General features: G+C 41.1%; 2 protein-coding genes across 2 annotated transcripts; one reads left to right on the top strand and one right to left on the bottom strand.

The window, feature by feature from the left end:
• The first annotated feature begins 87,122 nt into the window (after nt 1-87,122).
• On the top strand, nt 87,123-140,084 carry LOC122753969 (sodium channel protein type 10 subunit alpha-like). The gene is made up of 12 exons (XM_044001866.1): nt 87,123-87,410; nt 89,228-89,346; nt 90,889-90,969; nt 121,648-121,776; nt 124,304-124,395; nt 127,042-127,245; nt 128,971-129,020; nt 129,460-129,506; nt 135,474-135,615; nt 137,914-138,111; nt 138,708-138,863; nt 140,028-140,084. The coding sequence occupies exons 1-12, from the start codon at nt 87,123-87,125 to the stop codon at nt 140,082-140,084; spliced, it is 1,563 nt and encodes a 520-aa protein (XP_043857801.1).
• Nucleotides 110,648-111,604, bottom strand: LOC122735225 (ribose-phosphate pyrophosphokinase 2-like). Its single transcript, XM_043976595.1, has one exon. It carries the CDS (start codon nt 111,602-111,604, stop codon nt 110,648-110,650), a length of 957 nt encoding a protein of 318 aa, XP_043832530.1.
• Nucleotides 140,085-144,179: the final 4,095 nt, after the last annotated feature.

Here is a 144,179-nt window from a genome sequence, read left to right as displayed (position 1 = left end):
CATCGGGCACAGCTTCCAAAAGAGACTGATGGTGAGCTGGCAGTTCTCGCACTAGGTGGCAGCCCCTGCCAAGGTTAAAGTCACAGCTTTTCTAGGCTCTTTCTAAGAGTCCTCTTGGTGTGTGCCCAGATTAAATTGCACTGTTTTAAGTGGGGGTGGAGCCAAAGGTCCTGGGATCAATCAGTCAGTCAGTCAATAAGCATTTATTAAGCGCCAATTTTAAAAACACACATTTATTAAATGTGGCAAGCACTACTCTGCTAAGTGCTGAGGATACCCCCCCTCCCCAAAGGCAGAAGACAGGTCCTGACCTCGGAGAGCTTGCAGTCTAAAGAGAGAGACGAACAAGTTATGGATAGGGTATATTGTTTGTCCTTCATTCTCCAAGAGGACCAGGACTTGCACTGAATTGGATTTTAGTGAGGGAGGGCTGTGCAAGGTCACCAGCCTCATTCTCTCCCCCAGAGCCATCAGGGTCTGGTGGCAAGATGCATATCAAGCTGATTAGAGATGGCTCCAGATGTTTACGGCAAGTGGGGTTAAGTGACTTGCCCAGGGTCACAACAGCTAGTAAGTGTTAAGTGTCTGAGGCTGGATTTGAACTCAAGTCCTCCTGACTCCAGGGCCGGTGCTCTAGCCACTGTGCCACCTAGCTGCCCCTGAACTCAGGTCCTCTTGATGCTATGGCCAGTGCTCTATCTATTGTGCCATCTAGCTGCCCCCCCACAACAGGATATATAGGAAACAATTAACAGAAGGAAGGCAATAGAAGTAAGAGGGATTAGGAAAGGCTTCCTGTAGAAAATTGGGACTCCAAAGGAAGCCAGGAGGCCAGTGGTCAGAGAAGAAGAGGAGTATTCTGGGCATGGTGACAGACAGCCTGAGGCAATGCCTGGAGCTGGAAGATGGAGCATCTTGATCATAGAAGAGCAGGGAGTCATTGGATCAAAGAGAACACAATGGGGAATAAGCTGTAAGAAGACTGGAAAGGTAGAAGGGAGCTGCACTATTGAAGGGCTCTGAATGCTGGAAGCAACAGGGAGCCACTGGTGTTTATTGAGTAGAGGAGTGACTTGGTTGGACTTGTAATTCAGTGGTTGACTAGAGGATGGACCGGAGTGGGGAGAGACTGGAGGCAGGCAGACCCACCAGCAGCTATAGCAATAGTCCAGGTATGAGGTGATGAGGACTTGCACCAGGGCAGAAGCAGTGTCGGAGGAGAGAGGGGGGTGTATTTGAGAAATGCCACAGAGGTAAAATGGACAGTCCCTGGCACCATATTGGATATGTGCGGTGAGAGAGAGTGAGGATGACTCCTGGCTTGTGAGCCTGGGGGACCAGGAGGAGGCCATTGCCCTGTGCAATAATAGGGAACGTAGGAGGAGGGGCGGGTGTAGGAGGAGCAATAATGAGTTCAGTTCTGGGTGTTTTGAATTTAAGATGTCAGCTGGACATCTAACTTGAGATAACTAGAGATGGAGACTGGAGCTCCCAGTAGAGAGGTTAGGGCCAAACAAGGAAATTTGAGAACCACCTGCATACTGACAATAATTGCCTCCGTGGGAGATGACGAGGTCACCAAGCACAATAGAGACAAAAGTGGAGAGGACCCCACAGCAGAACCCCAAGGGACACTCCCTACAAAGCCTGGGACAATACATCTGGGAGGGGCCTCAGCTGTTCACATTCACTCTGCACATAGGCTTTCTAGAGGTTCAAAATACGTTCTGCCTGAAAAACTCCTCCTTCAGGATTTTAACTCCCCTAACTCTCCACGTAATCCTGGGCTCGAGATCACCCAAAGCCATCCACTGATTTTCTCCAGCTCCCAAAGTCTTTCTGTCCCATCATGGTGAAACATTTTGAGTCTACTTGTGTTCTTGGCCTCCTTCCCTTCTGTCTCTTCAGAGAGCTTGCTCCTTCACTCATTCTGCCTTTCTTTTCTTCATTGTTCCTTACCTGGAGGCTCCACTCTCACTCACAAACACCCCCCAGTTATCCAGCCCTCATTAAAAAAAAAAATAAAAAAATTTCCATCTCCTGAATCTGCCATCATGTATCTCTTTTCCTTTTTGGATCTAAATCTTCCTTCCTTCCTTCCTTCCTTCCTTCCTTCCTTCCTTCCTTCCTTCCTTCCTTCCTTCCTTTCTTTCTTTGGCAATTGGGATCAAGTGACTTGCCCAGGGTCACACAGCTAGTGTTAAGTGTCTGAGGTTGGATTTGAACTCAGGTCCTCCTGAATTCAGGGCTGGTGCTCATCCACTGTGCCACCTAGCTGCCTTGGATCTAAAATTTTTTTTTTTTTTTTTTTTTTGCGGGGCAATGGGGGTTAAGTGACTTGCCCAGGGTCACACAGCTAGTAAGTATCAAGTGTCTGAGGCCGGATTTGAACTCAGGTACTCCTGAATCCAGGGCCGGTGCTTTATCCACTCACCACCTAGCTGCTCCTGGATCTAAATTTTTAAAGACATTTTTGTATTTGTGGTTTCTGTGTCCTCCTTTCTCATTCACTTCTCGGTTTAACACCACTTCTCTCTCCAAAGTTGCCAGTGATTTCTTCTTGACTTCTGATTCCAATGGCTACAATCTTCATTCTACTTGGCTGCTCCTATCTGGCTTTTGACATGGCTGACCACCCTCTCTTTTTTCTGGAAATTCTCTTCTCCTGAGTGTTCATGACACCATCCCCTTCTCTCCATCCCCCTATATCTTCACTTCTCCTCCAGGCTATTACAATAGCTTCCTAATTGGTCTCCCTTCTTCCAATCTTTCCCCTATTCAATCCATTCTCAACAATTGCCCACAAAATATTCCTGAAATGAAGATCAGATTATGCCATTCCCCTCTCAAAGATGATCAGCGGGGAATTTAGGTGGATAGATTCTTGGCTCTGGAGTCAGGAGGACTTGAATTCAAATCTGACCTCAGACACTTGTTAGCTGTGTGACCTTAGGCAAGTCACTTAACCCTGTTTGCCTCCAAAATCCCCAAAGAAACAGACACAAATCATCAGTGCCTCCCTAACGCCTTTAGGCTGAAATATAAACTCTTCAGTCAGGCACTTAAAGCCTTCTCAATTTGGTTCCCATCTACTTCTGGGGTCTTATTTCACATACTCCTCTTCAAACTCCTTCTAGTCCTTTCAAACTAGCTTATGAACAATTCCCCCCAGACTGTTTCCTATCTCTCACCTTCTTGCCTCTGCCTAGACTTTCCCCTGTATCTGCAGCCACTTCCTTCTCGCCTCTCCCTCTTAGAATCCGCACCTTCCTTCCAAGCACGGTTCAGGTGCCACCTCCTTTCTTGGTCCCCATGCCCAGTGTTGTTGCCCTTGACCTCAGAATTAGGATTAGACAGAAATGAAACAGTGCCTGCCCTCAAATGAGCGCAAATGTTCTCCAGGGGAAACAACCTGCATGTAAATCAAATACAAGGTGAAAGGTTTGGGGTGAGGGGAGAGAAAGGATGCAGGCATCTGGGGGTGGGATGGAAGCCAGGAAAGGTTCCCTGTTGTTTTTAGAGCAGAATGGTTTAGAAGGAAACCGGGGATTCTGAGAGATGGCATTCCGGGCATGACAGAAGTCAGTATGAAGCAGGGTGGCAGGAGCCGAAGGGGCGTGTGGGAAGAACGAACAGTGTGAAGGCCAGTTTGGCTAACCCTGTGTGTGACAGGAGGGGAATAAAGTAAGATAAGACTGGGTCCAGTTGGAAAGAACTTTAAAAGCTAAGTATTGTCTCTGTTCTTAGAGGCCATGGGGAGCCACTGCAATATACTGAGTGAGGGAGTGGTGTGGTAGGATTTGTCCTTCATGAAAACTACTTTTGGCAACTGTTTGAAGGGTGGCTTAGAAGGTGGAGAGTCTTAAGGCAGGGAGCCCAAGATAAAGTTGTTGTAATATCCTAGGCAAGCTGTGCTGAGGACTGCCCTGGGTGGTGGGCATGTGAAAAAAGAGAAGGGAATGGAGGCAAGAAATATCACGGATGTGGAAAGGTTATTTGTATCCTTCCTCTCTTCCTTCAGTTATCTTGAAAACACCCTAATAGTTGTGTCAACACTAGCATAGACCTCTACTGTGTAACACTTGAGCTAATCTGACTACTTTCCCATCTTCTTTTTTCTGTGAGTCCTTGCCACTTCTTTCTAAAGCTTGTGTGATGTGAAAGTTCCTGTGTAAGACCACGACTCGTTGATGGTGAAGAGTTTGCTGCACAATTCTCTGCAGGTCTTCTCTTCCTTCCATCTGCTGGCTATCCCCCTTGCACTTTCATCTTGAGAGGAATCTGGGATGGTTTTGCTTAGTTGAATCTCTACCTGAACTTTAACTAATTTTTCTTTTCACTGATTTTTGATCTTTTGATGAGGCGATATTCATAATATTACACTCATTCTTTTGCATAAGGTTTTACAAGTGAGTTTATATTCTCAAGCCCTTGGCGGTCATATCTCTCTTTTCGGACAGGAAGTCAACTTTGCTGACTTCTGGAGTTCTTATTATAGCAATCAATTTGCTTGAATTAAATTTCTGTGTGAAATTCTTCTTATTAATTTTTTTCAGGGAAATGAGGGTTAAGTGACTTGCTCGGGGTCACGCAGCTAGTGTCAAGTGTCTGAGGCTGGATTTGAACTCAGGTCCTCCTGAATCCAGGGTCAGTGCTTTATTCATTGTGCCACCTAGCTGCCCCCTTCTGTGTGAAGTTATTAAAATTGTTATTGATGCCTTTTACTCCATCCATTTGCCATTTTTAGAATTGATAACTTGTTTTTGAAAAACAAGTTTGGGGGCAGCTAGGTGGCATAGTGGATAAAGCACCGACCCTGGATTCAGGAGTACCTGAGTTCAAATCCAGCCTCAGACACTTGACATTTACTAGTTGTGTGACCCCAGGCAAGTCACTTAACCCCCATTGCCTGGTAAAAAACCAAACAAACAAACAAAACCCAAGTTTGGACTTGTTTTAATTACATATTGTAGCTTTTTCTCATTTTTATTCCTCTGGCTTTCTATTTATTTTTATTTTTGCTCTAACAACTCATTGGTTTGGTCATGTTGTCATGGACAGCAGATTCAGTAATTACTCTCATATCAGAAACATCAGAAAGAGGCGACTTTGTATCTGTTAAAATATAATCAATTTTTTTTTGTGATGCTATTATTGCTTGCTAAGTTCGGTACCTTCCAATTCTTTACTCAGAGAAAGTATTAATGATGTACAGCTATGAGTGTTCTGTGTAGTCAGTATTTGGCCTCTCTACTCACTTCTGAATAATGATAACAATAATGCTGGGGGGCAGCTAGGTGGTGAGTGGATAAAGCACCGGCCCTGGATTCAGGAGGACGTGAGTTCAAATCTGCCCTCGGACACTTGACACTGACTAGCTGTGTGACCCTGGGCAAGTCACTTAACCCCCATTGCCCCGCAAAACAAACAAACAAAAACCCCAAAACAATAATGCTACAAAAATATAAAGTTATAGGAACACAGATTTAGAACTTGAACGTACTTCTGAGAATATTGTTTAAGAACAACTTTGAATAACTAAATACTTTTTTTAATTAAAAAATTTTTATGTAATAAGACAAGGAAAATAATCCTCCAACCTGTCATTATAATGAAAGATTTTTGATGGTTCTCTTAATCGGTAAGTGGCAGATGACAATTCGTTTGGTTATTCTTTCATTACAGTAGCATGTGTGTGGGCAGGAACCTGGTCCACATATTCATTCCTTTTTTTTTCTGCTTATAGTTTTAGTTTCAGACTTCTAACATTGGGTTCAACCAAAAGCCTTGTCTTGGTGGGGAGACCAGGAGGTTACCCTATTTCTCTCTCTTCTTATGGATCAAGTCATTTTTGACTATTATAAGTACCCAAATTAACTACAAAGGACATATGAAGAAAGACAGTATTTGTATCCAGAGAAAGAACTGATAAATAGAACTATTTATAGGATGATTTTACATGCACACACATACCCACATTTGTATCTAACAGTAGCCATCTCTTGGGTGGGGGAAGGAAATAAAAAAAAAGAAATTTGCATGATAAATCTATTATATATTCAAAAGAAATAGCAAGTTGTACATTATAGATTTGCAGTTTCATGCACAATCATCTTTTTATTATTCTGCTATGTTATGGAAATGCTTCTTCTATTTCCTAAGTTAAAAATGAAATTTAAAAAAGTTCTAGAGGAACTCCTTCATTTTGCAGTGGAGGAAATTTTGGAGCCCAGAGAGAAGATGTAATTTATCCATGGTCACATGGTGCCAGAGGCAGGATTTGAACCCAGGTCCTATATTCCAAACCCAATTTTTTTTTGCAGGGCAGTGAGGATTAAGTGACTTGCCCAGGGTCACACAGCTAGTGTCAAATGTCTGAGGCTGTATTTTAATTCAGGTCCTCCTGAATCCAGGGCCGGTGCTTTATCCACTGCGCCAACTCGCTGCTCTCCAATATTTTTACATTTAAAACAATAACAACAAAACATCTGTAGTGTTAAAGGATTGAGGTGACATAGACAACAATTTTTGTGAAGATGATCTGGGGTTCTTAGTGGACTGCAACCTCCTTATGATTCATCTTCATCTTCACTAGCAACAATCACGAGAGCTCAAATGTAGATCCATCTCTTTCCCATAACCAGTAGCTATGAATTCCTAGACATGGCCTCAAATAATTATCCCTACTTACTGACTTCAAACTCACTTCCTTCTGTACTTGCTTTGGATCTTGTACTTCTGGCAAAATCTCCCACAAATCTCTGGCTTCTAATCTGTGAGCCTTTCCATAGGACTTGAGTACCTGCTATTGAGATGAGCTCAAAGAATGAGGAAACTACTCAGCCCCTTTCTTGGTCAGCAAGTTGATGAATCATTAGTCTCTTGGGGAAGGGCCCACCCTACAATTTCTACTATCTTCCAAACACTTCACATAAGCATTAATAACTACATGTAATTGAGCTGTGAACTGATCCAACCATTCTGGAGAGCAATTTGGAATTATGCCCAAAGGACTACAAAGCTGGGCATACCCTTTGACCCAGCAATACCACTTTTGGGTCTTTTCCCCCAAAGAGATCATAAGAAGGGAAAAGGACCCAAATGTACAAAAATATTTATAGCTGCTCTTTTTGTGGTGGCAAGGAATTGGAAGTTGAGGGGATGCCCATCTATTGGGGAGTGGATGAACAAGTTGTGGCATAGGAATATAATGGAATTCTATTATGCTGTAAGAAACAATGTGCAGGAGGAGTTCAGAGAAACCTGGGAGGACTTGCATGAACTGATGCTGAGTGAGATGAGCAGAACCAGAAGAACATTATACATAGTATCATCAACATTATATGTTGATCAGCTGTGATAGACTAGATTCTTCTCACCAGTACAATGGTACAAGAAAGTTACAAACGACTCATGATGGAAAAGGCTCTCCAAATCCAGAAAAAAAGGAACTATGGAATATGGATGCTGATTGGACCATACATGTAACTGGAAAATAATAAAATACTTTTAATAAAAAATAACTACATATAATTTCCAGTGATAGATAGGAGTCTTTTCATAGTAGCCTTGGCCCAGTACTATTCCTCCTCATGTCTTAGAAGAGGAGAAATCCATCCCCAAAGAACTTTATGTTTAGGAAAATTTTTTTCCTATGGAATAATAATAATAATATTAGCATTTATATGGTATTTTAAGGTTTGCAAAACACTTCACATGTTTTTTCTTATTTTACCCTCACAACTGCGGGAGATGGGTAGTGTTATCACTCCCATTTTACAAATGAAGAAACTAAGGGTCACAAAGATATTCAGTGTCTGAAGCGAGATTCAAATTCAGATCTTAACTCCAAGCCCATTCATCTAGAGGTAGCTAAGTGCTGCAGTGGATAAAGTGTTTTGGTGTGGCCTTCAGGAACCCAGGGTCACCTCTCCACTTTGGGTGTAAAGTTTAGTCTGTTGTTCATCCTTCATTTTTTTTTTTTTGCAGGGCAATGAGGGTTAAGTGACTTGCCCAGGGTCACACAGCTATCAAGTGTCAAGTGTCTGAGGCTGGATTTGAACTCAGGTCCTTCTGAGTCTAAGGCCAGTGCTCTGCTCACTCTGCGACCTAGCTGCCCCCATCCTTCATTTCTTTTTTTTTTTAGTGAGGCAATTGGGGTTAAGTGACTTGCCCAGGGTCACACAGCTAGTAAGTGTTAAGTGTCTGAGGCTGGATTTGAACTCAGGTACTCCTGACTCCAGGGCTGGTGCTCTATCTACTGCGCCATCTAGCTGTCCCCCCCCCATCCTTCATTTTTGAAGAGGACCAGTGACATCATGAAGGATGAAGATGGAATGTGATCATTGTCCTGACAGGTACAAAGTGCTGGATAAGGTCAGAGGCAAGAATGATCCCATCTGTCTGGAAGGGTCAGCCTCAACAATATGCGGAGAGCCATGTTTTAGTCTACTACCCACCTGTCCAGAAGGACATGGACAAGTGCCTCAAGAAGAGGGGCAGCAGTATGGTGAGAGCATCACAATTCATTTCAGATGAAGATGGACTGAAGGAACTGGGCATGCTTAGCCTGGAGAAGAGAGGCCATCCTCAAGAACTCAAAGGGTGGCTGAGCCAAAGACAGGTTGACATTGTTCTGCTTGGTCCCAGCACCTAAGATTTCCATACAAGGAGCTGAAGGGTTTGCCACTTGGCTGCTCTTAGAGAAGAACTTGAGTTGTTGGGGTTGCCCAAGTCCCTGGAACTTCACTTCTTGTCCTTTTAGCAAAGTGCCAGTGGATTTGTCCATCCCACATACAGGGAAGTGGGTGAATAATACAAGGTACCAAGCCAAAGGTCACTTCCCACAAGGTTCAAAATACTCATAAAGGACCTCCCTTGATCAGTCTCTCTCTACGTGTAATTTGAATTGTTTTCTAAATCACACCTACAATGGTGTTTGGTCCTCCTAATGCCCAGGTAGAGTAGGTAGGGCAGGTGGGTAAGCAAGAAGGAAGAAACCCTGGTGTTTTGGCCCTGTCAGTCAAGTCAAATGAAACTGGTCCCTGGAAGCACAGAGTATTTAGTAGGGAGGAAGGGGCAAGTAGTCCCTAGATTAGGCTTCCTTATTCTTTTAACTTCCAACCATTCTTGTGTCTATCATTCCATTATCCAACTTGTTCTGTTGGTCCCATCCAACTTGGCCATCACTCTGGTGGTGATGATGCCTTTATTATCCCAATCAGGAAAAATCAGTCATTTCTGAAGCATTTATTAAGCACCTAATGATGTGACAAAAATATGGACCCTGCTTTCAAAGAGCTCTGAAAACTTTGGAGCACTATGTAAATCATATTTATAATCATCACCACCATCATCATTGTTGGTTTAGAGTGAGCATGTGATCACCATTCCCCTTCCTCTCAGGTCTTATTCACATGAACAGATAGCAAGTCAAACCTCCCTCATCCTCAGCTTGTGTACTTGATTAATTAGTACCAAAGCAAAGGATTCACTAGGGTGAATTCTGTCTAGGGCCACTGAAGTCGGAGGAAAAGGGTCCCCTACTACACAGTTAGGATCTATTTGGTGTCACTTAACCAAGAGAGTTTGACCGGAGCATCCACAAAGGAAAGACCACGTACTTGAAGAATGTCCATTGCTCAGATTTTGACACACATTTGAATGGACCTTGTGCAACTCTGTGTGTGTGTGTGTGTGTGTGTGTAAAAGAAATACCCAATAGTACTTTTCTTCACTTCTTCTTCAGACACCTACTCCTTAGCCTCACCAATAGCTCTAATGATGCATGCGTACCATTTCCCTTAATAATCAACTCCCTCCACCTCTAGTTTTAGAACCATGTCAGTCAACTAGTATTTACTAAGTGTTTATGAACCACGATCAAATGAAATGTCATTGTTCCTGGACTGGCTGTATCAATGTACTCCCTTATGATTCCATCCTTTATCATTCCCTGACCTTATTTGTGTTGTCTTCCTCTTTAGAATATAAGCTTCTTGAGGGTAGGAATTGTTTGCTTTTTTATATTTGTATATAGTACTTAGTGCAATGCTTGGTAAAGAATAAGTACTTAATTTTTTCATTAATTAAATCACATTCATGTGCATATACACATAGTTACATGTATTTTGCACATGTATGTGTATATGTATTTATGCAAACATGTACACACAAACACACAAATATTTGGGTCAGAAAGTACCAGTGGATAGCAAGTTGATCCCAGCACTGAATGGGAACAGAAAAGTGGGGTGAATTCAAAGCTCTTTTAGTGGATTCCCCACCTTCCAATGAAAATAGCACTCTTCCCCTCAAAAAAGAAAAAAAAGAACTAAAGAACCATCTTTTAAATACCACCCATCAATATTGCTGTGTGACAGTAAGATGTTGAATACAATGATCTCAGAATAATGTTAGATGAGCATCAGACAGGGGCCAATGGTGCAGCCCATGGTGGGCATGAGGGAACCGACCTGTAATTTCTAACCAACAAGGAACAAGAGAGAATAACAGGAGTAAAAGATGTCATCCAGGAAGTCCAAAACCGGAAATGAAGCTTGCCTGGTCCCCTTGCCAGAGTTCTCTGCTGGTCTCCTGGCTGTTTCAGGAGAAAATAAGGAAGTCCGCTGACACACTGGGGAGGACCCCTGTGTGAACTTGGACAATAACATGGACTAGCGTTGATGGTCAGGTGTGGGTGGTTTCTAAACTGTTGGAGGGAATTTCTAAGTCGATGAGATGCTGATCCACTGGGTCATTGGCATATTTGTGAGAGGATCAAGAATGTTTTATTCTTTGGGAGGCTCCTGCCAATTTCCTAAGGTATTAAGGCAGCATCCTGACCATTATGGAAAATGAATATTCTTTAGGGATGACATGATATCATACAATCCTAGAGTTGAAAGGGGCCTATGAGATCATCTGGCCCCCTCCACTGCCTCCCATGTTTTACTGGAGGGAGCATGGATGCCTGTGGAGTCGCTTCTTACACAGAGTCCCTGGCAGAGCTGGGGCCAGAGCACAGCTCTTCTGAGCCTCCAGAGACTGGGGCTCTATCCACTAGGCCACATTGTCTCAGTGACCTTGGAGCCAACAGAAACCTGGGAAGGAATGAGGAAGGAAACAGGAGGTGAGGTCTAACAGTGGCTAAGGAGACGCCGGCATCATGGCAAAGGAAGACAAAAGAAGGAAGAATGGCCATCTCCAGGTTTCTCTCCCCTCCCAGGCAGACCCAAGGGGGCCCTGCAGCTCCTGACTCCTGTCCAGGGCTGTGCTTTTGTCTCTTGCTGATCCCTGGAGAAATTCAAGAGATCAGCTTTCAGGGCTGCCAGCCTGGTCCCTGGGTGTGGTAATACTCGGTCATTTCCCCTTCCCTGAGGAACATCTGAAATCATCCTGGTAAAAGTTTAATGCCTTCGAGTCAATTCCACTTAAGCACTCTCCTCTCCTCCCAGCAGCAGCCGCTTTTTACTGGGGCCATCCTGACAGTGGTCTGCTTTCCCATCTCTGTGTGCCCATGGCAGAAGAGGCTTCTAGATCCTCTTCCTGGTCAGCATTGTGCCTTGGAAAGAGACCTGGATTAGGCCAGAGTCACCAGTGGGCCACTGTGACCTCGGGTCCTTCTCTGGGCCCCAGGAACCTCATCTGGAAATCAGATTCTAAGATTTGGGTCTTAGGTAGGAAACTTAATAAGGCTCCATCCTTCCAATAGAATCCCAGAATTTCAAAGATGGCAGAGACTTCAGAGGCCAACTGGTCCAACCCCAATCTGACCAGGAATAATACCTTCTACGACTTCTGACACACGGTCCTTTGGATATTCAAGGAAGATCTCTAGTGATGAAGCACTCAGAGTCTATCCCTCCCATGGCATTCCATTTACAGACAATGGCACACGGGCATCTTTATCCTCCCTGTGGGGGAGGGAACTAAGAGTCTGAATATCTTCAAGTCCCTTAGTAAATGTTGATCCAGGCTGGACTTCAGGTGGGGAGCCCAAATAGGAATTCTTCCAAGCTGATCTAAGCCATTGGAATCACAATAGGACCTAGGGGGCACCTAGGGATAATCAGGAGCAATAAGGTGCAGGGAGGAGGAGAAGACTGTAAAGCAAACGCTTTCTGTACATTGAATATTGTAACTTAATTTTATGTAAATGGAATGCAAAACACTATGCAAAACACTATGTTTTATATCTTAGTCAAGGCTTTGGGCACATTTCCTATATCAAATGCAAACTCCTCAACTTGGCATTCAGGGTCCTTTGTCAACTACCACCTCCACATTTTGCAAGTGAGGCACTCTATTAAATCATGCCACCTTACTTACTGCTCTCCACACACAACATGAAAATTATTTCTTTTGCTCATGCCTTCCCCCTCTTGCTCTAATCATCTTCATGACTCAGTTTCCCAATGCTCTTCCCTTTTAAGATGTTTTCTCTTTTTAATTCTGCCCCAGGATGAGGGATGCTTCTCTCCACTTACATAATAAACATATATAGGCAGTCAGTCAATCAACAAGCATTTATTAAATGTTTACTAGGGATAGTCATTGTGTTAAGCATTGAAGATGCAAAGCAAAGCAAAAAAAAAATCCTCCTCAAAACAAAAAACAAATCAAAACAAAAAATAGCATGGTCCTTGTCCTCGGAGGAGGTGGGGGGAACATACACTTGTATCAGACATGTAGATTGACACACCCCATCCAGGAACAATGGCAAAGCTTCTCTGATCCTGCTTCATGGTTCCTAATCTGGAATGTGGGAGAGCGGAATGCTGTAGAGGATGTTGGAGGAAGGGAAGGAATGGAATGCAGCATGGCCAGGGCTTTTCTAAAGGTCACCAGTTAGAAAGTCCCCTGGCATGGTCTCTGAGATAGGAGGGAAGTAGTTGGGGAGAGGTTACAGAGGAGGGAGACAGAGAGGAGGGTTTACTTAAAGCAACTTGGGATGTCTAATGTAGATGAAAGTTGGAAGTGGGGCATGATAGCTGTCTGCAAGTACTTGAAGGGCTGTCACATGGAACAGGGCTAAATATGTTCTTGGTCCCAGAGGGCAGAAATAGTACTGTAGAGATAGAGGTACCTCAGAGGCAATTTAGTCCAGTGCTCTCATTTTAGATGACAAATGAAAGAAACTGAGTTCCAGAATGGTGACATGACTTGTTCAAGTTGATAGTGACTAGGTGGCAGAGACAGGCTTCAAAACCAATTCCTCTGACACTGAACTCCCAGTTTCTTTTTTAAAAAATTATATTTTATTTGTGATATATAATTATATTTTATACATATATCAAACATAGATATGATATACACAGACACATATATGACATGTATAATGTAAATTTTCTACATTATTACATTTAGATATACCCAGATATGTTCTAATATGTATAACTTAGTATTTTAATTCCTTAAATAACTGTTTTATAAATAACAAATGCATATCAATGTATATAAATAATTTATGACAAATATGTTTAAATATAATTACTCTACAAATAATAACTAGTTTCAATGCATCATGGCTGTAATGGGAAAGGAAGAAAGGAGAGGGTGTTGTAGAGGAAGAATTCTGCTTAGTTCAAGTGCAGGGGTTGGGGGGCGGGGAACCTTCCTTACCATTAGAGTTATGCCTTCAAATTTAGTGAACTTTGGGCCAACTAGGCGGCACAGTGGATAAAGCACTGGCCTTGGATTCAGGAGGAACTGAGTTCAAATCCAACCTCAGACACTTGACACTTACTAGCTATGTGACCCTGGTGACCCTGGGCAAGTCACTTATCCCTCATTGCCCCCCCCCAAAAAAAACCCCACAACCAACCAAACAAAAAAAACCAACCCCAAAGTGGAGAACCTCATCAAGTGGTTGGCTACCAGGTGATATTTAATGGGCTTCCCCTTCCTGGAGATTTTCAAGAGGAGGTTGGAGATTCGGAGTTACATAAAGGCTGTTCTAGGATCAATTTGATGTAGCCAGCAATTATTAAGTACCTCCTTATGCAAGTCACTATGCTAGACAGTTGGGACACAGAGATAAAATGAAAACAATCTCTTCCCTCAAGGAGCTTCCCTTCTACTGGAAAAACCTAAGGTGCTTCCAGATTCTTATATCTTGACTTTCATATCTGTATGACATGAACCTAATCTTTCTGAGCCTCAGTTTCTTCACCTGTAAAACTGGGATACTAATACTCTTACAGACTTTCTGTGAGGAAAGCTGCTTTTTCAACCTTAAAGTGCTTTCTAAAGTGAGTCATGATTAATTTCTTGCCTGTTTCTACAATGGTTCTGAGATTAGCAAACTTGGCCATACATAAAAGAACCCAGAACAGCGGGATGCTCTTGAACTGCTCCCTCCCTGCTTTCCCTAAATCGCAATTAATAAAATAAACAAAACTACTATGGAGCCATACTGGGTGTAGTACAATGGCTAATAAGTACCATATTTTCTCACATACTGACCATATTCTTTGGGCCAATTTTGCCTGTTCCAAATCAAGCATCTGACCATTTGTAGGAACCCCCTGAAGAGATGCCTCACCTGGGACTTTCATTTTTTGATATCATAAATTCACTCAAAAATGGCAATCTTTTTCTCTCTTGTTTTAAATTGTAAAGGTCCAGCAGTCTCATTCTCTCTGCCTCTGTCTCTCTGTCTCTCTCTGTCTCCTTCCCTCCTTCTCTCTCTCCTTCTCACCCCTCTCTCTCCCTCTCTCTCCCTCTCTCTCTCTCTCTCTCTCTCTCTCTCTCTCTCTCTCTCTCTCTCTCTCTCTCTCTCTCTCTCTCTCTCTGTGTCTGTCTCTGTCTCTCTCTCTGTCTCTGTCTCTGTCTCTCTCCCCCTCCCTCCTTCCCTCCCTCCCCCCCTCCATTTTTGGCTATGTTTCCTTAACATTTATATCCACTTTTTAATAAAAAGAATTCTGATAAATTCTGATTCTCAGTTTTTGAGAATAATTTGTGAAGTACTAATTGTTCTTTAAAAGTTTGATAGAATTATCATGTGAATCCATTAGAAACAAGAATTGTTCCTTGGTAGTTCCTTTATAGTTAGATCAATTTCATTTTCTGACATTAAGCTATTTGAGATCTTTATCTGTTCTGATAGTTTCAATATTTTATTATTATTATTATTATTTTTTGGGGGGGTGAGGCAGTTGGGGTTAAGTGACTTGCCCAGGGTCACACAGCTAGTAAGTGTTAAGTGTCTGAGGCCAGATTTGAACTCAGTTATTCCTGACTCCAGGGCCAGTGCTCTATCCACTGCGCCTCCTAGCTGCCCCAATATTTTATTATTTCAAATTTATTCCTCTATTTCTTTGGTGTTTTCAGTTTTGTTGGCATATAAATGTGCATAATATGTTCTGATTATCCTTTTTGTTTCTTGTTTTGTTGTGATTTCACCTTGCTCATTTGCTATTTTATTCATTTGATTTTCTACTCTTTTCTTTTCAATCAGATTAGTTAAAGGTTTATCAATTTTATTAGACCTTTCAGAGAATTGGCTTTTAATTCTATTTATTGTTTCTATAGCTTTTTCTTTCCAGTTTATCTATTTGTCCTCATATTTTGTACTTTTGTACTTATTTTAGCATTTTGTTGGCTTTTTAATTTTTAAAAATGCATGTTCAGTTTATCAGTCCTTTTATGTTTGTTTGTTTTTAGTAATGTGTGTATTCCAAAAATTTTGGTGATGTTGTTTTCTCATTACCTTTTTCTGTCACATTATCATTGTTTTAAATAATTATTGTTTTCATGATCTGTTCTTTGACCTATTCATTTAGAGATTTCACTGTTCAATGTCTATTGAGGCCTGTGTCTTTTGTTTGTGTTCCCTGAATCAATGACTATTTTTATTGTATTATGGTCTGTAAATGATGTGAGGAGAAAGAATCAGCACAACTGATTGATAAGTTGGAAAACATGTGGAAAGTATAACACCTGTGGACCTCTCACCTCTGTGAAGGGATGAGTTGAAGGGATCTTTTCATATCTCTTCCTTGGACTTCTGCTTGATCTTGATAATTTTGTTACATTTACTTTTGATCTTTTGGTGTGTCATTCTTTATACTCACATTGTTGTAATTACTGTGTACATTGTTTTCTTGGTTCTGGTTACTTCACTCTGAATCAGTTCATGCAGATCTTTCAATGCTTCTCTATATTCGTTCTCTGTATTATCAGTGTACCATTTCTTATACTATAGCTATATTTTATTAAATGCATAAAATTCACAATTTGTTTAGCCATTTCTCAAATCAATGGCCATCTACTTCATTTCCAGTTCTTAGCTATCACAAAAAAAGAAATGGTGCCATAAATATTTTGGCATTTTAAATAATAAAAAATTAAATAAAAATAAATTTTAATAAATAAATATTTTATTGATGACTTCCTTAGGGTAGAAGCCCAGGATGCAGTTTCTGGTTCAAAGCTATGGTCATTTTAGTTATTTTATTTGCATAATTCCAAGTTTTTTTCCAAAATGGTAGTATCATTTCATAGCTCCACTAATCATTTGTTAGTATGATTACTCTTCCAACACTCCTCCAATATTGGCTGTTGCCATTTTTTGTCATTTTTACCAATTTTGAGGTAAAACTTCAATATGGTTTTGATGTGCATTTCTCTTGTTATTAATGATTTGGAGCATTTTTAATACTTTGCTGTTGTTTTGAGAACTGTTTGTTCATATCCTTTAACTATTTATTGGTTGATTATTAGTCATATATATTTACTAATTGTTTACATCTTAGATACCAAACCCTCATCAGAGAAATTTCATACGAAGGGCTTTTTTTTTTTCATCAAAATTGATGATCAGTGGTTTCTCTGAATAACCAAAGACAAAATGATGGAGAGTCTGGAAGTCCTTTTTTTGTTTTTGTTTTTGTTTTTGTTTTGTTTTGTTTTGTTTCGGGGCAATGAGGGTTAAATGACTTGTCCAGGGTCACACAGCTAGGAAGTCTCAAATGTCTGAGACTGGATTTGAACTCAGGTCCTCCTGAATCCAGGGCCAGTGCTTTATCCACTGTGCCACCTAGTTGCCCCCAAGGCTGGAAGTCTTAATACACTTTGGGAAAAGGGGGAGCCCTTGAAAAGTAAAAACCAACCCAGATTGGTAGATATTGTTTTTGTGGGGAAATGAAGTTTGAATGACTTGCCCAGGGTCACACAGCTAGTCAAGTGTCTCAGGCCGGATTTGAACTCAGGTCCTTCTGAATCCAGGGCCAGTGCTTTATCCACTGTGCCACCTAGCTGCCCCCATTGGTGGATATTTTAATGAGAAGATGAGCTTAATGTATTTAGCTCTTCCCACTGAGAACATGGCTTGAACTCAGCAGCCTCCAGCAATCTGGACAGAAAACTCCATCTTCATTTAGACCACTTTGGTTGTTTTTCTTCTTCATAAGCTGGGTCACACTAAACTCTGATGGGGGGACAGGATAGGACAGAAGGGCATGAGCTTATTTCCTAAGGGAAAGAATTCACCTAGATTAGATTCTATTTATATTCTATACAGAAGTGAGGTCTCCTAATTGGGTGGGGTCCTGCTAAGATTGAACAGTATGTCCTTTGGAGAAGGGTTGACTGACCTACAGGGGCTGGTCTCTGAATGAGGAAATAAAGAGAAAAAGCCTTAATCCTAATTTAATAATTGATTGTTAATAAAACAGCAAAATAATAATTTCTGTCATTCCCTTGATGTTCCATCTCTTTTGTTTTTCCAAATAATTTTGTTATTATCTCATCAAAATCTAAAAGTATTCCCTTGATAACTTAATCAGCATATTATTAAAAGTGTAAATTAATTTTAGTAGTATTGTCATTTTTATTATATTGGCATGGCCTAGTCGTGAGCACCAGATATTCCTCCAGCTATTTAGATAGCTTATTTCTTTAAAGAGATTTCATAGTTTTATCTATGTGAGTCTTTTGTATGCTTTGGGAGGTCCAACCACAGATATTTTATACATTTTGTAGTTATTTGGAATGGGATTTCCATTTCCATTATTGCCTCCTGTATTTTGTTATTATTATGTTGAAATGTTGTTAATTTTTCAAGATTTATTTTATAGCCTGCAATGTAACTGAAGCTGTTAATTATCTCAATTACTATCTTTGTTTATTCCCTAGGATTTGCCAGGCAAATTATCATATTATCTGCAAACAGGGATAGTTTTATTTTTTCTTTACCTATCTCTATTCCTTTAGTTTCTTTTTCCTGCTGTATTGATGCCCACATTTCCAGAACTATATCAAATAATAGTGGAGGGGGCATCCTTGCTTCATTTCTATATTTATTGAGAAAAGTTCTAATGCATTCCCATTGCACATGATGCTTGCTTCTTATTTAGATAACTGCTTTTTATATTATACAAGATCTTTCTATACCTATATTTTGTAGGATTTTAAGCATAAAAGAGTGTTGTGCTTTGTCAAAGGAATTTTCTGCATCTATTAAGATGATCATGCCATTTTGGATGTTTTGGTTTTTAGTGTGATTAATTACGTTGATTGTTTTTCCACTGTTGAACCATCTTTGTTTCCCTGCTTCCTACTTGGTCATAATGAATGATTTCTTGGAAAAATCACTGTGATCTGGTCAATAGGATTTGATTAAAATTTTTGAGACAATGTTAATTAATGATATTAGCCTATAGTTTTCTTTCTGTGTTTTATCTTTCCCTGGTTTAGGTATTAGAGATATATTTGTCTCATAAAAGGATTTTGGGATGGTGCTTTGTTTCTCAGGTTTTGAGATTAATTTACTGTTCCTTAAAAGTTCCTAGAATTCTCCTATGAATACAATAAGACCAGGAGGTTTTTTCCCCCACTTTGGTAGTTCCTTTATAGCTAGATCTATTTCCTTTTCTGACATTGGGTTATTTGAAAATCCCTATCATTCTGATAGTTTTGGTATTTTATATTTTTGAAGGCATATTTCTATTTCTTTGGCGTCCTCAGTTTTTAATTAATCAATCAATCAATAAGCATTTATTAAGCACCTGCTATGTGCCAAGGCACTGTATTAAGTGCTGAGGATACAAAACAGGCAAAAGACATTCCTTGCTTTCATAGAGTTTATAATCTAGTGAGGGAGACAAATGCAAACAAATATAGAGAAAGCAAGCTATATACATGTTTAATAGGAAATCATTAACAAAGTGAAGGCACTAGAATTAAGAGGGGGTAAGTGTCTGTAGAAGGTGGGATTTTAATTGGGATTTAAAGGAAGACAGGGAGGTCAGTAGTTAGAGTGGAGGAGAGAGCTTTGTTAGCATGTAACCAAGCATAATATATTCTGATTATTCTTTTTATTTTTTTCTGGCTTTGCTGTAATTTCACCTTGCCATTTTGTTTATTTGATTTTCTGTTCTCTTCTTTTTGATCAGAATGGCTAAAAGTTTATCCATTTTATTTTATTTACAAAGAACCAGCTTTTATTCTTACTTATAATTTCAATGTGTTTTTATTTCCAATTTGTCTATTTTCCTTTGGATTTTTAATATCTCCTATTTGGTGCTGTGATGAAATAATGAGATTTAGCAGATACTCAAAGACCCACCTGGAGATTAATGTAGACTGATTGAATCAAGTGAGAGTGATTAACTGCTGATTAGCCTACTTCAAGTTAACTGGATTGTAATCACAATTTGAGAACACCTTCAGAACCAATGGATTTGGATGACACCAACCAATCAGCTTGAAGCAGTGTGTAAGGACCGCCTCTGTTCCAGACCTATAAAAAGCTTCCACAATGAGTTTGCTGGAGAGAGTTCCTGATTAAAGCCGGCTCGTGGAGGAGGACTTGAGGAAGAACCCAACTAGGCTGGAACTCTAGGCTAGGTAGGACTTCTTTTTCTTAACTTTCTGAACTCCTTGTAAATATCTGTATGCTTTAATAAATGTTTAATGCCCAAAGACTGGTACTGAAGTTTTCTAATTTAAGGCAACCACAATTTAGATTTTAAACATCACAGTGCTTATTTTGGTTTATTTATATTTTGGCTTTCTAATTTTTAAATGCATATACACTTCATTAATCCACTCTTTTCCTATTTTGATAATTTATGTTAATAAAGTATATGATCTCCCCCCTGAGGACTGTTTTAGCTGCATCCCAGAAATTTTGGTCTGTTGTTTCCCCATTATCATTTTCTTTTATCTAGTTATTAATTATGTCTATGCTTTGTTCTTTGACTCACTCATTACTTAGAATTTCATTGTTAACTCTCCATTTGGGTCTATATCTTTTGGTTGTAGTTCTTGAACCAATTTGTATTTTTATTAGGTTATAACTTAAGAAATGTATCAACTATTTTTATCTTTTTACATTTGTTTTTGTAATAAACATTTTTATTCATAGTTTTGGGTTCCAATTTTTATCCATCTTTCCCTCCCTCCCATTTGTTTTTACAATATTGCTATATGCTAAAACATGGTTGATTTTTATAAAAGTTCCATATGGTGCTGAGAAATATGTATATTCTTTTGTTGTTGCACCAATTGGTTCAGTTCTATAGTTTCCCTTTTGTTTATTTTTCTTTTGTACTTATCCAAAACAGACAGGGGGTATTGAAGTCTCCTATAACTATTGTGTTGTTGTTTTTGTTTTCTTGTAGCTCAGATAATTTTTCCTTTATGAATTTGGATGCTAAGGCATTTGTAGCATATAAATTCATTAATGATATTGTTTTGTTGTCTGTTCCTTTCAACATAATGTAGTTTCCTTGTTTAACTCTGAAAAGTTTGTGTTTACTTTTTCAGATAGATTACAACTCCTGCTTTTTTGGATTCACTTGATACATAGTACTTTTTTTTCACATCCCTAAGTTTTATTTTGCATATATCTTGTTTTTCAAAATGTATTTTTTTATAAACAGCAGATTGCAGAGGTTTGTTTTCTTATGCTACCTGTCACTCTTTTTTTTTATTTGTTTCATCCATTCACATTTAAAGTGATGAGCTAGGTTTATATTTTCCTCCATCTATAATACCATTTTTTTCAAGTTATCATTTTTTCTTTTGTTGTAATATAGTATTATGTTTCTTCCATTACTTAACTTTTATCTTTTTTTTTAAGGTGACTATTCCCACTGGCTATCTTCCCTTCACCCCTGATCCATTTCTCTCATTTGTTACCCCATTCTCTTTGGAGTTTTGCTCATTAGTTCATTTTCTTCTCTATTGATTTTATCTGCTTATAATGATTCTTCCCTCCTTTTTTCTCTCTTTCTACTAATCATGTTCCTTAGTTGTGTTTTTTTAAAATTATGTTTGTGCCCCTTTCCAAGAAGGATTTCTCTCTCTTCATTGCCTTTTCTCTAGATCCTGTGATCTAGATCTCTGATTCATGACTCCTATAATTATCTGGTCTTTCTCTTTACTCTGTATTCTTCATGCAATCAAAGCTTTGATTGTATCTCTTCTAGACTTTTCCCTCTGGGGGATTTCTGTCATTGCCTTGTAGAGCTTAACGCATGTCACCTTTCCATTGTGCCTCACTTCCAGAACAATGACAATTATTACAAATGTCCGAGAGGACACTACCCCACATTAGAGACTTTCCTTCACAATTTTTCTGATTTTGCAGTCCATTGCTGATCTAAACCCATTCTTGGTTACCTTCCCTTCTCCTAATTGCCTTAAAATCTCCTCTCTAGGTTCATGCTCTCCCCAGAGATTAGAAGGCTTTTTTTTTTTTTTTTAAGGATTCCCAACTCCTTCCCTCCCAGTGTATGATGAGTAGACATTTCAAGCACCAAATCTCCCAGGCCACACCCAGTGCTTGATCCCCATTTCCCTTCACAAACTAACTTTCTTCACTAACAAAAGCGTTCATTAGTGCAATGGCCCCCTCCAAAGTAAGTGCCCTTTCCTTTCTTCATCCTTTTTCATCTTTCCCCTCTCCTATCCACCCACTTTCCTTTAGGCTTTTCTTTTTTCTGAGACCACAGAGGTAATTTTCACCTCCTTGCTACTCTTTGATTTGACCCTAACACATCACAGATTCCTTTATCTCCCTGATCCCCTCCATCTTTTCATTTACTCTTCCATGTTTTAGCATAGTCTCTCTGTCTCGCCTGCAGGCAGGATGTTGCCAGGTTCTGTCTGTAATGCTTATTGTCTGCCTCCTCACTGTAACTTTGACCAGATTTCCACTTTCACTCCTTGTGTCCTGTATATTTAGAAGGAAATCTCTTCCTGCTCCCTCTACTGTCACTCTATTGCTGTTGCTTTTCTTGTCTGCTGCATTTATCTGCTCCTCCTACATTTCTGTTGTTTATGTTATTCAAGAAGCAAATGATCTTTTTAGTTCTAGTTTTCATTCTAAAAATGTTTCATATGTCTCTTTATTATTGAACCCCTGGCTTTTTTCATTTATCAGTAAGCTCAGATTTGTAGGGTAGGATCACCCTAGGTTGTATTCTGAGCTCCATTGCTCTTCAGAATGCGTTATTCCATTCCTCCCTGTGTTTTCAGGTGGGTGCAGAATAGTTTGACTATTCAAATTTCCCTTCCTTCATATTTCCTTTATATTTAAAAGTCTTTCTCCTGATCACTTGAATTTGTTTCTTAGTTGAATTGCCATATTTAACTGTGATGTATCTTGGAGTTTGTAGCCTTGTGTTTTCTTCTGGAGGTGATCTGGGAATTTGGTGAACTGCTATTTCATTTTCTTTGTTCAGGAGTTCTAAGGAGTTCTCTTTTATTTCTTTCATTATGACATTAAGGATTTTTGTTTTGTCATGTTCTTCTGGAAGATCTCTGGTCCTTAGGCTGTTTTAACATATCTTTGAGATCAGTATGTTTTGCTAGCATAGAGTTCATGTTTTCTTTTAATGCTATTGTTTTTATGATTCTCTTCTAAATTGGCCTTCACTTCTATGTATTTGCATTCCCAATCTCTTGTTTTCTCTTTAGCTCCTTTGGTGAGGCTTGTCATTGTAGATTTAAGTTTTTCCATTCTGTCCATTATTTTGACTACATAGGCCATAAATTCTGTTCTTATGCTTCTCATTTCTTTTTTTCTTTTCTTTTTTTTTGCAGGGCAATGAGGGTTAAGTGACTTGTTCAGGGTCACACAGTTAGTAAGTGTCAAGTGTCTGAGGCTGGATTTGAACTCGGGTCCTCCTGAATCCAAGGCCAGTGTTTTATCCACTGCACCACCTAGCTGCCCCCTCTCATTTTTTTTTTAATTTTTTTTTCTTTTAGTGAGGCAATTGGGGTTAAGTGACTTGCCCAGGGTCACACAGCTAGTTAAGTGTTAAGTGTCTGAGGCCGGATTTGAACTCAGGTACTCCTGATTCCAGGGCCGGTGCTCTATCCACTGCGACATCTAGCTGCCCCTCTCATTTCTTTTTTAAACCACTCAGGGGCAGTGGATCATAGTTCCATGTTCTCTTCAAATTCCATATGATCTTCTGACTCATCAAGTGTTGGATCATTATCTATTGTTTTGCAGTATTTATCTGTAGATGCCTGAACTAATTTACTAGATCTGGAGGCCATCCGGATTCTTCTACTATTGTTACTATTTTTAAACACTGATTTATCTTTTTTATGTTCAAGGTTTGTTTAACTTTCTTCATGCAATATTTGGTATTTTCAATCTTTTTTTCTTCTGATATCTGTCACTTGCTGCTCACTTTCTTGGGGACTGGATCTCAAAGCATCTTCAATTCCTCCCACACTGGACACCACCCAGATCACTGTTCACAGTTCACCACCTGGGTTTCTGCCCCAAGTGACTGTTTTATGGTTAGAAGTGGCCCCTGCTGGCTGCTCTGATATTTTCTTCATTATTAGCGGAGTGGGGGCAGCTAGGTGGTGCAGTGGATAAAGCACTGGTCCTGGATTCAGGAGTACCTGAGTTCAAATCCAGCCTCAGACACTTAACACTTACTAGCTGTATGACCCTGGGCAAGTCACTTAACCCCCATTGCCCCGCAAAACAAAAACAAAAACAAAACAACAAAACATTATTAGCGGAGTGCTGTATCTTTCCTCTTACATATATAGTGTCCTATCCTGATGTCCTGTCCTACTCCCTCTGTTCCTTTGTGGACTGTACTTCAGGAGTGTTCATCCCAATGCTAGCTCTGCTGGTTTTATGGGGTTGTTGACCCTCCAGATCTGCTGGTGCTACAGGATTGCCTATCCCTGCACTGGCAGTTCAAAGTTTTGCAGCATTAGTGCCGTGAGATTATGGTCTCATCAAGTTTTTATTCCTGAGGGGCTGCAGCTGCCTGGCTCCCAGACTTTAGTGGGGGCCCTTGACACTAGAAAGAAGGAGGGTGAACCAGGGTGTGGGGGTACATCTTGTTGTCAGTCTTCATCACATTCTCGGGTCTCCGTTATTGCTGCTTTCACAGGATAGAGGGAAAGTGGGCTGAGTGACCTCAGTTAAGTGAGTCTCAGTTCAGGGAGTGTGGGGGTTTTTAAACCTTCTTTTGGATTCTGGTATCCTAGATCATGGACACAGCTAAAATTGCTTTATCTTTGGTGCATAATTTTTTATTTAAAGAGGTTTGTGAGGTTGTGGGGAATCAGAGAAAATGTCTTATCTTCCATCTTGTTGCTTAGATGATTCAGAAGCCAATGCTTTTTATAATTGAACATCCATCTTTTTTCATTTATAGTCAAGCTCAGATTTGCAGGATAGGTCACTCTGGGTGCATTCTGAGCTCCATTGCTCTGTGGAACATAATGTTCCATTCCCTCTTGCATTTTCTTTTGGGTGCAGAAGATTTTTGTAGTCTTTGAAAGTTCTTTCCTTTGTATGTGAAGATCTTTCTCTTAAGCACTGGAAAAAATGTTTCTGGATTGAATTATAAAATTTAACCACTATATGTTTTGGAGCTTATAGTCTTGGATTTTTTGTGTGGAGGTGATTTATGAATTCTTTAGATGGGTATTCCACTGTCTGCATTCAGAAGTTCTGGGTAGTTTTCTTGATTATTCTTACATTGTGGTGTTCATAATGTTTTGTTTTGTTTTTGGCTTGTCATGTTTTTCTAGAATACTTATGATCCTTAGGTTGTCTCTGTATACCCTATCTTTGACATCAGTAGGTTTTGCTTACAGAATGAGCATATTTTCTTTTTTGTTTTTTGCTTCTACTATTCTAGATTCTCCTTTACTTCAGTGTATTCTCAATTTATTATTCTTTCTTTTATTTATTTGGTGATACTTTCCATTACAGATTCCAGCTTTCAAAAAATTTTTTTGCTATGCAAGCCATAAGTTCTCCTCCCTAATTCTTATTTTTCTCTTAAACCACTCAAAAGGAGTATGTGAGACCATGTTCATCTTAGATTCCATAGGGTCCTCTGTCTCATCAAGTGTTGAATCATTTCCTTTTGTTTTTCAGTATTTATTCACAGTTACCTGAACTTATTTACAAGATCTAGAGGCCATATTTCCTTTCAATTGTTAGTTTTCCTTGTTGCTTTATGTGCTTATGTTCAAGGTTTTTGAGGTTTCTTCTTTCTGAAATATTTTTAAATTTCATATTTAATTTAATATTGCTCACCTTCTGACTGCCTCCATTCTGCTAATGGTTTCCCTGAGGGCTAAATTTCAAAGGGTCTCAGCTTCCTCCTATGCTAGGTAATTTATGGCTTACCAGCCTAGGTCTCTTTGCCAAGTGACTTTGGGGAGAGACATAATTGGTTCCAGCTAGAGGCCAGGCTTAGTGCAATGCCCCCACCGTTCCCACACACCCAGTTTTTAGTGCCAGTGCCCTTTCCCACTCCCTCTTTTCCCAAATAGTCTGACCTGGTGTTGGCAGTTCAGAGAGCAGCAATGCTGGTGCTTTGACTTTATATCTGTATTCTTGGTCTTTGAGGCTCTGGGAGGAGGGATGGGTGAGAAGTGGGGTTGAGCTCTACCAAAAGCCCAGACACATGTCCTTGCTTGGTTCCTCTACTCTCCTGCAGAGAGAGATCTTTTGTAGCACAGAACACTTTCACTGCATCACTAGCTATTTGTTGTAGCCTGGGCCCAGATCTCCACAACACTGGAAAGATGGAGGGGGGACTGGGATGTGGGACTTGGATTTGCTGAAGTCTATGTGTTGGGTTCTTGGGTCAGCTAGTGCAGCTTCAATTCCAGATCCACAGTGGGGGAGGGTAGCTGAGTGAGCTGAGGGTGGGCAGCAATTCATATTTTTTAAACCTTATTTTGAATGCCAGGTATCCCAAACCATGGATACAGCTGAAGCTGACTTATCGTTAGTGCATATGGAGAGATTTGAAAGGCTGTGGGGATCAGAGAACATATGTAGTCATCTGTCTTGTTGGTCACATGACCCAGAAGTCCAGACATTGTTTTTTGAGGTGATTTTTACAGACTTTTGCATGTATCAATTCATTGAATGACTACATAATGATGTTTCTGTATTAATGAATTCTCTATAGGTCTCAATATTGAGGCTCCTATAAGAAGCATGGAGTTTGCAGTTGCCTTGAACAAGCTCATTGATGTTCATATTTTTCTTATTTTCTTTTTAAGTAGACCTGGAATGATTACAAGTCCAGGCAGCTTGTCTGAAACAAATTTAGATTGTACGTCCATAGAATAAGGCTGACAGGTTGTCCTAGAAACCCCGGAATATGCTTAATCCCCTTTTCTCAGGAGCCTCCCTCTTTCTCAGAGTATTTGGTCTCATTTTCTAATAGTTCTCTAATGAAGTCTACTTTTCTTGTGATTGGGCGAGTTGGACTTCCAGGTGGCATGCCCTGGTTGTGGTAGGGATCCACTAGGGGAAAGTTCAGGCATCCTTTGGAATAAGGGACACAGAGGAAAATTCCCTGGAATTTGAAGGGGACTGGGTAAAGTACAGAGACCCTTAGCAAAATTTTGGCATACCTTGGACTGTGTGAAAAGTCTTAAAAAGACATTTGATGAAGTCAAATGGTGCTAAACAAGAGATCTATTCCATTTGGTTATGAAATTTTATTATACTTCTGAGTCCTATATGAAAGTATCAAGTTAGCTAGAGTGGGTGGATTCCAGAAATTAGGATGAGTGCAGTTCTAGCTAAACCCTCTGAGAAGAAATGATTTGGGGGTGGGGGGAAAGATCTCAGCTTCTCTCTTAGCCAGGTCTTTTTCCCCCTCCTCTCTTTCACCAGAAAAGACCCTTCCAACTTTGAGTGTAGAGAATTTTGGGGTTCTCATGTTCCCATCTGTGGCCTAAAATTTATCCTTGTGTCTGATGGCAGTAGTTTCTGCATCATCAGGAGCAAAGAACACACTGAACTCATAGGAAATCATTGATTGCCCCACAAATGGGAGAAAATAACTTCCAGCAACCAGGAATTGCCCCTTGGCCACATGGCAATAGTCCATTTTTAGCCCACTCTCCCACAGGTATATGAAGAGTTCAGAGGAGAGTGAAGGGTGGCCTTCTAGTAGACCTAAGATTCCTATGGAGAGAGAGAGAGAGAGAGAGAGAGAGAGAGAGAGAGAGAGAGAGAGAATGAGATATTTTGTACCAAATGGTTCTTATCATACCTTTTTTTTTTTTGTGGGGCAATGAGGATTAAGTGACTTGCCCAGGGTCACACAGGTAGCAAGTGTCAAGTGTCTGAGGCCAGCTTTGAACTCTGGTCCTCCTGAATCCAGGGCTGGTGCTTTATCCACTGCTGCGCCACCTAGCTGCCCTCCTTATCATACCTTCTTCTTTTTATTTATTTATTTACTTATTTTTGGTGAGGCAATTGGGGTTAAGTGACTTTCCCAGGGTCACACAGCTAGTAAGTGTCAAGTGTCTGAGGCCAGCTTTGAACTTAGGTCCTCCTGAATCCAGGGCTGGTGCTCTATCCACTGTGCCACCTAGCTGCCCCCTTATCATACCTTCTTAATAAAGACTCTCTTTAACAACAACAAAATGACCTACTTAATGTTGGCTGACTAAATGATTCTCAGCTGGTGGGAGCTTGAGCTAATAGAACTAAAAGATTCACCGCCCCCCCCCCCAGATTCTTCATGTATCCCTCGAATCGGGGATAAAACTCTAGAGACCCTATTCATCAGTAGGAGTTCTTTAGAGCTTAATTAGGCTACATGTGATGAACAGCCTGAGAGAATGCTATTGGTGTCATTCTTGGAGGCAACATTATCAATTTCCTTTTAAATTTTGTAATATTATTATTGAAAAGAAATGAGAGGAAGTGGATAAAAAAGTAGCCTAGGAGTTAGAAAAGTGTGATAAAATAATGAAATTCGGCAGACTCCCAGGGCCCCACCTCATGATTTAGTATTGTTTGAATTGGGTGAGAATGAGAAGCTAAGTACCTACTTAAGGATGATTGGATGGAGGCCACACCTGGCTGGCCCTGAGTGATGTGTTGGTGTACTACTGACGTCAGCAAGAGACCACTGTCAACCAACCAGCTTGAAGGACCTCCCCTTTGGGGGAGGGAGAGAGGAACTAGGAAGTAGATGCTTGCTTATAGAAGAGCTCTCTTTTTGGTGAGGAGGAATGAGTGTGGCTGGCAGCAGATGGAGAACTGGGGGCAGGGGGCCCTCTTTGTCATTCAGACACCGGCTTGGTGGTGAGAGATTTCATGTGGGCTGCTAGGAAAGGAAATTGCTTTCTTTCTCTCTGGCTATACTGAATTAGATCTGAGCTAGGATTTCCTTGCTATAAGGAATCTGTTCTCAATCTCTTTCTCTCTTTACTAACTTATAATATATATTTAATATATAATATAATATATATTTTAATAAATCTTTAAAAGCCTTGCTGAATTTATTGGTGATTTTAGCCAGCTTTCCCCCAAGAATGGGGGGAGGGCAGATTAGAACCCACAATTTAGATTTTAAACAACACAAAAGCCTGTGTTGTCCCATCCCTGATAATACTGGTTATGTGATCCAAGTCACTTAATCTCTCTGTGCTCTGGGCAGTTCTATGTCAGTGGAGAATTACATTGTTGAGAATGCTCTATGCTGATGCAATCCCAGGTCTGAAGCCCTTCAAATGCTGTCATTTCTGTAGTTGTTCTCTTGGTCTGGATGTCTGATCTTGGAGCCATCAGGAATGTTCAGATAAGAGAATTCCTCATTTACAATGTACAGTCTTAGAGCATGGCCTGGAAATGCTATGAAATCAAAGGACATGCCCAGGGTCACCTGGCTAGTCTGAGTCACAAGGACTTGAGCTGGGGAGATGTCTCTCCCTCAAGGCACTGTGCTGTGCTTGCAACACTATTAGCAAGAGTCATGATGAGATACCATTGGTAATAATAATCATAATAGCAATGGCTAATCCTTGCCCTGGGACTGGCCCGGTAGGCACTTAAACTCTCCCCTTCCTCCTGTTTTGGGGCAGTGAACATAGGCTTTCCAGGCTTGCCTAAGACAGGTGCAGTGGGTGGCACCCAAGGCTTCTCCAAAGTGAGCAATCAACGAGTTAGAGGTAAAACTAACACACGTGAAATGATTTCTGAGCAATTACAAGGCAACAATTAAAAGCGCAATATAATAAGAGAGGAAACAGGTTCTTTGAGAGCTGGGGGATGCAGAACAAAAGAGTGAGCTGATCTGGGTGGAGGTAATTAGCAGAGCTGGATGAGGACTGGTTACCATCACAATAACCCTCCAGAACAGAGCTATAGAAGGCAATTGCTAGGGCACTTAAGAATTAGGGGACCCCTCATTCTCTTGGCAGAATGAGACTCTATGAACATAAGAAATCATTAATCAAATGGAATGCCATGCAGAGTGTAATCTAAATTCTGAAACGATGGATCATTCAATGATAATGCCAGGTTTGGGGAGCCCTGGGACCCTTTTTTCTAGGACACCTCATTATTCTTCTCAGTCTTCTCTTATCTAGACTGAAGGGTGCTGATTATCTCTCCCTCCTTTTTTCCTTTCTCCTTCCATCCTCCATTCCCTTTTTCCTCCCTCCCTCCCTTCCTTCCTTCCTTTTTCCATCCTGTTCTTTGCTAAGTCTCTTTCTGTATCTCTTATGATCCCTTCCCACCATCTTCTTATCCTTCTGTGCTAGTGCAGCCAGGGTCAGGGAACCAGCAACCCCAGTAAGATTCTGTGGGCTAGACTAGAATGGAGCAGGGGAGGGAAGCAGAAGCCATAGAAAGCCTTCCCGTACCTCTGTAGAGGCCAAAGTGATACCACATAGAAAATTAAAATGGTACAATAGTGCCAGACCCTTAATGGACCATTTAACCACCTGTAGTCCTAGAAAACATCAGCCCCCATGCTCAAATATGTAAGAGGAAGGGAGCTATAATAAGACAACAAAGGATGAGACAACTGTGAACACATTGCTTCCTTTGATTTTCATTTGACAGAATTTCTAGGAAGGCTTCCCAGGCAGCAATTTGCAACTTTTTTTTGTTGGTAGTGAAGTCCAATTATGCATAGACCTCAGTAGAACTGTAACAGGGTCTGGAAGAGTTGCCACAAATGCTTCCATGTGTGTCATAAAAAGCTTGAGTGGCCCCCAGAGAGGAGAAGAACCGAGCCTGTTTCTGCCCACCCCCCCACCAGGGTCTTCTGCTTTAAGAGGTGTTGGACCAATTACCCCATTATGGGGCAACAGGCACGAGTCCATTAAAAGTCCAAGGGAGTCTTTGTGTGTGACAGTGGATTCCATGAGTCACTTCCTGCTACTCTCTTAGGAAAATTCCTGTTATTCTTCATTGAAAGATTGGACATTTTTATTAGCGACTTTGGGGAGCTTAAGAGAATAGCAAGCAGCTTTTCTTTTGTATTTACAAATCTGTTAATTGACTTCTTTATAAAATTAAATTCCATTATGTGCTCAACTGGAGCCCAGGCACTTCTTTATTTGGTCCAAGGGAATGACTATTTCTTAAGGTTATTTTGCAGCAACCAGACTGAGTGGCAAGAACACAAGCTGAATGCTTTTGATTTCCAGCTTCAGATAGAGCACATTTCTTTAGAGAATCATCATCTTAGCAGAATGGTCCCACTCTACAGTTACAACGTGATTCACCTCCTTTACCCCCTCTTCTGAGATCTGCCCCCCTACTTAAAAGCCTTCTATAGCTCCCTAGTGTCTCTAGGATAAAATGCAAACCCTCCACCATCTTGCTCCCACTTCTCTACCTTTCCAGTTGTATTTCATAGTCCTCCCTTTTGTGTGCTCCTTTTCCATCAGAGTGACCTCTTAACTATCCCATCTCCAGGTGCCACACCTTTACACTTCCTGTATATACCTGTCCTGAGCTCCTTTCTTATCTCTTCCTTTGAGAATCCCCCAAGTCCAGCCCAGGGACTACCCCCTACGTGAGGCTTTTATGATTTTCCCAGTTATTAGTACACTGTTCTTCTTGGAATTATTTGCCATTCTTCATTCTGAGGTCAGAGACCCTTCTATTTTGTCAAGTATCTATGCCTTGCATATAGTATTCACTGAATAATAAATGTTGGTTGAGTTGAACTGAATTCTCACCCCTGCTTTCATTAAGAGTGGATGTTTTTCTTACCTACCTAGATAAAAGGTGATATGTTATAACATCAGCTAGGTGGGGCAGAGGATAGAATATTAGACCTGGTGTCAGGAAGCCCTGAGTTCAATGATACTTAGTAGCTGGGTGACCCTGGGCAAGTTACTTAAGCCTCTGTTTCCCTCAATTTCCACTTTTGCAAAATGGGAATGGTCATAGTCCATAACTCCCAGGATTGTTATGAGAGTCAAATGACGTGGAGGCGGTGGCGGAAGCGGTGGCGGTGGCTCAAGGAACTCGGAGCCAAAAGACACTTTGGATGCCCAGATCTGGTGTTTGCCTGTTCTTTTGCCCTGCCATTATGTAAGACCCAAACACCAAAGCTATGCTAGCTTTGCTTCAGGAATCAGGATTCTCCATTAGTTCCCAGAGCTGGGCTAACAGGGGTGCCTGTTATTCCTGGTGCCTGCCCAGCTTCCATAGCACATCAACCATTGCCAGATGCTCCCTTGTAGAAAACTGGTTTCCAGATAAAAAGGAGGTCCATCTTTTTATGGAAGTAGAGCAGAATGGGGGCATAATATTTCCTATGCCGATAGATTTGGTCATTGTATTAGTTGGTTTTTGTTGAAAGACTGTTTTTCTTTAAAAAAAAAAATTCTTTCCAAGGGATGACTTGCTGAGGAGGGAGGATAAAGGGATACATTTGGAAATGAAAGTGATGTCAAAAGCAAAGTTATTGGGGCAGGTAGGTGGTGCACTGGATAAAGCACTGGCCCTGGATTCAGGAGGACCTGAGTTCAATTCCAGCCTCAGATACTTGACACTTACTAGCTGTGTGACCCTGGGCAAGTCACTTAACCCCAATAGCCTCACCAAAAAAGAAAGAAAGAAAAACAAAAAGAAAAGCTATCAGTAACAACCATCACAAAATGGGATTAAATGTGGGGTAGCTTATGACTAAGTCAAGGTGTATTTCCCATTGAATTTTATCACTTCTCACAAGGAGCACATGGGGAGTATGTTTACCTGAATTTATTGCTCAGTGACTTCCAGCCATGTAATCTTCATTATCTTCCTGCCTAAGGATGGAGAGTAACTTCCAATGGCCCATCAGTCCAGTTCTGCACCATCAGTTGGGCATTCCAGGCATCACAGAATAGTGGGTAGGGGACTAGGCTTCAAGTCAAAAGAGACTTGGGTTCAAATCCTGCCTCTAGTCCTTACTAGCAAGGCCCTCTCTGGGCTTCAACTTCCTCATTTGTGAAGTGGGGGAAAGGGGTTGGACTAGAAGGTCTCTAAGGTCCCTTCTATGATCTGATTAATATGTTGTGTGACCCTGGGTACATCCCCACTCTGAACCTCAGCTTTCTTTTAAAAATTTTTAATTTATTATTATTTTTTTTTTTGGTGAGGCAGTTGGGGTTAAGTGACTTGCCCAGGGTCACATAGCTAGTAAGTGTCAAGGGTCTGAGGCTGGATTTGAACTCAGGTACTCCTGAATCCAGGGCTAGTGCTTTATCCACTGTGCCACCTAGCCACCCCCAGGCTTGTTATCTTGATAGACCTGGGTTCGAATCCTGCCTCTGACACTTAATAGCTGTGAAACTCCACTTCATCTCTATCTGCCTCAGTTTCCTCATCTCTAAAAAGAGTATAATATACCTGCACAGCCTACCTCACAGAGCATTACACCTCATGGTTGTAATGAAAGCAAATCTGAAACCCATGTTTTGTCATTTATTAATCTCTTGTCCTCTACCAAAGTTCTCCGCAGGCATCTCCAGTGAATAGTTTATGAACCATAGTTAGTTTAGCATCTATGGTTCAAGTGATGCTGAAGAGGTAGATGGTAGCTGAAGAAAGCCTTAAATGTTGAGCTAGGGGTTTTCCTCTGCACCCTCTAGGCTGAGGTTTGGGGCCTGCTGACCAAGAATGCCTTTGACATTTTAAAATATAATGTTTCCTGACCCCTGCCTAGGCAATAGGGAACCCCTGAAGATCTCTGAGCAGAGCAGGGGTGCCAGCCAATCAATCAATCCAAAAGGTCTTCTCTACAATGTGAAGGGCACTTGCTCTGCCAGGCTCTGGGCACACAAGGGCATAAACTCAATTGTCCCTGCCCTCAAGGAACTCACGTGTTCAGACCTGTGCCTTGGGAAGAATCTTGTGGCAGCCCAGTGTGTGATTGTTAGGAAAGGAGGGAGGCCTGTTAACAGACCATTGAGATGGGCTAGTTAAGATGCACTCAGAGTATGAGCTAGGACCAGGTGAGCACAGAGAAGGGGATGGAAATCAGATGTCATGAAGATGGAATTGGCAGGACAGGCAGCATTGCCATTGGTTGGCTAGAGAGAGTGAGGGAAGGAGAGGAGTCGATGGTGACTCCAAGGATGATGGTGCCCTGATTGGGAAGAGGGAAGTTTGGAGGAGGGATAGGTTCATGAAGGAAGGGAGAAAAGCCATTAGTGTCATTTTAGGCTTTGGGGGCCAAAGAAGAGCCATTTCCCTGTGACCCCAGGGCACAGGATGGGTGGGAGGGTTGCGTATTATTTGAGTAGCTCCAACATCCTGCTGCAAACTGCCTAAAACATTCCTTCTGTTTGTGGGAGCAGAGGAGGAGCCTCGGTTTTCACACTTCCCCATGTGTAGTTGTCCTTAGAGGGGGCAGAAGTGTTTGAGGCCACTCCACACACAGAACAAGTGGCTTAGAGAATCTTAAAAACTTGGGGATCCTCCTGGCTTCTTCCAAGTGCAAGGAAAGCCCCACCTTCTCTGGGAAGCCTTTCCCCATCGCTCTTCATCCTGGAACCCGCCCTGACTCTATCGATTGCTCCTGGCTATGGCTTGTTTGTACGGAGTTGTCTGCAAGTTGTCTCCCCCATTGGCTGGTGAGCTTTACCTTTCTTTGTATCCCTAGCACTTAGCTCAGTGCCTAGCACAGAGTAGGCACTAAATAAATGCTTATGGACCACTTCCTTTCCAGGTCATTCTTCACAGCACAATAGGAATTTTCCTAAAACACTGCTATGAAGTGTACATTCTAAAGAAGTTATTTCATTTATAAAGTGAGGGATCTGAATAAGGTTACTTCCTCCCTGTTCCCCAGCCTAAAACATCATGCTTCTGGGAATTCTGTGTTGCTCTGATCCAAGATGTTCAGCAACTTCCTATTGGTTATAAAATAAAGTCCGAGCCCCTCTAGTTGCCCTGCCCCCACCCCAGCAGTGGCCTCTCCACCCCCTTCTCCCATCACTCACCTGAATTGATTCTGAGCTCTGGCCAAATCCATCCTTTTTTTCTTGCTTTGCCTCCAGGACACTGTCCTGGCTCCCCTCCTCCATTCCATCTTTCTTCTTCACTGTCTCAGGCACTAATTCTTCCATCTGCCACCCTTTCACTCAGGCCCACATTGTGTTTCTATCCTCCCACTCTTCTCACTCTGCATTCTCCCTCAGTGAAATAATTCCATTTCTGGAGTAATAATCCACAGTCATTAAACACTTATTAAGTGCCTACTGTGTGTAGCCCCTGTTCTAGGTGCCCAGGACACAAATTCAAAACTAAGACAGTCCCTACCCTCAAGAAGGTTCCACTCTATGGATAGGACTCTTTAGCTCCAACCTGAGGACTGTCAAAGCCAAACCTTCCAACCTTACCCCATCAGTTCCCTCCCTGACTGGAAAAATGGAAAAGAAGCAAAACAGGAAGTGAGAGCCCAGGAAACCAAAGTGGTGACATGTCCTGGCTCTCAGAGGGGGCTGTCTAGGCCACCCTGTGCCTGAAATGAGCACATCATCCTCGTGTCACTGTGGGTCTCCTGTGACTATTCTTTTACATTTACAGCATACCAGTGGCAGGTCCCAGCCTATGCCACATTTGTCCAGAAGCCTCCCATTCACCTCCCTCCTCATGGGCACCATGCCTCTTTCTTCACTGTGATTATCCATCATGGCTTTGCCCATGGCTTCCCAAAGATGTAATCACAGAGAACTCAACTATGCTCTCCTATTACTGAGACATAGGAAGGATGGTGAAGACTATTAGCATGAATAATTAAAGCTAAGTTACACTTATCAAAATAAATGAATCATAGAGTCTGAAATGGGAGCTGGAACAAGTGCCAAAAACTCAGCTGCTGCCTCTCAACGTTTGCCACCAAAGGTTTGTTGCTATCACTTTGGTTAGGGAGACTGAGGTCCAGAGGTGCTGCTTCCTGGGCAAGAGGAAGGCATGTTTGGACATCTCATGGGTTTCTTCCAAAATTCTAGAATATTGTGACTCAATGATTCTCTCTCAACCCTCTTCTTCAAAAACTTTCACTGGGTCCCAATTGCTTAAAAAGATCAATTTCAGATTCTTCTGTTTGGCATTCAAAGCCCTACACCTTTACTACTCTAATTTTATCTACCATCATGTCATGTGCCCCATGTTGGACACCAAAATGTCATGGGGAAAATGGGGAAGGGGGTTTGGGATAGGAGTGAGGGTTTGGGGTCCTTAGGAATTCCTCTTTAAAGAATTACACCCTCTTGCAAACAAAAGCCATTAGAATAAGATTGTAGTTTATTTAGAGGAAGGGGAAGGGAAGGGAAACCATGAAAGAAGTCCTTGGACTTCTCATGGGGAGAAAGGCATGGCACAGAGAGAGTGGCTCTGAGATACCAATCTCCTTGAGCAGGAGACAGGCAGGTACTTTTATAGAGGACTGATGGGGGTGACCATCTGACTATGGAAAGTTCCTTTAGTGAGGGAAGACCATCCCCCACTGGTGGTGGCTGGAGGAGTTGGGTGAGGGGTGGCTGCAGATCTCAAGCCATTTCTCTCCTCTGGACACAAAGGCAGCAGCCACACCTAATCTTATCGCCCCAGGGTTGAGGGAGACTAGAATGAAGGGTGGGGGTCCTGGAGCTAGCTCAGTCTGATCTAGTTCCACTTATTTCTCTAGGTGTGTCTGTCCTCTAGTTCAGTTTCTCAAGGAGAAGGTTCTTTGATGTACCCTAGAGAACTTCTGGAGAGCTATGGGCCCATAAAAATTATTTACTCTCTTAAACTAATCCTCAGCTCCAACCAAATATGACCACTTTAGAAGTTCTCTCCTTCTCCCTGTCCCTTCTTCCCTTCCCTCACTTCTTCCTCATTGTCCTTCTCTCCCTCTCTGCCTCCCTCCCTCTCCCTTTTCCTCCCTCAGTCTCTCTTTGTCTCTGTCTCTGATCCCCTTTTCACAAACGATCACCATACCTATGTACCCAACCCTTATCTTTCTACTGAACGCCAATCAGACATCAACTGCCTGAGCTCTTGGATAGCTTGTAGGCAGCTCAAATCCAAGAAGTCTTAAACCCACCATATGCCAATCTGCTGAGTTTAGCCCCACTCCCACCCCTTTCTGCCTCTTAGTTCTGGGAACAGTAATCATGACAATCAACTAAGGCTCCTGTCTCCATCCCTGTGACTTCCCAAACCAAAAGTCCCCTTCCTCAAAGCCAGTCCCCTAAATGTTAGTTCCCTTTATTAGAATGTAAGATCCTTGAGGGCATGGACTTTCATGCTTTTGCCTTAAAACTAGTTCTTCTCAAGATTCTCTCCAAATTTATCCTGTCTACCTATCCTTTGTACATAGTTGCTTGCATGCTTTCTTCCCCATTACATTAGGAACTCCTTGAGAGCAGACTGTTATTTTGATTTTGTTTTTGTTTGCAACTTTCATTGCATCCTCAGCACTGAGCAGAGCCCTGTATACAGTAGTTATTGAATAAATGCTTCTTGATTTGTCTTTGTAGTCTTGGTATTTAGCGATGCCTGAGGCAGAATAGGTGTTTAACAAGTGCCTTTCATCCATCCATTCATTCAGACAGAACTTTCTCTCCTCTCCATCTCCCCAAACCTAACCCTCCTCTAAACTTCCCAGTTTCTGTGAAAAGTGCCTCCCAGATCTATAATGTCAGCCACACTCACTTCTTCCCTCTCTGTCACCCCTTATAGCCAGTGACTTGACAGCTCTTGTTAATTCTACTTTCATGGCATTTCTTACCTTTATGCCTTTCTCCTCAGTCACCAGCTAGTTTCAAAGCCTCATTGCTCTCACTTGGACACTGGAATGACCTCCTCACTGGCCTCCCATCTGGACCTGCCTCCTACATCTTGAATACTCATTTTTGCTTCTAGCTTTTGGTATCCATCGGTTCCTTCAGTTGCCATGAACTGGTCTATTCCTGACCTTCCCTGTTCTGGTTATCTCTTTCCCCAAATGCCTTTGCTCTTCCACTCTGCCTCAATGTAGTAGGTGCCTAGTCCTATATATTTTGTCTCCCCAAATAGGACACACATTTCTTTCTTTCGTTTTTTTTTTAGTGAGGCAATTGGGGTTAAGTGATTTGCCCAGAGTCACACAGCTAGTAAGTGTTAAGTGTCTGAGGCTGGATTTGAACTCAGGTACTCCTGACTCCAGGGCCCGTGCTCTATCCACTGCACCACCTAGCTGCCCCAGGGCATACATTTTTTGAGGGCAGAGACCACATTTGCCTTTCTTGGTATCTGTAGCTTTAGCACAATGCCTGGCAAGTAATAAGTACTTAAATGTTTATTGACTGACAGCATAAAAATGATGATAATAATAATAAATAATAACTAACATTTACAGAGTACTTTAAGATTTACAAAGCACTTTAGAGATATCTCATTTGATCCTCACAGCAACCATGGGAGTTCAATGTTATTGTTATCTTCACTTTACAGATAAAGAACCTGAGGTCGAGAGAGGGTAAGTGACACCCATGGTCATATAATTAGTGGCTGAAGCAGGATTAGAAGTCAGCTTCAAGTCTAGTGCTCTAACGGCTGTACCACAGACCTGCTTACTTCTCTAAATACCTCTTTTATACAATTGAACCCAAGCTACTTGAAGAAGGGGACTCTAGTTCTTGTCACTGTGTCCCATGCTTGGCAAAGTCCTGACACACAATAAGTCCATATTGAATTAGACTTCTTCTTTAGGTGAAGAAACAAGGGGATATGCATCTTATTGGCTATAAAATAGGTTTTTTCTTTTAAAAAGCATAATATTGGAGAGGTAGTAAAAAAAATTCACCATGTGGAATGTTTGTGGTTGGCCCCAAAAGACCCAAAGCCAGACTCTGCAACCTCTCCCCATTCTTTTCTTCAACCTTCCTCCTTCCCATGCTTAGCTTCTTCTGTAGTCTCATGTCACCCACCAGCCCAGCTTTTAGTACGGTATACATTAAAGATAATTGCATCAATATTAAATAACGTTCCCAGACCACTAATCGGGTTCTGATGGGGAAGACCGACTTACTCACTACTTCAGTCAACAAAGCATTAAGAAAGTTGAGAGTTACTTAGTCTCCTTGGGAGTCAGCCATTTCCCCTCATTCCATTAAAATGGACTGAGATTTTTCTTTTAAGTTGAAAGTTTGCATTTCTTAGTTCCAAAGGGAAACAGTGACCTCTTCTCAGTGTTCCAACTCTTCTCCCTTGGCTGTTTGGGATGTTTGTCCACTTAGCAAAGAAGAGCAGTAAGACAGTTGTTATTTATAGAGGGGCAGGGGAAAGTGAGCAGAGGAGTGGGGAGGGGCCAGAAAAGCTCCTGGCCACCACTCCCCAATGGAGCAGGAGCAGCAAGTCCCATCCTGCCCCTCACCTGATGGCCTTGGCCTGCTGTGGGGTGAGCAGCCAGCCTTTGCTGGTATATAAGGAGGGGAACCAATCAGTAAGCGTTGGACTTTCCACAAAGCACAATGGCAAAGTCCCGTGTGTCCTTGGGGGCCATTCCTGTTTCCTACTCTCACCAATAAAAGTATACCTTATCCCATGGACCTTAAGCAAAAGGCAGAGCAGAACTTCCATTGTGGGAACATGAACCCATTACTCTAAACCCTGAAACTAATTCTTGCTAGATCAAACTCGGGGAAAGTTAGATTCATGTAGGTAGAGTAGGAAAGAGTAGAAAGGGTGGGGAGAGGAGAAGAAAATGAAGAAACAAGAGAACAGTAAAGAGAAAAGGAAACAAGTAGAGAAGAGAGGAGAGGAGAGAAGGGGAGAGGAGAGAAAAGAGAAAAGTTGGGGGAGCTCTGGCAGTTATCTTCAAATGAAGATAAAAAGTTGAAAACTGCTATTGTTTATAAGAGGGATTAAGTTTCTTCTGCTCATCCCCGGAGTACAGGTTGAAGAAGAGTGGATTTTAGTGAATATAGCAGCAGACCTGGAGTCAGGAAGGCTTAAGTTCAAATCCAGCCTCAGACGTTTACTAGCTGTGTGTCTCCATGCAAAACACTTAACCTCTACTTGCCTTGGTTTCCTTATCTGTAAAAAGGGGGAAACAATCCATCTACCCCAAATGAGATATTTGTAAGTGCTTGGCACACATAAGCACCATTCATATGTTATCATTATAATAATTTTTGAAAAGTCTCTGTGTGTGTGTGTGTGTGTGTGTGTGTGTGTGTGTGTGTGTGTAGTTTGTCTCTGACTGACTGACTTTTCCCTCACCTTAGCTCTGTTGGGGAAATCACAGAAGGGGCAGGTGAAGGTTAGGCATTACTATCATAAAATACAAGGACATAGCCCTGGGGGCAGCTAGATGGCGCTGTGGATAAAAGCCCTGACCCTGGAGTCAGTAGGACCTGAGTTCAAAACCAGCCTCAGACACTTGACACTTACTAGCTGTGTGACTGGGCAAGTCATTTAAACCTCATTGCCCCACAAAAACAAAACAAAACAAAACAACCCATTAAAAAAATAACAACAACAATAAAAAACAAGGACATAGCCCTGTTACTTCTTTAGGAAGTAAAAAGAAATTCTCTTAGATGGGATGAGAAAACAGCTAATCACTAGCTGATATGCTTTAAAGTCTTTACAAAAAAAACAGAGCATACACTCTATAGATCAAGGCTTCTTAACCTTTTTCATGTGATGGATCCCTATGGCCCTTGTGAAGCATGCAGACCCCTTCTCATAATGATGTGTTTACATGATAAAATAATAGGGTTACTAAAGAAACAAATTATATCAAATTATAGTAATACATACATACATACATACATATATATATATATATATATATTTTAGTGAGGCAACTGGGGTTAAGTGACTTGCCCAGGGTCACACAGCTACTAAGTGTTGTGTCTGAGGCCGGATTTGAACCCAGGTACTCCTGACTCCAGTGCCGGTGCTCTATCCACTGCGCCACCTAGCTGCCCCTAGAAATATTTTTAAAAGAAGTTCAAGGACTCCTTGAAATCGATCCACAGACTGCAGGATAAGAACCCCTATTCTAGGGAGATGCAGGCATAGCCAGATAGTGGCAGGAAGTAGGTCTAAGGAGTGGGATCCTTGGAAGCAGAGAAGAGAGCAAGGGAAGGAAAGAACTGGTAAGAGTTGTCTGTAGTTGAGCTCTGGAAAGAAACAGAACCAGGGAGCCCTGCTAGTGATCTGCCCAGCCAATGGAGGAAAAGTAAGAGGAGGAGGGACAATGGCGCCCTGCAGAGCCACAAATGGATTACCTTGTCTACATGTGGTCCTCACTACCAGTTTGTACCCACTCTATGTCCTATGCTACGTATATCTGAGTTTTTGTGGGGAATGTTTTGCAGTTCCTATACTTACTATGCCACCTTAGTAAACACTTTGCTTTGAGCTCACTGTTTCTCCAGGAGCTTATGTATAGTAACCCTGGACACAGTTGTCCTCCCTTGAGTATCCAAAGTGCAAATAAGTGAATGCCAAGGAGACAGAAGAGTAGAAAAGAGAGAAGAATAGAGGAGTGCAGTGGAGAAAAAAGGGGAAATTGAGGAGAGAGGCAACAGTTGTCTTCAAGCACCCAAACACCTATCCTGTACAAAAATTGATTATCTTGAAAACAGTGGCTAGATGTAGCAGAAGAATAATTTTGTTTGTTTGGGTTTTTTTGTGGGGCAATGAAGGTTAAGTGACTTGTCCAGGGTCACACAGCTAGTAAGTGTCAAGGGTCTGAGGACAGATTTGAACTCGGGCACTTCTGAATCCTGGGCTGGTGCTTTATCCACTGTGCCGCCTAGCTGCCCACAGAAGAATAAATTTAACTAGAAGAAAAAAAAATGGTGCTAATGATTAGAGCTACCCTAAGGTGGAATGGATTACCTCTAGACTAGAGGGAGTGATTCCCCACTGGTGGAAATCTTTGAGAAAAGGCTAGATAATCACTTGGGGGAAAAGGAGTCTTGCCTAATGAATTCTTGTTCATGCATAGGCTGGACTGCCTGACCTCAAAGTTACTCTTCAGTTCCATGATTCTCTGAATTCACCTCACTTCTCTGGGTCTCAGTTTCCTTATCTGTAAAATGAAGGGATGGGATTAGATTAGCTCTAAAGTCCCTTACAATTCTAATTTTACATTCTAATCTGATATAAGCAAACAAGCATTGTGAGCTAGTTTGAGTTTTGAGGACCTTTTCAGTTCAAACAGCTTACAATGCCAAATGTAACTTGACTCCCATAGACTGTAAGCCATCAGTTGCTGTTGTTCAGTTGTTTTGGTTATGTCTAACTCTTTGTGATCCCATTTGGGCTTTTCTTGGCAAAGATCCTGCAAAGGTTTGCCATTTCCTTCTCCATGTCATTTTATAGATGAGAAAGCTGAGGGTTAAGTGACTTGCCCAGGGTCACCCAGCTAGTAAGTATATGAGGCTAGATTTGAATTCAGGAAGACTCCTCTTCTTGACTCCAGGCCCAGCACTCTAAGCACTGTGCCATCTATCTGCCCTGACTGATGATAGATACGTATTGAGAGAGAGAGAGAGAGAGAGAGAGAGAGAGAGAGAGAGAGAGAGAGAGAGAGAGACAGACAGACACAGAGACAGACACAGAGACAGACACAGAGACAGAGACAGAGACAGAGACAGAGACAGAGACAGAGACAGAGACAGAGACAGAGACAGAGACAGAGACAGAGACAGAGACAGAGACAGAGACAGAGACAGAGACAGAGACAGAGACAGAGACAGAGACAGAGACAGAGACAGAGACAGAGACAGAGACAGAGACAGAGACAGAGACAGACACAGAGACAGACACAGAGACAGACACAGAGACAGACACAGAGACAGACACAGAGACAGACACAGAGACAGACACAGAGACAGACACAGAGACAGACACAGAGACAGAGACAGAGACAGAGACAGAGACAGACACAGAGACAGACACAGAGACAGACACAGAGACAGACACAGAGACAGACACAGAGACAGACACAGAGACAGACACAGAAAAGGGTAGCAAGACATAGATCAGACCTGGGATTTCATTAGGGTGGGGCACTCCAAATAAGGAAAGTCTCCATACATATCAATGCCGATCAGCACCTTCTCTGTCCTTTATAGTCTTGGAGAGTTGTCTGAGAGGGGAAGGGGAAAGACCAAGAATTAATTAATCTCTTGGTCTGGGATGCCTGCAGATATAGAAGAGAAATACTATTCCATCAGATTCCCCCCACCCCCAAAATCCTTCACCTGAACTTCCTAACATCCTGAGTATTAAGGCCAAACCCTTAGTAATGTTAATAACCCACCTGAACTCATTCCTCATTGACTAACAAACTCTCACCCAATCATACTCAACCCAGCCCAGTGACTCTTATTCAGTCCCTAGTCTCTATTCTCCACTGCATGCTCCTTCATTTTCATCTATCTCAGTTCAATCCCATTTCAGACTTTCAAACTACTCAACATTTTCCACTGTGCTCTCTGGAATGACTGAGAGGTAACAAACTGACTTTCATCTGAAATTTTTTCCTTTCTGACTATTCAACTTTGGCTTTCACCAAGACCTGGCTTCCTCCCAACGGCACAATTACCACGGACACCCTTTCCAGCACTAGTGACACTTTTACTTATTCTTTCCCAATCTTCCCCCCCCCCCAATTCATTGGTCATGGTGAGGAAGTAAACAAACTCCTTGCTAAGCTATCAGAAAAACCTGGAAAAACTTACATGAACTGATGCAAAGTAAAATGTACTGTGTACAAAAGAACAGCAATATTGTAAGATGATCTTCTGTGAATGACAGTTATTTTCAGCAATGCAATGATCCAAGACCACTCTGAAGGACTTATGAAAAATACAATCCATTTACAGAGAAAGAACTGATGGTACCTGAATACATATGGAAGTATATTTTGTTGTTAGTTCATTTTTCTAAAGTCTTTTTGTCTGCTATGTTTTGCACCACTGCACATGTATAACTTATACTGAATTGCTTGAGTTCTTAAGTGGGGGGATAGGGAGGAAGGATGAGAATTTGGAACACAAAGTTTCAAAAATCAATTTTACAATTTGTTTTTACATGTAAGATGGGGAAAAATTCTAAATAAATAAATGAATGAATAGATGAATGAACCAAAAAAACCCCCACAAAAAACAAACGAAAAAAACCTTCCTTGCTTTCTCTTGATCACCATCACTCAACTTCTCATGTGAGGTTCATTCAACCCGTGCCTACCAACCAATCAATATTCTGGTTGCTGTTGTCTACTGACTTTAAGGAAACTCCCCTTCATTTGCTTAGTTACTTCAGTACCTGGTTCACAGACTTTCTCTCATGTTATTTCTGTGCTAGCCTTTCTGCCAGAACTGCATAAAATAATAGTGAGGAGAGTGGGCAGCCATGAGTTACTCCCATATTTATTGGAAAGATTTTAGTGTACTCCCATTGGATGCTTGTTTTTGGTTTTAGATAGAATTTTTCTATGATATGAAAAAAGGTTTTTCTGAGTCTAGAATTTGTAGGTGGTTGTTATTGTTGTTGTTGTTGTTGTTTTAGCACAAAGGAATGTTGCACTTTGTCAAAGGCTCTTTTGCATATCTGTTGATATAATCATGTGGTTTGGGCTGGTTTTGTTTTTAATATGATTATGTTGATACCCCCCTAAAGTTGAACTATCTTTGTGAAGAAAATAAGACAACTTCTGATTGTCTTAATGACCCTGGTTTGGAGTTGTCCTATATATATGTGTGTGTGTGTGTGTGTGTGTGTGTGTGTGTGTGTACAGTGCATATAGCGACTGTATATCTATTGCTATATAGCATATATAGCAATATATATATATACATACACACATGCATGCATATGTCTCTCTGTGTCTCTCTCCCCTCTCTCTCTGTATATATTGTTGCTATAAATATATATACATATATATACAAAATTGCTACATGTGTATGTATAGTCTATTAATGGACACGCATATCTATTTATCTAGAGAGCGGTTTATCTCTACCTATGTGTGTGCATCCATGTGTCCCCCCAAAGAATGAGACCTCCTTTATGGCCAAAATGGTCTTCCTTGTACCTTTGTTTGCCCAGTGCCTGGGGCATAGTTGGCATTTAATAAGTATTTGCTGATTGTTGATTTTGATTCTTGTGATATAGAAGAGGAAACTGAAGCTGAGGAAGTAGGAGACAGGCACAGGACTGGACTTCTAGGACTCCAAGACTATATGTTTTGTCAGTATTGGAAGGTTCTTGGGGTGGGGAGAAGTCACTGAGGAGTTTGGATTGTATAGGGAATTCTTTAGACATTTCTTTCTTCTTCTTCTTCTTTTTTTTTTTTTTGGACATTTCTTGTTCAAGGGATTAACTGATAATATATACAGTGCTTAGTACAGTGCCTGACACATAGTAGGTACTTAACAAACATTTATTCACTGATTATGTGCAGTCTCCACTTATCAAGCTGATAAGATGGCATAGTGGATAGAGCTTGGGTCATGAAGATCTGAGTTCAAATCCAGTCTCGGACGTGAAGTAGCTTTTTTCATCTGTGAAATGGGAATCAGTGAAATAGTTGTATGGACCAGATGAGATAACAGATGTAAAAGTGCTTTGAAAACCTTAAAGCACTATGTACGTACTTGTTATTTTTTTCAAGCCACTGGGATTGATGCCCCGGGACCAGGCCTGAATCTCAGGACCCCCCAGTCATTTGGAAGAAAGATGATAATAGCACATAAACCAGTGCCAATGGCCTGTGTACCATGCAGACATTCACAGAAAGGCAGCACAGGACTGGGCAGCACACGGGTCCAATGTTGGCATGCCTATGGCACAATGTAGCCCTGCTCCTGGCATTCCCAATGAGGGTCCTGATTCATGGGGAGCAGTTTCTGCAGTGGAAACTTAGTGTCTGCTGCTCTTTTCCATGTTGTTTTTTTTACAGATGTGTTGTGAGCCCCACATGCACACTTTTCACACTGAAGTGTGGCACAGAGATCAGTGACATTCATCAGGAAGCCTGCTACCACAGAAACTCTAGGGATCCTCTTTTAGCTCCCGGGGCACAGCAGAGTGGCTAGCTTACATCAGGGACCAATGCTTCTTATTCCTTTGTTCCTCTCTGAGTTTTGCGTCTAACCCCCTTTCTCTACCATGGTCCAGCATGCTTCCCTCACTAGACACACTTGACACTTACTAGCTGTGTGACCCTGGGCAAGTCACTTAACCCCAATTGCCCCACCAAAAAAATAAAAAAAAAGAAAAAAAAGAAAAAAACAAAACAAAACAAACAAACAGCGCTGCCTGTTTTGGTCGGATTCTCCGATTGGTCAGTTGCTCCCAGAACTTCCATTGAATGGAAAGTGCCCATGACAGTCATGCCCTTCTTCTCTAGGTCCCCCTCTTGACATTTGAGGCTTCTTTCTCTACCACAGCCCTGTACAGGTAACTCTCCCCCCCCCCACTCCGCCCAAATCTTTTTCAGCTTCCTTTTAGGTGTTATCATCCCTCATTAGAATGTAAGCTCCTTGAAGGCAGGGACTGGCTTTGTTTTTTGCTTGTATTTCTATCCCCTTGGCTTAGCTCAATGCTTGGCACACAGCAAGCCTTTAATAATTGGTCATTGATAGGTTATTTACTTCTGACTCACCCTGTAGGCAGTTAAAACCCAAAATGTCACCATCCAAAGAGTTTCCAGTTTGTAGAAATAAAACTTCATGTAACTGTTGTCCCCAGTCTGTCTGGTTTCCTGTGGCCAAATGGGAAAGGAGACTCCTTAGAAATAAAACAAATATCCACTGGGGACCAGGCTCATTCAATAGTCAGAATGGTTCAGGTTATAGGCAAGACTGCTGTCTTGGGTGCTGATGATTTCTTGCATTGAGCCAAATCTATTCCTACCTGTGTGATCTTTCAGATTCTCTTTCCTGGAGATCAGACCATCAGAGCAGCATCTACAGATTTGGTAAAATGATTTATTGCCATAAAGTCAAGTTGGCTTAAGTCAAGTATGCTTACTGCCATAAAGTCAAGCAGCCCTTCTGCTTCATTAGCCCAACCAGTTGGGTTCTAACAAGGCTAGATAAGGCATTTGTCGGGTCCTCTGGATGTCTTTGTCCCTTGGTTAACCTGGCTTCCCACTATGCCTGGTGTATCCCAGGGAAGTCCTAGCTGTCACCCTTGTCAGTCTGTCCTGGTATTTCTCATTCTCCTGGACCAATTTTCTGGCTTTGAGGGTCAGTCTAGACCAGTGCTGTCTGCTGGTGATGTTGGCTCTTGAGGTTCCCATGCCAGGGTGCCTGTCCTCAGAGATAATGCAGGCTTCATGGAAGACTTTCCTTATCCACTTGTTTTATTTTACTCTGATGGTAAAAGGCACTAACTTCCAGGAAATAATTAGCCTTTTGAAGAAATTGTCTATTCAATGACTCTGGGGAAAATCTGGCCTTGATCAGTAACATAGGATTGACCTGCCCAGCAAAATTCAGAGCTGTTGTGGGGCTGGAGAAATTTGAAAGTCTAGTGGATTTCTGCCAATCAGTGCATTCACAGTACTTCCCAGAAACCTAGCTTGTCTGAATACCTTCTCCACCTCTGCCACAAGCAGCCTCCCTCCTTTCTCACTTAGCAACAACAACTAGGGTTTATATAGCACTTTAAGGTTTGCTAAGCACTATACATAATCTCATTTGATTCTTACAATAACCCTTTTAAGTAAGTGCTATTATTTTTTCCATTTTATTGTTGAGGAAACAGGGTGAGAAAGGTTAATTGACTTGTCTTGTATCACACATCAACTAAGTGTCTGCAGCCAAATTTGAACTCAGGTCTTCTTGACTCCAAGCCTAGTATTCTGTCAATAATACTACCTAGCCACCTGAGTTTCCTTTCCTACAAAAGGAGAATCATAACAGGGTTTTTGGTGAGCATTAGATGATGCTCTATAATTTTTTAAATGCTCTATAAATATTAACTAACATCATTGAATAACTCTTCCTTAAGCAATTCTCCTCCCGTCTTGTCCTTACTTCCAAACTTCACACACTCCCTATTTCTTCTCTCATCAAAACTAGAAATCTTTTTTTGCGTGTGATTTCCACCCTCTTTGGCCATATTCTCCTCATCTACTCAGACTTTGAACTTTTTTGCTTCTAGTGTAAATGCCACTTCCTCTTCTTCCAGCATCCAGACACGTTCTCCAAATTCTATCCCACACTCTTCTTCAGTAAAGTTAAGGGTTTGGACTTCATGATATATCTCTGGTCTGGAAACAGGGAAGGAAGCTTTGACATGCCACTGGCTGCCTGGGGATGAAACAGCCTCTGGTCGGGTGAGCTAAAACCGATTTCTCAAGATGCTGTTGGTTTACTCCTGGCAGTTCTATGCCTGAAAACAGTGCAGCCATGGCTGGCTTTAAAGTTTGCCAAGTACTTTGCCTCCCTTGTTTCATGGAGTCTTTACCACAAACTTTGAAGGTATTTGATAATATTTTACAGAAGAGGAAACTGAGGCTCAGAGAGAGAAGGCAAGACTTAGCCAGGGTCACACAGCAACATTACATCAGAAGTGAGATTCAAACCCAGTCTTGGTAACCCGAAGGCTAGCACTCTACCCACTACCCCACACTGCCTCTGAAAGCAGAAGCATTCCCAGGGAAATGGCTTTTTCTAGGACATTTAGAGATTACCATCTTTCTTCAGCTCTGGCCTGTTTGCTCTAATAGCTATTACTTGAATGTTTGTGGAAAGAGGCCAAGTGGGACAGAGAAGCTGGTCAGGCCAAGACATGTATCTCCGATGGGGAATTGGAAAGGAGTTGGGGGCAGGGTTGCTGGACCTGAATGGCTATTGTCATAGCTAATTGTCATCTTGCTAATAGAAACTTAACAGGTCCCATGAAAGGGCCTCTTTGCAATATTCCTTGAGCCCTCCTGGACCACTTATTCTCTTTACTCTGGAAGAACTTAGAGGATGACCTCGCACATGCAGGGATGAGGGAGAGGCTTAGTTTATCACTTCACACTTAATTATGTAAATAGCTGAAATAACTATATAATGGAAACTTTTTTGGATTTGTTTTCTCCTTCTACCTAAATTGTGCCCAGGTGTTACTATCTGCATAATTTCAGGCAAGTCAGTTACATTTTCTGTGCCTCAGTTACCTCTTCTGTAAACTGAGGGGGTCAAACTCGATGATCTCAAAGGTTCCTACTAGCCTTAAATCTATGATCCCATGAAAGCACTGGAAGATAAGAGGTGCAAGAATTGTCGTGCCCACTTAACAGATGGCAAAACTGAGTCAAATGGGAAGATTTGAATCCAGATCTCTTTACTCAAGGTCCATAATGCTTTCTGCTACACCTTTGTCATATGTCATGGGTCTTTTTGTCAGTCTAGTGAGGCATATAGACCCGTCTCAGAAGAATTTTTTTAATTGAAGGAAATGTTCAATTTCAGCTGAGACACAGGGAAAATAAAGACATATTTTTTTTTCTGTACTAGTTCACAGATCTCTTGCAATCTATGGGATCCCTGTACCCCAGGTTATGAAGTTCTACCAGCTGAGCTCGAATTACTTGTGGCCACTGCTTCAAGAACATTCTGAAGAGTTGTATCCACCATGAGCTTAATCTACACCACTCATTTGCCCCTTAAGAGACATCAGAGACCCTCTAGTCCAATCCACACCTGAAAAAATCACCTCCTCTGCAAATTATCCAATAAATGATCATCCGATTTTTGCTTGAAGATCTTAAATGAATTGGCCCTTGCTACTTCCTGAAACATCCCTTGAGCATTTGGACAGCTCTGAATGTTAGGACACAGCCTCCCCCGCACCAGGAATTTTCACTGGCTCTTCCCCAGGTTAGGAATCTTCTCCCTCATTACCGTTGTCTCCCAGCTTCAAATCTCAGCTCAAGCCCCATTTTCTGCCAGAAGCTGCTCCTGGTTCCCCATAATGCTAACACTTTCACAGACCTGTGGTTGTCGTTCAGTTCTTCAGTCACATGCAACTCTTCCTGATCTCTTGGACTATCCTGTCTATGGGGTTTTCGTGGCAAAGATACTGGAGGGATTTGCCGTTTCCTTCTCCCATTAGATCGTGAGCTCCTTAAAAGCTGGAGCTGTTTTTACCTTTCAGTACATCCCTAAGTGCTTAGCACCTTGACTAGCACATAGTAGGTGCTTATAAATGCACGTTGATTTGATTTGCCTTTGGAAGATTTTTTAGACACTGGGCTTCAGCTGACTTCCCTGGAAATTCCACTCATTGTCTCTATGGCCAAGCAGGATGATTCCCATTCCTCTCCAGAAGACAACCTTCTAAATATGTGAAGGCATCTCTTTGCCTAAGCTAGGCTATAAACCTTGAAAATGGATTCTTATAAGGCAGGAGGTCAAGCTTTTAGCCATTTTAGCTACTCTCCTTGGGACACTTTCTTGCTTACCAATGCTCTTCCATAAAGGTGGAGCCCAGCCCAAGAATAGTACCCAGGATATATTTGGTTCTTGCTGCCTGGTTAGGATTATTCCTTTACTTCCTATAGGAACAACCTTCCTCTACAACCAGACTGTCAGCTAGAGGCCAGGAACTGTGTGCCAGGTAGCCCCTACACTGTACATCTAGGAGGTGTTTGGTACCTGGAGGGATCCTTGTTACCTGGTTGATTTCAACTCGCTTCCTATTTCAGCTGAGGACTCCTTTACTCTCTCTGAGTGTCTCATTTCTAAGGAGAACAACTCGGCTAACAAACTGGGAACTGAGATCACAGATTTCAGTCTGGAAAGGCCTTCCAAGTCTTTGGATCATAGGACTAGGGCTTTAAAGGGCCCTAGGATGTCGTCTAACTGCAGCCCCCTCCTTTTACAGATGGGGAAACTGAGGCCTAGGAAAGTGACATGACTTGCCCAACATCACGCAGGTTGTAAGTGTCAGGGCTCAGAGTCAAACCCAAGCCTCCCACTCCAGATCTAGCCTTATTCCCACTGTACTACCAATGCATCTCCCTGAGCAAAAGAAGTCTTTAACCAAGTTTTAACCCAGTTTCCCAAACCCTCCATTTTTGGTTTCATTTCAGCTGAAATAAGGAATAAAAGACAGACTCTAAAGATCATAAAGCAATTCCCACAGTGCCTGCTAATATGATTTTAGATTTCAGATATATCGTTCATTTCAATTAAATATATATATTGTATTGAAATGTTCCTTTGGATAGTAATTCATGGGAGATTGAAATATCCATTAACATCCATTCGGTATTTCCTTTATCCATTTAGATGAAGACATTCTGAGCTCCCAATCCTCAGGGGCTTTACTTACCCTTTCAGTAAATGCCCTACTTCCTTGAGCTCATTTGTGTCTTTTCTCTCTGCAAACAGATTTTCAGACATCTATAGTCCTCAACATTTTTTCTTTCCTACCCCAAAACTTTTTCAGACAATTTATTATGTATCCAGTCAATGAGTCAACCAAAAAGCATTTATTAAGCACCTACTATGTGCTAGGTTGGCAAAGACAAAAATTATATAGTTCCTGCCCTAAAGGATCTAACATTTTATTGGAAAAAGAAACAAGGGTGGGGGGAAGGGAATAAATTTTTATCCGACTCCTACTATGCGCCTGGCACTATTCTAGGTGCTTTATAAATATAATCTCATATGATAAAACAGCATGTTCGCATACAGCTATATACAAATTATATGCAAAATGATATAAGGTAATATCAGAGGAAAGAGACTAATAGTAAACCAGGAAAAGCCTCCCCTAGGAAGTGTCACTTTAGCTCAGTCTTAAAAGAAGCAAAGGATTCTAAATAGGGAAGAGGCAGAGGGAATACAGTCAAGGCATGGGAGACAACCTATACACACACACACACACACACACACACACACACACACACAATGACAGTACATTTACAAAAAAAGACAATGCATGACTCTTTACAAGCTACTGAAACATGAGCAAGGGATGCAAACTGTAGGAATGGCTGGACTCCGTGAATTCAAAGTTAAACAATATGATGGAAAAGAGAGATCTATGATGAACGAGGATCATTTAAAGGCATACAACTCAATTAGGCTAATACTATGTAACTCACCCTCTGAGGTTACTTCCCCAACTTCCATACCCATTGGGAGGCCAAGTCCCCATAGAACAACTATTACTTACTCTTAAGGTTCTAGGGGTAGCTATGAGGGGTATAATTTCTAATTTTCTCAGTTACAAGCCCCCACTGGTGTGCCTTCCACTAATAATCAGCCAGATTTAACTAGCTTTTTGGCATTTACTGAAAGATGGCATAGCAAAAATGGAAGTTACACAAAAATCCATTTACTCCAAAAGTCTGGGGTACAGTCTTCCATATAGGCTTTATGGGGAGAGTACGTAAGCTTAAAGTACAAAGATAGTGAGGCAAACATGTAGCAAATACATGTGGCAAAGGGGTAGTCAGTCATTGAATAAATAAGTATTTATTAAGTGTTTACTATATGCTAAGCATCGTGATAAGTTCTGGGAATACAAATAAAGGCAACAACAACAACAAAAACCCAGTTTATTTTTTTCCCAAGAAGTGCATATTCTTTATTATTATTATTATTATTTTTACAAATGTATTTTATTTTCAATTCACAGAACAACACAAGTATTTCCATAACAGTACATTGTATATGAAACTGCAAATCTACCATGTATAACGTGCTATTCCTTCCAAGTATACAACAAAGTTATCGGGTAAATTTAAATTTTGCCTTTTTTTTCTTCCCTCCCTCCCCTACTGTAGAAATAGCTACTATTAGACACAAACAGGCACACACATACACATGTGTGTATACATATATGTAAAATTATTCTCTATTGTGGAAGTTTGTTTTGATTTGGGGACCCTACCTTTAGGCTGAGATTAGAAAGCCTTAGGCCCTTAGGGTCTCTCCCCCTCCTCCTCAGCTTCAGTTGAGGAGAAAAAGCCCCATGGGCTATACAAGACCCCAGGTCATAGAGCTGGGGAAAAAAAAGCCCCCAGCTCCCTCCGACCTGAGCGGAGCTACCTGAAGGATAGCCTGTGTTGAGGCATGAGGCTTGAGAGCACCCCCCCCCACCAGCTGCAGCTGTGGCTGGCGGATTAGCTTGGTCTGTGGGGGCGAAGGAAGCCCCGAGATTTGAGTGGAGAGAAGAAAAGGTATATATAGACCTGGGAGTTAGACAGGAAGAAAAAAAAGAAAGAAGGAGCGGGGAGATGGACTAGATAGAAAAGGAGCAAGGACTGACTAGAAAGAAGGGGGGCTAACTAGAAGAGGACAGACTAGAGGAGACTCGAGGATGGACTAGGAGAGAGGCTGACTAGAGGGGAGCCCGGACAAGGACGGAGGAGAGTTCGGGTCAGAAAAGGAGAGACGCTGACAAGGTTACGGGCCTTAATACAAACCAGGGAAAGTGTAACGTGCCCTGAGGCCGGAGGCGGCTAAGGCCCCTTATTGTATTCAAGAAGTTCAAAGAGCAGCAGGTGCGAAAGAGAGCCAAAAGAGACAGTGGAAAGAGCCCACAGGAAAACAATCAGGTTGTACTTTATTTCCCCGTATTCCTAATTTGAAATAGTATCTCATAAATAAACTCTGCTTTGATTATTTGGTTAAGAGGTTTCTTAATCTTTAGTATGTCAGTTTGGGAGCAGTGTGGTGGAACTTTATTTATTTAAATTTAAATTTAACGAAGTCACATAGCCAGCAGGTCAACAGTCCCAGATTAGTACCCCAATCAGATCAGTCCCCCCAAAATTAGGCTAGTCAATTTAAAAATATTTTTACATTTGAATGGCACCACAGATGGGACTTATGGCCCAATTATAATTTTTCTAAATTTATAATTTTCATATAATTATAATTTTTCATAAGTCCAGTTATTATAATTTTTCCAGGTTAGTTATAGTTATGAAGAATTAAATTTTTGTACACTATATACTTCTATTAGTTCTTTCTCTGGAGGCAGATAATGTCTTTCTTCATGTGTCCTTTATTTTTGTGTATTTATGATGGTCAAAATGACTTATTCGCTCAAAGTTGTGCTTAAAACAATATTTCTGTTACAGTGTACAAATGTTCTCTTGGTTCTAAGATCATTTAGTTTATCATTTCTTATAGCACGGGACTATTCCATCACAACCATACAGCACAACTTGGTCAGTTGTATATGTATATGTACAGGTATATCTTTGTCAACCTTTAAGTGACAGATGAATACTGGAGGTGCTGGTGGTCTAATGTACATACCATGTGTTTCATCTGTAGGCCATTATGGCTTGCGAGTGAGGAGGTACAACTGGCAAACTTTCCTGCCTGTACCAGTGACGAGACCTAGGCAACATCCATTTTCTCAGGCTATTACACCAGGAAATATAGAGGAAACCATTAAAATTCAGAACCACCAAGGATGCTGGCGGGCTCCTATGGGCACTCCTCTGGGACACAGTCTTCCCAATTTAGGAGATTTTGTAGCAGCTAACCCCTGCTGATTCCAGGAATCCCTGAGACCATCACATGAACAGCCATCATGACTCAGCTTTGTGTGGTTGGGAAGTGGAAACCGGGGTCATTGGGAACATTCTTGAGTAGTGACTGGAAGACAACTCGGTGGACCCACATGGTTTTGGAGAATTTTAGCTAGAAGGTTATTGGGCTCATTACATGCACCATTTGTTCATTCCTCCAGCTTTTAGGAAGGTTGATGAGTATCAATGTTCATAGGTTGAAAGGCAATCCTGGCTCCTGATCTGTAAGGGTTATAGCCAGTGATGGGAAGCAATAAATTTATATGTGGAATTGGGAATCTCTTGAATGGCTTATAAATCTCTCTGGGTGTCTTCCAGCTCCTTCCAACTGGTGATGGATTTCCTGGACAATGGCATGAGTTATGGGAAGGGGGAGGGGGAGGAGGAAATAAGGGTGGAGCCCATAGTTGTTTTTAAAACATTTATCTTGATTGGAAGTGTGAATGGAATTGTTTAGGCAGAATTCAGCAAGAACAAGTTGGGTAAACCAGTTATCCTGACGGTAATAATAAAGCAACAGAGGTGTGTATCCATATATACTCCATTCTCTCCATCTGCCTATTGGTCAGGAGTAGAGAATAATAAAAAAAAGATAAGCACTGACATATATTGTGGAGAAAAGGATAGACTAGAAATAATACATGAATTCAGCTTCATGCCTAAAAATAAGATGGTGAGGCAGACCTAGAAATGAAAATATTTCTAAGAAGAAGAGTTATGTCCCTTCAGAAGCAGAAGGTTAGGGAACTGGGAGGAGGGCGGGGTGTGGTCAGTACAGGTTAGGAAGCAGGGCCAAAAAATCACAGAATTTAGAGCTGGAAAGGACCTCAAAAAGTCATGTCCAACCTGTATCTGTGCAAGAATTTTCTCCACAGTAGTCCCTGAAAGAGCATATCCACCTTTCACAAGAGGTCCTTACTCCCTGTCCAGGCAACCCAATTAATTTGGGGCCAGATCTAGTTGTTAGAGAAGGAGCTAGGTGACAGAGTGGATAGCACTGGGCTTGGAATCAGGAAGACTCTTCTTCCCAAATTCAAATATGGTCTCAGACACTTACTGGCTGTGTGACCCTAGGCAAGTCACTTAAGTTTCCTCATCTGTAGAATGAGCTGGAGAAGGGAATGGCAACCCCCTCCAGTATCTTTGCCAAGAAAACCCCCAGTGGGGTCACAGAGTCAGATACAACAGATGACTGAAGCTTCTCGTTAGATTAAGTCTCAGGCTGCCTCTTTGTACTTTCATATGATCCCAGAGTTAGAGCTGGAAGGGAGTTCGGAAATCCCCTAATTCAGCTATAGACTCATATGACTCACTGCAGGACTCAGGCGCCATGCTAACCACTGGGGATAGCTGAAGGAGATAGGCTTTATCCTCAAGGATCTTCCATTCCAATGAGGGAAAGGCAACATATAAAAGGGAGCTGAAAAGTGGAGGGAGGTGAACATGAGGATCTCCTTGACTGGCAAGGCAGCTAGTGAGGGCATAGAGAAATCTGAGTCAAGCCAAGGTTGAAGCGAGAATGGCTGGGGAGTTCAGGCCTTTTATTTTACAGATAAGGAAACTGAGGCCGAGAGGTTAGGTAGCTTGCCTGGGGTCACAGTCAGTATGTTAGTCAAGATTTGAATCCAGGTCTTAACTCTAAGTTCAACAAAACATTCATTATGCCATTTGGGTCTCATTCCATTTCCCCCTCTGGGATCAAGCAAGATCAATCTAATCTTTCTTCCACATGACAGTGCTCCCTTGGAAGCGACTACTGTGTCTCCCCTAAATCTTCTCTTCTCCGGGCTAAACATCTCCATTTCTTTCTTTTTTGGGGGGGGGGGCGGGCAACAAGAGTTAAGTGACTTGCCCAGGGTCACATAGCTAGTGTCAAGTGTCTGAGGCTGGATTTGAACTCAGTTCCTCCTGAATCTAGGGCTGGTACTTTGTCACCTAGCTTCCCCATTTCTTTGAACTGATCCTCAAAAGGAGTGACTTTGTCTTCCTTTGCCAACTGCTTGCCCTTTTCTAGGGACTCTCTAGATGATCACCATCCATTGAAAAGGTGACATCCAGAATTGGACGGGGTATGCCCCAATCAGAGAACACAGTAGGATTGTCAGGTCTCTCCTTCTGGACACTCGGCCCTTCTCAATGCAGCCTCAACTCACGTTAGTTTTCTAGGCTTCTATGTCACTTTGTGAACTCATGTTGAACTTACAGTCTACATTTCAGTTACCTCGGGCAGTTAGGTGGCACAGTGGATAAAGCACTGGCCCTGGATTCAGAAGGACCTGAGTTCAAATCTGACCCCAGACACTTGACACTTATTAGCTGTGTGACCCTGGGCAAGACACTTAACCCTCATTGCCATGCAAAAAAACACCCTCAAACCCAAAGGAACAAAACAAAACACTACTAGGAGAGTATACCCAGCTTGTGAGAAAGCAAGTCTATAATGGAGTTCAAGGTTCTAATGGAGCAGGGATAGTAGGGGTTGTAGCTGTCTTTTGTCCAAGGTCAAGTGCACTCTCATCAGGGTCAATGCATATTTGTCACCCCAAGGATGGTACTTAGCCTTTTCTCCTACTTCTCTGCAGGTCTCTCTGTCTAAACTGTTATTTGACAGAATGAGAAAATTTTCTTTCAATTCCTTTCCACACTCATGCTACCACTCATGAGGGTCTGGGTAGAGAAGAAAGTGACAGGTGACTGCTATCTGGTTTTCTCCTGGAAACCAAATCGCTGAGATCCTTACATATATAATTAAGAAAGGAAGAAAACAAGCCTTTATCAGGCACTGTTTTAAGCACTTTATAAGTGTCATCTTATTTGATCTTCACAATAACTCTAGGAGAACAGTGCTGTCTTTATCTTCATTTTGCATTTGAGTTAGCTGAGGCAGACAGAAGGTAAGTGACTTGCCCAGGGTCACATAGCTAATAACTGTTTGAGGCTAGATTTGAATTCCTCCTCTTGACTCTGGGCCCAGCTAGTCATCCTTATATCCATCTCTGTATCTATAATCAAGAACAATACAGGACAAAAATTTCATAGGGGCCAGCGCCAAACCCTGTGCTGGCGAGGTTAGGGAAGGCTTCTTAGAGGAAGTGGGATTTACATAAGGTTTTGTTTTTGTTTTTGTTTTTTGTTTTTGCAGGCAATGGGGGTTAAGTGACTTGCCCAGGGTCACACAGCTAGTAAGTGTCAAGTGTCTGAGGCCGCATTTGAACTCAGGTACTCCTGAATTCAGGGCCAGTGCTTTAACCACTGCGCCATCTAGCTGCCCCCCTACATAAGGTTTTGAAGTGGTAAGAATTCAATACCTTCAGGGTACCATATTCCAGACATAGGGAAAAACTCAAGGAAAGACACCAAAGCAGGACAGTACAGGATCTGAACAGAGGGCAGGAACTGGTCCAGGAACAAGGATCACGTGGGAGGGAGTAGCATGAAATATATTTGGAAAGGTGGAGCAATGCCAGGTTACCTAGGATCTTGAATGGTAAGCAAAGTAGCTCAAATTTTACTTGGCAGGCAATAAGGAGGGCTTTGAGGGGAGAAGGGTCAGGGTCTGATCTAGGCATAAGGAAGCTAAGTCAGGAAGGCATGTAAAGGATGGGATGGAGGGAAGAGAGAGTAAAGACAGGAAGACCTAGTAGGGGTCTCCTCCTATCATGAAGCTATTTTAACAGTCCTTGAAGGCAGTATTGGGGACCAATACTATGATGGTGGCAGTGTAAATAGAGAGGAAAGGACAGTTGCAAAAGATATCACAAAGGTGACATCATCAAAACTTGGTAACTGATTAGCTATGAGAGGTGATCAAGAGGGAAAAGCCAAAGAAAACCCCATGTTTCATTCATGAGATATTAAGTGACTGACAGTGCTATAAATAGAAAAAGTGGATTGGATTATAGGATGTAGACCTAGAAGTGACTTCAGAGACCAGATACATCCCCCCACCTAAAAAAAAACCCCAAACCTCTCATTTTATAGGTAAGGAAAATAAGACCCAAGGAGGTTCATCATTTACTCAGTCTTACAGATTTAGAGAGAACAGTAAGTTCAATATTGAGCATGCTGAGCATGAGTTCTTTCTGGGTGGTTGGAGATTTGGGGCTAGAACTGACAAAAGAAGGCAAGGCAGTGGCCAGCCACCTACAGAACAGTCACTGCCCTCTTCTTGTCCCCCCACCCCCAGGTGCCTACTCTGTTATTCTAGGATCAAGCAGGACTAGACTAGTTACCCAGAGTCCTCCAGGTCAGGCATGGAGGTCTTGGCAGAATAAGTGGAAGGGTTGAAGTTATCAATCTGGACCCTGGCAGGACTCATTCAAAGCCAGCCCTCAACATGGAGACTTCCCTTAATCATGGTGTCCAGGGAAAGGGCTTGTTGTCCTCTTGTGAATTAATTCTAAGCAAGTCTATCAGCCCCTCAGTACCCTAGTATTTTATAGAAGTGTTTCATCTCTTAAGAAAGCTCATACAGAGCTTTCAGAAATCCTTTGTGGGTCTCAGTGGAATAACACAAATGTTGCCCATGACACCAGGGAGCTTCGTTAGTCTCTAAAAATGTAGCTGCGATGTTGTAGGTTGTATTTTCACTCCATGTTCCTTGAGCACAGCCTGGTTTTCACTTGTCTCCTTTATTTAGCCTTTGAAGGCTCAGGTGGTCTGGGGATGGCATTTAGAATGAGGAGGCTCTCTCCTACTCCCAAAGAGCTTTGAGGAAGTTCATGACTCCACCACACTCTTTTTTTTTTTTTTTTTTTTTTTTAGAAAACAAGTCAGTCTGGACACCCTGCCATTACATTTTCTTGCTGTCTCATTTTCACTTCAGAATCAGCTGCAATACTTTCCATAATGCTTAGGGCAGACAGCAGAATCAACCTTGGCTGTGCCTTCTAGTTAAAACAATAGAAAACAGCTAAGCCTAGAAGAAAATACCTCCCATGCTGGCTATGAAATTGCTTGAAGCTCACAGACAACGTCTGAATCCTAGAAGGGAGGCCTGGGCCCTCAGGGAGCTGAAATGACAGCAGCTCTCATTCTCAGTGCATCATCGATCAATTGATTGATTAATTATATCCATTCTCTGTATTCCTCTTCAAAGCAGACTGGACAGAAATGACATAATCATTTCCACATTCTGTGAACTTAAAATATTTGGGGATATTCAGACCTAGAATTTTTTTTTTGGGAGGGAGGGTAGCTTATTGTTTAACTGAAGTTGCATACCCAGTGAAAGGTCAATGCACATGTCAAAGAGTATCTTTCCTTACTTTTAAAAAATTCTTTATGGAGGGGATATATCAAGGACAGAAGTACAAACCTTCCCCCAATCTCAGCGGTATACTCCATCACCTCAGACCTTGGGGAGAGTGGGCTCCAGCTTAATTCAGGTTCTAAATGGTACTGGTCACACCAAATGCATGTCCAGATGTAGCAGTGTTGCTGGGTGAGAAAACCCTGGTCTGGGATCCACACCTGCTTGTGGCTTGCTCTCCTCACCTTCTGTAACTCACAAGGTCTCAGTCCCTCCTTTACCTGAAGTGAAAGAACAGATACAGAGACAAAGAATGATGGTCTGTCTCCAGCATAGATGGTATCTGAAGTGCCTTCCAGCTCCATGGTTTCATGGCAGATTTTGGTGTGATACAAGGAAAACTTCCTGACACTTAGAGCTACCCCAAGGAGAACAGGTTGCCTCAGGACGCAGTTGATGCCCTCCTTGGATACTCCAGTGAATCTGATATTTCACTACTGTAGTATTTTTTTTTCTTGCAGTTTTCAACCCATCAATGCCTACCTATCCTTTGCGACTATCACCCTTGTCATCCCACAAGGTCATCACAGGATGGGAGTGGGAGGACCAACTGTGCCAAGATTCTCAGTCATATTTTATTATTATTATGACATTCATCCATAAAAAACACATTTGATTGACATCTTTATTCAAAGGCTAGGTGACCCCCCCCATCAGAGACGATGTAGAGAAAATTCTTATTCAAGTAGAACTGAATTGGATTGGTCCAAGATAGTTCCAAAGGACTCATGATGGAAAATGCTCTCCAAATCCAGAAAAAAAGAACTATGGAATCTAGATGCAGATTGAACCATACTATTTCTAAAAAAAAAAAAAGAACTGAATTGGATTACCTTTGAAGTCACTGAGATCCTAGGATTCTGCCCAAGTTCCTAGATTTGGGGACTGAAGCCCCAAAGCTCATTGAGGTCTTCTCCAAAATTCTCAAGGTTGTGTTGTAGGTGGCCCACCTACATAAGTGGAAATAACCAAGGAAATGTCGATTGGATTGCTGGGGATTTCTTGGGGTGGAGGCAAAGGTTTAATTTGACCATATCTGGCTCTTCTGACTGACCAGGTGGTGGTCAGAAATGACTAGCCCATAACTAAGGAACATATTCCAACTAGACATAGCTAGAGTCGGGAAGACCTGAATTCAAATACAGTCTCAGATCTTAACCAGCTGTGTGACCCTGGGCAAATCTTTAATCTCTGTCTATCTCAGTTTACTCAACTGTAATATGGGCATAACAATGGGCTCTATCTCCCAGAATAGTTGTGAAGACAAATGAGACCCAATATTTGTGAAGTGCCTAGCTCAGTGCCTGGCACAGAGTGGGTGTTTAATGAATGCTTATTTCCTTCCTTCCTTATAATCCTCCCCCACCCCAGTCTCTTTCTCCCTAGTTGAGACCAGAGGTTGGGGGTGGGGGAGGAACCTCTCTACTGTCGGAAGAGGCTACCTTTGGGAACTGAGCTCTGTGAGGTCTGGCACAGAGAGGATTCCTAAGCAACATTGTGGTTTGTCTTGTGAGAAAAATCATGAAGTTTGTATTTTCAGAGGGAATACAAGATGCTAAAAAATATACATTATGTGTAAGCTTGGCTTTTGCAAGTAACAAAATTATAATTCCTTTGCTCTAAAACTGTAGTTGGCCAAAATCAATGGCAAGAAGGACAAGAGCCTTGCTCATAAAGGCCATCAGCTTCTGCCCTTGCTCTTGCTTCAGTAATAGTAATAGTTAGCTTTTAGATAGTACTTAAAGTTTTTTAAAAGTATTTTACATGTATCTCATCTTTTCCTCACAATAACCCTGGGAGGTAGATGCTATTATCATCTTCCTTGTTTTACAGATGAGGAAAATGAGGTAGACAGAGGTTAAGTGACTTATCAGGGTCACACAACTAGCAATTGTCTGAAGAGGGATTTTAATTCAAGTCTTCCTAAGTCCAGGTCCACTGCACCCCTTAGTTTTTTCTCTAAGACAAATGTACATGGCCCAAAACTAATTGCCAAGGGGCATAACAGGCACTGGGAAGGCAAATTGGAGAGTGTAAATATTTATCCCTAGCATCAAAAAGAAGAATCTGGAAATTCTGTGTTGGAAAGCAGTTTGCACAGCCTGAAGCAGAGAAGAGGTGACTAGAGTCTCACCCACCCCCCAACCCAAATAAAGTAAAGAACTGGGATGAGGTATTGGCAGCCATCCTAACTTTTATCTTGCCACTGGCCCCAGATGGCTCTGGAGAAAAGAGTAAGGTTAGTGACTTTGCACACCTCCCCTCTCACTTAAATCCAATTCAGCAAGTCATGACATCACCCTCCTGGTGCCATCGGTCCTCTTTGAGAATGAAGGTTGAACACAACAAAGAGATGGGGGGACTTCTGCTGAGAGCTGAGATTTAGAAGTCTTGGTGGGTGTGTGAGCAGCCCTTTGGTTCGCCAGCCAGGAAGAAGTTGCAAGGTTCACTAACAAAAGAAGAAAGGATCTACTGACTGGCCCTTGGTCTTGTTCTCAAATAACAATGCTACCTTCTTAAAGGATGAGAATCAGACAGCAGCAGCAGGACAACAGAGAAGTAGCCATGGAAAAGCAGAGCACTTCAGAGGATGCCTGCCAAAGAGTTAGAACAAAATGGTGGCAGTAAGGGAGCCCAGAACCATGCCAAGAAATGCTTGGAGGTGGCACCAGCAATGGCAAGAGGCAGAGCTTGTTGGGAGAACTCAACCTGGGAAGGTCATTCTCAAAAGAACAGGTCCTGTGCAGCTAGGTGGTGCAGTGGATAGAGCACCAGCCCTGGAGTCAGGAGGACCTGAGTTCAAATCTGGCCTCAGACACTTGATACTTACTAGCTGTGTGACTCTGGGCAAGTCACTTAAAGCTCATTGCCCCACAATCACCCCCCTAAAAAACCCTCCAAAAAATCAAAACAACAACAAACGAACAGGTCCTACTTTATATCTTAAGGAAAACAAAGTTTGTAAATATGGATGCAACAGTGATGCTATATTCCTCCCTTAGTATAATTCCCCTATGTCCATCACATTTCTTTATATGCGGGCCTCTGCCCTGACCATGAGCACTTACTGTAAGATTATAAATTCAAAGGCCACTGGAGCTGGAAGGGCCGTTAGCAATCACCTAGTTCAGTGGTTACATTTTTTGTTCCTCAAACTCCTTTCAACAGCAACAGAAATGTGTTGTGGCCCCCGCCCAGAGTGATTTAATATGTTACTCACAGTATTCTTTTAGATTTATTCATTAAGTATTTGCAATAGGTACAATTGCTCCAAAAGGCTCAAGAACAAAAATTTACATTGTATACAAAATATACATAAATACGAAAATTTACATTACAAAATAGAAATTCTTTCTACCTATAATTATGAAGACTATAAATGTAAGTTTATAAAACTGTTCATTATGAACATACAAAAGGTTCAAACAGCCAATCTCTCCCACTTCTTTGTAGGTCTGAATGGGGAAAGGGCAGGGGTAGGCTGCCACCTGGTCACTCTGTGACTGTGAACTCAGAACACCTTTCTCTTTTTGTTCTCTTTTGTGTTTAGTCTTTCTTGATCTTAGATGAATGAGAGCCTGGAGATGGAATTGACCAAGTTGTGTGACAAGTTCAGATGAGCATTCACAGAACCCTTAAACAACCATCAATAGGAACAGAGACCATCAGAGCAAGAGCTGAAATGGCAGTGAAGTCTGGTGAAGAGTGAGCATGGTACCTGAGTGACCTGCTTAACCTGGCTCCACAGTGTATCCATCAGCCAAGATGCCTCTGGAGGAAGGAGCAAACCCAACTGAGCAGGGGAGTGACTCATCTGTCACTGATATCATTCCTTGAAGAGAATTTTGGATGAACTCCAGGACCAAGGTCATAAAGTGTTCCTGGAACCCATTCGCTCTCTGTGTGCACCTCACTAGCTTGGTACATTAAGTTTGAGCCCACTTTCCCCAAGAAACTTGTGCTTTTATATAAGAAGAGTATACAACTCCTCCTAGTAAGGTGGGATAGAAGAGAATTACTTTGCAAATATCTTTCCAGCTACTCCTCAGTAAATTCCCTTTTCTAAAAGCTAATTTATGTCAACTAGCTGAAAGATATTGGGGAAGCCCATTGTATGGGACTTAAGAAACCACAACCTCTAATGGTTAGCTGTAGAATCAGCTGTCCAGGAGCAGACTCAATCTGCCAAAGGGAATGGGAGTTGATAAGGTAGACACTTAGGGGATGAAGCTTTGACTCTACCCAATTATATGATACTTCAACCCAGCTACTGAAATGGTCAAGAAATCAAACCGTCTTCCTTTGGTCCCCAGGCCACAGGGACAGTGTTTTGTTGTACTCTGCCCCTTTCACCTTTATCTGAAGTTTGTGTCCATTTTCAAACATACATCCAAACTCTATTCTAAGCCTCACGTTTCCCATTTGGCAGTTTGGAACTTTTGAAAATGTTGACTTGAATGACCCTGTGATCTAGCCAATGAGGGTCCAGTTCTCAGAGTTGCCATGGTGATACGGCCAATGAGGGTTCAGTTCTCAGAGCATATGCATGGGGCTCTAACTATTGTCATACCACATGGAACCCTGGAGAACCTTTTTCCAGAAATCCACGATGACACAGAATGGAAGGGCCTGGCTTTTGTCCCCAGAGCATGTATAAATATTTTCCTGTCCCCTTGGTGCATGGTGAAGAAAAGTCTTTTGGGTTGACAGCTGACCAGAACCAGAGTGTATACAGAAGCTGCCAATAGAAAAACTTACTTCCTTTCCTTCCCACTGGCCATGAAGTATAAGGATGACCCTGTGAGCTCTGGAGGGCCACCTGGGGGAGGGAGAATGTGACTTCCCATGCAGTGAGCTAGGCCATGAGCACCTGGCCTCGTAGGCAAGCCATTACCTGGACTGTGAAGGGTCTGGGATGGGGCTCTGTCCTGGTTGAAATGGTACCGACATTTGTGAAAGTCCAGCAGAGCCCTGAGGAGCAACCTGCAAGATATAGCCCAGCAGCAAATGGACCTGGCAGTCAAGAATCTGACCTGCAAGAAAGGGAGTTGCTTGGCTTATAAGCCCTACGACAAATGGAGTTGAAGATAGGACCAAAGGTTCTAAGTTTGAGCCCCTCCTCTTCAGTACCTAAGTGGAGAGTAGAGGGTGTATCTCTGGTTCAAGGAGATATGTTTATGCTTCTTGCTAATGCCTGTCAATGAGTATCCCTTTATTTATTTATTGATTGCAGGCAATGGGGGTTAAGCGACTTGCCCAGGGTCACACAGCTACTAAGTGGCAAGTGTCTGAGGCCGAATTTGAACTCAGGTACTCCTGAATCCAGGGCCAGGGCTTTATCCACTGCACCACCTAGCTGCCCCAATGAGTATCCTTTTGATTGATGTTAATTGGCTATCAGTGGCAGGAAAGAGATATTGACACTAGCAAGTGGTATTGGGGGAACACACCAGATGGGAGCTTGAGTCAATGGCATTAGAGAAAACCTCATGACCTTTTAGGATTATCCCAGACCCCTGACATGGAAAGATAGCTAGTATGCCTTAGTGGGCCAGGCCTAATTTCCCATGTGGGTTAGGAAACCAAGATCTGAGTGTTCCTCCATAGGACTGGAATTTAATTTACTTTTCACTGTTGCAGTTTTCCATATACCGCCCCCCCCATCCTCCCCAAACACAATGCCTCAAAAAAGGACACACAGCTTCCATGGACACTTAGAGGAAAGCTTCCTTTATCAGCTTCCATGAGCATCCTGGAATCAGGTATTGGAAAGAAGGGAGAACCACTGGTCACCTGCTCTTCATTTTCTATTTTCTGATCAGTCCATCCTGCATGGAAAAAACAAACAAACACAACCTGCTCCATTATCAGAGATACTTCTTGCTTTGGGGCTAGAGTCATTCACCAATGTTTAAAGAAAGAAATCTGGGCTTGGGCTAAGTGCTAGGGCTTGCCGACTTGCTTCCTCAAGTTACAGGATTTCCCTAGAGATCATTTAAAATCACATTTGTTACTTGTTCCTCCAAATACACACACACACACGCACACGCACGCTCACACACACAATCTCTCTCCCTTCATCCCTCCCTGCTTCCCTGCCCCCAGATAATGCATTTTCTACTGTGGGAGGCAGCCAGGATGGAACCCAGGACCGGAGATAAAAATGGTACCCGATAAAGCAAGCTTTTCTACCATTTTCTGAGAAGCCATCTGGTTCCTTCTGGATGTCATGACATGCACCTTGACCAGCAGGAGGAGGAAGAAAATGTAAGTGTCTGCCCTAGCCTTGCACTTGAAGTAAGCAATTTGCCTGGGGAATTGGACTTGCATAGCAGCTGGGCAATCTAATATCCCAGTTGGGGAGTGGATGGAGGGCAGATGTTAGAAGCTTCTCCTTCTCTTCATCTCCTGACAATTACACTACTTTTTCCTTATTTATTTTATTTGATTAATTATCTCCTCAAATTATGATGAATTGGGAGCTCTATGGGAAAAAGTGGAGGCTGACCAATGAAGTACCTCCAGGCTAGTGTCCTCACTGGCCAACATCTCAAGCGGATGCTTCTGGAACAGGCTTGTGGGTCTAGAAGTAGGGTAGGAAGACTTGGATTCTGGCCCTTCTGGAACCTAGTATCCCACTCCCTATCTCCTGGGCCATGCTCTAGCCCACCAATCCAGTAGTGCAACGAGCAACATTTCCATCCACTTGCCACAAGCCATAACAATGGTGGCACCCTCCAATGGGGGGATGGGGGAAAATTCACCCGGCAGGTCTGAATTGAAGTTTTGCTGGGACTATGCTGAATGTTGGGCTGATAGCTCTAGGAATATTGATGAAAAGAATGAGAAACACCACAGAAAAGGAATGAAGCCAATGCTAAGGATCTGCAGACAGTAGGGGGGTCATGATTCAGCTCATTGAGAACTGGGAATCCTTGCAACAGGTACCGTTTATTCTGTAGCACATCAGTAGAATAAAGGACTGATCTCAGGTGGGGGAAATGAAGGGTGGCTTGTTGCCCAGGTAGCCATGCAGATTTTCCAAACCAATGGGGTGCATTTATATTCTTTTGTAAGAAATAGTAAGAGGCTGTGTGATATAGAAGACAGTTGGCTGGAGTCAGGAAGTCCTGGGTTCAAGATATGTCTCTGACAGTCATTGCTTTTGTGAACTTAGGCAAGTGTCTTAACCTCCCCAGGCTGTAGGCAGCCAGTAAGACTAAAAAACACATTTGAATTGCTGATGTGCACCAGTGGAGGGAGTGTCCTCACTGGAGATTTCTCTATGCTGATAAAATTGTGGATCTGGACCAAAAATAAAAAGAGAGGTGGAGGGGGAGGGAGGGGAGTGGTATAACACCCCCACCCCAGCCCCCAAACTATTGAACTTAGGGTCTTAGACTTGGGTTTGAAATTCAGGTCTACGACTTACTAGCTGTGTGACTATGAGCAAACAATTAACCTCTCTGAGCATTTCTTTCAATATCTGTAAAATGCATAACCCACCAGACAGCATTAATGTTAGGAAGAGGTATGTAAACCGTTAAGGGTCATATCAGTGAGACACATGCTTTTGTGTATCATTGTTGTTCTGAGTAGGATAAAAATGAGTCAGATAAAAAAAAGTGCATGGCAGGAAGGAAAGCTGTGACATCTTCCCCCCTCCCCCTCAGCAGGCTGGGGTTGGAAAGGCTCCAAATTCAGGAAGCTGCTGTTCTCCATGCTCTCTCTTTTCCAGGGTCCTAGGGCTTTTGATATCAGTTCATCCCTTAAAAGGATCCTTTGGGACTAGAAGAGAAAGTTTCCCCAGCCTCAAAGCTCTCACAAAAGGCGGCAGCAGGTGAATTGCCGGCTGAATTGTATAGAGATGATAGGAATCTGGGATGAGTCCCCAAGGATGGGCACTAATGGAGGAAAAGGTGAAGGTAGTCAGTCAGTCAGGAGATAGAAGCGCTTTGCCCTTAAGGACTAAATGAATGCTTAATACAAATGTCAGGCAGGTTTTGTAGATTCCCTGAATCTGAGAATGGAAGCGACCCCCAGAGATGAGTTGGTACAACCTAGCCCTGAACAAGGATCCTCTCAAATAATAATGATGTTAGTGGCCCCGTGGCTGGAGTTCTTGCCTCGGAGTCAGTATGCCCTGGGTTCAAGATGCACCTCAGACACCTACTCTCCATGTGACTCTTGGCAAATTGCTGGATTGCTCAGGAGTCCCAGAAACTCTCTAAGCCATCAGATGTACTCAGCAGCAACCTGCATTGTTAAAGGAAGTTCCCTTAGCTGGGAGCTGCCTCCATCAGTGAAATCACAATACAAAATAACAATAATAGCTAACATTTGTTTAGCAATTTAAGATTTTCAAAGTACTTCACATACACTGTTTTTGATCCTCCTAACATTCCCAATAATCCATCCTTTCCTTGAATACTCTCAGTGACGGAGAACTCAGTACCTTCCAAAGTCATCTGTTTCACTGTAATTGTTAGGAAGTCTTTGGGGAGATTAAACCTAAACCAGAACTTCTACCCACTGCTCCTGGCTCTGCCCTCTGGCACCAAGAATAACCAGGCTAATTGCTCCTCCACCTGATCACCTTGGAATCCTTGAAGACAACCTTAGGGCTGGCGGAAAATTTTCTTAGCCTTTCTACCTCAAACTCGAGTCTCTTAAGAGGCACCACAAGAGCTGTTTTACAAAATGAGTATAAAAGAGCCTTCCCTTCAGGGACCTTCTGTGATCTTTCCTAGCATCACTTAGTTATAATTTCCCCGGCTAAGTGAGAAAGTTGATCAAGCAGGAGAAGGAAAGGAGAGTCTGTGAAGGTCAGTGGTGGGGTCTCTGATGAGGGATGGCAGATGATGGGATGGCTCTTCATTCCTGAACGTTATAGTGGAGAAGAGGGGGAAGGAGCCTTAAAACTCTTCCACACCAGCCAGCAGAGGCCCCTGCATGGCACAGTGGAAAAGGTCCTGTCTCTGGAGTCTTGTGTTCTGGGTTCAAATATTACCTCTATGGCACCTAGGGCAAATCAGTAAATTTTATGAGCCTCAGTCTCTTTATCTGTAAAATGAGGGAGATGGTCTTTGACGTCCCTTCTAGATCTGTGAGCCCAGAGGGCAGAGTTATAAATGCCATTTGTGAAACAATAAAGCAGTGAATTGTGTGGTGGAATAGTAGATAGAGTGCTGGATCTGGAGTCAGAAAGATGTGAGTTCAAATCCAGCCTCAGACACTAGCTATATGACCCCAGGCAAGTCGCTTAACCTCTATCTACTTCAACTTCCTCATCTGTAAAATGAAGGTCATAATAGCACCTATGTCCCAGGGTTGCCATGAGAATCAAATGAGGTGATGTTTGTAAAGTGCTTTACAAACCTTTTGTTATTGTTCAGTTGTTTTTCAGTCATGTCTGACTCTCTGACCCCATTGGGGTTTTCTGGGCAGAGATGCTGGAGTGGTTGGCCATCTCCTTCTCCAGCTCATTTGACAGATGAGGAAACTGAGGCAAACAGGGTGAAGTTCAGGGTCACACAGCTAGTCAGTGTCTAAGGTCGGATTTGAATTCATTAGAGATGAGAATTCCTGACTCCAGGCCGAGAACTCTAGTCACTGTGACTCCTGGCTGCTCTCATAAACCTTACAACCCCATACAAGTATTTACCACCACAACCACCACCATCATTATCCTCTTTACTGGAAGAAAGGGGGGGATAAGGCAGGAAGTTATCTTTCCCTTAGACATAGGCACTCCTTCCAGGAGCCTGGCCATGGCTGGTGTCCAGTTGTGAGCCATCTCATGGGGACAGGAGGCAGGGAGTTTGTGTCCCAACACACTTTTCCATTCTTGATGTTCCCTCTGAAATGATTGTGGGAAGAATAGAATTTTCAAATTCAAGGCTAAAGTAGTAATAAAGTTTTGGCTTCATGACTGGGCAGAAATCAGCCAACATCAGAATACTGAGGCCAGTGAGCAGGTCGGGCTGGGAACTCCAGGCTCCTCAGGCCTTCTCTCCCTCCAATTCAGTCAAAGTGAACAAACATGCATCAAACCTGCCTGGGTACTTACTGAGGACTGTGCTAGACACTTGGAACCAAAATGAAAACAATTCCTGCCCTCAGGGGGCCTCTCCTAGAGGGAAGTCATGTATACACAGATAAGTAAAAACAAATGCATATACATGTGTGCATATATACAATACATACATATAACAGCACACACACACACACACACACACACACACTCACGTAAAACAGCTGATGGAACCAGAGCGGCCTTGGGTAGGAGGTGAGTTTTGAGAGAACTAGGGATTCCCAGAGGTTCCCTTGAGAAGGGGGAGGCCCAGGTCTGTCCAAATAGTGCTGAGAAACCTGGTCTCTGGATTCTGGGCCCACGTAGAGACCATGTCGGGGAGCCTGGGTCAGCTCTGTGTTCCCAATTGTAGAGGGAACCTTCATCCCTGGGGGCCTGTGGGTATGTCTTAGGCTTCTTGCATAGATGCTATTTGGACCAGCTGGCCTCAGAGGTCCTCAGGGTGGGGGTGGGAGGAGGCAGTCAACAGTGAGTGATCCAGGATGGGAGAGCAGTTCAGGCAGGGAGGGACTTGAAGGCCTCTTAGAATCAGAAGCACCATTAGAAATGGAAGGAGCCAGAGCCAGAGCCAGAGGCCAATCTACCTTCACCTCCTCCTTCATTGATTGAAAAACCAGGGAAGGCACTTGGGGGCGGGGGCTGGGGCACAGCAGTGTGGGAGCTCCCAGGTAGAAGGTTTCTCCAAGCACATAGACAGGACTTGTCCAGGGTCACAGGGCTGTGTCCGAGGTAGGCTTTGTTTTTTGTTTTATTTATTTATTTTTTTTTTGCAGGGCAATGAGGGCTAAGTGACTTACTTGCCCAGGGTCACACAGCTAGTTAAGTGTCAAGTGTCTGAGGCTGGATTTGAACTCAGGTCCTCCTGAATCCAAGGCCAGTGCTTTATCCACTGCTCCACCTAGCTGCCCCTCCGAGGTAGGCTTTGAATCAAGGTCTTTGTGACTCAGAGCCGGGGCCTCCATTCCCCCAACCCGTGTGGCTGCATTTCTGGCTAGCCTCCAGATCTGCCCCTGGCCCCTTCTATCTTCAGACCACCTTTCTAGCTTTATTTCTCCCCATTCCCCTCATGTGCTCTACGTTCTAGTACAACTGGGCCTTTGACCAGATCAGCCTTCATATTATGCCTGGAAAGCCCTTGTGCCTCATCCCCAGGCCTCACAATCTCTGTCTTCCTTTAAGACTCAGATCAACTGTCACCTCCTCCAGGAAGCCGTCCCTTCTCCTTAAATGGTTCTAGAGCCCTTTGTCTGGTCCTCCCCTTTGGCCCCATCACTCAGGGCAAGAAGGACCTCAGGGACTATGGTTGGATGTGGCTTTGTTCTGCCACCTCCCTGTCAAGTGGCCACCTGGCCTTTGCCCAAGAACCCCCAAGGACGGGCCTCACCACTACCCCAAGCAGCCCCTGGGGACAGCTGCGGGCATCAAGCCTAATTCACAAATTTGTCGTCCAGCCCAGGGCTTCTTAAACTTTTTCCACTGGAGACCCCTTTTTATTCATTCATTTGCTTGGTTTTTATTTATTTGTTTATTTGTTCATTCATTCATTCCTTTGTTCAATTGTTCATTTGTTTATCTATCTGTCTATTTATTTGCTTGTTTGTTTATTCACTTATTTAATTATATTTTAGGGTAATAAACATTTTTATTTATAGCTTTGGGTTCCAATTTTTATCCCTCCCTCCCTTCTCCCCTCCCTGAGGTGGTAAGCCATCAGATATAAGTTATAAATGTATAATTATGCAAAACATTACCATATTAGTCATTTTGTATAAGAAAACCTGAATAAAAGAAAAAAATGAAAGAAAGTGAAAAATAGCCTGCTTTAGTCTGTTCCACCAATAACAGCTCTTTCTTTAGAGGTGGATAGTTTGCTTCATCATTAGTCCTTTGGGATTGTCTTGGATCATTGTATTGTTGAGAATAGTCAAGTCATTCACAGTTCTTCATCCAAAAATATTGTTGTCTCTGTGTACAATGTTCATTTGGTTCTACTCACTTCACTATGCATCAGTTCATACAAGTTTTTCCAGGACTTTTTTTTTTTTTGCGGGGCAATGGGGGTTAAGTGACTTGTCCAGGATCACACAGCTAGTAAGTATTAAGTGTCTGAGGCTGGATTTGAACTCAGGTCATCCTGAATCCAGGGCTGGTGCTTTATCCACTGTGCCACCTAGCTGCCCCCTCCAGGACTTTCTGAAGTCATCCTGCTGGTCCTTTCTTATAGCACAATAATATTCCATCACCATCATAGACCACAACTTGTTTAGCCCATTCCCCAGTGGATGGATATCCCTTTGATTTCCAACTCTTAGCCGCCACAGAAAGAGCTGCTAGAGATATCTTTGTCCACATGGGTCTTTTTCTCTTTTGGGGGATGTGAAGACCCCTTTTTACCCAAGAAATACTTTTCTGCCTGCAGGTACACAGGTGTATATAACAGGTATCCATGGTCTTTTGAAGTTTGCAAAATGTTACCATTTGAACCTTATGAAAGGTTGAGACTATTATGATCACCCCTGTTTTACAGATGAGCAAACTGAGGCAGACAGAAGTTAAGTGACTTGACCAGGGTCACACAGCTAAAATGTATCTGAGGTTAAATTTGAACTCATCTCCCTGATTCCACATCCAATTCTCTATCCATGGTGTCACCTCATTGCCTTAATTAGATATAACATGTCTAAACTTGTTCTTTTGCAGTTAATATTTTGAACTGAAGTGGAAAATTTTGCATGTCTCCTTATTACATTTCAGAGTATTCAGTTCTGTAGTCTGTTCTTACCTGTGGAGATCCCCACAGGACTTGACTATTTACCCATTATACTTTCCTATAATCTGCAAATTAGACAAACATATATCACCTCTGTCTTCATCCAAGTCACTGATTGAAATGTTGACTGGCACAAGGTCAAGGGCAGAGGTATTAGCACAATCCTTCTGGGTTTACATTGGTCTATTCATCTCCAAGCTTTTAGTTCAGTCTGAATTAATTCTGAATTCTGAATAGTTTACATTTTAAAAATAATGACTTTTTTTTTAGAATGATGTACTTAAAAAAAATTTTTTTTTGGTGAGGCAATTAGGGCCAAGTGACTTGCCCAGGGTCACACAGCTAGTAAGTGTTAAGTGTCTGAGGCTGGATTTGAACTCAGGTCCTCCTGAATCCAGGGCTGGTGCTCTATTCACTGTACCATCTAGCTGCCCCAATAATGTACATTTTTAAAAGCCCTTTACAGTTTACAAAGTGTTATTGACAAGTCTAGGTGGTTGCAGTGGATAATGCACTGGCCCTGAAATTGGGAGGACCTGAGTTCAAATCTCACCTCGGACACTTATTAGCTGTGGGATCCCGGGCAAGTCACTTAACCCCAATTGCTTTAAACATCCGGGGCCATATTCCTTTGTCCTGATATATATCTTGCCATTAGACCCAGATGGCTCTGGAGGAGAGAGTAAGGTTGGTGACCTTGCACAGCCCTCCCTCACTTTGATTCAATTCAGTGGAAATCATGACATCACCCCCAATGTCATGGTCCTCTTGGAGAAGGAAGGACAAACAACAACAATGATGACAACAACAACAACAAAAAGAAGTCAGTTCCTTCTGATCCCAATGTGGATTGAGCATGTGCTAGGCATTCTGAGGAACCAAAGTTCTGTTGAACGAGGGTCCCTGTCCTTAATTAAATTCAATAAATATTTTTCGTGTGTACTATGTACCAGGCACTGTCTAAGGGCTGGGGCTACAAAAAGAAGGAAAGGACAGTCCCCACTGTCTAATGCTGGAGACAACACGCAAACCATGCCGTCTCTCAATAAGGACAAATATGGGAATTATCAAACACAACTTTGGTGTGTTTCTACCTATGGAGCAGTTAGTCACTGTAGCTATATAAGGATAAATAGGAAATAATTACAAGATGGGAAGCACTGGAATTAAGAGAGTAGGGGAGGCTTCCTGTAGGAGGTGGGATTTTAGTTGAGAGTTAAAGGAAGCCAGGGAGGACAGCTAAGGTGATGCAGTGAATAAAGCACCGGCCCTGGATTCAGGAGGACCTGAGTTTAAATCCGGCCTCAGACACTTGACACTTATTAGCTGTTGACCCTGGGCAAATCACTTAACCCTCCTTGTCTTGCAAAAAACCCTTAAAAACAAAACCAAAAAAAGGAAGCCAGGGAGGTCAATAGTTGGAGCAGAGGAGAGAGTGCATTCCAGACCTGCAGGATGCCACAGAAAATGTCCAGAGCTGAGAGATGGAGGGTCTTGTTTATGGAACAGCCAGGAGGCTGGGAACACAGAACCAAAGCACAGGTGTCAGGGAAGAAGTTGTAAGAAGACTGGAAAGGTAGGAGAAAGAAGATTGTGAAGGCCTTTGAATACCAAGAAGAGGATTTTGTATTTGTTGAATATCTTAGGGAGATAAGATACAGGCACTTTCTCATTTAAGCCCCAGGAGGAAGAAGTGGTGGTATCCCCCATTTTATAAAAAGAATCAGCTTCAGAAAGTTTGATTTCAAATGGCTAGTAAATGGTGGGACCCAGTTGTTCTAGATTCCTAGTACAGCATTCTTCTGATTTAGCCCACCTGCCTCAATCTGATTGTGGTTCTTCTCTTTGCTAAGAAGCCACCCCAAATCAGCAGAGATTTTTAGGAGACTCTACTTTCTTTTCTTTTTTTGTTTAGAATTTTATTTTCCAAATTACATGTAAAAACAAATTTTGACATCAATTTTTAAAAGACTTTGTGTTCCAACTTCTCTTCCTCCCTTCCTTCCCACCCCCACCCCTAAGAAATCAAGAAAATCAATATGTTATACATGAGTAGTCATTGGAAACATCTCCACATCAGCCAGGTTGTAAGAGAAAACAGATAAAAACAAAACTTCAGATTAAGGAACTATAAGAGAAAAAAATTATGCTTCACTGTTTTTAATTGCCATCAGTTCTTTCTCTGTAGGTGGATTGCAATTTTCATAAATCTTTTAGAATTATATTGGATCATGGCATTGCTGAAAATAACCATGTCCTTCCCAGCAGATCATCTTACACTATTGTTGTTATTTTGTATATAGTACATTTCACTCTGCTTCAGTTCATGTAGGTCTTTCCAGGTTTTTCTGATAGCATCCTGTTCATAATAACTTTTATATAGTACCTTAAACTTAACAAAGAATTTTCTTCACAATAGCCCAGCAAAGTAGGTACCATACACTTTGCCATTATAATCAATCCCCATAACTATTTCCCTCCATCCTATTCCCTTCCCATGATATTTACCCTATTCCTCCTCAAAAGTGTTTTGCTTCTGACTGCCCCCTGCCTGGCTCTGCCCTCCTTTCTTTTACCCTTCCCTCTTTATCCTCTTCTCTTCTTACTTTCCTGCAGGGTTAGATAGATTACTCTTCCCAATTAGGTGTGTATGTTGTTCCCTCCTTAAGCCAACTCTGATGAGACTAAGGTCTTTGAGCTAATTCTGTGTTCTAAATTTTTCTTCTTCTCTCCCTCCTCAACCCTCCCTATGAAATCAAGCAATTCAATATAAGTCATACATGTGAAGTTATGCAGAACATTTTCACCTTCCTCAAAAATGTTTTGCTCTTTACTGCTTCTTCCCTCAATCTGCCCTTCCTTACTTCCCCTCTCTACACCCCCCCCCTTATCTCCTTTCCCTCCTACTTTCTCTCAGGGAAAAATGTATTACTATACCCACTTGAGTATGTATGTTATTCCCTCTTTGGCCAATTCTGATGATAGTAAGGTTTACTCACTCCCCCACTCCTTCCCCCTCTTCCCTTCCCCTTCATAAGCTTTTTCTTGTTTCTTTTATGTGAATGACTTTTCCCCAGTCTACCTCTCCCTTCCCCTTTCTTCCAGTGAATTCCTCTTACCCCTTAACTTTATTTTAAAGATGTCATCATGGGTTAGCTAGGTGGCACAGTGGACAAAGCACCAGCCCTGAACCCAGGAGACCCTGAGCCCAAATCCGGCCCCAGACATAAGACCCCCCACCCTGGCTGCCCCACAAAAAACAAGGATAAACAAAAAAACAAATGCTTTAAAGATATCAGCCCTTCACGTTCAGTTCAGACCTGTGTCCTCTAAGTGTATTCCTTTCAGCTGCCATAATGCTGAGAAAGTTTTTATGAGTTCGAGGTATTATCTTCCCATGTAGGAATGTAAACAGTTTAATCTTTTAATATCCCTCATGATTTCTTTTTCCTGTTTACCTTTATATACTTCTCTAGGGCCTTGTATTTGAAAGTCAAATTTTCTATTAAGTTCATGTCTTTTCATCACAAATGCTTGAAAGTCCTCTTTTTCATTGAAGTCCCATTTTTTCCTCTGAAAGATTATATAATAAGTTTTGTTGGGTAGGTGATTCTTGGCTGTAGTCCTGGTTCCTTTATCCTATGGAATATCATATTTTAGGCCCTCCAATCCTTTAATGTAGATGCTGCTAGATCTTTTCTTCTCCTTACTGTAGCTCCACAGTATTTGAATTCCTTTTTTTCTAGCTGCTTGCAATATTTTCTCCTTTACCTGGGATCTCTGGAATTTGGCTATAATATTCCTGGAAGTTTTCCTTTTGGTATCTATTTCAAGAGGTGATCAATCGGTGTATTCTTTCAATTTCTATTTTACCTTCTGCCTCTATAATATCAGGGCAATTTTCCCTGATAATTTCTTGGAAGATGATGTCTAAGCTCTTATTTTGGTCATGGTTTTCAGGTAGTCCAATGATTTCCAAATTATCTCTCCTGGATTTATTTTCCAGGTCAGCTGTTTTACCAAAGAGATATTTCATATTGCCCTCTATTTTTATATTCATTTTGATTTGCTTTACTGTATCTTAGTTTCTCATAAAGTCACTAGCTTCCATTTGTCCAATCCTAATTCTTAGATAATTATTTTCTTCAGAGAGCTTTTGTATCACCTTTTTCATTTGGCTTTTCAAGCTGTTGACTTTTTTCTCATGACTCTTCGGCATAGCTCTCATTTCTCTTTCCATTCTTTCCTCTCTACCTCTCTAAATATTTCTTCTATCTCTCCTACTTCTTTTCAAAGTCCTTTGTCAGAGTGATCTTGGGGTTGGACTCTTCTTGCAGCCCAGCACAACCCCCTTTAAACTGTCTTTGGCTGGAGAATAATCTCAGCCCATCTTTTTATGGGTTTTGCTGTGCCAGGGGTTGTTTTATTGCTGTTTTGGTGGTAATCGTGTTCAGGAGCTCTGTGTGTTTAATGTCTTTCCTCCATCATCTTCTTAGCTTATTTGAGACTCTACTTTTTTTTTTTTAACAACAAATGGCATACTGAGGTGAAATGGCATACCCCATACTCCTACATAGCACAGTTTTCCTTTGCAACCTTGGAGACCAAAGGGTAATGAATGCCTTATTGTCCCCATTTTGTAGATGGAGAAACTGAGGCTCAGTATCATTCAGTGATTGGCCCAGGGCTGCACAGCAAAAAACCAAGGTAGACCTGTGAGCAGAACTTATTTCTTGCCTCTATTCCAGTGCCATTTCTGCTGTAGATTGGGATCAACCAATCGAACATCTAAAATGCTTTCCTCTTAGTATCTTGAACGAAGGCTGGGCCTGTCAAGACCCTCTGAGTTTAGCAAAATGTGTTATTTTCCATTCAGAGGAAATTGCAATTTAAAGCCATCGATGAGTAGTTAGGCCTAATGATTTAAATTCAACAGATACTGATTAAGCTCTGGCTGTTTGTAGAGTACTATGCCAAGGACTGGGGGAGCTAACACAGTTTAGGCCATGGGATTACAGGAGTTTAGAATTGGTAGGAACCTTAGAAATCATTGAGTCTGGTCCCATCATTTTCATGATGAGGAAACCAAGATTCAGAAGTAAAGTGATCTGTTCAAGGTCATAGAGCTATGAGACAGAAAAAGAAGTTGAGTCCTTCTGATCCCCAGTCCAATACTGCCCACAGCCCTGCCCTCAGGAAGCTTACCCTTTAGTAGAGTGGAGGTAGGGTAGGGAAAAGGAACAGCATCATTGATGTGCTGGGAAATGTTCAACAACCAGCTCTCCCCCAAAATGTCCACAGGACAGACTTTAAAGTTTAATTTGCATTATTAACATTTTATCCATCACTTTCTTTCTTTCCTTTTTTTTTTGCAGGGCAATAGGGGTTAAGTGACTTGCCCAGGGTCACACAGCTAGTAAGTGTCAAGTGTCTGAGGCCAGACTTGAACTCAGGTCCTCCTGAATCCAGGGCCGGTGCTTTATCCACTACGCCACCTAGCCGCCCCCTTCTCCATCACTTTCTTAAGGCTAGACAATCAAGAAACAATAAATCAAGCCCTGACTTATAGTGTTTTTCATTTTCTGAACTGTAAATGATCACACTGAAAATTTAACAACTGGCTCTTCCAAACCATTTTGAGTTGGCTCCAGTATACCCCTCAAGAGCATATACACTAACAGACATTGTAGTACTTGATGAGCACATAAAAGAGATATGAGGAAAATGTTATGGGAGGTCCAAAAGGGAAGGATGGGGAAGGAGAGTAGGGGGGAATATGGAAAGCTTCCTGGAAGAGGAAGCATTTGTATTATTGCTAAAGAATGGTAACAATTCATCAGACTAGGTGGGAAGGGAATCCTAGGCCTACAGCTACAGGGCAGTCTATGGCTGTAAGAGTTACCATTTTTTATACCTGACAGAACAGAGAGCTGGGACCCTTTATCAATGTACCATTCTAGGATTAACAAACCTTTGCAGTAGCCAATCAGAGCAGACTGGATTGTAGCTTTGGAGCTGAAAAGGGATCTCAGAGACCATCAAGCCTTGCTTCCTCATTTTAATTTGGGGAAACAGGCATAAAAAGGTGACTTGCTTAAGTAGATTGCTCAGGTCACACAATTAGTAAGTGCCTTAGACAGGGTTTGAACCCAAGTCTTCCTGACTCCAAGTCCAGGGCCCTATCCACTCTCCCATGCCATTTGTCAATAGGGATAAACAATTACTGTTTATTGTGGAAATGACTCTGGTATTATTCTATCTGTGGAGTTGTCACTCATTCCAGCTATTTCTGCCTCTGTCTTTCCTTCTCCATCCAGAGGGAAGGGACCTGGTATCTTCAACAATGTTTTAATGATAACTCACATTTATAGAGGGCCTTATGGGTCACTGGACAGCAGTTCCCATAAAAGACCCGAGGAGCTGAGGGTATAGCAAGCTTAAGCTGAACCATCCCGGTCATCTCAAAGGGGAGCAGGAGGCACCACCGTCCGCCATGGAGGCTTGCAAGCAAAGGCTGGCTGGGTGACCCCTGGTCTGTTATGCTATGGATGGAACTCTTTTCAGATATGAATTTGACTAGATCAAGTACTCTTAACCTGGGGTCCATAGGGAGGTTTCAGGGGGTCTATGTACTTGGATGGGAAAAGAAAATTACATTTTTGCCTCACTGACCTCTAACTAAAATCTAGCATTTCCTTCACTGATTTAAAACCATGATTCTAAAAGAGGATGCATACAGCCCCAAGGGGCCCATGATACAAAAAACGTTAAGAATCCCTGGGCTCTATGGTTGCTGAGATCCCTATGCCCCTGCATAGTCTATGTCTCTGGGATCCAGAATAATTATTACTCAGGATGTTTGTCAATGTGGCTGACTACCAGACAGGTTCCCTGCTAGGAGCTGCTACTATTGCAGGGCCAGAAAAGATGGCAAACACTTTCAAAAGACTTGTCAGGTGATTGATAATGACTAGAGTTTAAATATTCAACAAATCAGTCACACAGTCTTCTGGTATGCCAAGCTTCTCTGTGATGGCCAGAGGCTCCCTCAGGCACCTACAGGCTGCTATTATTCCCAGGCAGGGAATCATGGGCCTTCAAGAGCTGCTCCCTGCTCAAGGCCTCACTGTGGTGTGGACCCACAGTCAGTTCTGGGCTCCCAGTGGCCATGCCACTGATGTGTGCTCCTAAACTGGAAGTGTCATGCATGGTCTGGTCATAGCCCATGTGTCTGCCTTCCAGGGATCAACCTGTCCAAGTGTGAAGAGGGACTCATCACTCCATTAGAGGCAAGTAATGAACTTTCTGGCTGCAAAAACTCTAAAATCTTTATACTAAGTCATAGCTGGGTGAGGCCTATGACGGGGGAAAACCTGTGCCAAAATATAGAAAACCATGGCTTGTGGGACTGAAGGAAGTTGTCCAGAGATGAACCCAATGACTCAGTTTAACCCGGGTAGGGGAAAGTTCTACAAGAGCATTAATGCACAAAATTAATTAAATACAGATTCCATTTGTCACTTAAGGCCATCCCTGAACAAAGAGAGATACCAAGTCTGGAGCCATTCATCTCAATTGTCCTTGCAGAATCAAATCAATTCAATTCAGTTCAATTACATTGGACTCAATTCAATTAGACAATGATGTATTAAATGCCTGTGTCATACATTGTGCCAATAAGTCAAGCATTTATTAAGTTCTTACTGTGTTCTATGTAGTATGCTAGCTTCCAAAGGCCAAAACAGTCCCTCCCTTCAAGGAGATCACATTTTAGTTCTGAGGGGTTGGAGGGATTGGGAGACCACAAGGATACAGAGAAGCAAACAAAATAGGCAAAAAATAAATAAAAAATTGTATTGTGTATAGAGTACTGTATTGTATTGTGTAGTTGTAGGAGGGTGATCATTACAATAATGGCTAGCATTTATATTGCATTTTAAGGTTTGCAAAGTGCTTTAAAATATTTCATCTAAACTTCACAACAACCTTGGAATGTAGGTACTATTATTATCCTCATTTTATAGATGAGGAAACTGAGGAAGGCAGAAGTTAAGTGACTTGTCCAAGGTCACACACAGTGTCTGAGGCTAGATTCAAATTAAGTTCTTCCTGACTTTGGGTTTGGTGCTCTATTCACTGTGCCATCTACAGTTCAAATTAATAAGTGGGGAAATCAGGAAATGTCCAATTTGGGAGGTGGCACTTAAAAAGAGTTAGGGTGAGGGGCAGCTAGGTGGTGCAGTGGATAGAGCACTGGCCCTGGATTCAGGAGGACCAGAGTTCAAATCTGACCTCAGACACTTGACAATTACTGTGTGACCCTGGGCAAGTCACTTAACCCCAATTGCCTAAAAAAAAGAGAGTTAGGGCTTCCAAGGGGCTGCTGGGTGGCACCATAGTGGATAGAATATTAGGTCTAGAGTCAGGGAGACCTGAGTTCAAATTCTTCCTCACTTACTAGCTACATGACCTGGGCAAATCACTTAACTCTGTTTGCCTCAGTTTCCTCATCTACAAAATGAGCTTGAGAAGGGAGTGGAAAACCACTCTAGTGTCTTTGCCAAGAAAACCCCCAATGGGGTCACGAAGAGTCAGACATGACTGAATGACAACAAAGGGCTTCCAAGAGTTAGAAGTGTGGGTGAGTCAAACCTGCAGTTCATGAAGGAGATCAGTGAGGAAGAAGCCTGGAGAAGAAGTCAGGTGGGGAAGGATTTTTAATTCTAAACAAAGGGTTTTGCATTTTATCCTAGACAAAATTGGGAGTTCCTGAAATGCTTTGGTCATGTTTATGCTTTTAGAAAATTGCCTTGACAGCTGAGTGAAGGATAGATTGAAGTGAAATTGGGTGGGGGAAGACTTGAGTCAGGGAGACTCAACATTCCAGGCAGGAGATGACCATGGCCTGAATTTGGGTTGTGGTTGGGTTGATGTAGGGAAAGGATTGGATGTAAGACATACAGAGGAGAAAAAATGAACAAAACTTAGCAAATGATTTAAAAATTTTTTTTCTTTATTTAGCAGTTTATTTTCCCCCAATTGCATGTAAAAACAATTTTAACATCCATTTTTTAAAACTTTGTGTTCCAAATTCTCTTCCTTCCTCCCTCCCCACCGCCCCCCTTTGAGAAGGCAAGCAATTTAACATAAGTTATACATGTTTAGTCATGCAAAACATTTCCATATTAGTCATGTTGAAAGAAAACAGACAAAAACCTCAAGAAAAATAAAGTAAAAAAATACACTTCAATATGTATTCAGATGCCAGCATTTCTTTCTCTGGGGATTGACAGCATTTTTCATCTTAAGTCCTTCATAGTTGTCCTGGATCATTGCATTGCTGAGAATAGCAAAGTCATTCACAGCTGATCATCTTATAATACTGCTGTTACTTTGTACATAATACATTTCACTTTGTTTTGGTTAATGTAAGTCTTTCCAGGTTTTTCTGAGAGCAACCTGCTCATTCTCTATTATGGCACAATAATATTCCATCACAATCATATACAACTTGTTCAGTCCTTACCAAAATGATGGACTTCCCCTCAATTTCCAATTCTTTGCCAACAGAAAAGAGCTGCTATAAATATTTTTGAATATATTGGTCCTTTCCCTTTTCTATCTCTTTTTGTATACAGACCTAGTATTGCTAGGTCAGAGTATACATGGTTTTATAGCCCTTTGGACACAGTTCCAAATTATTCTACAGAAAGAATCACTTTATAATTCCACCAACAATGCATTAATGTACAATTTTCTCCATATCTCCTACAATATTTGTCATTTTCCTCTGCTGTCCTATTATCCAATACAATAGGTATGAGGTAGTACTCCAGAATTGTTTTGACTTACATCTTTCCGGTCCATAGTGAGTTAGAGGAGCTAAGATGGCAGAAGAAAGGCAGTAAGTGCTTGGAGGTCCTGACACAATCACTCCAAAAAACTCCATATAATGCCATAAGACCATTCCTGGAGTAGCAGAACCCAGAAAAGGACAGGCTGAGACCATTTTCTAGCCAAAGAAAGACGGCTTAGAAGTTTGGCGGGAGGGATCTGATGTACTGGGGTGGGAGTGAAGCCCAACCCTGTGGTTGCGCCAACACAGATTCAGCTCCAGGCAGGCCAAACCAGAGAAATTTACTCCTGGAGCTCCTGAATTGGCTGCTACACAAGTGTCCTTCTGGAACTAAGCTCATAGTCTGGTGAGAGGGTTGAACGGTTGGCTGGGGGGAGACTACAGGGGTCTCTGCTGGAGCTGAGGCAGAATTCAGTTGTTCTACCCCATCTGCTGGGAACCAGGAAGTAATCTTGAGCAGCAGGAGGCCCAGGTGGCAGAGGAGTACAGGCTTGCCATAGCTATCAACCCAGTGAAACAAAAATTTGGTTTCCTGATTGAAGAGCAAGTAGGGTGGGGGTTATTTGCAGACCAGAGCACAGGCCAGGTGAGTGAAAAACCTGCCCCTCCTTAAATCATACCACCTTAGACACCCTGAAGCTTGGGACAGTGCAGCTTGAAAGCAGTGCCCCACTTTAAGAAGTAGTTAAAAGTCAAGAAATAGGTGGGCAAGATGAGCCAACAGAGAAAGATGTGGACCATAGAAAGTTCCTCTAGTGACAAGGAAGATTGAGTTGCACCCTCAGAAGAGGATAGCAATATCAGGGCTCCTATATCCAAAGCCTCCAAGGAAAATGTGAATTGGTCTCAGGCCATAAAGGCTCTCAAAAAGGACTTTGGGGCAGCTAGGTGGCGCAGTGGATAAAGCACCGGCCCTGGATTCAGGAGTACCTGAGTTCAAATCCGGCCTCAGACACTTGACACTTACTAGCTGTGTGACCCTGGGCAAGTCACTTAACCCCCATTGCCCCGCAAAAAAAAAAAAAAAAGGACTTTGAAGATAAAGTAAGAGATGTAGAGGAAAAAATGAGAGTGATGCAAGAAAGTCATGAGAAAAAAGTCGACAGCTTGAAAAGCCAAATGGAAAAGCTCTCAGAAGAAAATAATTGCCTTAGAATTAGGATCGAACAAATGGAAGCTAGTGACTTTATGAAAAACCAAGACACAATAAAGCAAATACAAATGAATAAAAAAATAGAGGGCAATGTGAAATATCTTCTTGGAAAAACAGAAGACCTAGAAAATAGATACAGGAGAGATACTTTGAAAATTATTGGACTACCTGAAAACCATGATCAAAACAACAGCTTAGATATCATCTCCAAGACTCTCATCTTCCAAGAGATTGTCAGGGAAAATTGCGCCGATATTCTAGAAGCAGAAGGTGAAATAGAAATTGAAAGAATCCGCTAATCACCTCCTGAAAGAGATCCCAAAAGGAAAACCTCCAGGAATATTATAGCCAAATTCCAGAGCTCCCTGGTCAAGGAGAAAATATTGTGAGCAGCCAGAAAGAAACAATTCAAGTACTGTGGAGCCACAGTCAGGATAGCACAAGATCTAGCAGCTTCTATGTTAAAGCACCAGAGGGCATGGAATATGATATTCTGGACGGCAAAGGAATTGGGATTACAACCAAGAATCACCTACCCAGCAAAACTGAGTATAATCTTTCAGAGGAAAAAACGAGACTTCAATAAAAAAGAGGACTTTCAGGCATTTGTGATGAAAAGACCTGAACTGAATAGAAAATTTGACTTTCAAATACAAGACCCTAGAGAAGTATAAAATGGTAAACAGGAAAAAGAAATCATGAGGGATGTTCAAAGGTTAAACTGTTTGCATTCCTACCTGGGAAGATAAGTCTAACTCTTAAGAACTTTCTCAGTATTAGGGCAGATGGTAAGAATAAATTTAGATAGAGGGCACAGGTGGGAATTGATTAGGAAGGGATGATATCTGTAAAGCATTTATTTTTTGTTTATCTTTTTTGTGGGATGGTCAGGGTTGGGTGGCATGCCTGGGGTTGCTGAGTTGGTGACTGTCTTGTATCTGAGGCTAGATTTGGCCTCAGGTCTTCCTGGGTCCAGGGCAGGTGCTTTGTCTGCTGTGTCACCTAGCTGCTTCATGATGCACTGGGGGAGAGGGAAGGAGAGAGGTAGAATGGGGTGAAATCACATATGAAAGAAGCAGGAAAGGGCTTATGGAGTTGGGGGAGAGATGAGGAAGGAGTGGAGCAGTGAATGAGCCTTACACCCATCAGAATTGGCTCAAAGACCTTACTCTCATCAGAGTTGACTCAAGGAGGGAATAACATACATACTCAACTGGGTGAAGTAATATATCTAACCCTGCAGGAAAGTAGGAGGGGAAGGGCATAAGAAGGGAGGGGTGAAAGAAGGGAGGGCATAGTGGGGGAGGGGGCAGTCAGAAGCAAAACATTTTTAAGGAGGGATAGGGTAAAAGAAGATAGAAAATAGAGGGGCAGCTAGGTGGCGAAGTAGATAAATCCCTGGCCCTGGATTCAGGACGACCTGAGTTCAAATTTGGCCTCAGACACTTGACACTAGCTGTGTGACCCTGGGCAAGTCATTTAACCCTCATTGCCCTGCAAAAAAGAAAGAAAATAGAGTAAATATCATGGGTAGGGAATAGGATGGAGGAAAACAGTTAATAGTAGCTGTCAAAAAAATTTTGAAGTGGAGGCAAGATTAATGTAAGATGATGATGATGATCAGAGGAAGATGAGAATTTATTGATGATGACTGATGATGAGGACTAATTGAGGAGGAGTAGGAGGATTGAATGATGAGGACGAGTATTAATTGATCATGAGGATTGAGGATGATGATGAGGACTGATGGATGAAAAGACAAAACAGAAGGTACTTTTCTGGGCTATTGTGAAGAAAATTCTTTGTCAGCTATAAGGTACTATATAAAAGTTATCTATTACTGTTGTTGCAATAATCAGCCTCATGGGTTTATTGTAATGAAATCTCTCCTTAAAGTACTATATAATTGTAGTTTACTATAAAAAATGATGAGCAGGATGCTATCAGAAAGACCTAGAAGGACCTGCATGAGCTGATGCAAAGTGAAATGTAATTGTATACAAAATAACAGCAATATTGTGAGATGATCTGCTGTGAATGACTTAGTTATTTTCAGCAATGCAATGATCCAAGACAACTCTAAAGGTCTTATGAAAAATGCAATCTATCTACAGAGAGAGAACTGGTGGTATCTGAATATAGATTGAAGCATAATTTTTTGTTAGTTCCTTTATCTGAAATATTGTTTGTTTTCTTTCACAACCTGGCTAATGTGTAAATGTTTTGCATGACTTCTCATGTTTAGCTTATATTGAATTGCTTGAGTTCTTGGGGGGGATAAGAAGGGAGGAAGGGAGGGAGGAAGAGAATTTGGATCACATTTTTTTTTTAAATTGATGTCAAAATTTGTATTTTACATGTAATTTGGGAAAATAAATTTTTATCTATCTATCTGTCTGTCTGTCTGTCTATCTATCTATCTATAAACTTACCCAGAGTCAAAAAAATAGTGAGTTAGAACATTTTTCCCCCCTTGGCTATAGATAGCTTTATTATTTCATCTGAAAACTATTCATATCATTTGGTCATTTATCAAATGGGGAATTAAGAAATTTGACTCAGTTCTCTATATGCTTGAGAAATGAGGCCTTTATCAGATAAATGCTTCAAAATTTTTTTGCACAACTACTATTGCTATATTTCTCTCCATCCTATGAATGCTTGCTTGTTTCCTCAGCCTATTTCTTGACTTTTAACTCTTTGTTAAAGTAGGGCTCTGCTTAGAGGGTGCACTGTCCCAAGCTTCAAGGGTTTTGTGCAGCTGTTTCAGAGATATTTCTAGGAATCTGTAAGTTTTCAGTTCTCACAATGTGGTTTGATCTAAGGAGAGGTGTGTTTACTACTCTCAGCCTCTGCTCTAGTCTGTGAGTCACCACAAGCCTGCTTTTCTGCCCTGAAACAGACGAGAGTCCCTACTCTACTGTGGCCACAAGCTCTGGTGTGCTAGTGCTCCTCCTTGCCCTGGGACTGCCATCCAGGACCTGAATCCACGTATGGACAAAGCAACAGAGTCCTGCCTCAGTGTTAGCAAAGAGACCCCTGGGTCTGTGCTGGCAGAACCTGCACTAGACTACACTCCACTCTTACCCCGGTGTGACAGACTTTTCCTGCCGACCATCTAAGTTGTCTTTGGTTGGAAAGTTATTTTACCCTGTCCTTTTGTGGGTTTTGTTGCTCCAGGAACTGTCTATAGCATTATTTAAAGGTTTTTGGAGGGGTTTGGGGGAGAGCTCAGGGGAGTCACTGCCTTTCCTCCACCATCTTGCCTCTGCCTCCCTTGGCAAATGATTTTTAGTAGACTGTGAGTTTCTTACAGTGCACTTGGCATATAGTAACTACTTAATAATATTTGTTGATTGACTGATTGGTCAGTCATGAGGAGAATGGATAGTCAATGCTCTTGAAACTTGAAGGCTTCAGATGTGTGTGCCAGAAAGGATGGGGGTGCCCTTGATAGAAACAGAGAAGTTTGGAGAAGGAGGATGTTGGGGGTGAATGAGCTGTCTTGGCCACACTGAACTGGAGACACCCAAGGGTCTACCACCACTTACTAAAATAATGTTCTCTTGTCTTCCAGTTCCCAGATATTTTGGTCACTGCTATTCTTCCCCTCCCCCCACCCCCAGTTATTTCTGCTACTAGGAGTTGGAAATTCTCTCTAAAGAAGAATGAAAAGATGGAAAACCCTTTTGGCTCCCTGGAGACAAACAACTTCCGTCCTTTCACTCCTGAATCTCTGGCTGCCATCGAAAGACTGATTGCAGAGGAGAAGCATCAGACCAAGGAGAAGGAGAAGGAACATGAGGAGGAGGGAGAGAAAGAGTCAGAGGCCAAGGCTGAGAAGCCCCGACCCCAACTGGACCTAAAAGCCTGTAATCAGCTGCCCAAGTTCTATGGCGAGCTTCCCCCAGAACTGGTGGGGGAGCCATTGGAGGACTTGGACCCCTTTTACAGAAATCACAGGGTAAGAACCCAGGTGCTAGAGCCTGACTTAGGAGGTAATTTTGTGCTTGGACTGATCCTGCCTACCCCTTGGACTGGGGGATTCAAGGGTCTGGCCACAGGCTCTTGGGTCCCCATTGTAAAGACTTTTAAGGACATTTTTAAAGGATATTTTTGGGGGGCAATGAGGATTAAATGACTTGCCCAGGGTCACACAGCTAGTAAGTGTCAAGAGTCTGAGGCCAGATTTGAAATTCAGATCCTCCTGAATCCAGGGTTGGTGCTTTATCCACTGTGCCACCTAGCTGTGCCCCATTATAAAGACTTTTGACCCCCTTTCCTGTGACCCAAAGCTTTTGTGGTAGAAGTAACATATCACTCAGTCTTCAAAAGCCACACAAAAGCCAATCCAGGAGCACTGTTTCCTCTTTATATTACTTATGGAGAATTCTGTAGCTCGTTTTGCTAACTAACCTCCAGGAATTAAACACAAATTAGTTGGGTTAGAGCTTTGGCCCAGGGTCTCCCCAGGCCATTCCTGCAACCCTGAGGGCTTGGCCTCAACAATCAAAGGTCCAAGTCACGAAAGAGATGAAGACAGTCAGGGCCTTCTATGTTATATAACTCACCCTGTCACTCTCTCTTTGGCTTTGGTCTTCACCTTCCTGGGATGTTCGATCTGTGGATGGAGATAGGAGGGAGGAACTCATGCTATGTCTCTGCGTGCACCTTTCTAAGGGGGCATGAGCAAAAGTTTTGTGCTGTAACCCTGTCGGTTTTCATTCATTAAGATGGACCTAGGCGGAACAGAGTCAGTCAATGACAGAGGGTTCCTACCTCCTGAGACACTGGCTATGTAGGGTACCCTTGGTGAATCAGATACAGGACATCTTTTTTGTTTTGGTTTTTTGCTGGGCAATGAGGGTTAAGTGACTTGCCCAGGGTCACAAACTAGTAAGTGTCAAGTGTCTGAGGCCGGATTTGAACTCAGGTACTCCTGAATCCAGGGTCGGTGCTTTATCTACTGCACCACCTAGCTGCCCCCACAGAATATCTTTTGATGCTAGTGATAAGTTCTTGCTGCCAGTTGGATGAGGTGAGAACTCAGCCAGGGTAGGGGCAGTGGTAAAGGATTAGAGGGACCAGAGAGGAAGAAAAGGTAGCATGGATGGCTTTCAGGAACACAACTCACACCGGAACACTGATTGTCCTCTGAGCCTGGACATTCTTAATTTCATAACTGAACCAAAGGATAGTTCTGAGGCTGGGCCTGAGAATAGAGAAGCTCAATTTCAACCTATGCTGGACTTTTCACTTTTCATTTTCTATTTTGACCCATGACTTTATCATTGTTGAGACCTATTATTTCATCAGAGTGGTAGTATCCCAGAATGGAAACTGCATCCACAAATGCAGATCAGCACCTGGTCTTAGAGGGTTGCCTAGGGGTGCTGAGAAGTGACTTGTCTAGGGTCTCACAGCCATTGTGTGTCAGAGGCAAGGCTTTAATGCAGGTCTTTCTGACTCCAAGACCAGCCTTCTATCTTTGATGCTACATTGTCTGGGAACCGCTTCACCTCATTGAAACCCTTGATTTCAGGGATTTCTGGTCTAAATATATAATGCTCATAGTCCACCACTGGGGTCTTTGGGAGTAGCGTGGGGATGTGGCACCTTCCCAGCTGGCCACTGTAAGGGGCCAGACTTCCCTGGGGAAGAAGGTCTGGTTATCCTTCACTTTGGCTGTCAGCACTGGGATGGGTAAATCGGTGAATAAGTTCTCTAGCTTCATGGGTCTGCTTGGTTACTTAGATTTGATTTTGTACTTTGTTTTAACAGACATTTATAGTCCTGAACAAAGGGCGGACAATCTTTCGGTTCAGTGCGACCCGGGCTTTAGGGCTACTCAGCCCTTTCCATCCCATCAGGAGAACAGCCATCAAAATATCAGTCCATTCATATCCTTTCTGCTGACTATTTCTTTCCTCAAAAGGAAGTCAAGTGTGTCTGGGTCTTGGTGCCACATGTGTCTCTGCATCCTCTTGAGACAGAATATTGAGCCTGACTCAAACACAAAACAATCCTGCAATGTTTTTAAAAGGGAAGATTCAAAAGGGGAGAGATGCTGATTCCGCTGATCTGCAGAAAAGGGAGTTGCCATATTAGAAATTCTCCATGCTAATGAAATCTGGGGTGCAATCTAAAAAACCAAACCCCAGATGAAAACAACAGTCCCTTTAACAATAATAACTAGTATTTATAAAGCACCTACTATGTGCCAGGCACTGCAATAAGTGCTTTACATCTATTAGCCCATTTGATCCTCAAAACCCCTGTGGCAGATGGGGCCTATTATTATACCAATTTTAAAGATGAGAAAATGGAAGCAGACAGAGGCTAGTTGACTTGCCTAGGGTCCTATAGTTAGTAAGTATCAGAGGCTGGATTTGAACTCAGGTGTTTCTGACTTTGGGCCCAGTGCACTGAGACCCCTAATTGCCTCTGAGCCTTCAAAAATAAGTACCTGTGTTTTGTTTTTTAGTTTAGTTGTTTTTTTGGGGTGAGGCAATTGAGGTTAAGTGACTTACCCAGGGTCACACAGCTACTGAGTGTCAAGTGTCTGAGGCCGGATTTGAACTCAGGTCCTCCTGACTCTAGGGCTAGTGCTCTATACGCTGCACCACCTAGCTGCCCCTAAGTTCCTGTGTTTAATAGTAGGCACTCACCTAGTTTGCAAGGATAATTATTCACAAAGGAAGCTCCCAAATGGCACAATGGGGTGAGTTCTCCCCCCTCCCCACCCACTTCTCTGGCTTTCCAAAACAGCTTTAGGCCAGTGTCCTGATACAAATTCTGCCTTAGTTTGGTGGGGGGAATGATCAAATACAAAAACCAAATGGTCACTTGATGTTCCGAGGGCATTAAATCCTCTTACACTTAACTCCTCTCTAGTTACTTGGTTTGTGGGTTTCTCAGAGCACTTGAAGAGCATATTCGCTTGGTGTCATTCTAGTTTTCTGAACCTCAGCACCTCTATCTATAAAATGGGGATAATAATGTGACATGATGTGGCTCATGTGAGAACCTACCATAAATCCCTTTGCAAATGTGAAAGTGCTATCTAGACATATGTCATGATTATTGTTATTCTTTATTTCTCCACATCAGTCAAACGGCCTTGAGAAACTCTTCCTCTTGTTTTTTTCTTTGAGTGTCTTTTTCCTGACTGCAGAATGAGGACACTCTGAAATCCAGTCCAGTCTCCTTGGAGTGCGGGCATGCTGAGGAAGGCTGGCTTTCTGGCCAAACGAGTGTCTAGTGATGGGAATTTCAGGCAGCATGTCTAAGGGAAGGCTTCCCAGCTTTCCCTGCCCCCCAACAGGAGCCCATTAGAGCTGACCACTGGATTGGAAACAAGTCCCTTTGAAGAAGAGCCTCCAGGGAGTGGGCTTCATGGCGGCTGCTAAGATCATGCTTTCTCCTTAACTAACCTTCCTCACCCTGTTCAGTTTCTTCATCATGATGACGATCATCGTCAACTGTGTGTTCATGACCAAGACTGACACTCCACCTGTTGTTGAGTAAGTCATTTCCCCTCATCCCGTGGCAGCAGCTTTTGTTTCCCTCTCGTCTCCCCTCCCCCATCCTTTACCTTCCCCCACCCACTTCTCTATTTGATATTCTTCAGCTTTGCTGGTTTCTTGTCAATAATATAAATGGAGATTCTGGAAGACCTGGGTTCAAGGCCTTCCTCTGACACTCATTCACTGTGTGAACAGTGATGTTACATGAAGAACCTTTCTTAGACTCCATTTTTTTCTTGAGAGTAATGATTATCTTTGGATGGTGGGTCAAGGTCTAGACTTGTGAGTTCATCTGTGTAGGAAACTCCCAGTGAGGGGACTCTCTACCAGTGAAAAGCAGTACCCACTATGTAGTTACAGTCTTAGGGACATGCTCATGGTAATAGAGCCAGTATAAGTCAAAGGCAAGACTTGTATAAAGTGCTTTGCAAACCTGCCTTTCACCATTATAATTGACTATAGAATTGATAGAATGTTTGTAAAAGTATTTCCTTTTCTCTTAGTTAGATCCAATTTTGCTTTTTCTTTGTCTGAGATCACGATTGCAACCTGTTCTTTATTTTTACTTCACCTGAAGCATAGTATATTCTGCTCCAGCCTTTTATCTTTACTCTGTGTGTGTCTCTGCTTCAAATGTATTTCTTGTAAACAACATATTGTAGAATTCTGTTTTTAATCCATTCTGCTATACACTTCCAGTTTATGGGAGAGTTTATCTCATTTGTGATCAGTTATATGCCTACCTGTATAGTTCATTCCATCTGATTTTCCCCTTGTTTATACTTTTCTTTTTCTCTCCTTTCACCCTGTCCCTCCTCACTAGTGTTTTGCTTCTGACCACTGCCTCCTTCAATCTGCCTTCCCTTCTATCAGCTTCTACCCATTTTCTTTTCCTCTTCCCCATCTACTTCCTTGTAGGGTAAAGATAGAGATCTATACCCAACTGAGTGTGTATGTTATTATTTCTTTGAGCCAAATCTGATGAGAATAAGAGTCAAACAATGCCCACCCCCTTCCTTCTTTCCCTCTACCATAATAAGTCTTTTGTACCTCTTCATGTGATATAATTTAACCTATTCTGTCTCCCCCTTTCCCCTCCTCCCAGCACAATTCCTTTTTACCCCTTAATTTTTTTTATATCATCCCATAAAAACCAACTTATAACCATACCTTCTGTCTATGTATACTGTTCCTAATTGCCCTAATAGAGATACAGTTCTTAAGAGTTATAAGTATCACCTTCCCGTGTAGTTATGTAACCTTAGTTTAACCTTATTGAATAACATTTTTCTTTATTGTTTATCTTTTTATACTTCCTTTGAGTCTTGTATTTGAATATTGAATTTTCTGTTCAGCTCTGGTCTTTTCATCAGGAAAGTTTGAAAGTCTCCTGTTTCATTGAATGTCCATTTCCCCCCCTGAAAGAGTATGCTCAATTTTGCCAGGTAGTTGATTCATGGTTTTAATCCAAGCTCCTTTGTCTTCTGGAATATCATGTCTTCTGGAATATCATATTCTAAGCCTTTTGGCCCTTTAATGTAGAAGCTACTTACTACCTCAGGGAGAGGGCAGGGGAGGAAGGGAAAGAGGGATAAAATTTGGAGCTCAAAACTTTAAATAAAAATGTTTATTATTTGACGTAGAAGCTGTTAAATACTGTGCAATCCTCACAATGGCTTCTTGATATTTAAATAGTTTCTTTCTGGCTGTTTAAAGTATTTTCTCCTTGATCTGAAATTTTCATTTTGAGAACTCTTTCAGGAGGTGATCTGTGGATTCTTTCAATTAGTATTTTACCTTCTAGTTTTAGGATATCAAGGCAGTTTTCCTTGATAATTTCTTGAAAGAAACTGTCCAGGCTCTTTTTTTTTTATCATAGCTTTTAGATAGTCCTATAATTCTTTTTTGAAATATGTTATTCTTATTCTCGTAAAATTTTTTTTAAAGTAATAAACATTTTTATTTATAGTTTTGAGTTCCAATTTTTGTCCCTCCTTACCTTCCTCCCCTGTCCCCTCCATGAGGCAGTAAGTAATTAGATATGGGTTTTATATATATATATATATATATGTATATGTTTATGTAAAACATTGCCATATTAGTCATTTTGTAGAAGAAAAATTGAATAAAAGGACAAAAAGAAAGAAAGTGAAAAATAGCATGCTTCAGTCTGTGTTCCATCAATATCGGTTCTTTCTTTGGAGGTGAAAAGTATGTTTCACCAATACTGCTTTGGGATTGTCATTCACAGTTTTTCATCAAACAGTATTGCTATCTCTGTGCACAAAGTTCTCTTGGTTCTGCTCACTTCACTATACATCAGTTCATACATGTCTTTCCAGGCCTTTCTGAAATCATTCAGCTTGTCATTTTATTTTTGGTGGGGCAATGAGGGTTAAGTGACTTGCCCAAGGTCACACAGCTAGTGTCAAGTGTCTGAAGTTGGATTTGAACTCAGGTCCTTTTGAATCCAGGGCCAGTGCTTTCTCCACTGTACAACCTAGCTGCACCATATCTTGTCATTTCTCGTAGCACAATAATATTCCATAACCATCATAGACCACAGCTTGTTTAGCCATTTCCTGTTTGATGGGCATTCTATTGATTTCTAGGTGTTAGTCACCACAAAAGGAGCTGCTATAAAAAGTTTTATATAAATAGGTCTTTTTCTCTTTTTGGGGCTGTCTTTGGGATATAAACCCAGCAGTGGTATTGCTGGATAAAAGGGTATGAACAGTTCTATAGCCCTTTGGACCTAGTTCCAAACTGCTCTCCAGAATGGTTGGATCTTTTCACAACTCCGCCTACAGTGGATTAACATCCAAGTTTTCCCACATTCCCTCCAACATCCAATATTGTATCTTTTTGTTTGATTTGCCACTCTGATAGGTGTGAGGTGATACCTCAGAGTTGTTTTAATTTGCATTTCTCTGATCAATATTGTTCTAGAGCATCTTTTCTATGATTATAAATAGCTTTGATTTCTTTGTCTGAAAACTGCCTGTTCATATCCTTTGTCCGTTTATCAGTGAGGGGTGAAGGCTTTTGCAGGTGGAGAGGAAACAAGATGAAATTTTGAAGAGCCATGGTGGTGTGCTTGAAAAATCATTTTATTTGGGATCACAGGACCTCACTTTAAGTTCTGGACCTTCCACACATATGGTCTTAGGTCATTCAGCTTCTCTGTCCATTTCTAAGAGCAGAGGACCAGGCAAGATCATCTCTAAGGCTCTTCTATCTCTATACCTGATCATCTTCAAACCAGAAGAGTGAGGGAAAGGGCGGAGACAAGCCCAGGCTGACCCTGGAGCACTTCCTAGAGGAGGGAATGCCTAGGGCCACTTTCATCTCTTATTGAGTTTTCATCAGAAATTTAAAAGCAAGACCTACTTGAACAAAACTTATTTATATTAGCTCTTTTTGTGGTGGCAAAGAATTGGAAGTTGAGGGGATGTCCATCAGTTGGGAAATGCTTAAATAAGCTGTGGTAGATGATTGTGCTATAAGAAATGGCAAGCTGTATCATTTCAGAAAAAAAACAACATGAAAAGACATATATGAACTGGTGCAAGGTAAAGCGAGCAGAACCAGGAGCATACTGTACACTGTAACAGGAATATTATAAAGATGACTTGCTGGGAAAGACTTAGCTCCTCTGATCAAGAAAGTAATCTAAGTGTTCCAAAGGACCCATGACAAAAGATGCTATCCACCTCTAGAAGAGAACTGGATGAACTGTGAATGTAGAGTGAAGCATACTTTTTTTAAAACTTTCTTTATCTTTGTTTTATTTTGTTCGTGCTTTCTTTTGTAACATGGCTAACATGGAAAAATAAAAATAATGGTCCATAAGGAACTCAGGTATTTGCTGTGTGATTTTACCTTGGCCCTTACTGTATGATTTCCACCACAAGTGTTGGAGTAGATGAGCACTGAACACCTTGCATGAATTCTAAGGGAGTTCTCACCTCCGAAAATGAAGGACCAGCCCCTGTCATTAAGCACCGCCCTCCCCTCCTCCACTCCTCCCTTCCTCTCTCCCTCCCTCCTTCCCTCCCTCCCAGGAGGTGTGAATCCTCCTGCAAAGGAGGTAAGAAATAAGCTTTGGAACTGATTCCAGTCATTCTACCTGTAGAGGACTCCAGAACCAAAAGGCTTCCCATCTCTTCCTCCTTCCCATGGACAGAGTTGCAGGATTCCAAATGGAGGAAGGAGAGAGGGCCATACAATCCAGAAACAACTGTTTTGAGTCCCCGGAGGACTCGTCTGTGGCTTCTTGAAGCTCTGAGGAGATCAAAAATAAGGAGGAGAAACAGGCTCATGGAGCTCCTCAGGGAGTCAGCCCATCTACAGTCACAGAGCTCTGGTCACACTTTAGGCATGGAAAGGCTCTTTATTTCCTCCAACTCTTTGAGACCCAGAAGATACCATTTGGTGGCAGGAGGTCAGAAAGAGGCTAATAAAGAAGAAGAAGCAGAAGTGACAGTGTCTCCCAAAACCCGACCTGGAGGAACTCCAGATAGTGAGACCCCCGGCCCCCAGGAATGCCTGACAGATGGGGAGACCAAAATGATAGCTCCAGTGGCCCCCAGCCTGGCCCTCAGTCGGCTGCCTGTTCCCAGGATGCTCCCTCAGAGGAGGTGGCCCTATGACGCTATGGCTCTGCCAGGCTTTGATATGATTTACTGGGGGTCTCTCCACAGGGCAGAGGGTTTGATTTTGGATTCCCACTAAAAGAAAAACCACCAGAAGAGCAGGAGGAGAATGAGGCGGAGGAGGAGACAATCCAAACAGGCCACTCCTTGCTGAAGGATGAAAGCTTCCTGATGGGAAGATGACATAATCTGGGATAACAGAGACATCCAAAGGCCCTCTCCTGATCCCCAGAAGGTAGCCCAGGTGGGGTAGATTCCCTCTAAGAAGGCCAGATGGAGGCCCCTTGCTGTGAGCTCAGAAACAGCAGCAGCAGTTGCTGGATCTCATTCACTTCCTCACCACCCAGACAAAATACATCTGCTGAAGGAAACTATTCCATTGTCTTCTCTAGAAGAAAATCTTATGAAGGAGTGCAAATGAGAGAGAAGATCTGGCAAATGGCACTGGCTGAAGAGGTAGGTGGCAATCAAACTTTGTTCAAAATCTGCTGAGGATCAACATAATGAGGATCATAAAACAGGGAGATGTATGCTCAGCTAAGGTATTCATCAGTGATCCCATAAAAAGTCCAAGCTGAAGAGGCAGGTTTCTCCAAACACTTCAATCCACAGAGGACATTGTGCTGTTTGCAGGAAACTCCACAATGCCACAAAGCCTCCCCAATTAAACCCCCGGATGTTGGAAAGACATCAGCCTAACCATCCTCAGCAGAAAAACCAAGTGAATTAAAAACACATGCTGCCCATATTAGTGATAAGCCCTACGGATGGAAAGTGAGATGGGCTCTGAATTGGACAGGAAGAAAAGTCTGAATTGCATTTGGGAAATTGTTCAGGACTTTTAACAATCCCATGGTGCTCTCCAGTGAGAAAACCTCTCTTTCTCTCTCTCTGTCTCTCCTCTCTCTGTCTCTCAGGTAATAAACAATTTTATTTATAGTTTTGGGTTCCAATTGTTGTCTCTCCTTTATTCCCTCCTCTCTCCCCTCTCCAAGGCAGCAGATGATTACATATAGGTTATACATGTATGATTATGTCAAGCGTTGCCATATTTGTCATTTTTCTACAAGAAAACTTGATTTAAAAAAATGAAAGGAAATGGAAAAAAAGAAGATCAGATGGCTCATAACAAGTGGCCATGACCTTTCTAGATCTGGTGGGTCCCTTTTTGTCCCTGAGAATAAAGACCTTATCTATAGCCAGTGGGAGGACAACATTATTTGTGATGCCCAAGCCATCCATAAGTTACTCTATTTATCCTCCAGCTTCAACTATTGACCCGGATGATGAGAACCTCATGCCGTTTGATATCAAGGAGCCTCAAGAAGTAGATTCTCCAGCCCCCAGACTACTGTCCCAGAAGCAGCTTTCAGAGAAGAACTAAGGCATGTCAAGATGTGGCAGCATGGGAGTGACCTCCAGCCCAACTGAAAGCCAAGAACCCATGGAGCCTGTCCAGTGATGAATTTTCCTTCCCCCAGCAGCATGGCCTCCATGTTTCCTTTAGGATCTCTATAGTCCAGAATTCCATTCTAGCACTGAAGCTACACTCCAGCCTCTTCCCTACCCACATAGGAATTGAGCAGCTCTCTCTGTTTCATCGACCACCAGTCAAGTGACTGGGCAGAGAGCCCCACCCTGTCCATAGTTTGCCTTTTCACATCCAGAAGAAAGCCCAGGAAAGGGAGCAGGCACTGCAGGTTTCAGGGGGAGGTTATGTGTTTTTTATGAAGACAATCCAGGACCTGAGTGGGCAGGATGGAGTGAGGAGAATCCATCCTTCTTGAACCATGTTGGAATGGCTTCCCAGATCCAGAACAATTACAGAAGGAAAACTGGAAAGGGCCCTGGGCCTCCTGCCTCCCATTGTGGGAACCCTGCATTCCATTCATCCTCACCCTTCCTAGGGCAACTCCATCCTGGACAGTTCTTACATGCTTTGGAGAACAAGCATTTCTAGGCTCCCATCTACCCCCATCAGATGGCAGACACAGACTTCCTGTGGGCTACTTACTGAGGGAAGTGAAAGATATCTTTACTGTGGGGCAGCAGTGCCCTCTGGTTAAAGTTCCTGCCCCCAACTCAAAAATGGCAAGGAAGTACATCCATGAATTCCTCCAGGTGTTTATAGACAGTTTTAGAAGAGCCCTCACAGGCCTCAGAGGATTCACATGGAGGAAATGCGAAGGACCTTCCCCAGACTTGCTGAGAGCAGCATTCTAAGGAGGCTCACTAAGTGTTCAGATTTCCATTGGACAGGGGTCCATTTTAATTGGTGGGTGCTGAAGGCTGGATTCCACCTATCAATCGAAGAAGAGCTGAGGGCCATGATGACCCCAGAAAAATGTTGTGCTTTGTATAGCATGATGGCTGCCCAGCCTCTAGGGCTGGGGCTAGAGGCCTCATGGCTGGCCTGCTGTGCCACTGGCCTAGGACCATGATGAGCCAGGACTATGGGGCCTTGATGGTTGATCTGTGCTATGGTTAAGAGTTTCTCTCTCACTTGCCCAGACACCACCTGTGTTGGGCTGTGCTCCCCAAGTAAGACAGACCTTTCCTGGAGTCCTTCTTAGTTTTCTTGGGCTGGGAAATTTGTTTCACCCTGTCTTTTTTTGGTCACTCCAGAATTCATTTAGAGGTTTGATTTAATGTTGCTCAAGGGAAACCAGAGAGAACTCAGGCAGCTTCCTAGCTTTTTCTCCACCATCTTAGCTTCACCCCCTTTGGAAACTCTTAAGTTAGAAATAAAAGAAGAATAAAGCGAACAAACAAAAGAAGAAAAACAAAAAGAAATATAAGAAAATTAACATTTAAAATACTCAGAGTAAACCAAAAGAAGCACTAATTATGTGACAGTCACTATGCTAAGTAATGAGAGTACAAAGGGAAAAAATTGCATATGTGTGTGTGTGTGTGTGTGTGTGTGTGTAGCCTGCTCTTAGAGAGCTTACATTCTACTAGACTTGTATAACTGGGCATGGAAATTAATATAATAACTCCCATTTCTAGCAGGTTGAGGTTTGCAAAGTGTTTTTCTCTCAACACTCAACATGAAGTAGACAACATAAGTATTACTGGCCTTATTTCTTTTTGTTTGTTTGTTTGTTTTTGTTTTGTTTGTTTTTACAAGGCAATTGGGGTTAAGTGACTTGCCAAGGGTCACACAGCTAGTAAGTGTTAAGTGTCTGAGGCTGGATTTGAACTCAGGTCCTCCCGAATCCAGGGCCAGTGCTCTATCCACTGTACCCACCTAGCTGCCCCTGTCCTTATTTCAAAGATGAGGAAAAATAAGTCTTTAAAATTCAAACCATAAAGCCAGTGAGAATCTGAGGCAGGGATTTGACCTTGAGTCTCCTGATTCCAGGTCCAGTGTGTTAACCACTACACCATGTTATCTCTCTAAGAGCTTAGTCATGGTTTTTCAGGTAATAACTGCAATAAAACAAATAGTCAATAAAAACAACAAATAAAATAAATAGTCTAAGCAGAAATTTTATGACATTTAAACAGTCACTGTCCCAAAGGCAGCTACCCTGCTGCTGATGTAGCTGGTGTTCAGGAGAAAGGACGAGAAGCCTCCTTATCAAATTCTGGGGCTTCAAAGATCATGTTGAGCATCTCTGAGGGGGAATGAAATTGTAGCTTACAGTGGCTAGCTCAGCCTAGCTAGTGAGGCCCCCAAGGATGGAGTTCTCTCTTAATATTCCTAATGAGATTCTTAAGATTCTCTTCTGGCAAAGAAGCCACTTTATATCTCTATCCCTCTCTCACTCCCCCTCCCCACTGCTCCCCCGCCATGGCTTGCTCAGTAGACTTGCCAGTTAGTAATTGTTTTCACCTAGGTACTTTGTATGTTTCCTAAACAATATTCTATAGCTGACTATATCTTTACATTTACACAAATGTATAACTTTTTTTTTTCAGTGAGGCAATTGGGGTTAAGTGACTTGCCTAGGGTCACACAGCTAGTAAGTGTTAAGTGTCTGAGGCTGGATTTGAACTCAGGTCCTACTGACTCCAGGGCCAGTGCTCTATCCACTGTGCCACCTAGCTGCCCCTCTGTATGTTTCCTTATGGAAGAAACCAGAGCCACAACTGAGGTGGAGTAATAAGGGCTTTGGCCCCAATCACAAAAATTTAACACATGCATTCTCTCTAGAAGTTTAGAAATAACTTGAGTTTAGCAATGATTAAGGAAGAATAAAGGAAGGAACTAGACCTATGATTTCATTGGTATGGAGAACTCTTGGATGAGGAAATTCCTTCTATTAATGCAGGTTGGCACATTCTTTTGAACTTATACTTGTAGAGAATTGCTTAGGAACAATGAAAAGTTCTTTGCCCAGAGTCACAAAGCCGGTAGGTATCAGAGGTAAATCTGAATCCAGATCTTCTGGTCTCTAAGGTTGGCTCTCTATTTATTATGCTCTGACACCTGAGAATCATCAGTTAAAACAGGAAGATATATCTTCTCACGACAGGGGGCCCTTGGTAGGAAGGAGAGAGAGAATTTTGAACTCAGAATTTATTTCAAAATGTTAATTTTTAAAAAAAAGGTAATTGGAAAATATTTAATGAAATACAATTTTATATATGTATGTATGTGTATATATATATTACATATGTGTGTAAAAACAAGAAGCCAGATGTTCCCATCTATAAGCTGCTTACTCCCCCTACTACTTTATTGAATCTCCTTCTCCTTCTTCTCCTTCTCTTTCTCCTTCTCCTTCTCCTTCTCCCTTCTCCCTTCTCCTTTCTCCTTTCTCCCTTCTCCCTTCTCCCTTCTCCCTTCTCCCTTCTCCCTTCTCCCTTCTCCCTTCTCCCTTCTCCCTTCTCCCTTCTCCCTTCTCCCTTCTCCCTTCTCCCTTCTCCCTTCTCCCTTCTCCCTTCTCCCTTCTTCTCTACTACCACTACTACTACTTCTATTTCCTCTTTCACTTCCTCTTCCTCTTCTTCTTCCTCTCCTTCTCCTCTTCATCATTAAACAGAAGCTCCTTGAGGGCAAGGGCTATTTCATTTTTGTTTTATCCCTAGTGCCTAACACAGTGCCTGACTACATTACATTACATATATTTGCTAAATCCTTATTAAATAAATCATTAGCAAATATTTACTGAGCTCTTAATATTATTTTACATTTAGGATTTGAGTATCTGGGGTCTTTTCTCAGGGTTGCACCCATATGCATTAAGGAAATTCATCTATAGTTTTCTCTGTTTTTGCTCTTCCCAGCTTAGGTATCAAAAACCATATTTGTGGGGCAGCTAGGTGGCTCAATAGATAAAGCACAGGCCCTAGATTCAGGAGTACCTGAGTTCAAATCTGACCTCAGACACTTGACACTTACTAGCTGTGTGACCTTGGGCAAGTCACTTAACCCTCATTTCCCCACCAAAAAACCCCCACAAAAACCCCACCAAAAACATATCTGTGTCATAAAAAAAATTTGGTAGGACTCCTACTTTATCTATTTTTCAAATAGTTTATATAGTATTTAGATTAATTATTCCTTAAATGTTTGTTTATGATGGTTAAAAGTAATTGTTCAAAATGTTTATAATTTATAAATGTTTATAAATCCATTTAGTCCTGGGGATTTTTTTTCCTTAGGAAGCTCATTGATGGCTTGTCCAATTTCTTTTTCTAAGATTGATTTAAGTATTCTCTTTTCTCTTCTGTTAATCTGGGTAGTTTATATTTTTACAAATATTCATCTGGTATATAATTGGACAAAATAGTTCCTAACAATTGCTTTAATTTCATCTTCATTGGTGGTGCTTTCACCCTTTAAATTTTTGCTATTGGTAATTTGGCTTTTGTCTTTCTTTTTTTAAAAAATAAAATTAACCGGTGGGTTGTTATTGTATTGTTTTCCCCTGTAAAACCAACTCCTAGTTTTATTTATTAGTTTAATTTTTTTAACTTTCAATTTTATTAATCTCTCCTTTGGTTTTCAGGATTTTCAATTTGGTGTTTAATTGGGGATTCTCAATTTGTTCTTTTCTAGTTTTCTTTTTTTAGTGGCATGCCCAATTAATTTATCTGCTCTTTCTCTCTTTTATTGATATATACATTTAGAAATATAAAATTTCCCCTAAGTACTGGTTTGACTGAATCCCACAAATTCTCATATGTTGCCTTATTGTTAATGAAGTTAACAATTCACAACTCCTCTTTAATGAAGTTATTAATTGATTCAATAATTTGTTCTTTGACCCATTCATTCTTTAAGATTATATTATTTATTTTCTAATTAATTTTCAGTCTATGCTTCCACCATCCTTTATTGAATGTACTTTTTATTGCACTATGGTCTGAAAAGGATGGTTTAATATTTCTGCTTTTCTACATTTGCTTATGAAGTTTTTATGCTCTAATACATAGTCATTTTTTTGTAAAGTTGCCATGTATCACTGAGAAATTGGAATACTCCTTTCTATTCCCATTCAGTTTTCTCCAGAGTTCTATCAAATCTAATTTTTCTAAGATTCTAATAATCTCCTTAACTTCCTTCTTATTTTGTGGTTAGCTTTAGCTCTGAAAGGGGAAAGTTGTAGTTCCCCACTAGTATACTTTTATTGCCTATTTCCTCCTGTAATTTGTTTAGCTTTACTTGGAAGAATTTGGATGTTATACCATTTGGTGCATATATATTTGGTATTTATAATACTTCATTGTCTGTGGTGCCTTTTATCAAGATGGAGTTTTCCTACTTATCTCTTTTAATTAGTTTTTTTCTTTTGCTTTGGTTGAGAACATGATTACTTCTCCTGCCTTTCTTACTTCAAGTGAAGCACAATAGATTCTGCTCCAGCACTTGACTTTAATTCTTTGTGTATCTGTTTCAAGTGTGTTTCTTGTAAACAACATATTGTTGGATTCTAGTTTCTAATTTATTCTGTGATCCATTTCCATTTTATGGGTGAGTTCAACCCATTCACATTCATAGTTGTCATTACTAACTGTGAATTTCCTTCCATCTTGTTTTATTCTTTTTTTTTTTTTAATAAAGACTGTTTTTCTTTGTATTTGTATCTTTGTGTACTCAGGAACTAGCACAATGCTTTCCATATGGAAGAGACTTAATAAAGTCGTGTTTAATTGAATTAAATGTATCTTGCCTTCTGCTTTAGACTAAAGTTCTTTGAAAGGAGAGGACCCCTTTTCTGGAGAACTTTTTTTCTCATTTTCTTTTTCTTTTTCTTTTCTTTTCTTTTCTTTAGGGAATTGTGGTTAAGTGACTTGCCCAGGGTCACACAGCTAGTAAGTGTTAAGTGTCTGAGGCCAGATTTGAACTCAGGTCCTCCTGAATCCAGGGCTGGTGCTCTATCCACTGTACCACCTAGCTGCCCCTCATTTTCTTTTTAAATTAGTATTTCCTTTTATTTTTTTCTAATTACACATAAAGACAATTTTCTTTTTTCAAAAATAAACATTTTCATTTAAAGTTTTAAGTTCCAAATTCTATCTTTCATTCCCTCCCTCCCTTATCCCCTCCCTGAAGTGGTAAGCAATCAGATATAGGTTATACATGAACAATTATGTAAGACATTATCATATGAGTAATTTTGTGTAAGAAAACTCAAATATAAGAAAAAATGAAAGAAATAAAGTGAAAAACAGCATGATTCAATCTGTGTTCAATCAATATCAGTTCTTTCTCTGGAAGTGGATAGTATACTTCATCATTAGTTTTTTGGGATTGTCTTGGATCATTGTATTGCTGAGAATAGTTAGGTAATTCACAGTTCTTCATCAAACAATATTGCTGTAATTGTGCACAGCATCATCCTGGTTCTGCTCACTTCACTATATATCAGTTCATATAAGTCTTTTAAGGCCTTTCTGAAATCATACTGCTTGTTATTTCTTATAGCACAATAATATCCCATTACAATCATATGTCACAGCCATTCCCCAAATTGATAGGCATTCCTTTGATTTCCAATTCTTAGCTACAACCAAAGAGCTGCAATAAATGTTTCTGTACAAAAAAGGGTTTTTTTCTTTCTCTTTTGGGGCATATCTTTGAAATATAAACCTAATAGTGGTATTGCTGGATGAAAGGGAATGTAGAGTTTGATAGCCCTTTGTTTGTAGTTCCAAATTGCTCTACAGAATGGCTGGATACATTCACAACTCCACCAATAGTGGATTAGTGTCCCAGTTTTCCCCCATCCCCTCCAACATTCAAAATTTTCTTTTTCTGTAATATTTGCGACTCTTATAGGTGTGAGATGGTACCTCAGAGTTGTTTTATTTTGCATTTCTCTGATCAATAAAGATTTAGAACATTTTTATATGACTATAGATAGTTTTGATTTCTTTGTCTGAAAATTGCCTGTTCATATCCTCTGACCATTTATCAGTTGGGTAAGGACTTGTATTTTTACAAATTTGACTCAGTTCTCTATATATTTGAGAAATGAGGCCTTTATCAGAGATACTTGTTGCAAATTTTCCCCCCAGCTTTCTGCTTTCCTTACAATTTTGGCTGCATTGTTTTTGTTCATGCAAAAGCTTTTTAATTTTATATAATCAAAATTATGTATTTTACATTTTGTAATGCTCTCTATATCTTTTTGGGTCCTAAATTATTCCCATAAATCTAACAGATAAACTATTCCATGCTCTCCTAATTTGCTTATGGTATCACCTTTTATGTGTAAATCATGTACCCATTTTGACCTTATTTTAGTATATGGTGTGAGATGTTGGTCTATACCTAGTTTCCATAATACTACTTTCCAATTTTCCCAGTAGTTTTTGTCAAATAGTGAGCTCTTATCCCAGAAACTAGAGTCTTTGGGTTTATCAGACAGTAGTTTGCTGTAGTCATTTACTATTGTGTCTTGGGCACCTAACTTATTCCACTGATCAACCACTCTATTTCTTAGCAAGTACCAAATAGTTTTGATGGTTGCTACTTTATAATATAGTTTTAGATCTGGTATGGCTATGCCACTTTCCTTTGCATTGTTTCATTAATTCCCTTGGTATTCTTGACATTTTGTTCTTCCAAATGAATTTTGGTATTTTTTCTAGCTCTATAAAATAAGGTTTTGTTAATTTGATTCATATGGCACTGAATAAGTAAATTAATTTAGGTAGAATTGTCATTTTTATCATATTAGCTCAGCATACCCATGAGTAACTGATATTTTCCCAGTTATTTAGATCTGATTTTGTTTGTGTGAAAAGTGTTTTGTAATTGTGTTCATAGAGTTCCTGGGTTTGTCTTGGCAGGTAAACTCCCAAATATGTTATACTGTCTACAGTTATTTTAAATGGAATTTCTCTTTCTATTTCTCACTGCTACACTTTATTGGTCCTATATAGAAATGCTGATGATTTATGTGGGTTTATTTTATATCCTGTGACTTTGCTAAAGTTGTTAATTGTTTCAATTAGTTTTTTAGTTGATTGTTTAGGATTCTTTAAGTATACTATCATATCATCTGCAAAGAGTGATAGTTTTATTTCCTCCTTGCCTATTTTAATTCCTTCAATTTCTTTTTCTTCTCTTACTGCTGAAGTTAACATTTCTATTATGATCAGGAATAATAATGATAATAATGGACATCCTTGTTTCACACTTGATACTATTGGGAACACTTCTAACTTATCCCCTTTACATATAATGCTTGCTGATAGTTTTACATAGATACTGCTTATCATTTTAAGGAAAGCTCCATTTATTCCTATGCTCTCTAGCATAAGCACATCTGGCTGGTACTTAAGGGTACTTAGGAAGGTGATTGTTCTCAGAAGCTAAGAACTTTGAACTTTACATCAAGACCACCTTCGGGTCCAATGAACCAATGAATTTTAATGAGACTAGCCAATCAGCTTGAAGAACCTCCCATTTCTGGGAGGGGAACAGGAAGGAGGAAGCAGACGCTGGTGAGAGAGCTTGGGCTTTTTTTGGTTTGAGAGATCATCGTGGTGGCAGAGGACTTCAGAAGTGGGAGCTTAGGAAGGTTAGGATTGCCAGGTTATAGGAAATCTGTTCTCAATCTTTCTCTTTCTTTTACTACCTTTCAATAAACTCTTAAAAAACCTAAACTCATTTATCAGTGATTTTAGTCAGTTTCCCCCCAAAACTGGGGGGGACAGATTAGAACCCATATTTAGAATTTTAAATTACACACTAGTGTTTTAAAGAGGAATGAGTGTTGTATTTTATCAAAAGCTTTCTCCGCATCTATTAGGATAATCATATGATTTCATTAGTTTTGTTACTGATGTGGTTGATTATGTTCATAGTTTTCCTAATATTGAACCAGCCCTGCATTCCTGGTGTAAATCCCACTTGGTCATAGTGTATTATCCTGATGATGAATTGATATAATCTCTTTGCTAATATGTTATTGAGAATTTTTGTATCAACATTCGTTAGGGGAATTGGTCTATAACTGGTCTATAATTTTCTTTCTCTGTTTTGACTCTTCCTGGTTTAGGTATCAGCATTTCCTTCCATACCATTTTATTCTGTTTATCTTTCTTTCTATCCTGTCCCTCTACTAAAGTCTGTTTTGCTACTGACTACTGCCTTTCTTTATCCACCCTCCTTTTATCACCTCCCCCTTTTCTTATTCCTTTTTCCTTCTACTTCCCTACTGGATCAGATAGAATTCTATACCCAATTTAGTGTGTGTGTGTGTGTGTGTGTGTGTGTGTGTGTGTGTGTGTGTATACAATTTCCCCTCTTTGAACCAATTTAAATGATGGTGAGGTTTAAGTGTTGCCATCACCCTCATGCCACTTTCCCCTACAACATAAAAACTCTTCCATGTGTGCCTCTTTTATATGACATAATTCTTCCCATTTTTCCTTTCCCTTCTCCCTTCTCCTGGGTCATCCCTCTTTCACACAAACATGAACATATACTTGTATGTATGTATGTATGTATATGAATTCATTTCACACATATATATATATATATGTGAAATGGATTCATTCCTTCACCCTCTGTCTATGTAGAATCCTTCAACTGCCCTAATAATAATAAATTTCTTAGAAATTATGTATAACATCTTCCCATATAGAAATGTATACAGTTTAACCTTACTGAATTCCTTATGATTTCTCTTTAATGTTTACCTTTTTATGCTTCTCTTGAGCCTTCCCTTTGAATGTCAGATTTTCTATTCATCTCCAGTCTTTTCATCAAGAATGCTTATAAGTCCTCTATTTCATTAAATATTTAAAAATATGAATATAGTATAATATTTTTCCCTTGAAGGATTATACTCTATTTTGCTGGGTGTGTTATTCTTGATTGTAATCCTGCTCTTTTGCTTTCTGGAATATCATGCTTCAAGTCCTCTGCTCCTTTATAGCTAAATCTTAGCTAAGGTAGCTGCTAAATCTTGTGTGATCCTAACTATTGCTGACAATATATAAATTGTGTCTCTCTGGATGTTTATATTATTTTCTTCTTTTTACATGGGAGCTCTGGAATTTGGCTATAATGTTATTGGGAATTTTCATTTTGGTATCCCTTTCAGGTAATGATTGGCAGATTCTTTCAATTTCTATTTCACTCTCTGGTTCTAGAATAGCAGGTCAGTTCTCCTTTGTAATTTCTTAAAATGTAATATCTAGGTTCTTTCTTTAATCATGGTTTTCAGGTATTCCAATAATTCATAAATTATCTCTCCTTGATCTATTTTCTAGGTTAGTTGTTTTTCTGATAAAATATTTCACATTTTTCTAAATGTTTTTATTTTTGTTACTTTATTTTCTTGTTTCTTTGTATCTCATGTAGTCATTAGTGCCCACTTGCCCAATTCTAATTTTTAAGGAGTTATTTTCATCAGCGAATTTTTGTACATCTTTTTCAACTTGACCAATCCCAGTTTTTAGGGGTTATTCAGTATTTTTGTGCCTCTTTTACCAAGCTGTTTAATGGTGTTTTTTTTTTCATAATTTTCTTTCCTTGCTCTTCTTTCTTTACTAATTTTTCCTCTACCACTCTTATTTGATTTAAAAAATCATTTTTAAGCTCTTCCAGAAATTCTTTTTGGGCTTGTGTCCAATTCCCATTTTAAGGTTTTGATTGTAGCTATCTTGACTTCATTGTTGTTTTCTGAGCTTCTGTTTTCATCTTCCTTGCCACCCTAGTAGAGTCTTGTGGTCAGGTTATTTTTGTTTATTTGTTCTTTTGCTTATTTTTTTCAGTCTGTTTCTTGACTTTGAATTTATATTAAGGTGGGGCTCTGTTCCCAGCATGGGGGATGTCAGAAACTTCAGACTTTTTCTGCATTGCTGTTTTCAGAGCTAGTTCTGGGGGTTTGGAAGTTTTCAGTGTTTTCATCATGGTGTGATCTGGGGCGAGGTGTGGCCACTGCTTTCTTGGTTTGTGCTCTGGTTCCTACCCAGGAAGGGCCCCTGATCTCCTGAGAATGGAAGTGATACTACTTCTCAGAACCCCTGCTCCTTCTTGGCTGAAAGTCCTAATCCCCACCCTTGAACTTGACCCAGACGTGTTTATAGACACTGGAATGCCAAATGGTTTACAGTCCTGCATCCAATCCTAGCACAGAGGTCCCCTGTAATCTCTTTCTGACCAGTTGCCAGGCCCCTCTATTATTTCTGGCTTAAGAGCTCCTGAAGCTGCTTTTGCTTGTCACCACCACCTAGTCCCACCAAGGGTGTTGCGTTCATGCAAGCTCTGGCCAGCTTCCACCCCTATGTTACAGATCTCTCCTTCTGACCTCCTAAATTGTGCTAGGCTGGAAGAATGTCTCACTCTGACCTTTTGTTGACCCTACCACTCCAGAATTTTATTTGAGGCATTATTTCAAACTTGTTTGGAATATTGGGAGAGGTCAGCTGAGTGTTTCATCTACTCTGCCATTTTGGCTCTGTCCTCCGATTTACTTTCTAAAAATCTTATTTTTATTGATATCTTTTGCTTTCAGAAAATATCCTCTTGAATATGTTCTTCCCCCCTCCCTTTGTCAGCAACTCATCCCTAAAGATTAAAGATTTTTTTTCTTATAAAAGGAACAATGTAGGGGCAGCTAAGTGGCACAGTGGATAGAGCACCGGCCCTGAAGTCAGGAAGACCTGAGTTCAAATCCAGCCTCAGACACTTAACAATTACTAGCTGTGTGACTCTGGGCAAGTCACTTAACTCCAATTGCCTCACCAAAAAAATAAAAAAATAAAAGGAACAATGTGCAATGCAATTTTATTGAAAATACTTGAGTATAATATTAGAGGAAATAACAGGAAATTCATTTTGTAAGAGTAACCTGATCAACACAAGCACCACAAATAATACAATTCTTGGACAATAACAATAGCTAATAAAGGAATGATAAGGTGTAAATATTTAACTGATTGATATGACAAAGCTTTGGGGTGAGCAACTTGGGTGTGATCATGGTTCCCTAGTCATATTATTTGGAAAGTGACATAAGGTGGTTCTACATGCATGCAGCAATATTGAATGTAAATGAAAAACTTGGCTAATTTCATTTCCTGTGGGCCAAAGATATAGATAGACCCCAAAGGAAACAGAAAACCTAAAAATACCAGTGTCTTCTCTTAAGGCAACCTTTACAGACTATTTAATCTTGTACATGTATCTGATTCTACTTATATAGATGTAAACACAGCCATATTTAACATCATAGATTTATTTTCAAAATAGGCAAAACCAAAAATAATGTTAAATAAATGATAAAACAATGATTTTTCATCAGAGCAGGCTGACTATATAGATTTCAACCTGTTTTGTGCTAGAGGATAAAATCAGTTCTGGACATTTTCATTTCAATGGGTTTCAAGTATTCTGAATTGTAGCTATACTATTCTCACTGTGCTCCAACAACACAGACATAAAAACTGCACTAAGTGTTTTGGGATACCTTGTATAAGTAGCCAAAGCAGTATATATTTGGTTCCTTCTTTTAACATATTAGACAAGCTCAGAAGTCAGAACGTCAATGCTATCAATCTATTTGTTCATGAATCTGCACAAACTGTATTGCATAGTTTTCTTGCAAGATTACTTTAAAAATACTGCATCTTTTGGAAACTATTATACTGCATAGAAAAATGCAGTAAGACTGATGTCAACAAGTGAAATGTCAGATAAATCATCCTTTTTAGGCCTGTTAACCTGAAGATTCTTTCAATGTTGGAATAGAAACAATGAGCAGAAATTTACAGCAATATGACAGCCAACTTAGATGTGATACATAAAACTACATTCATTTGTACTACATTGCCCTTAACTGATTTGTCTACAAATATTCATCAGCAAATTGGTCAATGACCATCATTTAGCTGATCAAAACTTTGTTTAAACTAGGTAAAGTACAAGAAATTAATTTGAACTCCAACTAACAAAAAAGGTCAATATATTCAAGGTACCCTACAATTCTCTAAAATAATGTTTATTCTGAATAAAAGGTCTAATTCTATATGGAAGGGATTTTACCCAAATGCCCATAGGCATTTTTATTAAATAAAAGTAATATACAAAATGCTTTAATATAGGGTTACCTTTGACAAACCCAGATATAGAAAATTTAAAAACTTCTGAAGTGTAATTATACTCTTATAATTGAAATTCCAATATAAAGTAACAGTACAAGAAAAAGTTATCTACCATAACAGAACAAAATGCAGACATTTCCCGTACAAGCCAATTCATTAAAAAAAGGTAAAGGGGGAAAGCTAGGTGGTACAGTGGATAGAGCACTGGCTCTGGATCCAGGAGGACCTGAGTTCAAATTTGGCCTCAGACACTTGACACTTACTAGCTGTGTGACTTTGGGCAAGTCACTTAATCCCAATTGGCTCACTTTAAAAAAAAAAGGTAAAGGGGAGGGGATGGAGGAGGTAAGAAGAAGGTTGGAAAGACAGGTTCAGGAGGGGAAAAGAGGAATCTCAAAGCAAAAATTAGAAAAAAAAATTGAAGCTTTAATGAACATCGAGTCCCAGTAATTAAACCAAAACAGACTGGTTATACACAGCCTACAGAAAGCCATGACCTGTAGTTATAATGGAACATGACTGAACAGGCAAGTCACAGATTCACCATTGTGTGTTCTCCGTATTGCTTCAGCCAGTATCATTGAAATGTCAATAACCTGGATTTTAGAGCACCGTTTCATTTTGTCCTCTTGTGGAATTGTATTTGTGACTACCACTGCCTCAAATGCAGCATTATTAATCCTGGCAATAGCTGGTCCAGAGAAGATTCCATGAGTCAGAATGGCATAAACTTTGGTGGCTCCCACAGAAAGTAACTTATCTGCGGCATGGCATATCGTGCCACATGTATCAGCCGTGTCATCCACAAGGATGGCTACGCGATCCCTCACATCGCCAACCAAAAGCATCCTGTCGACCTCGTTTGCCTTCTTTCTTTCTTTGTGAATCAAAGCGAATTCTACATTCAGTCTGTTAGCAATTGATGTCACTCTTTTGGCTCCACCAGCATCCGGGGACACAATGATACAATTCCTCCATTCTGTAATATTTTCTTGAATCCATTGCAAGACAACAGGTTCTGCATACAAGTTATCCACTGGAATATCAAAAAAACCCTGTATCTGAGAAGCATGGAGATCCATTGTAATGATATGATCAGCCCCAGCTGCGGTAAGCATGTTAGCCACAAGTTTTGCAGAAATGGGAACATGACTCTTGTCTTTTTTGTCTTGTCGGGCATATGGAAAACACGGAATCACTGCAGTCACTCTGGATGAGGATGAAATTTTGCAGGCATTCATCATAAGGAGAAGTTCCATCAAGTTATCATTAATTTCCCCACAGCCACTCTGGATGATGTAGACGTCTTTCCCTCTCACACTTTTGCCAATTTCTACACTGGTCTCCAGGTTACTGAATTTCTTAGTGACCACCTTGCCCAGCTCCAGCCCCAGTCTGTCTGCCACTTTCTGGGACAGGTCTTGGTGTGAGCTACCACTGAACAGCACAATGTTAGGCATGGCTGGGGCTTGGTGCTGGGCAGTGGTGGCTGAGGCTCAAGATTCAAGATTTAAAAAGAAAGAGAATAAAAAAGAACCAATCAGCTATTTTCTACCAATTGAAGAAGCATCAAGGGCCTTCTCCTTGTCAAATTTTGTTTCTGTGTCTATCCTCCTACAGGAAAAAACATCAACAAAAAACAGATCAGAAAACTGCTAGGGAAAAACATAGTACCAGTTTATTTGTCCCAAGAACAAGCAGGCATTTTCTTTTTATAATTACCAATTTTCCTTTTAAAAAATATCTAGGTAGCGCAGTGGATAGAACACCGGCCCTGGAGTCAGGAGGACCTGAGTTCAAATCCGGCCTCAGACACTTAACACTTACTAGCTGTGTGACCCTGGGCAAGTCACTTAACCCCAATTGCCTCAAAAAAAAACAACCCAATACCTTCAAATAGCTTAGTTATTGGTATAAGTTATTACAGTGCTTCAGAACACATGGTCAGACCAACAGCTTCCTAAACCATTTATTCTCTTTTTAACAGTACAGTTTTTTAAACAACATCTAGATTATAAGAGAATTACTTTTCAATCATAGCTGACATTATTATTATTATTATTATTATTATTATTATTATTATTATTATTATTATTTTGGTGAGCAAATTGGGGTTAAGTGACTTGCCCAGGGTCACACAGCTAGTAAGTTTTAAGTGTCTAAGGCCACACTTGAATTCGGGTCCTCCTGAATCCAGGGCCAGTGCTCTATCCACTGTGCCACCTAGCTGCCCCCTGATACAATTATTTACCAAATTATACACTATAAGAAAATTTAGAAACATAATACCTTAAAACAATATCAGGATTTTTTTTTTAAACTTGAAACAAAACCAATTAATTACCAATCAGGTGCTCTTAATTTAGTTACATGTACTTTTGTTCTATACTTTACACAGAAAATAATTTATATAACATTTGCCCTGTGCTAAGCACTTTACAATCATGTGATCCTCACAACAATTTTGGGAGGTAAGCTCTATTATCATTCCCTTTACAGAAAAGTAAACTGAGACAGATAGACTTTCTTGGGGTCACGCAGCTAGTAGATTTCTTAATGACAAATAAAAAATCTTTTAAATGTTAAGTCCTAATTTGTCATATATGAGGTATAAAATTTAATGTGTGGTTGTCTTATTTCTTTTTTTTAAATTAATTTCTTTTTTTTTAGTTTTCAATATTTGTTTAGATAAGATTTCCAATTTCAAATTTTTCTCCCTCCCTCCCCTCCCTCCCCCACCTCACTCCCTCCTCCCCTAGAAGCAGGTAATCTGATATAGGTTTTATATAAATATATATATGTATAATAACATTAAACATATTTCTACATTAGTCATGTTATAAGAGAAGAATCAGAGCAAAAAGGAAAAACCTCAAAAAAGAAAAACAACAGCACCAAAAACAAAAGAAATAGTATGGTTCAATCTGCATCCATATTCCACAGTTCTTTTTTTTCTGGATTTGGAGAGCCTTTTCCATCATAAGTCATTTGGAACTTTCTTGTACCATTGGATTGGTGAGAAGAATCTAGTCTATCACAGTTGATCAACACATAATGTCTATGATACTGTGTATAATGTTCTTCTGGTTCTGCTCGTCTCACTCATCATCAGTTCATGCAAGTCCTTCCAGGTTTCTCTGAATTCCTCCTGTTCATCATTTCTTACAGCACAATAAAATTCCAACACATTCATATACCACAACTTGTTCAGCCATTCCCCAGTTGATGGACATCCCCTCAATTTCCAATTCCTTGCCACCACATAAAGAGCAGCTATAGATATTTTTGTACATGTGGGTCCTTTCCCCTTTTTAATGATCTCTTTGGGAAAAAGACCCAAAAGTGGTATTGCTAGGTCAAAGGATATACAGAGCTTTATAGCCCTTTGGGCATAATTCCAAATTGACCTCCAGAATGGTTGGATCAGTTCACAGCTCTACCAACAATGCATTAGTGTTCCAATTTTTCCACAGCTTCTCCAACATTTATTATTTTCCTTTTTTGTCATATTAGCCAATCTGATAGGTGTCAGGTGGTACCTCAGAGTTGTTTTAATTTGTATTTCTCTAATCAATAGTGATTTAGAACAATTTTTTTTATATGGCAATAGATAGCTTTGATTTCTTCATCAGAAAACTGCCTGGTCATATCCTTTGACCATTTCTCAACTGGGGAATGACTTGGATTCTTATAAATTTGATTTAGTTCTCTATATATTTTAGAAATAAGGCCTTTATCAGAAGTACTGGCCATAAAAATTGTTTCCCAGCTTTCTGCATCCCTTCTAATTTTGCATGCATTGCATCTGTTTGTACAAAACCTTTTTATTTTAATATAATCAAAATCATCCATTTTACATTTCATAATATTCTCTATCTCTGGTTTGGTCAAAAACTGTTTTCCTTTCCAAAGATCTGATAGGTAGACTATTCCTTTCTCTCCTAATTTACCTATGGTATCACCTCTTATGTCTAAATCATGTACCCATTTTGACCTTATTTTAGTATAAGGTGTCAGATGTTGGTCTATGCCTATTTTCTGCCATACTATCTTCCAGTTTTCCCAGCAGTTTTTGTCAAATACTGAATTCCTATCCCAGAAGCTGGGGTCTTTGGGTTTATCAAACAGTATATTACTAATGTCATTTACTACTGTGTCTCCTGTACCTAGCCTATTTCATTGGTCCTCCACTCTATTTCTTAGCCAGTACCAGATATTTTTGATGACTGCTGCTTTATAGTAGAGCTCCAGATTTGGTACAGCTAACCCACCTTCCTGTGCATTTTTTCCCATTATTTCCCTTGATATCCTTGACTTTTTGTTTTTCCAGATGAATTTTGTTATTATTTTTTCTAGCTCTATAAAATAATTTTCAGGTAGTAGTCTGATTGGTATGGCACTGAATAAGTAAATTAATTTAGGTAGAATTGTAATTTTTATTATATTATCTCAGCCTATCCATAAGCAATTGATATCTTTCCAATTATTTAGATCTGATTTGATTTGTATGAAAAGTGTTTTGTAATTGTGTTCATAGAGTTCCTGGGTTTGTCTTGGCAAATAGACTCCCAAGTATTTTATATTATCTACCGTTACTTTAAATGGAATTTCTCTTTCAATCTCTTGCTGCTGGACTTTGTTGGTCATGTATAGAAATGCTGATGGTTTATGTGGATTCATTTTATATTCTGCTACTTTGCTAAAGTTGTTAATTGTTTCAAGTAATTTTTGAGTTGGTTCTCTAGGATTCTCTAAGTATACCATCATATCATCTGCAAAGAGTGATAGTTTTGTTTCCTCTTTGCCTATTCTAATTCCTTTAATTCCTTTTTCTTCTCTGATTGCTAAAGCTAACATTTCTAGTACAATATTGAATAATAGAGGTGATAATGGACATTCCTGTTTCACCCTGATCTTATTGGGAAGGCCTCTAACTTATCTCCATTACATATAATGCTTGCTGATGGTTTTAAGTAGGTACTGCTTATTATTTTAAGGAAAGCTCCACCTATTCCTAAGCTCTCTAGTGTTTTTATTAGGAATGGGTGTTGTATTTTGTCAAAAGCTTTCTTGGCATCTATTGAGATAATCATATGATTTTGGTTAGTTTTCTTATTGATGTGGTTAATTATGTTAATAGTTTTCCTAATGTTGAACCAGCCCTCTATTCCTGGTATAAATCTCACCTGGTCATAGTGTATTATCCTGGTGATCACTTGCTGTAATCTCCTTGCTAATATCTTATTTAGGATTTTAGCATCAATATTCATTTGGGAACTTGGTGTATAATTTTCTTTCTCTGTTTTTGCTCTGCCTGGTTTTGGTATCACCACCATATTTGTGTCATAAAACGAATTTGGTAGAACTCCTTCTTCACCTATTTTTCAAAATAATTTGTATAATATTGGAATTAATTGTTCTTTAAATGTTTGGTAGAATTCACCTGTAAACCCATCTGTCCCTGGGGGTTTTTTCTTAGGGAGTTCATTAATGGCTTGTTCAATATCTTTTTCTAATATGGGCTTATTTAAAGATTTTATTTCCTCTTCAGTTAACCTGGGAAGTTTGTATGTTTGTAAATATTTATCTATTTCATTTAGATTGTCAAATTTATTGGCATACAGTTGGGCAAAATAGTTCCTAATTATTGTTTTAATTTCCACTTCATTTGTGGTAGAATCACCCCTTTCATTTTTGATACTGGTAATTTGGTTTTCTTTCTTTTTTTAATCAAATTAACCAGTGGTTTATCTATTTTATTGTTTTTTTTTTTCATAAAACCAGCTCTTAGTTTTATTGATTTATTCTATAGTTTTCTTGCTTTCAATTTTATTAATTTCTCCTTTAATGTTCAGGATTTCTAATTTAGTATTTAATTGGGGATTTCTAATTTGTTCTTTTTCTAGCTTTTTAAGTTGCATGCCCAATTCATTGATCTCCTCTTTCTCTTTTTTATTCATGTAAGCAGTTAGAGCTATAAAATTTCCCCTAAGCACTGCTTTGGCTGCATCCCATAGATTTTGGTATGTTGTCTCATTATTGTCATTTTCTTGGATAAAGTTATTGATTGTTTCTATGATTTGTTGTTTGGCCCACTCATTCTTTAGAATGAAATTATTTAGTTTCCAATTGATTTTCAGTCTACTTTTCCATGGCTCTTTATTACATGTAATTTTTATTGCATTATGATCTGAGAAGGATGCATTTACTATTTCTGCCTTTCTACATTTGACTATGATGTTTCTGTGCCCTAATACATGGTCAATTTTTGAAAATGTGCCATGTAATGCTGAGAAAAAAGGGCTATTCCTTTCTATCCCCATTCAATTTTCTCTAGACATCTATCATGTCTAACTTTTCTAGTATTCCATTCACCTATTTCACTTCTTTCTTATTTATTTTGTGGCTAGATTTATATAATTCTGAGAGGGGAAGATTCAGATCCCCCACTAGTATAGTATTACTGTTTATTTCCTCTTGTAACTCATTTAACTTCTCCTCTAAGAATTTGGATGCTATACCACTTGGCGCATACATGTTTAATATTGATATTATTTCATTGTCTTTGGTGCTTTTTAGCAAGATGTAGTTTCCTTCCTTATCTCTTTTAATTAGATCTATTTTTGTCTTTACTTTGTCTGAGATAAGTATTGCTACCCCTGCTTTTTTGACTTTAGCTGAAGTATGATATATTCTGCTCCAGCCTTTTACCTTTACTCTGTGTGTATCTCTCTGCTTCAAATGTGTTTCTTGTAAACAGCATATTGTAGAATTTTGGTTTTTAATCCACTCTGCAATTCATTTCTGTTTTATGACAGAGTTCATCCCATTCACATTCATAGTTATTATTACTAGCTGTCTATTCCTCTCCATTATATTTACTCCCTTTGTACTCCACCCCCCCCTTTCTTTCATATCACTGCTCACCAACATCTTGCGTTGCCTTATTTCTGTCTGAAGTTTGGGGATTCTAATATATTTGTTATTTACAAATTAGAAGTTTTAGCACCAGTTTGGGGGCATTAAGCATTTATTAAAGCATACCAATTTTTAGTAAAAAGAGAACACCTGGGTCAGAAAGTTAGCTCCAGCCCGGCCTGATTCTTCCTCCAAGTCCTCCACCATGAGCCTGTCGGAGAGACCAACTGAGAGTGGAAGATTTTTATGGGTCTGGAGGAGAGGCAGTCCTTCCACATTGCTTCAAGCTAATTGGCTAGCATCACCCAAATCTATTGGTTCACTGGACTTGAGGATGGTCCTGTGTTGAGGTCAGAGTTCACAACCTCTGAGAATACACCCCCTTGAGGACCAGGCAGGTGTGCTTTTTTTTTTTTTTTTTGCAGGGCAATGGGGGTTAAGTGACTTGCCCAGGGTCACACAGCTAGTAAGTGTCAAGTGTCTGAGGCCGGATTTGAACTCAGGTACTCCTGAATCCAGGGCCTGTGCTTTATCCACTGCGCCACCTAGCCCGCCCCCTAGGTGTGCTTTTAATTGAATTAACTTTAAGTGAGTTAATCAGCAAAGTCAGTCAATCTAGTCACTCTTAATCCAATCCAAAACCCATTATTTTCTCACACATAATAATCCTGATAGAAGAACCCACATTCAGACCAAGTTATTTCCTTCAGGGCAGATTTTGTCTTGAATCAAATCAACTGTGGATTTATAATAGCTAACGGTAACATTTTAATTTCTATGGCTAATACTCTACATTTGTAAAAGAAAAATAATATCATTCGTAAATTCGCATAATACCTTTGTGAAAAGCCCATAGTGAGGATTTCCTCACTATGTAAAAATTGGTTTCCTGCTTTTCTCCAACAAGCTAAGAACTCTGCCCCTCCCTTTGAAACTTAGCAGATAACAAGTTGAGGTTAAAAATGTGCAGGCTTTTTTTCCCTTCTGTTGCAGAAGCTTTTTTGTAGTAGGCTTTTGTGCCCTTCAGGTAAAAGGACTTAAGGAATTTGGCTAAAGGCTGACAGGGTATGAGTCAAATAATTCTCACTTGATCTTAGCCAAATGGCTGAGAAGCAATGAGTTAAATAATTCTCAATTTGAATAGCACGAGGAGATATTTAAGATTCTGTATAATAAGCACATTAACAAATAACCAATATCTTTACCATACTCAATACTTATGTAACATTAGATTTAATGTCTTCCTAGAGATTTATCCTAAAATTGATTAAGTAGGTGATTATCTAACCTTACTAATTGTAAACTGGAGACAAAGTCATAAAGTTGCTCTTAGGACTATATTGCCCAATAGTTAGAGACTGATTTCTTTTTTTATAAAAATATATATTTTTTGTAATTTCTAGCTTTTAAATAAAACCAAATCACTGTACTTTACTGAGATTATGGCTAGATCTTAAAGCCTTAAATACAGATGAAGATATTGTAAAGGGGTCTAACTGTGCCCATTTCCTAGAAAACCATTATTACTATTACAATAGTCTTTTGTTGTTTTGTTTTTTGTTTTTTGTAGGGCAATGGGGGTTAAGTGATTTGCCCAGGGTCACACTGCTAGTAAGTATCTGAGGCTGGATTTGAATTCAGGTCCTCCTGAATCCAGGGCCAGTGCTCTATCCACTGTGCCACCTAGCTGCCCCTACAATAGTCTTTTAACAATTAAATCCATAACCCAAAAGAATTTTAAGAATTCACAATCTAACAATATCTCTAATACAATTAACTATTAAACTGTTGGGAACTTTTCCTTTACATATTACAAATCACATAACTGAGGCAACGGCTTAAAACTACAAATTTCCTGATATAGCATCATCATAATAAATTTCACTTATAAAATGATACCAGAATTTATTCAATTACAACTGGATCTATTTTCCAAATGATATCATATAGAACCCAAAATGGTAATTTCATCTTAGTACTATTTCACACAAGAACCATTTATTCGAAGCATTTCATATTTTCCTGGTCCGCCCCCTTCCCCCAGCTATTCCACTACAAAAATTTTTTAAAAGTGTCAGTGATGGAGGAGGCTAAAAAGGGTTAACAGACAACCTAAGATCTGAGCTCTAAGACCTAAGCTCTAAAAGAGAAAAATAGATAACCTATCAACTGTTGCTAAAAGGGGCTAGCAGATTACCTAAGACTTGGATTCTTATCAATGGTACCTAAAAGGGTTTATAGAGAAACTTAGGTTTGTGTTCTTACAGTAACCAAGAGGGTTCAAGTCCCTATCAACCAATATCATCAACAGAAACAGTGACAAGGGACCATTAACCATTAATAGCCATTAATATTCCTAGATGATAGGATACCTAGAAACCAGATCTTAAGGAAAACCACAGAGTTTGAGCATGTCTTTATGATCATGCACAGAGAACACCAAATGTATCCTTAGCTTCACCTTATGACATGTAAACCCCCAAAACACACCTCCAAGGAAAAAGGTACCTGCTTTGGGGGTTGTCCTATAACCCCAAGAAGTCCAAATTAGGATAAGACCTCCCATGTACCTCCTTAAGAAGGAGATAACCTACTTTTTCTCACTATAAATATAATCATTTCCATCTCCCAAATTGAGACACTTTTCTCCTTGGTGTCTCCCCTGTGGCCTCACAGTATTTTAATAAAACTTGGAAAACTTAGTCACTGAGTCTTGTAATTCTTTGGGATACCTCATGATCAATTTGATCAATTAAATTCATCCCCTACATCATCAGTATGTAATAGATTTTACTTAACTTTAATTTGTATGATTCCCCAAATTTCTTAACTAGATAGCCTAATCAAATTCAATTACCTTTTTCCTGATGATTTCCTGATGACACAAAACCTTTCCCTTGCTGGTGAGACTTGTCCAGCTTTAAAAAACAAGCCTAGAAAGCTTACATAGCAAAACTGACTCTCTATAGTCACTGAAATTGCCTTTTTTTTCTTTTCTAGTTGGAGAAAAAATTTAAATTAGTATTTTAATGCCACATTCAGCTTTCTAATTAGTTTGCAAGATACTGTTAGAAGAGCAAATTTCTTTCTGCCCTTCCCCTACTTCCTTAACCTAGCCACATCGGGGAGGGGGGGTAGCTTTATTAAACAATTAAACAAAACTTTCCTTCTAAATTCTATGTATGAAAAATTACATTTTCAACAGAAACTTGAACTCACATAAGAGAAAATCCCACATCAGACACATAGACACACATGAGACACAATCCCAAACAATTTCTATTTCCTTGAGGCTTCCTTTCTCAGTCTTTTTCCATCCTCTACTGACATTCCCTTTTCAGAGAAGAAGAAAATGGAGAAAGAAGAGGAGAGAGGAAGAGAAAACTTTCTTTGCCTTTTAACTTTTCTTGAGGATAACCTGATTTAACCTAATTTAGGCCAGTCAAAGGACCTCCAATAGGCCAATTTAATTTGTCATTATCTTTAGTCAATTCTGATCATTTCGTACAATATTTGTGTACATCAGAAACATGTTTCTTAACTATTTGCGATACAACAGATCTATGAGGGGACTTGGCCAAATTGGATAAATTGGAATTTGTATGCCCCAACCTTTTACCCTGAGGAATTCCTACCTTTGAGAAATAGCTTGTGATGGCTATCCTCTTTTAATGGCTCCAAAGCTTCTTCATGGGACAAGAACTCAAACTAATGTGAGAGTTCGAGATTTGAGTTGAAAACTGGAAAGGAACTTTCACCTTGCAAGTCAGAGACTGGAGTTTACTTGGGAGAAAACTGCCTGAAGGTGCCTTCCCAGATCTGTGTTCCAGGGTGAATTCCACCTCCAATTTCCAATCAAATCTGAGCCACAGGAACTATTTCTCTCAAATTTTGTTTCCATGCCTATCCTCCTATGGGAAAAAGAAAAACAATGACAAAAAACAGATAAGGGAATTTCTAGGGAAAAACACAGTACCAATTTATTTGTCCCAAGAACAAGCAGGCATGAGTCATGCAGAGACCCCATCCAAAGAAGGAACTTGGACTTAAGGCAAATCAGTTTAACAATTTCAGTTATAACAAGTATGTAGGAAATATCAATCAGTTCCATAGATAGTTTGACTTAACAGAAACACTATGATAAGATTATATGATAGCCAAAAAAGGGTTTGGCAAAGAGGAGGATGTCCAGATATTTTGGGGGGGGGGTGTGTGAGGCAATTGGGGTTAAGTAACTTGCCCAGGGTCATATGTAAGTGTTAAGTGTCTGAGGTCGGATTTGAACTCAGGTCCTCCTGACTCCAGGGCTGGTGCTTTATCCACTGCACCACCTAGCTGCCCCCCAGATATTTTTACAACATAAGGATTTACGATCCTGGGGAAAGAAGTCAGCAGATAGGGACTTATCTGCTAGCTATCTGGGTTCAGTTTGGAGTTCAGTCAAAGGGGTTTTTGCTCCTATTAATCCAGGGTTTCATAAAAATGCTTTTGGATAATAAGGCAGATCCATCCAATCCAGGTGGTCCATACATTCATCATAATACTGTCATGTAACTAATACCCTTGCATTTCTCTGCCTCCATAGGTATGTCTTCACAGGTATTTATACATTTGAATCCTTAATAAAAATATTGGCCCGAGGATTTTGTCTAAATGAATTCACTTACCTTCGAGATCCGTGGAACTGGCTGGATTTTAGTGTGATTTCCCTGGCGTAAGTAATTCTCATGTATGTACATATGCACGTGTGCATATGTGAACACGTGTGAACTCATGGTATAGGACCAAAGCTTTGAGGAGAGAATGGAAGCTCCCTGAAGGTAGGAATTATTACATTTTTGTCATTGTAACCCCAGGACTCAGCCCAAAACAGGTACTAAATAGATGCTTTTGCATTGATTAATTCTTTCATTTTCTTTTCATTTTCAAATTCTATTAAAGCAACTGGGACTTCTTTCTTGTCCCCTGGGCTCATATCATTCTAGTGTGGTCACTGTATTAGGGTTTTTTCCTATTAAAAAAAGGCTGCCCTGGACATGACAAGGCACAGCTAGGTGGCTTGGGGGTTAGAGAGCCAGGCCTGGAGTCAGGAAGACCTAGGTTCAAATCTGTCCTCAAACTATATTACTAGCTGTGTAACCTTGGACAAGTCACTTCATCCTATTTGCCTCAGTTTCCTCACCTTTGAAATGAGCTGAAGAAAGAAATGGCAAACCATCCCAGTATATTAGTCAAGAAAACTCCAAATGGGGTCATGAAAATTCAGACAGGACTGAACAAAGGACAAGACAAAGAGAATGGGACAATGAGGGTGTGTTGAGAGAAGTTGAAGATTTGACAGTGATTTGTGATAAAGAGATAGCAGGGCATCTTTGGCTGGCCTTGGAGTAAAGAAGGGACCAACCCCGACCTTTGGTGCAGACCAGCAAATTATTTAAGACCTCTGTGCCCTGGGCGCCTAGGATGATAAATTATGGAGGGCTTTTGGTGGGGGGCACCAAGGGTGTCTCTCCTACAATGTAATCACAGTGGTGGTCTGAATCTAAAAACAAAAACAAAAGCCTGTGATAGGATCATAAGATCAAAGACACCAAACTGGAAGGGACTCATAGGGCTCAGAGTTTGACACTTCATTTTACAGATGAGAAAACTGAGGCCCAGGGCCCAAGGTCACTCAAGTAGTGAACAATAGAGCAAGGATTTGAATCCAGATCCTCTGATACATACACAAATCCAGCATTCTTCTCTTCTTATCCCATTCTTTGGGTATCATCAAAAACCACACAAGATGAGAAGGCAGGGAGGCAGTTTGCCCATCTGGATAAGATTACATAGACCCACTGGAAGACAGAAGCAAAGATGGCACCCAGCAGACATAAAGGACCAGTCTTCCAAGGGTGGGTCAAGAGGATCTCCAAGCACCTCTATCAAGAGAATCCCCTAGTACCTAGCATCACAATGGATGTTGAATAGGTAACTGGGAATTAGTAGTAATTCTTCTCTACAGGGGACTCAATCCCCATTCATTTGACCAAATGAACTAAATGTCTTCAATATTCCTGTGTGAGGTAAAATTAGTACTACTGGCACATAGTAGGTACTTAATAAATGCATGTTCCTTTCCTCTCCCTCCTCACATCAAATTCAATTTCAACAAGCATTTATTAATCACCAACTCTGTGCCAGGCATTGTACATTTTGTGTCCCTGGGGACACAAAGACACAAACTAAACAGACATCTGTGTTTAAATTAGAGGCAGTCGGGAGCCATGGAATCCTTTTGAGCAGGAGAGGGCTGTGGTCAGATCTGTTGTTTGGGACTATCCATTTGGCAATTGCTTGGGGGATGGACTGGGGAGGGGGGAGACAGAGCAAGAGAACAATGAGGAGGCTCCTTCGAGGGGTAAGAACCAAGACAGACAGCATTAATATAGGTCTAAAGAGCATGGATTCTCCTGGGCTATCTAAAATCAGATTCATATTTCTTCCCTTGGAAAATGTTCTCTTCTACAGCATTCTGACTCCCCACAAATCCAATTCATCACCAAATCTTGTTATTTCTAACTTCACAATACCTCTCCCTCCACTCACACAGACATCACCCTAGGAGATCCTCATCACCTCTCTCTTAGACCATGTTAGGAGCCTTCTGACTGGATGCCCTGCCTCTCCCCACTTCTTCCCCATCCTCCACTCAGCAAGATCAGGTCTAACCACATTACCCACCTTCTCAATGAACTCCAGTGGCTTCCTCTTACCTCCAGCATCAAATATAGAGTCTTCTGTTTGGCATTTAAAGCCTTTCTCAACCTCTCCCCTTTGTGCATTTCCAATCTTCTTATGCATTACTCTCCTCCACAAATCTTCAACATGTAACAGTCTAGACCACCTGCTCTTCTTCACACATGACATCTCTCTCCAGTCTCCTTGGCACTGACTATTGTCCCCCATGTTGCTCCACAAAGGCTCTCCCGTCTCTCCTCAGCCTCATGACATCCCTGACTTCTTTGTAGGCTAAGCTCAAATCTTTCCCAGTCTTGTCCAGATGCTAATACTTTTCCAAGGCTACCTTCAGCTAGTCATCTATTCTGTACATATCTCCAACATATCGTTGCCTGACTGTTGTCCCCCGCTAGACCATGAGATCCTTGAAAGCAGGGTCTGTCTTTGCCTTTCCTGATACATAATAACCATTTAAGAAATGTTTATTGACTGAATGACTGATTGCTCTAATCTGACAGGTACATTGCAGAAGTTACTGCCCTACGTGGGGTTTCAGCTCTAAGAACTTTCAGAGTATTTCGGGCCCTGAAAACAGTTTCTGTGATCCCAGGTAAGGAGATGGAATTGCTTGTCAAGCAAGCACTAGATAGCTAAAGAAAACGGACAACTCATTTACTGGGGGGCCTAGTCCCCTCCTACCACTGAACAGTCTGGGAGCCAGTGAAGAGGGGTTGGGGGTTGGGGAGAGGGGGATGCCATGAGGCCTGCCCTCATCCAAGGACTTCACTTTTCCCAGAGAGACCCAATGTGTATTGCAGGTGTCAAGGCCAGCCTGTCCAAGTTGATCATAATTGACAGCATAGATTTAGAGCTAAACAGGACCATCTTCCCGATGACCGTTTGCCTGCTGGGAACTGCTATCTTGGTTCTACTTCCTTTTCTCCAAAGCCTCAGGGCACAGTGGACAAAGTCCTGGCCTTGGAATAAGGAAGCCAGGTTTGATCTCTGACTCTGATCATGAGCCACGCCGAGCCTCAGTTTCCTCATCAGCGATATTTATTTGTCAGGGTTGTTGTGAGGCTCAGGTGGGATTCTGGAAGAGGAGCATGTTACCAACTTTAAAATGCTGTATTTCATCAATAACCCACTGTTATTGTTGCTGTTCCTCTCATCGGAATTGTTGTCACTATTTTTATCATTATCGTTCTTCTCATTGTCATCAATGGATTTCATATAGAAATGGGCCTGGGGCAAGTTTCTATCCTGTGTTCACTCTTTCCTACTTAGTGGCTTTTGTGCAAGTGGTTAAAATAAGTGGTTTTTGTATTGGGATAAAAGCAATGACCAGTAATGATCAGTGGTCCTCTGTAGGCCATGAGAGCAGCCTCGACTGCTCAGGGGATGACATGTATATCTCACCCTGGTTTTTATTATGATTATTTACCTTGATTGGGGGTCCCATAGATAAAATGTAGGATACAAAGACTTTGGCTCTTGAGCTGCCAATGTGCTGTGGGTTTTCCAAGAACTGTGGGTCTTGGCCAGGGCTTAGGTGCCAATGTTCCCTTCCTGATTAAACATGACTTCCACGTTGGCCAAGTAACAATACATTACAGCCCCTTTGGCCACCTCATTCATGAGACTCTAGGGTATCTGGGCCCAGGCACAAAAAAGTGCCCATTGGTAAGGATAGCCTCAGTATTCCAAGGACAAAGCAGAGCTGTGAGACCAAAGCTTGATTTAAAATTGCTCAGTCTCTTCTCTGGGTTCTGGGATCATGAGTCACCATTGCCTCCTACTTTTCATAGGGCCAAAGAATGTGTAAGTTGCAGGAGACCCTAGAGATCCCCTGGTTCAGGACCCCTTGGGCAGTCTGGTATAATCTGTGGACCTCTTCTCAGAATAATGTTCTCAAATGAACAGATTAAAATACAGAGGATTCCAAAGGAAGCCACTTTTATGAAATCCAGTTATCGAACATTTTATTTTTTTGTTTTGTTTTTTTAGTGAGGCAATTGGGGTTAAGTGACTTGCCCAAGGTCACACAGCTAGTAAGTGTTAAGTGTCTGGGGCCGGATTTGAACTCAGGTACTCCTGATTCCAGGGCCGGTGCTCTATCCACTGCGCCACCTAGCTGCCCCATTATGAACATTTTAAATAAGAAAACAAGTTCAGAGACTCCAGGCTAAGAACCACTGAGCTGGTCTAGTACTTCATTTTCCAGATGAGTCATTTGCCACCAAGGCCAGGCAATTGGGAAGTGGCCAGGGTTCTTGGCTCTCAGCTCAGGGTTTTGTGCTAAACTGTTTCTCCCATGAGCAGAGGGTGATGAAGTTCACTGAAGTGGAAAAAATGGAATAAAAAAATCCATCTTTTGCTATAGATGGGTACTCCCTGCTACCCACTGTACATGCTGGGGTCTTACACAAATAACATGCAATTTCACTCTTGAGGAGGGGCAGCTAGGTGGCGCAGTGGATAAAGCACCGGCCCTGGATTCAGGAGGACCTGAGTTCAAATTTGACCTCAGACACTTGACACTTAATAGCTGTGTGACCCTGAGCAAGTCACTTAACCCTCGTTGTCCCACCAAAAAAAAAAAAAAAACCACAAACAAAAAAACCCAAAAGACAATGAGGAAGGAGACCCTTAATAAACCAAACATGTTTGCTGATTGATTAATTGATTGAAATCATTGGGAGAAATTAGAGTAAAAATGAAAGAAATGGGATTACCTGTATCCATCCTCTCAAGCAAACACTCCTTCCAGCCTTGGACCAGAAACCTGGCATGACACATGGAGTTAATATTGTTCAGACAAATGCATGAAGCACATACACACACCCAGAATAAGCCATGTAAGTGCCTGCCACATGCCACAAAATGTGCTTGGAGCAAGCAGCAAGAAGCATGAGGAGGGTGAGACACCCAGGACTCTAGAATGTGACAATACCATGGTGGGGAAAGGCTGCCCTGGGGTGACCTGAGCCATAGCCTCTATGAGGGACACCACCCAGTATCTTCTTATTTTAACTTGCTATTCTTCCTCTTCATGTGCTGTGATCCCTTGTGTCACTGCAGAAGGAAGTGCTAGCAGCCCCCTCTAAATTCCAGCTACCTAAGGAATAGTTGTCCCCAGTTGTTCCAACCTAGTTACAGCCCTGGAAGCACATCATGCAATTTCAGTGTTGAAAGGAAGAGTCTGGATTTCTTTCTGCTCTGGAGCCTCTCAATGATTACTCTTTTATTTCTCTAGGCTTAAAGGTCATCGTGGGTGCCCTGATTCACTCTGTGAAGAAGCTGGCGGACGTGATGGTGCTGACGGTCTTCTGCCTGAGTGTCTTTGCTCTTGTGGCCTTGCAGCTCTTTAAGGGGAATCTTAGGAACAAATGCATTAAGAACTGCACATTTTTTAATGTGACCAACGTTCCCTATGTTGAAAACCAGACGTGGGATTTCTGCAAAGGAGACGTAGGTAAATCTGCCATACGTTTGAAAGCCTCTTTGTGCCTACATTTTACAGAGTTAACAGATCAGTCTGACATTGTTCTTGGCAATGCTAAAACACTACCTTGGTGTCATAAATAAGATCTAATAACTGCATGGAAGGAGTGTTGCATAGGTAGAACCATAACTAGGGTAGGACAACTGGGGTATTGACCCAATTTGCTCAAATTTATAGGAAACTTGTAGTATTGTCCTATAGAGAATTTCTTCCCTCTGGAGATCATATCTTCAGCCTTCTCAATAGTGACCAGAATAGAATAGCAGAATAGAAAGCACATGTATAACTGGTTACATTTTCCCCCCCTTTCCTTCTTACCCATCATCATGGCCATATTTCAGGTGACCTTCTAATCATCCCATATCTTTTCCCTAGGGCTCCAAATTCCTAAGTAAAGCACTGCTCAAAGACATATCCTTATATCTCTCCTGGCTTCAGTATTTTCTTTTGTAAAGTGGGGGAGGGGTAGACTAGATAATCCCTGTGGTCTTTTCTAGGTCTGACATTCCATAACCCAATAATAAGGATACCCCTAAATACTCCCAAAGAACAGAATTCCTTTTCAACATGTGAACTTGCCTTAATCAGAGAACTTTCTCCTAGTCTGTGATAACTGTGTCATGAATTTAAGGAAAATGGCAATGGGAGAAATGGGAACAGTGAGACAAGTGAAGACGAACTTCTTAGGTTAAATAAATTTGGAAAATGGGCCTTTTGCTATCTGGGAAATAACTGAAGTGATCACATTATACACATTCTCATTGGCTCACATTCCTCCCATTTTCCTCATCTCAGAGATCTCTGAATGCCACAGTGTAAAAGGGATCAAGTACAGCCCCCTCATTTCACAGACAAGGAAACTAAGGCCAGAGAAGTGGATCAGCTAACCCCAAGTCACAAGCCAGTAGCAGAGCATGACTTTAAACCCAGATGTTCCAGTCTAGTATTCCATCATGTCTGCCTCTAGCAGCCAGACCCTCAGATAGCTTCAAACACCACATTCTATGGCAGCCAAATGGAAGGTGAAGCTGACAAGTAAGAGAATCAAGGGCAGAGCCTGGTTCCTGTTACCCTCAGGCAGGGAGGTAGAAAGATGGCTGCTTCATTCATTCATACATTCACCAAACATAGAATGGAAACTCCTTGTAATCAGGCATTATTGGGTTCTTGTCCTTGTATGTCCAGGCCCTAGCACACATTTTGCCACCTAGTCTGAGTTGAATAAAAACTAGTTGTATTGAGTGGAAGTACCAACTATGAACTAGGCACTGTGCTGGGAACTGAGGATTCAAAGCTAGATACAACACAGTGTCTGCACTCAAAGAGCTTAAACACATCTGGAGGAGGGGAAACTATATTATGCACACAGATCAGTATAATGAAGAATCAAGAGTTTCAGGGATGGTTTGTTTCACGAGGGGCAGGCACAGAATTTAAAAACTGAGATTAAAGAAACCTCAATCCCCAAGGCTAAAATCAGCTTTTATTCTTTCATCATTATGAAAATAGTCTATTTATTACCCCCCCCTCAAAAATTGCCAATATTAAGTGAAAAGAAAGTCCAACATTGTTCAGCCTACTTAACTCCTGGTTCCCCGGCAAGTTGGTCTAGATGATGAAGGTGAAGGTCTTTCCATCTTGGATGTTCCAAGAGTGTCTAAGGCTATACATTTTGGCCAGTACAGGACTTTCTAACTCAACAGAATAACCCTATATGGTACACGATCCAAGTGCTATGGTCCCCACTTCCCAGGTGACAAAATCGAGGCTTAGAGAGATTAAATGTCTTGTCTGTGGTCGTTCCACTAGTGCTAGAGCCAGGATTTGAAGCCAGGTCCTTCCTGTCTCCAAGCTGATCCCTCTTTGCACTCCACTAAGTTGCTGATGTTATGTACCCTAAACACTTTGCACTAACAATAGCAGTAGCACTTCAAGGTTGGCAAAGCACGGTACATATATTGCAATTTGATGGCTCTGCATAAACAAAAAATACACAAATGATATATTATCAATAATAGCCATTTTTATGTACCATCCAGTTCACTTCCAAAGAGTCCCTGGAGAATCTGGATTCCTGGACTCTCAGGAGATCACTGGGGGAGGGTGCAGAAGTTTCCTGAAGGCCTGATCTCCCTGTTTCCATGTTTTGTAGATTACTGGATGTACAAGCCTGGCACAAAGGATCACCTACTCTGCGGCAATGGCTTCGAGGCTGGGTGAGCATAGGTCATGCATCGGTGTGCTATGTTTGTTCATTCATCAATGGGTCTTGAACCCCTGCTGTGTGCAAGGTCCTGAGTCAGGATCATGGGAGACATGGAGATGACTAGGACCTTCTAGGAGCTTTTGGTCCAGGGAGAGCTAAGACCCCATGACAAGGAAGTGAGGAGGGGGAGGGAAGGTTGAACTCAGGGACTCTCTGGGCCACCCCCTGGCTCATAGTCCAGTGAGCTATACTCTTACTTTAAGTCACTGTACAGGCAACCCGCTTATAGTCTATGACCAAACTTATTCGTGATGCTTTGGAAGAAATAGAAGTGGGCACCCATGTGACCAACCAGTAATTAGTATTGGAGTGCACTTAATATGCTTTGTGAGTGACTTTACTATATACTACCACGTGTTTTATGCACCTCAATTATTTGCTCTGTAAAGTATAATGTGAGAGTGATTAGAGAGCAGGCCTTGGCACCAGGAAGAATTGGGTGCAAGTTCTACCAACAACACATACAGCCTTTAGGAATCTGGAACAATCACTTTCAGTGCCCATAGGCAACTCTCTAAGACTCTATCAATTACATAGAAGAATGCCAACCATCGTCCGTTCAGAGTTCTCTGACCCATGAGAATCTCAGGTCCAGTCCCTAGCCACTATCCCATGATGTTTGCTATGCAATATACTTTTGCTTCTGGGCTATGTTTCTTTGATATATAGACTAGTAAGCAATGCTATACATGGACTCTTAGCCTATGGGCATGGAGTATGTTTCTGTATTTAATCATTGCATACAACTTCGTTATGCGATCCCAGGTGCTGTGTATACAGGAGTAAGCGAGAGCCAGTTTATACTTGCAACTTGTAAGGAGCTAAAATTCTAGCTATACTATCTAAAATCTAATGAGTGGTCACCAATAAATTATAAACTTTAGCAAGATTATTTAAGTATTTAAGTATTTATTACAGAGCATTAGGATCTAATGATCAGAGAGAAAGATAAAAATCTAACTATTTCTAAGAGACCTCATCATCCGACCCTCCATGGCAAGGTCAGGAACAAAAAAGAGGAAGCACCCCTCTGTCAGCGTCCACTTCCTACATCGTCTCCTCCTCCCAGAAATGGGAGGTTCCTCAAGTTGATTGGCTGGTAGCCTTGATAGACAGTACCCACGAGCAAACGTCACTTCCTGACGCCAAGGAACTGACCCCATGGCTTGCCTTCAGACTCCTTCTCCTCATGGAGGAGCTTTCCTACAGCAACTCTCCAGCAGGTGGCATCATTCCAATTGTTACAGTCTCCCCTTTGTTTCTCTGAGGAACACTGTAGTGTTTCCTTGACAAAACAATGAAAAACAACAGAATATAATATCTTATGCTAACAAACAATATGTCAATAACAATACAGAAAAGGGAGAAAGGGGAAAGCTTGTCCGGAGGGGCAGTCCCTCACGAATGGGTGCTTTGACACTGCCTGTAGCGGGAGGGCCTCTGCAGAGAATACATGTTACAAATGGTGTATATGATAACAGAAGGGGAAAAGAAAAACAACAAAACCAAGCTGTTCACTTAAAGTCTTTGAAATTCTTTTCTCAGATGATTCTTGGGATGTCCTCTGGGTGTAGTCGTGGAATGGAAATCTTTTCAGGGGTTGATGTGTGGATGCTGGTAATCAGACAGGAAAATTTCCTACAAAATTGAGCTTAACACAACTTTAAAATAGCTTTGTCAATAATCAAATCAAACAATGAGAGTTCTTAAAAATATGTCTAAGGGAATTCAGAATCTTAGTTGTTACACATGAAACATATAATAAAACAAAAATCTAAACATTCGCTAAAACTTAATATTACTACAACCCCCTAAAACTTAATATTACTACAGTAATTTTTATCTTTGTTCCATCACTTTTTGCATCAACTGCCTAATTATCCTCATGCCATTATGAGAAATTAAAAAATCTAATATAATTGGTAACAGATGTCAAGGCCAAATCCAACACTGTATTTATCATGACACCTGAGATAATTATGGGGGTTACCATAAAAGAACAGAGAAATGATGGGATATGAACATTCCCACACTTGAGCAATATATACTGCCCATGCAGTATGTCAGGCTTAAAATAGGTGGATAGAATATATGTCCATGCCACCAAACATATTGGAGGAAACTGAGTCAGACTTAATAAGATGCATGGGATTGAGACATCCATGGCATCAGGCATATAGGAGGGGGCATAGAAGCCAGGTGTACAATGAGATGGGTGGGATGAAAACTTCCAGCCATCTGTACAATATTGTGGGAAAAAATTAAACCGGGAGAAACCAACCTCAATGTTTGTTAAAAAGCCGTTCCTTCAGCCGTACCTTGACTTCATGCATGTCTCCCCTCATGTGACAGTTCAATTTCTGCTCTTGCATGTATTCCTCTTGTGATCAGATGGCATCCTGGCCAAATGACATCTGATAACTCAGAATGAAGGCAATTAATGTCTCAAATGATAAATTCCCATAATCCAAGTCTCATACGGATTTAAAAATTGAGGATAATAATGATCACAAAAAAGTATATGTACCTTGACTCAGAATATAATATACACTTATGCAATAATTTCAAATAATACCTTTTTTTACTAAGTGTACAATTACTTTTGTGAAAAAATCAGAACATATTTAAACACAAGTTAAAACACAACACAATCTTAAAAGAATAAAAATGCAAAAGGTGATTGTTAAATTTTCAGCACGAGCATTTTCACCTCAGGAAAAAAAGCAAATACTACAATGAGGGCTTGATTTATCATTTTGTTGATTGTCTAAACTTAAGAAATGATAAAGAAAATCTTAATAATGAAGATTAAAGTGAAAAGTGTTTTGCATACATTTTTAGAAAGCTGGATGTTAAACATTTACCAGCAGATCCCTGTGCATACTGCATTGAGATTTCTGTCCTTAATTTAATGCATGCCATGTTGTCATATGTGCTTGGTTACATGGTGTGTATTCTGTTAGTTGTGTGCACTAATGGGAGCTGGATGCAGTTCTGGTATGAAGGTAATATAGTAGATGTGTGCATATTCATTGTACCATATATTTGGGATAAGTACTTAGAAATCTATTATGTATTAATTTATGCTGCTTATGATATATATTCAAGTATGCCTCAAGTAATTGGCCAGAACTACAAATTCTTTACTGGTAAGGGGAGAATGTAGGAAGAAAACAAGGCTTTTCCCTGCTCAAAATGCAGCACTGACACCTGAGGGTGGGGCTGCTGACAGCTGTATACATAGTTAAGGCAGCAGTGAGACCGGGTGGGTTGAGAGAGGGCTTCTACACTCCCCTTCTGGTGTCTTTTAAAGGGACTATAGATTATGGCCTGAGATCCTTAATCTGTTCAGGCAATAAGAATGAAGTAATTTCTTTAAAACTAATATTGTTACTACTGACAATAGCAGCTCCCATCTACATCGGTCTTTAAGATAGAGAGATTGAAGCCAATGGGAGTAAGGAAAAGGTCTGGAATATTGCTGATGGGACTGTCCCAGGGAACCAGGAGGAGGTGGTATGAATGACTCTTTCTGTCACCTTAGCTAAGCATTCTTGAGTGTCTGCCATTTTTGTTAGGAGACTATCAGACCATCTGCATTTCCACTGTTTCATATGTAACCAAAGTTTCAAGCCAAATCTGGAAAATTTTGCATGCTTTGTATACGTGACTCCAGAGTGGTGGAGAGAATACTGAGTGTAATATAACAAATAAGGAATAGCTTTGATTGAGAAACCAGAATATGCAACATGTTTGCCACTTCCAAAATGTCTGTCCCTCTCTGTTTCCCTCTCCCTCTCTCCATCCTTCCCTCCCTCCCCCCTCCCACATTCTGTTTCCACATGAAGAGAGCCTGGAATCACATGTGGCTCTTTTATAGAAGAAATTAAGGATAATTTCTCTTCTCTCCCAAAATTCATATACTAACTCCACCCCTTCCACATCACATCACCATCAGCACTCAACTACCAATCCAGAATCACAGAGCACATGAAAAACCCCAGCGTTGGCTTGAAACTCTAATTGAAAGCTGTTTCATGTTCTATGAGATGGGAAAAATCATATTTCCTTTTCTGTGTCTGGCCCAAAACCTGGTTTGAGGAACAGTCTATAAGCATCACATCTTTGTGTCTGACTCCATGAGTGTGGGTCAAAGCCCAAGTTCTTGGCCCCAGTGTAGCCAAGTGTTATCCCCTTTCTCTCTGTAGCTTTTCCAAAGTGAACAGATCTCCTTCTAATAATGATACCTGACACAAAGAAGATACAAAGGGCTTTGCCTCCTGATCTCCTTTGAGCCTCACAAAATCCCTTTGAGGTACATGGTACAAATATTTTCCCCATTTCACAAATGATGAAATGGAGGCAGCTGTTACCAATGAGCAACAGACTCTTCTCTGGAGTGAGGGAGGGGCCTTGGGCTTGGATGTTGTTCATTCTCATCTCTGAGGATGAGGTGAGAAAGTATTAATTGGGCAGGATAGACAAGAACTGGGTTCTATATGAAGGAGAAGAGATGAAGCTTAAAGACCATGTGTCTGCCATGATAAATAATGAGAAATGAACATGGTCTGGAGCTAAAGGAGTAGAAAGACAGCCAGATGAGGGGCAGGAGAGATGGGCAACAAAAAAGGGCAAAGTCTCTTATTTCATTAGGATAGGGGAACTTCTCAAACTGCTAAAGGTCAGCAAATCCTCTATAACATATTCTTTTAGTAGAAATTTTCCTGGGACTCTGAAGGTGAAGTGACTTGCCCACGGTCACGCAGACAATATGTATCAGAGGCAGGATTTTAAGCTGGGTCTTTGGAGTCCTCCCTATACTATGTCCTGCTGCCTCTCAAAGTCTGCTCCTTTAGATATAGATAAGCAAAGGACATTTTTTTAGGATGCTCATGACTACAGGTTATCATCATTGTCCTAAATGAGAGCAGAATATAAATTTCTAATTAAATGGAAGAGGCAAAAGAAATCAAGTCAGCTGATGCTTGCCTGCCAATGTTCACATCTCACTTTTTCACTGCAAGGAAAGACATCCCTGAGGTGCTTCTTGTCACTAGACAGGCACTATAGTGAAGAGAATTCTGCACTGGGAGTTGGGAAGATCTGGACCCAAATTCTGTGTTTAATATTTATTGGCTGTGTGACCTGGACAAGTCAGTCAACCTCTCTGAATATCAGCTCCCTCATCTTAAAAAAGAGGGAATGTTTACTATGTGTAGTTCTACATTCATATGATTTTGGAGAGGCTCAAATGAACTAATGGATAGAAAGCACTTTGCAAAATGTAAAGCACCTATAAATGCCATTCTAATTTCTATTTGGATTTATCCTGGTAAAACTAGCCAGAAAGGGCTTTACAAGCTAGTTTTTGGTGGCTCATGTCCCTGAGCCCGGAGCCAATGGAAGAGTGTGACATCAGTCCTAAGTTTAGCAAAAGAAAAGTCCGAGGCTCAAGTAAATTCCTTTTCCCTCTTCCCCGCTTGCAGCAGTGACCTCAGTGAAATAATAAAGAACTCCAAGGCCACCAGGCCAGAGCCATAGCTAGGAATTTCTGCACCTGAGGCACAGAAGGGAAGGCTGTATCTGGAGAACAAGGCAGGGCAAGGCAGTTCAGCCCCGGCCACCTTCTAGTAGCTTCTTGTTTCAACAAATTATTATTTCCAGCAAAGGAACTCCAAGTGGAAGCAACACCATAATTAAGCATCAGCAGCACCACAAGTAAGCATAGAGTATGAACCAGGTATGTAGGCAAAGTCTGGGAAAGGAACCATGGGAATGGCCCTTATTCCCTTAGGGAAGGGGCCAATGGGAAAGCTCCCTTTCATGTCGCCCCTGGGTGGTTATGTTGCCTTGTCCTAATGCTGCCTCTGGACAAGGTCCTCCCAAGTGTCACCTTCCGTCCTGTTGTTGCCCACAGGAGCTGTCCCAAGGGCTATTTCTGCCAAAAGATAGGAGGCAATCCAGACTTTAACTACACCAGTTTCGACAACTTTGGCTGGTCTTTCCTGTCTCTGTTCCGTCTGATGACACAGGATTACTGGGAGCGGCTCTACCAGCAGGTATCTCACCAGGGGTTTGCAGACACTTCAATCTCTGGCCTTTTGAAATGCTTCAGTGGAGAGATTTGGCTTCACAAGCATTCCAGTAAGTTAACATCAGCACCATGCAGCAAGTGGTCCTTGTTTCTTCTTCCTTTGATTGACTGTACTTTATAATCTTATCTCAAGAATGGAAAGCAATTTGATCAACCAAGGAAAGAGTGCCTCACATAAGTGGTACAAAATCAAAGATTGAAGGAGCACTGACTCGGGAGTCAGAGGATCTGGGTTCAAATCCTGGATCTGATATTTATTAACTGTGTGACTCTTGGCAGGTTACTTCCCTTCCATAAGGTTCAGTCTCCCCATCCATAAAATGAGAAGGTCAGACAAGATGACCTCTAAGGTCTCTCCAATTCTAAATCTAGAATGCTATGACATTAACTGGGTAGCATAGTGGAGGCAGGGCTAGACTTGGAATCAGAAAGACCTGAGTTCAAATCCTGCCTCAGACATTTACTAGCAGTACAACCCTGGACAAGTCTCTCAGTTTCCTCATCTCTAAAAAGGAAATAATTATAACATCTACTCCTCAGAGTTGGGAGAATCAGTGAGGCAACATCTGCAAAGTATTTTTCAAACCTTAAAGCAGTATATATATATATATATATATATATATATATATATACACACACACACATATATACATACATATATATACATACACACATACATATATATACATACACACATACATATATATACATATATACACACACATACACATACACATACACATACACATACACATACACATACACATACATATACATATACATATACATATACATATACATATACATATACATATACATATACATATACATATACATATACATATACATATATATATATATAGTTGTTGTTATTCAGGTAACAGTGTGCTGAATTAGCTTAGTGCCTGTTTATTTACATACAATTTTATTCTATTGGAGGAGGCTTACAGAATTATATAATTGCATATTCTATAATTATAGTGATAGGATTAAAGCACCGGCCCTGAATTCAGGAGGACCTGAGTTCAAATCCGGCCCCAGACTCTTGACACTGTGACAGCTGTGTGATCCTGGGCAATTCATTTAATCTCCATTGGCGCCCCCCCTCCCCCCCAAAAAATAAAAATAAATAATTATAGTGATATGAAAAGCCTGTGCATAATTAGCAGCTTAAGGTTTACAAAACACTTTTCTCACCAAAACCTGATGTTATTAACCCCATTTTACAGATAAGGAAACTGAGGTCCAGTGATTTTCCCAGGGTCACAACACTAAGAATTGTTGGGTTATTGAATGAGACAATTATAGGTAAGAAACAATAAAGAGATGTTTGCTGGCACAAGGGAAGATTTAAAATCAATTTCGTACAACTCCATCATTTTACAGCTGAGGAAACTAAGGCCAGAACATGAAGTGATTTGCCCAAGGTCACACACTCAATAAGTGGTAGAGCCTCTCATGTCTTCTACAGAGAACATTCAAACTCAAGTCCAGCACACATTTCATTACACCAGCCATTTATACTTTAGCTTGAATTAATTTATCAAATCCTTTTCAACAGTAAAAGAGAGAGAGAGAGAGAGAGAGAGAGAGAGAGAGAGAGTTAGAGTTCTGAGACCTGGCTTTGGCATTGTTGGTCAAGAGGCAGGTCTGGATCAGTGTGTTAGGTCCAAAGAATGCAGGCTTGGGTGGGTTACCACAGCCACAGGGCAATGTGAGTACCCTAGGTGTCCAGAGGTAGAAGAAGTGAAAGAGATTATCCAAGTCAAATTTAGCTTCTACCATAGTTTGATCCCCCAGACCAGCTTCTGCAAGGACCAAGGCTACTCCCGGAGAGAGAAACTTCTTGAACATGCACCCCAGAGGAGATTTCACATGAGGAACTGCTGATGTCATTTTCCTGTTCATTAGGACAGTGGGGCCCTTTTTGCATTGGCAGGATTTGGTGACAGATTAGGTACTTGATCCTCATTTGCTTCCACCACACTGACTCTAGCTTCCTTTGGACAGCACTGGTTTGCTGCTCACTCCCTGGCCCAAACTCCTGGACCAGGATATGGTTAAATTTATCTTCACTCCCTCACAGGCTTGACCATAGAGGCGAATAGAGGAAAAATAGCCTGGAATATTGCCCTATTTTAATGGGGTGGCCCCCTTTGTCCAAGTATGAAAGTGCATTCCATAGACCTAAGCCTTATAGAGAGAGACTCGGGGGAATTGGCGGGAACTTGGCTAATTTCCTTTGTCTCTTTTTCCTCCACAGACCTTGCGAGCATCTGGGAAAATTTACATGCTCTTTTTCGTGCTTGTCATTTTCCTGGGGTCTTTCTATCTGGTCAACTTGATCCTGGCAGTTGTGACTATGGCTTATGAAGAACAGAATGAAGCCACAATGGCTGAAATAGAAGCAAAGGAAAAGAAGTTTCAGGAGGCCCTGGAGATGCTGAGGAAAGAGCAGGAGGTGAGTGAGCCAGCTCTCCCTCCCTCCCACCCACCTTCTTTCTGTCCCTCATTCCTTTCTGTTTTCTTTCCCCCTGCCTTCCTTACTCCTTCCCTCCCTTCTTTCCTTCCTCATTCCCTCCTTCCTTTCCTTTGTCATTTCTTCCTTCTTGTCTTCCCTTAATCCTTCCATCTTTTTCCCTTTCACCTTCCTCCCTCCCTCCTTCCTTCCTTCCTTTTTTCCTTATCCCTTCTTCCCTCCCTCCTTCTTTCCTTCCTTCCTTTTTCCCTTTCACCTTCCTCCCTCTCTCATCCCTTCCTTCCTTCCTTCCTTCCTTATTCAGGTCTGGGTTGGACTAGGGGGCTTGTGATGTCCCTGCCTCTTCTAAGCTTTCTGAAATTTGGTCTTCTATATTCCAGTGAATGTGCCTATTTCTACTCTACACTGCCCTTTCCTAAGAAGCTTGTTTTCCCAATAATCATTTCCCCAACAAATAATTTTCTGAGCAGGGCAGCCCCAGGCATGAATGTGCCATAGTTCCTAAGCATTTCCCAACAATGGTTGTCATTGACATGGGTAGCCTGTGGCTCCAGTGTTCCAATGTCTTTTCTTTGCAGGTCCTGGCTGCCATGGGGATAGACACAAGCTCACTTCTTTCCCTTGAAATGTCACCTCTAGCCTCCAAAAGTGCCAAAGACAGAAGAAACAAAATGAATCAAATGAAATCTGATAACTCCTTAGAAGATGTCAGCAGCCACCACCAGAGGAAAATGGTAACAGTTCACTAAATATTTGTGACTTTGTTAATGCCTCTAGCAGGACACTTTTCCAGGTCCTCTTTTGAGGTTGCTGGGTTGGGTGACTGGGTTATTAGTGACCCTGGTGATCAATTCAAACATTGCCTTCCCTAGGGATACATGGGGACGGGGAGAGGCAGCGATCACATTGGTTTCCATCCCTACTCCTTCAGACCAGGAAAGAACTGATCAGTCATTCAACAAGCATTGATTAAGTACCTACTATGTGCCAGGAACTGTGCTAGCTGGTCTTCTTTAGCACCTCCTGGCCCAAAGAAATTTCCTCCATTCTATTGGTTCAATTCAGTGTAATGTAATTCAGTTCTACAATCTCTTATTAAAAACTCACTACTTGGCACAATGGATAGAGCACCGGCCCTGGAGTCAGGAGTACCTGAGATTAAATCCAGCCTTAGACACTTAACACTTACTAGCTATGTGACCCTGGACAAGTCACTTAGCCCCAACTGTCTTGCTAAAAAAAAAACCAAAAAAACCAAAACCCCCCACAACTCACTACTTATAGGACTCTATGCTAATCTTGGAAATACAAAGACAAGACCAAAATAGTCTTAGATACTTGAAGGGGAAAGGGCTGAGGAGTTGTAATGGGGACTTCATGGAGCAGGGTAGGAAGCTGTTGGGTGAGAGCTCCTCAGACTGTTGTACTTCCCCAGGGACACATGACTCCCCTCTGAGCCCATCTCCCTGTGCCCCTTGGCTAGCCCTGCCCTATTCCCCCAATACTTCCCCATTGGCACCTGGCCACCCCTAACCCTTGCAGAATTCCTCATATGTACATATATACATGCACACACATGTAGAAGCTCAGAGTTGGAAGGGAGGGATCTCAGAAGCCAGCTAAATGAGCATGTGTCTGAACCAGCTGCCCCTCTCCCTATACCCAGGGTAGGTGCTCAGCCACCGGGCTAGAATCCTTCTAGCAAAAGGAGACCCATTACTTCTTGAGGTCACCTTTTCATCTTAGGGATGGTTCTAATAGACAAAAACCTTTACATTCCAACAGAAGTCTGCCCTTCTGCAGTTCTCCCCCACCCCCTTTCCCCCCTTGTTCTGCCTTCTGGGGGCCAAACAGATGAAAACTAATCCTTCTTCCCTACACTGACCCTACTCTCCTAGTACTTAGACATCGATCATGGTGTCCTGGGTCTTCTCCACACCAGTTCTTTCAACTGATCCTCCTCTGGAAAGAGACCCAGAGGCAGGGCCACAAGTTTGGGGAAAGTCATTATTTAAGAAACAAAAAATAAAGCGGATATAATTAAATCTACAGATGAACCAAGTAACTTACAAGAGGGAACAGGTCTAATTGCCTTGGAATTGAATTCAACAAGTAGTTATTAAGAACCCACTAGGTGCTAGGCATTGTGCTAATAGACATCTGGGTGGTGCCATAGTGGATAGAGTGCTGGACCTGGAGTCAAGAAGACCTGAGTTCAAATCCAGTCTCAGAAACTTACTAGCTGTATAACGATGTGTAAACAACTTTACCTCTGTTTCATCGTCTGTAACAAGGGGATAATAACAGCACCTTCCTCCCAGAGTAGTTGTAAGAATCAAAAAGAAGATTTTTGTAAAAAGTGCTTAGCACAGTGCCTAGCACAGAGCAGGCACTTAATATTTGTTTCCTTCCTTCCTTCCTTCCTACAGAAGATACAAAGGCAAAATAAACAAACAAACAAATCCCAGGCTTTATCCAGAAGGAACTTACATTCTGCTGAAGTGGGGTGGGAAAGGTACAACAGGTTCACAGAGAAGTAAAAATAACCTGATGCAAGGTGAGAGGGATAGGGGCATTCGAGAAGGCTTCTTGGAAGAAGTAGCATGTTAGCTAAGCCTAGAGGAAGGAAGGCCAGGATACTGGGAGATACAAGTGAGGAGGAAGTGCAGTCCGAGCATGAGGGATGACAGGCCAACATGCAGAAGCTAGAGATAGAATGATGAATTCAGACAACAGAACTCAGGGCGCATAAGGGAAGCAATATAAAATAAAGTCTGGAAAGTCAGGTTGGAATTAGATTGCATGTTCTTCCATCTGGAATAGAGTTGAACTTAGAAATCAAGTGGTATTAGGATGTTGGCCAGTAAAATACTCATAAACCCAGTGGGGCTGCTTGGACAGGGTAGGGAGGATGAGGGAGGATATTGACTACTACTGGAAGTCATCAACTCCCCTCCATGGCAGATCTGATGGGAAATGACACTAAATTGAAGGGACTGCATATTTCATCCAGGCAATTAGATTGGAGCTCTTCCTTTCAATGACTTGAGGAAACCATTAATGAAGTTCCAAGGCTCTTCCCTGGGGAATTCTGGAAGCTCATAATATGATAAAGTCTTTGTCTGTTACTTAGCAGATGCAGACTCAGAGGCCCCCTCTCATGGAGTTGGGAGTCAAGGAACCAGATTAACATAGAACTTTTCAGGCAATTGAAGTCAATAGGTACTCAGCACTCTGCTAGATAATAGAAACTGGCTAGGTTTTTAAATGGTCTATTTAGGTGTAATGGGGAAAAACAAATCAGCTCTTCTGAACACCCCACCCCTACTATGTTCAAGTGTTCTGTCTCAAGCTTGAAGAGCTCGGCCCTTGGGAACAATGCCACGAACTGGGGCTGTGGAGAGAGAAGGCCACCAAAAGTGGCCCAGTGTATTGCAGATCGGTAAGAGGCTCCCCTGCTTCCCCTCCTTGCATAAGAAATACTGGGGGAAATTGTCATAGGAGATAGTAGGAAGATATGGTGGTTAGACTTGAAAATCTCTAAGATTCCTTCAACCTCTGACACTACATGGTTCTGGAGCTGGAATGGGTCTGATGCCATGAAGAAGCCCATTCCCCTTCCCTGGCCTCTTTCCTTTACCTGAGTAGATTTCAGGATTTTCACGTCTATTGGGTTGCATTAAGCAATTTGTGCCAGTTCCTTATGTCTGACCACAGTCTCTTTGGCTTTCATTTGGACTGGTTTCCTCTTGTTATTTCTCTGATGGATATGTAGAGCAGCCTCAAAGAGAGTGAGAGCAAACTAGTTCTCCCCTACCCTGACCTACCCCCAAGTATTTTCTTTCCAGCCTTGGAATTCTATTCTGCTGTCCTCTTCACAGAAACTGGTCTCTGTTCCTTTAATTGATGTCTTTGTCTCTCTTTGATTCTTCATATTCTTGGATTCATAGACTCAGAAAGCTAAAAGATTTGTGAGGGTTCATCTAGTTTGGGGGTTTCTAACCTGGGCTTTGTGAATTTAGGATTTTAAAAAATATTTTGATGACTGTATTTCACTATTAATGGTATCCTCTGTCCTCCTCTGCACTTTATTTTATTCATTTAAAAACATTCTTCTGAGAAGGGGTTCACAGGCTTCACTAACCTACCAAAGGGATCCATGACCCATAAAAATGTTCCCCCCAAATGCTATCTGAAGTAGGCCACACAGAGAGATGAAGTGGCTGGTGCTGGGTTCAAATCCTTCTTCTGGCTCTTATTAGCTCTTTAAGCACCATAAGACTTCACTCACTTGACCCACAGGGTTAAAGTGAGGACCCAATGCCCATAAAGTGGTTTGTAAATCTTAAAGCCTCCAGATGCAGCATTTGTTAAAAGAGGGGGTAGGACTGGGTAGGACTTGAACTCAGATCCCCCAACTCCCAGACTAGTACCTTCTCTATGTGACTGCCATGATGGACTCTCTCCATTTTCTACACATTGTTCATTTAATATTCCAAATTGAGCTGACTATTGACAACAACACTACATAAACAAAAATTTTAAAAGGCATACCTTCATTATTTTGTTTTTCTTTTTTAAAAAATGTACATGTTAGTTTTAAGAAGATGATTGTTTTAAGTACCCTTCTGAACCTCTTGTTTCTACGTATTTTAAAATTTCTTATTTATTTCTTGTTAACACCTTTTTGTTATTAATATTTCTTCTAGAATCCTGTCTTCCAATTATTGCCTTGGTATCAGAGTTGTAATTGTGTTACAATTGCCCCTTCTCCCACATTATAAGATTTAGAGCTCTGGGAGACCATAGAACCCATCTAGTCCAACACCCCCATTTTATGGAGGAGGAAAAGCAATCTTCTCCTCAGTAGTTACTTATCCTAAGTCATTGAGAGACAAAGTTTCAGAGGTGGGATTTGAACCCAGGTCCTCTGACTCTGAAGTTTATTACTTCATATAATCTTCCTACATCTGTCTTTCCTTATGGTAAAGACATTTCAATATATTCACGGCCCATAATTTGTTCCATCATTCCCTAATCACTGTGAGTACAAGCTGTTTCTAGGGTGTTTGCTGTTGTTTGTTTGTTTTGCTATTATGAGTAAAACCCCTATGGATATTTGTGTATGCCTTGCTTTCCCATGTTGTTAATAGCATCCTTAGAGTATATATTCTACCAGTGAAATCACTGCATCAGAGGATATGAACATCTTTGTAACTCATTGCAAAATTCCTCCTTGCTTTCCAAGAAAATTCTATCCATCCACAACTCTGCCAGCAATATGGCATCATGCCTGTCACCCCACAGCCCAACCATCGTTAAATCATCATTTCAAATGACCATTGCCAGTTTAATGGGTATAAAGTGGCCTACCAAATTTGTTTTCATTTGCATTTCTCTGATTCTTAACAGTTTGAGCCATTTTTCTACTGATAATCTCTTCTTTGGAGACCTCCAGTATCTTTGGAACACTGACTGCAAATCTTCAAGGGCCATATAAATTCTGGCCATTGTTGGGGTTGTTATTGTGATCCGTTGAGGATTAGATCACTCACTTATAAATGTGTGTCACTTCCTAATACATTGTGCATGGCAGGTTATTATCAGAAATGTTTATGCCAAAATTTTTCCCCAATCCTTTTCTTTTCCTTTTTTTTTCTAAATGTATTGTTTTTGTGGTATAAAACTCTATTTTTATATCATCAAATACATCCATTTTGTGTCCTATAATTTCTTCTATTATTTGAAAACATAAGAATTTCTCTCCTCTCCATGCTCATGCTGGAGCTATTATTCCATTTCCTTCTAACTGCCTAATAATATGTTTTTAAAAACTTGCTGATCCTTTATGCATTTGGAACTCATTGTTAATTTAATCCCATTTCTTCATGATGTTCTTCAATTTCCCTAACAGATTTTATTGAATAATGATTCCTTCCCTCAATGTAATTTAATCCTGAATTGTTCAATTCTATAAATTCTGGATGCCAAGGCTCTATATCTAGAACATTCTGTTTCATTGGTCTGTATATTTTTTTAATACAACTCCA

Source organism: Dromiciops gliroides, chromosome 1 (genome assembly GCF_019393635.1).
Source record: "Dromiciops gliroides isolate mDroGli1 chromosome 1, mDroGli1.pri, whole genome shotgun sequence".
In the NCBI taxonomy this organism is placed as follows: domain Eukaryota; kingdom Metazoa; phylum Chordata; class Mammalia; order Microbiotheria; family Microbiotheriidae; genus Dromiciops; species Dromiciops gliroides.
This window is presented reverse-complemented; position numbering and strand designations above follow the sequence as displayed.

Excerpts from the sequence above, each read along its gene's own strand:
- LOC122753969 (XM_044001866.1), top strand. The coding sequence starts at position 87,123 with ATGGAAAACCCTTTTGGCTCCCTGGAGACAAACAACTTCCGTCCTTTC. Across the intron at positions 129,507-135,473 it reads GGCAATGGCTTCGAGGCTGG|GAGCTGTCCCAAGGGCTATT; the intron begins GTGAGCATAGGT and ends TGTTGCCCACAG. Across the intron at positions 138,864-140,027 it reads GCCACCACCAGAGGAAAATG|TACTTAGACATCGATCATGG; the intron begins GTAACAGTTCAC and ends CTACTCTCCTAG.
- LOC122735225 (XM_043976595.1), bottom strand. The coding sequence starts at position 111,604 with ATGCCTAACATTGTGCTGTTCAGTGGTAGCTCACACCAAGACCTGTCC.